Source organism: Labrus mixtus, chromosome 1 (assembly GCF_963584025.1).
Source record: "Labrus mixtus chromosome 1, fLabMix1.1, whole genome shotgun sequence".
NCBI classification, from domain to species: Eukaryota; Metazoa; Chordata; class Actinopteri; order Labriformes; family Labridae; genus Labrus; species Labrus mixtus.
Genome location: NC_083612.1, coordinates 32,085,681 through 32,189,415, shown reverse-complemented (window position 1 = coordinate 32,189,415; position 103,735 = coordinate 32,085,681). Strand labels below are relative to the sequence as shown.

Here is a 103,735-nt window from a genome sequence, read left to right as displayed (position 1 = left end):
TTGCCCAAGGGCACAGCGGACCTATATCTACAAGATCTGGGGATCAAACCCTCAACCTTCCGGTTGAGAGACGATGACTCTACCAACTGAGCCACAGCCGCCCCTAACAACATTGCCTTTGTTAAACTGAAAAGACGAATCTGCCAAAATATGAGCGTTTCTCTCCGATTTTATGTCCAGGGTTGATGTGTAGTGTGTGTGCCATGTGTGTTTTTGTCCACCTGCATTGTGTCTACCAAATAAGACCACTTTTGTATTTTGAACATGTTTATTTCTTCTGTAAATACAGGTATTTTTGAATGGGTGTGTATGTGACTTTGAAGGGCTTCTCTTCAGCCATGTGGACACTCAAACAAACTGCAGGATTATTTTTTTAAACAGGCTGCAGCTTGCCAAACTTGGGCACTGGGTTATGAAGGTGTGGCATAAAGTTTTTTTTACACGTGCATCTACTTTGCCGAGTAGGCCTAAAGACTTCCTAAGCAAACAGAGTGGAACAAATACATATTCAATGCATACTCTTACAGGACTCACAAAGATGTTTATTCAAAGTCACTAAAGTTTTAACAGAATGTATTACTTTAAAATACAAAGGAAAGTTCTACCAGACCTTTTACAACACAGCCCAAATTGTTGATTTTAGTCTTGCCTCTGAAGAGTCAAACAACCAATCATAGTTAGAGATTTTGGGGTGGCCGCAGGTGTAGCCAACCAGATTTCAAGGCCCCAGATGCTGTCACAGTTGTATCTCAGGTTCAATCAGTTATTGCCAGATCGTTCTTTTTTTTTAATCTCATGCAAGACTTCCCAGCACTCACTCTTGGACTGATTCTTGTACCTGACCCTACCAGCCTCTGACCTGCCTGCATTGTTGTTATCCCCAGAAATCACCTCAGCCTTCTGTCCCTGACTACAAGTTCTGCCTCTGTGACCCTGATTTCTGTCTGCCTCTGTGACCCGCTTGGGGTTTCCCAGCAACAACACCTCAGACTCAGAGTGAGTTTTCCTCATTACCTGATCCCTGTGGCTCAAAGACTCATTGCATTGCTACATTGTTCACTGTGCGTGCAACCTGTGGACATTTACTTCCTTGCTCCACGACACTTTACCTGGTATTGTCCTCTTTTCCCCTTACACACTCTAGACTGAAAACAAACTGATCTTAGTATTTTTGATGTTTTGTTTTTATGTGCCTTAATGGTATTTGTGAGTTTTTTTGTGTGGTGTCTTGACTGTGATTGCAGCTGTGACGCTGTAATTTCCTGCATAGGATTAATAAAGTACCTATCTATCTATTTTTGTCTTTTCCTTGCTGATTAATCAAGAAGGTTTCAAATTGATTTAAAAAAAAAAATCCACTACCATAATTTTCAACAATTCTAGTTTCCATATATCAATATCTTGGTATTTGATTGCATCACAAACTCACATTCAAATTCCAGATTAAAACTTAAAACTAACTCTAGCTTCTATTGCTTCCCTGTTAATCGCTTTTTTATCTTCTTACTTCCTCAGTCCTCTCAACCTAAGTTGCCGGGATCCTGTGTCGCTTGAGTTATTATGAGTTATTGTTGCTTGAATTCTGATGTTTGGGTTCTGATGTTGGTCAGGTTTTTGTTGGGTTATATTCTGTCTGGGTTTTGTTAGTTAGTGGTTGGGTGTCTCTTCTGTGGGTTGCGTTGTTGTTGTTGTGATATTCTGTTGTGATTTGGGTTCGTATGTGTTATGTTTTCTTCTGCATTGTAAAACATTGTTTTTAAAAAGCACTATACATATAAATGTATTATTATTATTATTAATGCTGTGTTCACCATAATGCTTCAGATGTCTTGTTCAAATGTGATTTTTTTTGTTTTTGTTTGGCTGTACACATTTAAATGTGGCCTGTATCAGACTCCTGTGGCAATTCAAAATATGAATGTGACCCAAATCTTGGGCGCCGGTAGCCTAGTGGTTAGTGCGAGCACCCCATGTACAGAGTACATAGTCCTCCAAGAGGGGGCCCAGGTTTGGATATGACCTATGGCTCCTATTCTGCATGTTATTCCTCACTCTCCATGATTTCTGACTCTATCCACTGTCCTGTCTCTAAAATAAAGACATAACAGCCCCCCCAAAAAATGTTGTATTATTGTAATTTCCTGTTTTATTTTGTACTTACCCTTTGTCTCTGTCCTTCAGATCCTTCTCATGTTTTCCCTCCTTGTGCTCCCCCGACCTTAGCAGACCTTTTTTTAACTTTTGCCTGCCCCTTTTGGATTTGTTTGCTCCGTTTGACTTTGATCCCCTCTGTACCAACGTGGGCTGTAAAATTTTTTTTTTTTTTAGCCTTTTTATCGTACTGTGCCCTGTGAGAACCTGTTATTGGGTCCATCAATCTATCTGGTACTAAGTTAATTGAACAAAGTTGAATTCCCCTACAGCAGCCTTTCCCAAACTTAAGACTGCTGCGGCCCAGTTTGAAATACAAAATTACTCTGGGTCCTGTTATAAAATAAAAGTTATGACTACAGCTCTCAATTTAGGGTAAATTATTGGACATGACAACATGATATTATGGCAAGATAGACACAAAAGTTTACTAAACATTATGTCCATGAATAGTCATGACTCGCCTTACTAATCCCTTAAAGGGTTGACTCATGGTAAATCATCATTATTGTGGTATTTATTGTATTTTTATACTTGGTGGAGGACTTTTCGAGGCCCACCTGCAGTACCTACAAGGCCCACCAGGGGGCTGCGGCCCACATTTTGGGAAGCACTGCCCTACAGAAACAAACTGACTTCCCAATGCTCAGCTGAAAATAAATTATTAAGGCCATTTTCTTTTATCTTTTCTGCATTATGATGACCAGTGTTGGGAGGATTAATGTGTTCTCTAGTTATTTACTCAAATTCAACAACACCGTTAGAATTAAGGACATTTAAAAGCACTTGTTACTCATTACTTACATTAAATCGGCAATGACTACTTAAGGCTAAGGTGTATTAACATCGATTCAGCAGGCGAGGTTACACTCAGGTCAGCACTGTAGCATCCTGAGAAAAAAGAACGTTGTGCCCTAAACACGCGCAGGCTCATGAACAACAACATGCGTGAGCATTCTGTTTTTGAAATACCAACATTTTTCCTGCTTGAGTTAAACAACAGGTTTTCTCCACCGCTGATTAGTTATTCTAATCTCACGAGGCACCTAGCTAAATAATTCTCTACTACTTAACTATTTGTCAGAGAGCCCAGTGCTGCAAACACCGGACAGCCAGGTGCAGCTTACTTTAGCTCGGCAGACTAAGATCGATCCACTCTATCCAAACAGCAAATTACAGACCTATTACATCACAGTGGCGCGTTGAAGGCTGTCCCATGTCAAAGGCTACGCCAAATTCAGCGGACAAATACATCCTTTGTGTTGGGCCACAAAGGGCAGCTGGTGACATAAAACAGGAAATCTTCTATAGACCAAACTGTCTCATTACACTGGACAGTCTACTGCTCCTCCCACACTTTGTTTAAAGTGCTGTCACAAGGATTGTTTGCCAATTTCAAACCATTCTCCATCAATCCAAGTAAGAGATTTAGCTTTCAGAACACCTGATGAAGCTGTTGAATCAGTGGCAGTTCTGACATTTGTCATGGACGTGTTTAAGACAAAAATTACAGGCAATACAGCTTGCTTCACTCGTATTGCAAAGTGGCTATGTTTCCAAAAAAATGCCTTTTAAATATTACTGCAGAGGATTTTATTCATGCGGATTCATGTCAGGGTTTTGGATGGGTGGGTTGTCAACCCACTTTATGAATGCCAGATTACGAGGCAAAAGATTTGCATATGAGCGGGGCTGAGGCTGTGGCTGCTTTTAGTAGATGCAGCACTAGAGGAAGGAAAGAAAAAGGCTGAAAGTGTTAGGACACATTCACGCAAATGAAAAACATTTATTTACCCTTTCCATCTCCACAATAGAGTGGCAACATTAGAGCAGTGATTCTCAACTGGCCTTTTTTCAGGTACACACATTCACAACCCACAGAAAAAAATGCACCCTATAAAATCATTATTTAAAATACTAACCAAATGATTTAGGCTACAGTAAAATGCAAAGAAAGCTACCAGCAGCCTGATTTGAACAGAAGTCCCTCCTCTGACAAGGCAAACAGCCAATCATAGTTCAGGATTTTGGGGTGGCCAATCGGATTTCTGAGGTGGCCACCCCCTGGCTCCACCCCTGGTCCCAGTGTGTGGATTCACTTTGCTTTAAGTCAATGTGTAAACATGAGATGCATGGCATGTAAACAGATAGCAGGAGCTTCACACATAGACATGCACACACACAGAGCACTGTTCCGCCCATCTATTGGCCGTTTTACAGTGACCCCTTCTCGCACCCATACCACCTCATGCTGGCCCAGTGGTGTGATGACTTGGTCCTATCATTATGGCTATTTGTCATTAACCTCAAAGGTGACACATTACAGAGGCGTACAATAAATATTTTGTCTTAAACTGGTAATATAAAATGGGCTATTGTTACAGTTTTCAGTTGTACCTGTCTTTTCTTGTGCTGTGGAAAACTGTGCTGTGGTACATCAGTTTGGACAACCAAAGAAAATAATGCCCAATCTTCATACTGGGCCTAACTCAAAAGCACCTCCCTCCAAAACAAATGAACAAGCAGTGTGCACTGTGCACCTCTTCATCTTGTCTTTTGTATTCGCTTTGTGAGCAGCCCAGTAGTGGTCCTAGCAGTCCCCCCCTCAGAGAGATGGTTGTAAGACGTCACACTCATACCAATTAGTGAAATGGACTTACTGGACATGTGCCACACAGAGTGACGTGTTACCGCAGAGTGATTAATTGTTTCCACTGTGGTGTGTTCCCCACCAGCTTTTTCAGTATGCACACTGTCAGCATGAAACTGACATTTACACAAATATCTCCAGAAGGACACACACATACACACAACACAAACACGGACTCACAGTAAGAAATATTACACCCTTGTATCACTTCATTAACTGTATGCTTTGCTGAAATTTGGATCATGCAAATTGAGCATTTAGAAATTTCAAAATAAAGTGTTAACTCAAAATCTCTTATCTTCCTTTTTATCATTTTAGTTGTGTTGTCATTTGGAGAGAGAGTACAGTTAGCGGTTAAGCTAAAATAACAAGGAGCATGCATGACTGGTGGTTTTATTGACATTTGGCTAATGAGGTAATTCCTCTGTGTAAACTGGTGTTAAGTTATCCAAACAATCCACCTACAATACTGTGACGCTTCTTTTCTACCGATAAACTGTTTGGGTTTAACTTACTGTACAAAGGTTTCCTCCTGTAATGATTTTCCAGTGGACTGAAAAGTGAAAAGAGTCTCCTCCATGAACAAGTTGCTTTTGGGTTACCTGGAGAGATCATAGTGTACAGTTGACCTGCTCTTCTTACTGTACCTCTCAGGAGCTGTGCTGCTGGTGAAAAGGCAGAAAAAGAATTTAAGGTTAAATGAAGAGACAGAAAAAACATGACAGAGTTGGTATGTGATAACGAAAATATGGATGATACTGAATGGAAAAACAGAAGAGATGACACTTTCAGATAATTGATGAGAACATTTGGCATGATAAATGACAAGTGGAACATGTGTTGTAGAGACTGTTGGGGTGATGTAAAATAATACAATTGATAGAAAACTACTTTATTTATTTATTTATGTTACTAAATAAACAGGAATTATTTTTTGTAATTATTTATTTCCATAAGTTTCTGATGTATTTTTAATACAACTGTGACCTTTTCGCCCAGCTAATAGAAGTTATGGTGTAAAGTCCAAACTAAACTCTATGTTAAAACAAGTTAGTCTGTAACTTAAGCTGGTTCATTATTTGCGTACACCTCGGAGACTTAAGGTTTATTTTTGGGGCTTTTTATGCCTTTATTTAGAGACAGGACTAGATAGTGGATACACTCAGAACTCAGGGACAGAAAGAGAGGGGAATAACATGCGGAAAGGAGCCACAGGTCGGATTTGAACCATGGTTAGCCCGCTTGGAGGACCATGGCCTCCGTACATGGGTTGACGCACTAACCACTTAATGTAAGCTTCATCTTAACTAGTAGAGTGTAACATCCGAACTAACTCAAATATTGTCCTAAAAATTGCATTATAACTAATTGTAATGTGACAATCAATTAAAAGCATTTATTCTTAATGCAGTGTTTGTTATAGTGTTTCCTCTTGTGCCTAATTGTTTCTGAACAGATTAGCCGTTACCGCCATTATTCGGCAAAAATAAACTGTAATGTAAAACAGGACAAAGCATTATTATACAGTGATAACTAAAGCCTTCACCTGTTTTCTAATGAGCTTCTAATCTAATGTAAAATAACCTGTGACATCCAGTAACAGGATTAGCCTAGATGGCTAGCTTAGACTAATTCATCATAGACATAAAAAAGAGTGTACGTTGACACACCAATGTCAAGTCATATTATCTGAGCCTCAGAGCCACATGTGTCTAGTAAATGAACATTTTTCACTTCTTGATGACCAAGTGTGATTGTAACATACTCTACCTTCTGAGCTTCCCATGGAGATTTTCAAGTTTTTATTTATGTAATTAAATGTTCTGGATAACATTTCTGTTTCATTTAGCCGTGTCCAAAGACTCAAACAGAAAAGAACAACAAACTCACACACACACACACACACACACACACACACACACACACACACACACACACACACACACACACACACACACACACACACACACACACACACACAAACACTCCCACTTCACCAACACTTCTACTGCTAAAGGAGTTAAGTCATTAAGTTGCTGCTGCCGAATGCTAACGAATGCACAATCAAGCTGGAGGATGGCCTCCCTCTCCAAAAGGAGGCCCCCGACAAAGAGAGGAGATACTTTGTTGGCGTTGGGAAGGCAGGCTAAAAAAAACAACACTGGCCTCAGTGTGAGGGCAGAAGGGGGCGCGTATTAGAGAAGGAGATGGAGGGAAAAACAGCAGAAATAAAAGTGTCAGCTTAAGGGGGAGGAGTTGTGCTGTAAACAAATATATCACAGCATCCATGAGTGGAGTAAAGGGGGCGGAGATAGGATGAGGAAGTGCAACACATCAGCAATAAAAGAGAGACACATTTGAGGAAGGAGGAGAAGATGCAGGGGATGGAGAAGCTTTCTTCAGAAGGAAATATGTGTCTTTGGGCCTGGATGTATTTTACAAAATTGTATGAAACAAAAGGAAAAAAAACAAGCGTCCTAAAGAAGAGGCTGGATCCATAGAGCTTTTTGTACACAAGTGATAAAACACCATGTTTTAGAAGTGCTAGTTATTTGAATGTGTGCCTGTCTGTTGACATTCTGGTCCAGCCTGAAATACCTCAACAAATAATTTACATTCTTTTGAGAAATTTTTGATGTACAATCATTATCCCCAGCTTGTCAAAGCCTTCACCTCGGCTTGTTTGTGTTGACATATTGTTGTTTTTGTGTTTGCTGTTTTTGTTCTGTGGTTTCTGGTTGGTTGGGGCTGCAGGCCAACAGGTAACTGGAGGCAGCTAACTACAGCTCCATAGGTCTGTACTATGAAGGAAGTTTCTGTTATCTTAACAAATGATATCAAACTATCCAACAACAACAACATAAAGAACACTGGAAGGGGAGGCAGGTGTTTGAAGGGTTGAGAGCTGCTGAGGGAAGAAAGTGGGAGGAGAAAAGGGGATATAAACATGTAGGGAGGGAGTAATGGAGAGAGGAAACAAAATGAGGAAAGAGGAAAAAGGCACCGATAGATAAAGGAAGTAAGAGGCCATGTTCCTGACACCACTTTGCAGCCGAGGACAAACTATCACTCTCTATCTTAGTCCCTCTTTCATCCAGCCTTGATCTATTCTTACTGTAGAGCCTCTGGAGTGGCTGCTCAAACAGTTTGCCATACTGCCCACACCACACATCATTTGTTAACGGGGGGGGGGAAGCCAGAGTTCTTGCAGTTCTGGTGCAAAGCTGCATAGCAACCCCCGCAGCACTTCCTGTTGGGCCGGGGGTTGAACGCCGGTGCCCGTTGTTCGCCACAGTGCCCCCTCTGCCTTTAGAAAAGCAGCCGGGAAGCAGTTCACTTACAATTGGCTTTGTGGCTCGTTGTGAAGAGAAGAGAAATGAGCGGAAAAGGCAAAGCACCCCCCAGTTCACTGCACTCTTTAACAGGCAGGGACCTCCATATGCTTTAACCAATGGCTTTCTTAAGGGGCTGACATGCTATCTGTATTCAGTATCTTTCATTTCCACTGTTTAAATAAAGAAAAACTCTAAACACTTGATTTTTCCCATGGCTTAAAATCTTGTAGAAAGTTAAGAAACTGCCCATTCAGTAGAAGGAAACAGGAAAATAGCTAAATGGAAAATGTGGCTCGGTTTTTCATCCACCCTGCAGAGTTCTGTGATTAAAGTCAAACTTTAAAGTGGTTTTACAGCCAGGACTGCCAGGGGCCTGCGGGGCTAACACACATAAGCAGCTTAAGTAAGCTCAGACATTGACTAGACCTGCCCTCTTCACATTACATGCAGTGTCAATGGGAACTTTTTGTTGGTCATTATTCCATCCCTGCTTTTATGGTTAGTCTATATGCTCTATATTTCAGGATCAGTCTAGTAAAGTACAAAAAACAAACACTAAAACTAATTTTTATCATGCAGCAGATGATGCATGACTCTTTGCAAACGTTTTGAAATCACCTGTACACAAAAGTATATGCAGACTGCAACATTGAAATAATAGCCAGACCTCCCTTTGCTAACTTATCATCACTTTGTTTGAAGGGAGTGTCTGTCATATATTTTGGCTGCTTGTTATTTATGATGGAAACATGTGAAGTTCTCTCTGTGGAGATCTCTGATGCTGGTAGAGCCTCCATTACAGGACATCTAACTTACTGTACTTGACACTATACAAAATAGTTTACTTTTAATGTTTAACTATTTGGTAAAATGTAATATTCAAAAATATACCAAAATATATGTATCAAGTTTAGATTTGACATAAATAGAATACATTTGCATGATAACATTTACCGTCTCATACCAGCGGCATATTTCAACTGATTGAAAACTGAAATGTAGTTATCTTTTCATCAGACCTGAAAGTTTGGTGCAGATAAACATCATATTTCAAGATATTCCAGGCAAAATGTTAGGCCTGATTTTCTTCTAATAAGTAAAACTAGCCATCAGTGAAGCAAGCACTGTTAAGTTTCTTGAAATCAGATGTCCTCAATGAGATGGAAGGTCTCATTTCAACAAACGTACAGCACATCATTTTTCTGACCACTCTGACATCTCTCCACTAATGCATGTCAACAGGTCCTGTTTGTGCACGTGTGTGATTCCTATGTGTGTGAGAAGCATGTCCCTCAATAAGAGAGTGTAGATCAGAATTTCCCTCAGGGATTAAAAAAAAAAAAAAATCAAGCAATTCAGGCCTTATTTTTGCTTAAAGGGTTGATCTGGACATGTCAGGTGAATGTAGCTTATAATACATAATAATGAGATGCAAGACAAATACACTTGGTAAGATTTGAGTTCTTGCAGTATGGATATTGTGTGTTTGAGTAACGACCACTTCCTCTGAAGGTGTTTTTAGTATTAAGGCTACCCTTCATTTATATGTCCATGTGTCAGAGCCTGTTGTGCAGGTTGTTGGTTTTGAAAAAACGTACTACACCAACGTGGTTAAGCCTTGAGGTAAACACAAAAACACAGCATTTTGTTTTTGCTAGTGCTAATAAAGATAAACACATTTGTTTTGCATGTTGTGCACATATATGGGCAAAAACATTTGTTTAATGATCAAATGATTTTTCTGCTAAGACCAGTGAAATATCTGCCAAGACAAAAAAAAGAGACATTTGACCCATGAACAACAAATATAGTTAAAAGTATCACATATGTTTTGGCAGCTCCAGTGCCCTGGTATGTTGTTCCTTCTGGCTTACTGCCATGATAAGAAGCATACTTAATAGAATTGGTCCATAACATTGTAACATTTTGGTTATAAAATGTTCAGTTTATTACATTTATTCATCACTTTATCGCTTTATTGTGTTTAGCTAAGGCAAATTTGAAAATGTTCATATAAAAGTTTCATATAAAAATTTATATAAAAATAAATGTTTTTTTCCATAGCCTATAATATTTTTACAGCACACAAGGTGAGCCAGCTTCTTAAAAACAAAGAACAATTGTGCACTAGTAAAAAAATAGGTAAGAAATGTGTCAAAAGAAAGTCACAAAAAAGAAGAAAGAAAAGAGATAATAAGACAGAAACGTTTCACATGCTGGTTACCAAGGACAAAGCGTCCCATAATACACTCTTGTTTAGCATATGAGCCTCTATCCCCACCTAGTGGTCGGTATAACTCATTACAACAACGTCACATTAGCGTTGGAAAGAGACAAACATCAAATGCCACTTTCCTAGAATGATTTACTAATCAACAACGTGTGACACATAAATGTATGATACATTTAGTTATCAGAAATAATATTTTTTATTCAGATCAATTGTTTCAGAACTACTTTGTTGCACAATAAGTAAATTCTCTCTCTTTTGTGGACCAATAATTGCATACATTTTATAAGCACGTTGGCACTTTATGATTAAAGGTACAACTTATAACCTTATTCAGCATTCCCCAACAGGCTGACATGAATATCAGGCCCATACTTAGCAAGGCATAAGACTATGATTCATGTCCAACAAACAACTTACTTTATTCATGAGCAGGAGATTATTAAAACTCTTTGTCAATGGCTTGATATTTGTTGAATATATTCATGTAGAATAGGGCATTACCAAGTTCTTTTCTAGCTCTATAAAGAGTCAATATTATAGTTATTATAGTATAAAGTGTGCCAGAAGCTGTTGCAGCATTCACTAAACTCTGCCATGTTTTTTGTATAACCAAAGTGAAGACCTCTGTAATGATCTTAGCTGTGATAACGTTCTCATTTCTGTGAGAAGTGCTGACATTGGCATAAACTTGCTTTCCTTGCTCCTTGCAACAACAAAAAAAGTGTCAGACTGAAACTATCTTGCTTATCGTCACACAAACACAACCAGTTTGACTGGTTTGTGCAGGGTTGAGACATCTCGATTGCTCAGTACTTTGGAAATGTGAAACACTTGAATAGAGTGAAATATCAGTCACAGCCTGAAATAAGATCTCCAGTCCGAAACTGTGAAAAATAAAGTTTTCTCTACTCAAATATAAGCCTAAATGTTTTGTACGGACAAATGATGTGGTATCATGAAAGTAGACACCTGTCTATTTCTCACACTAAACCTGTTAAATCTTCTAAATACTTTCCATTTTTCTAAATTAGGTTAACGCCAAAAAAAAAAAATACAGAAAATCTGAATGACTTTTTTAAACATGGTCTCACATTAATGAGTCACATGGAAACAAAAGAAAACCATTAAACCAGACAGATGTCAAAGCAAGGCAATAAAAGTTCTTCCATTCAGAAATGTTCTAGAAAAAGACAGATTTGACCTTTTTTACAGCAATGAGAAATTCCCTCATAACCTCGCGACAACCCTGCTCAAAGGTTGTTATTAATCCTCTCATGGATTTAATGACAACGTCTCTAACAAAAAATAATTTAACTGCTTTCTAACCAGCAAAAGCTGCCAAGCACACAGCTCCTCGTAAGAAACAAACGGGGATAGTAGAATATGGGTATAGTCAGATATTGTGGTGTACAAACATATTTATGTCATGTGAATACTGCCTTTTGTATCTTTTTAAATTTTTTAAATGTATTTATTTGTTAGGGACAGTTCATATTAATGAACAGCTGTAACAATTACAGCTGTAAAAATGCCAGATTATAGCAGAAGTGCTAGTTTCCATCTGTTGTCCCTAGGTAGGTAACAGAGAAAAACAAATTACAAATAAAATACAAAGGCACAAGTGACACAAGACAATAATAGAGGTTAAAGGTTAAAGGTGGTCACAGACTTGGTTTTCTTTTATCCACTGTTTGAGGTGTGTTTTGAAGGTTGCATATGTTTGTGAGTCTCTTATTGTGAGTGGGAGAATATTCCAATATGTAGTTCCTTTGACTGACAGAACAGTTTGTCCGAATGTAGTGCGTCTGTATGGGACCACCACAAAATAATTATATTGTATGGGCTTTATATATTATTATTATGATTATTATTTATTTTCAATAGGTAGACAATAGCCTATTAGCTATGTTGCTAAATAGTCTACTGTTTGACATTGGGCTAACCAGACATGATTTTTTAACTTGAAATGGTCTAAGTTTATTTATCAGGCTTTAACAATTTTTCCAAAAAGCTGATAACACTAGTAGGCCGAAATGAAATTTACAATGCATGATTACCATACTGATTTAACAGGAATTTAGCGCACTATAGGCTACAGCCAAATTTTAGGGCTTGTCAGATTTGAACCGAGCAAATATATCAAAGTTGTACTTTTAGGTTGTTGTAGTTCGCATACATTCCACCTGTCCACCTGTCCTATGAGCTGTAGCCTTTCATCACCTGAATGTGACAGGTGCAGTTTTCCTTGTGACTGTACCACCCTGTCTTTAGCGTTTTTTTTAAATGTGGGCGGAGTTTGAGTTTCTGGAAAACTCCCTGAGTCTCTGGTCTGAACTGAGTGGAGTCAGAGAGCAGACACACTGTCGGAGGAGAAGGGATACCTACCTGTTGGACAGCAGCGGAGTCTGGTTTAAATTAATATTACTTCGTTTGACTTTCTTTACTTCACCTGTTTTCTACTCGGAGACGGTCAGAACCTGAGGCTTCAGGATGACAGACACTCTTTTACCAAACGGCATTAAAGGCAGTGGAGGAGAAAACACCTACTTCAAAAAGGTGAGTTTGCGTTTCGTCTCGTCACCTTCCGAACAGAAAGAGACTACTGAATATCCGCCTACTGTTCAGTGAGAGAGAGAGGTTATTCACCGTGGAAATGTGCACATATAATGACGTTTACTTTCTGTCCCGGCATGTATAGTGCTTGACTTTAATTATTTAATTAATTATCGCTCATGTAGCGTAAAATAACACGAGAAACTCATTTACTATCACACTCTCATCCTTTCCCCCTCTTCATGACAAACTTATTCTGTTGCTTTAATAGTTGGGTTATTTCCATGGATAATGAAGCCAAACAATTTCAGTGTTTTACAAGCTGTGGCCTCAATTAACTGGCAGGGGAAACATTTCAAAGTAAACCATAAAATAAATCAAAGTTTTATTAAAAGCGCCTCATGGAAGAGCTGACGATTTTTTATAAAAACCCACATTTCTTTGTAAAAAACCCCCAAACAAACGTAGTGTTTATACAATCAATAGCTTAGGCTACTTTAGCTCCTGATGTGTCAACAACAGCAGCACTGTCATCTCCATCTGGTAGTGTGTTCGTGTGTTTGTGTGTGTGCGTTTGTGTTACTCCAAGAATAGCAGTATCTCCTGCAGTTACTGATAGTGGGATAGGCTGAAAGGGCAGTGACTAAACATCCCATAAATAACGTAATCAGCTGCTCCCTGCTGTTGTCAGAGGGGTGATGGTGATAGGCAGTGATAGGCTACCCCTGGTACATTTAGGCAAGATTAGCCTTCTGCACTTGCTTAAGTTTTTGGCATGCTGGGTTTGTTAATACTTTTTTTTTTTAATCCTGTGAAAATAGTTCAGTATTTCCACAGAGCTCTGTTTCCATTTGTCTTCTTAAAAAATACATAATAAATGACTGGTAAAATACCCTTGTCATTGAGCTCTCTATTCTATGAGCTGCACACATTGGATGCTCTGGATAACTGCATCAGCTGGACGATTCTAATGTTAAATAAAGTGACAAGTAGCTGCTCGTCTGCTCCTCAGATAAGAGGATTCATGCCTGCCTTTATTTGTGACCGAGTTAAATACATTTAATCATGCTCATTAGCATTAGCATTCAATGAGTCAGGACCAGCAGATGTACTGTTACGAGTACTTTGTTTTACTTTTTGTCTATTGTCAGTTTAACATTATAATGCAGGAATAAACTGATTTGTTGGTTGGACATCGGTATCGGCCAAGTGTGACCTGTTGACAGACATCGGCCCATCTGCAAACAATGTGGCATGCACCGATTTAAGTTAAAAGCCAATGTTTATAACTTTTGTTGCATCAACATTTTTGCCGATTTAGGGAAGAGTTGTTTTAATTTGAAGTCATCTCTTGGAGTTATGACCTCAGTCTGGGAGTCTTACACAGCGTCTCTGGGATGGATCAGCGTCTTGCAGTTTGTAAAAACCTTGGGATCGAGTTGGCTAAGTTGTTATAAATAAACGTCCCTGGCCCTGATTTTCACCATTTATGCATCATCACTATTTTTAAGAGCCTTGACTTTAACCCAAAAACAAAAACAAAGTGGTTTTTGTCGTCTGCCCCTAGCTGAGAACCACAGGTCTACATGAAGGCTATGAGAAAAACAGTAGTTGGGTAATAAACTTGTGTATTTTACTAAGTTCCCTGTCTGCCATACTGTGGACCATGTGCTAGTGTTCACAACTCGACTGTTTTTATAGACAAGCTTGTTTAGATGGGCATCTGAACGGGGCTTTTGTGCCTTACAATCCCTCCGAATCCCCCTCTGAACGCTGTCTGGATTTAGGTTTTGTGCTGCACTTCCTGTGTCTATAAAAAGGTCAGTGGGAGCCAGAGTCTGGCACTGTCATAGGGCATGAAGGGGCACTGAGGAGCCTAATAACTATTCACAAGCTGAAGCTATATCCTTCATTAATGTAACTAGTCTAACCTTTTCCATGCTTCCTACTCTCTATATTTCCTTTGTCCTTTATTGAAAGCTCAGGGGTTTTTACTCTCATTGCAGAAACCTGTATGAAAACGCATGCACATTTACTGAAACCACAAAGCAATGAGTTCAGCGTTCTCATTTTGTCATGTTTAAAAGATTTGCAATTTGGAAAGTTTTTGGGTCGAATTTACACCAAGCGGAGCCAAGATGATCTTTGCTTCCATGCTCTGTGCCCCACTTTCCTCCTGGGTGAAAACAAGTTTAATGATTTACAAGGCCTCGGTACAAGGCCTCGGCGGGCTCGGCTGATGCTCCAGGGAGCTGCTGTGGTTCAGGGCTCCCTTCCCAGCCCTCCACTGTTTCACCTCCAGCTGGCTGAGGTCCGACTGGATGGTTGCAGGATGGAAAGATGGCAAGACAAAAGGCGGAATAGGCATGTTTCTTCTCCTCATCCTCCTCAGCCATCGAGAGCATTGACGTAGAATCTGGCCAGAGGCTGTCCTGCAGCCAGACCACAGACACAAATTGACAACATGTGTCCCATGGTGTACAACCCAGACGAGCTCCTTGGACTTGGAGACACACTTAGAGTCCCTCAGCAGTTTGTTTAGGAAAAAAGTCAAATGAGAGGTGCAGCTGTGATCAGATATTGTATTTTTTAGCTTTCACTAAAAGTGGGTGTCTTTTTTAGATTGATTCATGAAAGTGTCCTCTGGTACTTGGTTGGATTTAGTTTGTGAAATCAATGACGTAACTCTCACACGAATTCAGCTCAACACTCACTTCAACAAGTGAATATTTGTTGTTTATTTTTAGGTGATCTGGTTAACTGGCCCAGTTGGTGTTGCCCCTTCTTGGTTAGTTTCCAATCTAATTCACCAGTTACATAAACCATCTAACTCATGGAACGTTGCTCTACATATCGTGTGTGAAGCCTTTGTTATATAACAGCAGACTGATTTGCTGGCGGATGAATTTGAATATGGACAGGACTGTCTCTGTGTTTCGTGCTAATGAAGTATTTTGTACTCCCAGAGAGAAAGGCTGGACTGTTTATGACGGGGTTCAATTCCCCGAGTGGTTCAGTGGGTTACACAAGTTAGGAGCTGAGCCAAAACTAGAGGGTTCACTGCCATGGGTCACTTGATGTGATGCACAGACAGTTTTCATTGAAGTAGTGTGAGTTGTGGAGTCACAGAGAGGTAGTACAGCTTTATATCTTAGCTCTTCTTTTTTATTTATTTTTGATCTCTTGAGATCCATAGAGATCAAATGCACAGCAGGGAACTTCTCCACTGAGGGTGTCAGGCCAATCCAAAGATTATCCAAAGACATAGTTTGTAGGGGTGTAAGCCGCACTTTTTTTTTTTTAATGATACAGAACTTTTATTTAGAAAATTATTTGTAATTAGAAACATTTCTTAATATCACAAAGTCTTCCATGCATGATTTTGTTTGGTTTATATTCAGTTGTCTGCAGGATGATGTGATGAGCCCATTTCATACAATCAGAGACATTTATATCGACTTCCATAAAAAACTTCATTATGTGATTACACTTAATGAGCTCTTCCAGACATGTATAGCAAAAACATGTTTTTCTTTAAAAATATATAGTCGTCAGCTTTGAATATATCTACATAGGTGTATCTTTGTACCCCTAGTATTTTGATGATGTCCTGAAGTAACATGGAGTCATGGTAGTTGAGTTGATGTCTCTTTGAAGTCCTAGCTCATGGTGAAGCATTTCGTCATTTAAAGCCACACCAGTATTGACTCTGGTTTGGTTCACGTGTACATGTGTGCGTTACAGAGGCAAGCAACGAGAACAGAACACATTGCACACATCATTATAAGTCTATCCAAACACTGGTGAACATTTCAAATAATGGTTTGCTGACGCATGATCTAGTTGTGTCCTTGGAAGTCATAGCTGCTTGTGGAAAAAATAAAAAAATTCTACTTTAGATGAGATCAAACATTTCTCTGTGGTTGAACACAGTGGGAAAACATTAGGCATAATGAAAGTGTACAACTTAGCAACATAAGTAGCTTATAGAAATGTCACATATTGTTCCTTTGAAGATCGCCTATTTGAAGCGTAATGACAAAAGCTGCTGACCTAGAGTTGACTCTGTAAAACAATGTCTGAGACTACCCAATACAGGAGATCCACAATCTCTCCTTCTATATTTCCTAGAAGCAGCAGTGTTGTATTAATCCATCATGTACACTTATTAAGTGTCGTATACTTTATTTTACATTTATAGCATTCGAAATATATTAAAAAAACATTTTTTTTTAGAGCCGTAAAATATCTGGTTTCATGTCTTTTACCTGAAATTTCTAAGATCATGTGACAGACGGGACAGAACCTGATTGGACAAAGTTCTTAAATGAGTCTGAATTAAAGCTCTGTAATGGAAATGACCACAGAGACTCACACTACATTTCTTATGGATGATGCATGAGGTAAGCGGTCACAAGTCAACTGATCAGTGTAAAGTTGCTTTTCTGGATCACGATCATTTCTAGGAATGCTTGCACGAGTTGAAGTTTCATTTCAAACTACACACATAGCAAATGGAAACATAACGTACTGCTATAACTGCTATGGTAACTATCAACAACAAGCCCCTCCCTTCATCTTTTCAACACACGTAGCTCATACTTTTGATATAATGGATGACGTGACAACATACTTTTAAGAAGTCCACGCCCTCTTCAGTTATAAGCTCATGTCCTCAGCCTCCATCTAATAATAGCTGCTGCTATGTCCAGCGATGCCACACCTTCTGATTTCTTTGAATCAGCTCTATTGTGAAATTAACAAGGCTTTCATTCATAGAAATGGTTAATCATTACACTTTCAGGTCACTGAAGTGTTTGTACAGGAACACTCAAGTCTCTACAGTGGAGTCATACAGAGCAATATAACTAGAACATACCTGGTTTCAGGTGACCCTTGTTTCCTGGATGACGTCAAATTCCTCGGCCCACCTTTTGATAACTCTTTTTACTGGATGTTTGAAGCATAAAACATGACTCAGATCTAATTAAGTAAGATGTGACATGCAGGGGAAACTAAATTCCAGTCCCATGAGGTCACATCAAATATTTAAAAAGAACAAAAAGACAATGCCTTTGAGCAGTATCATCAATAGGTATTTTTTTGGCAGTGTTATACAGCTGAGAGTAGAAGCTGACAGGAAGCAAAGGGGGGGACAGAGGCCAGAGGGGGATGAAATGTAATAAAGCTGCTGGATTCTAATGCAGGATGTGGCTTTTATTTGGCGTATGTCTCCAAACATTTGACTAAAGAGTGAGCCGATATCAATAGTTGTTGTATCCTGTAGTGTCTCAGTTAGCTAGATCTAACTGCTGACCTCTTAGTCAGACAAATGACTTCAGTGTGTCCGAACTTGAGGGCTGGAAACAAACTGGTTTTACTGAGCTGACTGGTCTCTGTGCATCATGTGTTTTTGTTGTCATCTGAAGTACAGTAGACACACCTCTGCTTTGCTGTGTGAGTCAGTCAGTGTGAATGTCTCAGGCTAGTTTATCTGTGCTTTTGTGAATGATGGCATGTTGACACAGTGAGGCTGTGGTTGTGATAAGGACGAGGACACACAGTGCAGCTACACACCGGACAGTAGCTGCGAACACAGAGTGAGAGCAAGTCTTTGGATCGAGTACAGAGATCACCCACACCCAATAATTCTGTGTTACTCTAAAATTACTGAGAAGAGATAACTTAAAAAATCACGTAGAAATGTAAATATTTGGAGGTCAGAACCACTTGTATTGACCAGATAACAAGATTCCTCATGAAACCTTATAGAACTTAGGATTTTCATGATACCAGATTGTTCCACTTTGATAAGATTAAATAATGGCTACTTGTTTTGATACCAAGGCAACAAAAATACAAGTCATAAGCACCCTAAAGTGAGTCATTTTTAGGGGTGTCAGCATCAACGTGTTACTCTTGATTAATTAAAGGTCCCAAATATATGCATTATTTTTTTTTTATTAAATTAATTGCATGCTATTTTGTCCCTATAGACACTCTAATAATTCTAGATACAACCCTCATCTGAAACATGTTTTATAAGCCAAAGTTGAAACTCACTAGATGTATTTATGTGGCTTCTAACGTTGTTAAATTTAAAGCTTATGGAAGCTAATTGATTATTTCATTAGCAGACTACTTGACGCTACATTGACTAACATTGACGGTACTGTTCCATTTTAGTTCACGTTAGCTCGCAAAAATATGATGTTTGAAGAGTTGTATGAGCAGATGCCTTCAACATCGTGGATATAAACTTCAATCAAGTTGCCGTAAAAGTGTTTTAAATCTTTTCTGGGATCCTGGTAAATTCACCAGCCCATAAGTTGATTTGTTCGAAGGAAAGGTTCTGGTCCAGCAGTGAGGTTTCATACAGACTTCACTACACGCTGCTCCTTTCCACCCTGAAAAATAGTCACCATGAAAATAAGGTCAATTGTTTCCAAGGCATTCATTGAAATGTAAGAACTATCAATACCCAAGTCAGTTCACATTTTTCCACAATGTACGCAAAATGTTTCCTCTAACGATGCAGTTTCTCCCCATATTTTAATCTTCTGTTAGTTATCTTTTGCTGACATGTGTTTTTGCATCTCTTTTTTTTTTTTTTTTCAGGGTTGTAGCCCGTTCGCCCAGACTGGACGAAGCAAACTGCAGAATAAGCGAGCCGGTCTGAACCAGGAGATCATCAAACAGATGAGGATGAGAGCCGGAGCTGAGAACCTGCTGAAGTAAGAACAAAAACTGATGACTGATAACTCATGCTTACATAATACTCTACACTCGTGTGTCAGCTTAATTTTAAACAAAGCGTTCTTAATGAACAGTAACAGTGAATCATTCCAAAACTGACATTTTAATGCAAAACACAAAGAACCTGAGGGTTTGAACTCCAACACAAGCCATTACAGTTATGAATGTGTATGTGTTACATGCTGTTTATCTCTTCCGGCTCCCCCATTCATTCATCATTCATCCATCTGATGGTATAGCAGTCTGTTATGTCACTGTGGTATATGTGACCTCCAGTAAACTGTAGTCGTCTGTCATCGCTCTGTCATTAGTTGTCATGAATTCTTGGTAAGACTTAAAACAACGAAGTGGGCAGACAATATTCCCTGATAACAATCTTGAGGAGGAGCATTCCTCGTACCCTGACAACAAAGAGCTACTGTGACATGTGGCTTGGAGGACAACCTAACAGAAATGTCAACATCGCTGAGCCTTTTGTATTTTGATTATAGGCTGCAAACCGCGAAGGTTCCTGTTAGGGTTGGGTCGATAGACGGTGCCAGTGTCCATCACAATATGGGTGTCATTGACCCCAACCACTTTAAAGTGATTCCAAAGCCAAGACTTTGGTTGTTTCATTATTAAGTTTAGTGCATCACTAAATTCTGATTGTGTAGCAGCCTTCATATGTCTCATGTTTTTAGTTGCATAATGTTGAAGTGTCTCTCAACGTCACCTGTGAAGGTAAAGCATCAGACGCACTGCACAGTCAGTTAAAGTAAAAGTGTGCATTCACCTAACTTCTCCACAGTCTGTATCTAAAGTGGTTTAGCTCACTTCACTGGCAGAGACGGACAGAGTAGCTTACACAATGTACAAACAAACAATTTACATACTACAGTACACTTAAACAAGGACAACTCAGACAAAGTAGCGGGGACACAATGTACTAAACTATAAGAAAAACTAATAAAACTGCTATATACAGCCCTTATACATGTCAAAAGTACCGATATATAAGAACAAAAACAACACTCGTAGGAGACAATAGTGCAATGGAGAGTGTAAAAGTGTAAATAAATAAAAGGATAAATACTGATATGGATGAGATTGCTATAAGAGGTAGATGGTGTAGTATTCCCATATTAACAGTGACAATGCTCTGCTTCCATCACAGTTATTGGGACACATTGTCTGTCTTAGAAGTGTCAGAGTATGTGTTGAACCTCTTCCTTTCATGTCAGCCGCCATATTGATCGGAGCAGCCACACAGCCTGCGCTGCTGCGTCCACAGAGGATGCATAAGGGATCTTCTCAACTTTTTTTTGCTTTTCCCACACAGTTCTCAGCGCAAATAGACGATCAAAATGATAAATATTTAAAGAAATAACTCTTTTTTTTTAAGTCAAACAACCTGTTCCCCCTTCTGATTTTTGTCTGAACTAAATATGACAGTATGATGGAGAGGGTCCTGGAGCAGTAGCTCTGCAGTAAGCGTGCAGCTGACAGGCTGTCTGTTTGGACTCCACAGGTCTGAGTCACACTCAGTTAATAGTGGGTAGTGTGTCCCAGATGTTTACTTGTGTGTTTAACAAGTTTTCAGCCTGTGTTAGTTATGATGATGTGGTGTCTGCAGAAAAACAATCCCACCACAAACGTGGATATCATCGTCCATGTTGACGTTTTACTCGTGTCATGATTATGTAGACATTCCCTCACCTGTTTTCTGTCTTGGTTTGAGACGGGCTGATTATCTGTTGTCTGTTGGCAGGTATATCTACATTGTTTGATTATCATATGCATGTGAAGCTCAACAGGAAACAGCTGAAACTACAACTTCTTTTTTTAAAGCAGTAACATCATAAGCTTGAAGATAAACTCCCGCACACTGTCTTACTTGCAAACAAACATTTATTGGCAACGTTTCGGTACCAGACCTTCATCAGGTAAAAAAAGTCAGTCAAAGGTTTTTTTCTAATTTAAAGCAGTAACATCAACATAACCTTATACTGTCGGAGATTTAACCAGAACACAAAGTATTTCTCAAAGTCCTTGATGTCTTATAGCCACAGATGCCAATAATAGCGAAAAGATAATGTGTCTCAAAATCCATTTTGTGTTTATTCTCTTTGATTCTGAAAATGCAGCAGGATAGTCCTCTTTGCTGAAATATCTGCTCTTGTAGGATTCCTCAGTAGGTACAACTAACCAGAAAAACAAAGAAGTTAATCCTCCCACATAAACAACCTAAGGACTTTTTTTCTGTCTAGTTTGGCTTCTGCTTTGCACACAAACAACCATAATTACTGAAGTGCTTTTAACAATTTTACGCTCCTTGATTACATTGGACTTAGTTTTGCAACCTATGGTTCGAGCTTCGCCTTGAGCGCGAGCTTAAGTCTAATGCTTGAAGTGAATCAGGTATTCTGATGTGTTGTTTCAGTGTCAGAAATCAGAAGGGTTTATGGCCTGCTATTACAAAAAGTGAATCACAGCATACTGTGAAATAGATTGGGCAAAGCACACTTGTTCAGATCAGACTAAATCTCTGCTCCACCTGTCAGAAAGTGAAACATGTTTTTACAGAGTCTACAATATGCAAAAGAGCTTTTCATTGTGATCTAATGTGTAGCCCTCAAGGCAAATGCCTCTGAAAGGCTTTTAGACACGTAGTTGACTTACAAAATACTTTGTAATGTGTCACAACTGACCAAGTCAGTCACTTTTGTTTTAGAAAAATGCTGATTTTTTTTCCCGTCGACTGACTGAGTGGGTGTTAAGTGGTATTTAGGTTAATTATATGTCTTATTTCAGCTCAAAGCGTTAGCCTTGGTCAACTTTAAAAGGTGTTTTAGTTTAATGATGAGCACATTTAGGTTTATAATTGGATCATTTCGTGGTGAGATGAAGAATGACTTTCTAAATATCATGAAAATTTGTTTAGTTTGATTGGTTATTTATAGAAAATAATTTATTTGATTCAACCTTTCATTTATTATTGTTAGTTTGATTCCCGGTCTGTGTTTATGCTGTGACAGAGCAGTTTGATCTGTTTCCATGAAAACTTTTAAATGCAGCACTCCTCAAACCTGCCACACTGGAAACAAAAACACGTTTGACTTCACTTTCACTTACTTGGTAAAAGAATGGCTGCAGAAATGTGAAGAGTTAAATCAACAGCTGTGTGACAAAATGTAAACAGAAATGGAATAATGTAAGCTTCATAAAAAATTGTGTTTATGGCAGACTCACTGGACTGGATTTCATTATGTTATACAAAGATTCCTTTTGTTCTGCAGAGTTAATGTGTCTCAGAGCCTTTTTCACACATGCACTCAGGAAAAGTTCTAGAAAATGTCAGGTGGGGCTGCCTCTGAAGTGGGCTCAGGACACAGGACATGTAAAAAGAACAAAATAGAAATGGCAGATGATGCAACAGAGTCTGATGCTGCAATGACAGTTTTTGCCTTTACTGTATATTGATGCTAAATGTAATTTGACGACAAGAGTTTTGTAAATGTGTGTAGACACCAAAGCAATCAGGACGGTGTGAGTCGTTTATGTAATCTTTTCTCTCAAAGGTGAATGAGTTTAGAAAGTTTAGGCTGCAAGGTTTGACTTCCAACCTGGACACTTTGGTGCACGTCTACCTCACTCGCTCCTCCCCACATTTCCTGTCTTTCTTCAGCTGTCTTTGAAAAAAGTCCCAAAAATAATCTTAAGAAGGGTCATAGTTTTGCAAAGTGTAGCCTCACATTTACCCAATGGGTTTTCAGAGCCCCCACATTCCAGTAGTACTTCACAGTCGGTCTGCCAAGCCAAGGCCAGCGGCAAATGGACTTGGTGGTGTGTGTGTGTGTGTGCGCCCACCCAGCTGCAGCACAGAGAACAGCCTGGATGCATTTTTGAGTTTCAGGTATTATTCTCTCAGGTTTATTATCCTCAGTCAAATACAGTGTGCTCCACCTGTGTCCTCCATCTGTGTTTGGGAGACAGTGGGCATGACAGAGTTGACATGTGATCCTACATGCTTGAAAATGGAGCTTGAATCTGCCGTCTGTGCAGAAGTATGGCCCTCTGTATGCTGATATTCTGTAATATGCTTTCTTAAAAATGTCTTATTAAGAGAGGTTAGTTAGAGTCATTATGAAGCCATGAAGAACCCATATCTGTGTTTTTCTTAAGTAAACTTTGGGTCAGTCTCTGTCTTTTTTCATTTGGTGCGATCAATTTCCCAACCTCACTTTTTTTCTATTTCTCTCCTGTTCTGCATTCCTGTCTCTATCAGCAACAGGTGGAGTCAGTCTGGTCCGACCAGTTCTCTTCTCTTCTCTTCTCTTCTCTTCTCTTCTCTTCTCTTCTCTTAGCTTGGGTTAAGAGTGTGGTTTAAAGGTTATTCCTTTAACATTTAGAGAGCCCTCTCAGAGGAGACAATATATCATTTTTACAGGTTTAAAAGTACTACATGTGTAAAAACAAAACTTAAAGTAATTTATTAAATAAGTGTAATTATCCTTTATAATTACAATAATATAAGATCAGAACTGAATTAATCCTGAAGGAAATTCTTGAATCAGAGAGTTATTTTGTTCATCTGTTAAGAAACTAAAATGAATGTCATTACCAGTTTTCTCTTCTCAGGTCAATATGTGTTATTCTGCCAAAGATCTAAAACGGCCTCTTAAGAAAAGAGGATGGGGGAACTTCAGTGTAACCACTCATGCTGGTTTTACAGTCTGATTCTCACGCTGTGTGGATCGCTATTAGATATTAAATCTGATATTAATAACAGCCTTGGGGCTCTTGAGCTGGCATCTTTTCCATCCAAACCACAGCACCTCCACCTCCTCCTCCTCCTCCTCCTCCTCCTCCTCCTCCCCTCTGATGGTTTCGCCAGACCAAACCTCCTTAGAAACCCTCAAGCAAGCCTTAGGGAAGTGGTCGTGTGGTGTGATTGCTAAGCAGTGGCTGACAAACCAATTTGTTGCATAGAGAGAAAGAGCAGAGGGAACCGATTTAAAGTATCCACTGTTGGATGGAATAAACCTGCAGTAGACTTCACTGATTTTCATGAACAAATGTATATTTTATACGATTTTTGAGCTCATATAGGGTCACAACTGTTTGGCCAATATATAATGGTGCTTGTGGTGTATTAGTGCCAGGGCCTCTGCTGAACTTTTTAACTTCTGCCTACCCTCACTTCATCACGTCTCACCTGTCTTGTTGAAATTCACGTCCTCTGTAATTACAGGGTAGAGAGAGAGAGATCAGATGACAGAGTGTGTGTCTCAGACTGACAGCAGTGAAACATCTTTCACATTTTCAGAGCTGGGCGGGGATGTAGGTGTGGGGTTTGTATCCAATTAGTGACTATTGTACGATTCTATGTGTGAAGATTCCCTGTTTAACAGAGATAAGAATAAATGAGACCACTGCGTCTTTGTGTGCTCGTTTTTTACTTTGAAGCTCCCACAGACCGAGTGAAATAAAGGTTTGTTTTCAATCGCAGACAATGCATCATAAATCCTGCTTTACAAATGATCTAGACACTTTGTTTTAGTATGCAAACACCCACACACACACAACCTCAGATGTAATATTATTACCTTTTCTCTACTTTGCACTGCGAGCCCTACCATCTTTTGAGTACACATACACACGGTGGAAAAACAGTAAAAGATAGTAAAATGAAAAGTTGTGGACCTCTGACCTTTTTTGATTTCATAGATAAAATATTGTCCCATGGGAATAGCATGCAGGGACTGCAACTGTGATTCATAAATCTTGGTTAAGCTGTCGTGTGCTGGAGAGTAAATCAAGTGCACAGCGGGGCACAGTGACGCAGGTCTGTGGTCAAAAAATGCCAGTAAAGCACGCTTGTTTTAATAATCAGCTACAGGAAAATCTGGCTGCTTCAGAGCAGATAATAACAAGGCAGACGCTTCTCCCCTGTTTTTGTTTTTGTCCCATCTCATTATTTAAAAAAAAATGAAATGACCCTTTTTTCTCGTTTTCATTGATTGTGTCTCTGCATCTGTCTCTCTGCAGGGCTTCATCCAACAACAAAGTCAAAGAGATGGTTCTACTGGAGTTGAGCTACGTTAACTCCAACCTGCAGCTCCTGATGGGAGAGCTGGAGGGACTCAACAGCTCAGTGGAGGTGTACCAGAACACCCAGTGAGTACAACCATTCGTCTACTGGCTTAAGGACAATCACAGTACATTTATTTAAACAGAGAAATTAATTTTGAACGGCAGATTACATTTTTGCAGACTTGTTTGTTAGTAACACTTTAGATTTGAAAAACCCCTCAGGAATGAGGACTGTTCAGTGATCTCACTTTCCTCATTTGTTTGTTTATTTTGATTCCCATTAGCTTTAGCATAGCAGAGGCTATTCTTCCCTAGGGCTGTTGTTTAAATTTACTACACAATACATTATAGAAGTCACTTTATTATTCACAATGTATCACTACAAACATCTCATCACAATACATTCATTGATGGAAATCATCACACTATTATAAACACAGAGTTAGAAGAACATTTAGATACGACACTTTGGTGAAGTCATCGCGCTGTCTCTCATATGAGAAGAGCAGACAAGACATCAGTATGATAGTTAATGGAGGCTAAAGACTAAAAACAAAGATGGAGTGCACGAGTAAGCTGTTTAACTGGACCAGCTGGATTCTTCAGGAAACAAAACACAGAGCAACAAGGAAACAACGAGGCAAACTTTAAAGGCAAACCGAGATTAGCATCGAGCACAGAGCTCGTCTCATTGGGTCTGATGAGCGGGGTGTGAATGGGTGTGACGCCGCTGATAGGTTCTGGTGTTTTCTTTCTTTAAACGAGAGCCGAGTTCACAGGGGTGTGGAATAAAATGGAGAATGTATGTCATGAAGATGCACGCTTTGTCCCTGTCACGTGTCAGCTTAGACAAAGACATGACAATGGTTTAATGACTAAATGGAAACATAGAGGTTTATACAAGCAGTTACATTTATTTAAAATGTGTCATCCACCTGTGCCCTAGATAAAATCTTTATTTACATATTTACTGAAGCAAACGTCTGTTGTAATTTTTTTTATATTAAGAGAACACTTTTGTGTTTTTGTCTCAATTTTTAGCAATTATGATTGATGAACAGAACAACATTTTAGCATATAGAACTTTAACTTTTTAAAGAAACAGCTGGCAGAGTGCCATTTGATCATGTGTTTTTATTTCTTTCCAAAAAAAAGGAAGCCCAGAGATGCTCCAATTATTGGATAGTGATGAGCTTTAAAAGCAGCCAAAAGTGCTGATGCCTGTTACCACCTGTCATCATCTCCGTCTTCGACTGTCAGTCTGTCTGTTTGTATCAAAAAAGCAACCACCAATATACTATGTAATTTAAAAAAAAGGTTGGGGGAATATTTTAACTATAATCACGTGGGAGAAAAACGCAGAGAAAGTACAACTTCAGCAGAATAAGACAGAGAAGAGCAGGAAAAAAATCAAGCATGTGCTGCTAACCCGAGTGCTAACTTTTAGCTCCACGAGGTAACAGATGGTAACTGGCAGAATTTATAGTCATAGGTGAAGGTGACGATCAATGCAAGAAATATTTGAATGAAAAAAAAAAACAAGACTTATAATTAAATGGAAAATTAAAAACAGAAATGTGATTTGAATGCTCTAAGATTGAGACATGTCTGCTGCCAAGAGGCTCTTCTTGTTCAAAACACTTGAGTCTTTAATAAACCATCTGCCCAGCACACACACACACACACACACATACACATGCACACTTCTATACACACTAAATCTTCACTCTACATTTTAATGATGAAGTACAAAAATAATCATATACATAAAGCACAAATATAATGTTTGTTCTCCACAGGTTATAAAAACATGAAAGATACACATAAGAAATGCTTTTCATATACAAGCCAAAACACACAAATACACTTGTGTCTAGATGCCATGTTGCCCAGGACAACAAATCACAACAGACCGCTGAAGTGAAAACAAAGGTGGGGTGATTGTGGAGGTTATTGGTGGGGGGGGGGCTTGTTGTATTGTGGTTACTATGGTTACAGTTCTAAGGGTCATTGACAATAATCTTACCTTCTTTCAGTTTCAAGCTGCTACTATTGGCCATTTATATTATTTGTAAAAAAAAAACAAAAAAAAACATCCATTAAAAAAAGAGAATGACCTCATAAGGGATGTTTTTAAAGTTTGACATGAATCTGCGGATGATCATAAAACACCAACCGTTAAAGGCACACCCTGTTGAGTTTGTTTTGGATCAGGAGTGGTTGACCTGCTTTTAACTAATCACATTTGTGTTTTCCTCAGTGATTTAGCTGATAGTGCTACCTGCATACAATATTTGCTTTATGAATAACAAACAACCTCTAAGTTCACTAAATATAAGAAAAGATAAGATATACGGAAATGTCCCTTTGGGGAAATTTGTTCTGCACTCTTTCCTGCACTTCAAAAGACGATAAAAACATTCATACTGCAGAGAAAAAACAAACATCTCAACAACACATAGCTTCAATGGAACAAGCTTACACACATGCCTTCATCAGAGATTCAAATGTAGAGTTGTTTTTATGGCCATACCAGTATTCAGGTTTTATGGGAAAATGTATTACCCACCAATCCCAACAAAGCACTGATCTGATGCCATCATTTACCACCCCCCCATAACAATTACCTTGTTTCATCTTACCTGTAACAGCAGCCGATACGTCAATAATACATGTTATGGCAGTAAAGAGCGATTTCTGTTTAAATCAGCAAAGAAGAACATTGTCTGCTAGCAGTCAAACTTTAATCAGTTTAGCCAATTGTCAGCAATCAGTGCTTTACCATGACAAATTTTAATTAAAGATAACTAATACTGATAATAACAAAATAAAGTATAAAGCTGTGTGCTCTTAATTAATCCCAAACTGGGATATTGTTATGTTACAGAAGCAGGTAAAAAAACGGTTTTGGAACAAATCTAGATATACTAAAAAGAAAACATGGCAGACACTTTCTGCTGAAAATCTTCATGGACAAAGGAAAGAACTGATGTTTAATGTTGTTCAGCTGACTATTGAAGACCCTACATCTTTTCAGAGAGAAAGAGCTTGAACTCTGGGCAGAGATTATGACTTCTATCAGATGGTTTCATAACTAGGGGGGAGCAATCGTGACCCAATGTGAAAACCCCTTTATCTCACTAAATTCATTATATTGGAATTCAATAGATGCCTCTCAGTAGAGTATTAAGGCTTTTAGTGTGCTTTGTCTCGTGACATCAGGTGGACTTGTGTTGGGTAACATTCAGTCTCTTTGTCAGGCTGCTCACTGCTCCATCCACAGAAAACTGGCCTGCTGTGAAAATAACATCACCAGTATCCAACCATTGTGTGTCTGTTTAAAAGAAGATTCAACCCATGGAAAGTCCAAGGTGTTCACACAGCCAGATTAATAAAAGGCCAAACACACACAGGTGTAACGGGAACATGTGCGAGGGAATATTGGATATGTTTATAGCAGGTGTCACAGTGCGACGACGCTGCAGAGCCACAAAGGCGAGTTATCTTCCTTCTCCGCTCAGCCTGAAATACAACCTCAGAGTTCAGTAAGGGAACAAAAAAACCCTCCTCGTCTTTCTTAGCTTTTCCCACAGGTCCACTGTCCCCTGAATAGTCTTGTTATTTCTCTCTCAGACCAGATTCAGCTGGTTTTAGCACGAGGTAATGCATAACCGAAAGCACATATATGTGAATGGTACAGAACACGTGCTGCACATGTAGTGAGTGACCTTATTGAACTGCCCCATGAACTAATATCACTTCAACATTGTATTCTTTGAACTCCTAATAAATATAGGGAAAATAAAACTGGATTCATGAACGTTTTTCTTTTTAAACATCTGACATATTTTGTACAGTTCTGACGGTGTTATCCTCCTTGTGTCCCTTACAGAACCAAAATGTTGCTTGTGATCTGTGTTGTAGTGAATGTTTTAGATCCTCTGTGTAATGTTCTTGATCTGAGAACAGAGGCTTCTTAAATCAGCCAAAACAACTGATAAGACCAACACAAACGTGGAGATAAAGGCGGCAGCTCTTGGCCGCATTAATGAAGTTGCTAAATGAGATATAGAGGAGAGAATTGTGTGCACTCATCTCTTGTTGAGAAATAACTAGCAGGGCCCGGCCGATGCGGGATTTTTGTATTCCATACTGATACTGTTTGGATGGAGAAAAAAAAATGTCCGATATCAATATATATACGGCGGACATCTTTCTTCGATCTATCTTCAATCTTTTTTTATTGTTTTTTTTTTTTTTTTTAAAGTGGGCTTTTTGTGCCTTTAATTGAGAGATAGAACAGTGGATAGAGTCGGAAATCAGGGAGAGAGAGAGAGAGAGTGGGGAATGACATGCGGGAAAGGAGCCACAGGCGGGATTCGAACCTGAGCCGCCCACTTGGAAGACGATAGCCTCCATACATGGGGTGCGCACACTTAACCACTGGGCCACCAGCGCCCCTATCATCAATCTTTAAGGATGGTTAGATAGATGGATGGGTATAAATCTCCACACACATTTATTGCCGTGATCCCTCAAATGCTGTTATAAACAACTTGTCAAAACGATTTATAATGAAGACTTTTTTTTTTGCATGTGTGTGGGTGCATTTACCTGTGAAAGGTACTCAGAGAGGCCAATAAGATTTACTCCCTGTCTCCAATATCTCTTATATTACCTCCTGTGTGGGATCAGCCTGTTGCTAACTAAATCATTCAACTCTTACAGGAGTAAATGACTCCAATAAGACAGAAAGTAGTAAAACAAAACAACATGGTGTTTGAAGTTGTCCCATGTCTTCTAGAGCTAAAACCAGAGCGTAGCTTGACCTGTGATGCAGGTATCTGTTCCATATCCTGCACACCAGCAAATCCATGATTACTGGAGAGGTGTGTGCATATCTCTACGTGTTTATGTGCGGAAAGGAGTTGAAGTGAGCTTCTGAGAGGCTTTCAACATTTCCTTGCAGTACAGATATCCTCAGCCACACCATCCATGCCCCCCTCTCCATGCCCCCTTCTTTCTGAGAAAAGCTCAGAGTGATCTCATCTTGGAGTACTAATGGATTACACTGCGGCCTCTCTCTGGCTCTGCCGGGGCTTCTGATGAATGAAGGTTTCTGTGATTCACAGAGCCAGAGTGCCAGAGGAATGCTGCCTTATCATCGAGTGATGAATGAATGTGAGGAGTGGTTTTTCCGAACCATTGGGTCTCGATGTTCGGGTCAGTGAAAAGACTGTTCTGCATCTCTGATCCCTTTTGATGGAATGAGTCCTGATTCAAATATGTCTGCGATAAGAACATCACGTTGGCTCATTTATGTCGTCAAAGTTGGAACTGATTTGTGCAACTGTTGCCCTCATTTGAAGTTGTTCGAATAACCCTAAATGCCAAACAAATCCAGAGGCATCCCACGCTTGTTTTTAAAAGGGGTCATTTATTTGGCATCACCTCGTTCCCCTGCTACAGGAGAGGGAGGGCTTTTGTTTTTTAATAGACTCCGTCTGATCAGCAGCAGCTATCTGTCACGTTATAGTTCCTCCGAGTTGATAACAAGTTGAACCTGTTTTCCATCTGTCAGCAGCGGGGTCCACCAGGTTCATGCAAGCAAAAAAAACCCATTAAAGCTAAAGCTGTGATCAGAGGAGAAGGTTAACCTGGTTTTCTACAGCAGCCTCTGTTTACTGTTTGAGGGGTTCAATTAGCGTTAGCACGAATGAAGCAGGGCTGTACCTCCAGAGTGATTAATCATCAGAGGGTTTTGTAGCTTTACAATCGAAGGAGGCGTGGGGCCCCCCATGGGGCACAGGCTACCTGTAAATCCTCACTCCTTCCAGTGTGTGCTCACAGCACCATCTGCCTAATCCTGACTCCCCCTCAATGAAACTATGCTTAAGATTAAGTCAAGGTTAATTGATGACAATGTGAACTTTCTCAAGCGACAAAGCTGCATCTAGTGTGATTGAGTTATTATCATGTACTAAAAATCTGATGGAGGTTACTTTTCTAACCTTGCCTGAACTATAGACGGTGGGAGTTTTGTGTTGTTTGCTATCTTGAACCACACCTTAGAGCCTGCTTTACTGCATTGTTAAACTGTTAATGCGTCAGTAGACTATTAGTGGAAATGTGTGTGTGTGTTTCTTATTGGCCTTGTGTACTGTACATAAAATCATCAGTAATTCCTCTATGCACTTCACCTTTCTTTGTAGAAGTTCTTCTGCTGCTTGTGTTGCATTTGTTTCTCAGTCATTGTCTGAATAAGTCTGAGAAATAAGTACATTTTGCACCAATTTTTCCACACGTATAAGTTTTAAACTTTATAATAGAATATTTCACATTATTAAAAATGCCAACCAAATCTAGTGTGGATAAACAAGTCTTTGCATTGTCACAACATTAAAAACACAAACACTGATACTCATAACTCTTGTGATATTGGCCCAGTCAACTGGTCGAGCTCAAATGCTGAGCAATAGAAAACTGAACCGTTTGTTTTTCTGTCTGTCTTCCAGGGAAACATCCAACATCCCCCTCATTGCTTTGGGCCTCAAGGAGACTAAAGAAGTTGATTTCTCCTCTTTCTTCAAGGTACAGAAGCAACACTCACAGTATTATCCAAAGTAATCTCTTAATGAAATGAATAAAACCTTTGTTCTTAAAAGTAGATACAGCTTCAATAGTTAAGGAACAGAACTGTGTTCCTTAACTAATCGAGATAAACTGTTTGATCACTATTTCAGTGAAGGTAATCTCATTATAAAACAAATTAGACATCAGGTTTGACTGATTGACATCTTGCTGTGATCCAATAAGGTCAGTTCTTGTTTAATTGTTGCTGACATGACCTCCTAAATATCATCATCATCAAACCAAACAGCCTTTTCTTTATATAAAGTGGGATAGTCCCAAGCAGATGATTCATAGACTTTATGGATAAGACAAATACAAAATGTTTATAAAGATGAACAAAACAACAGAAATATACGTATAAAGAGAAACAAATAGTGCTCATTCACAGCAGCACGTCTGACCCACATTAGAAGTTTTCAATGACTTTGCAGTTGCAGTAAAATGTCCGTCTCCAATGATGGAGTATTTAGTTCACATCTACTGCTCTGCACACCTGTTTGTTGTTCATTCATTCAAAGAGAATCCATCACCTGCCAGTTAAAAACGATTTGTCTCATTTAGCAAACTGGGTCATAATAGAGACTGTGAGTGTCAACGTGCAGCTCAGTTTTAATGTGGGAGCATCGTAAATGTCCTGATGGCACATTTACAGTGTGCTGCATCCTCTTCTGGTTTGCTGGCAAGTAATGTGAGAGGTGGAGAGGTGCTCTACTTTTTAACTGTAAGCACACCTTAGTTTTAATGATGTGGTGTCTCCTGTCTGTCGCTGGATGACAGCTCTCACCTGCCTGCTTGGCATTACACAGTTCAAAATGATGTGCAAAGGTGACCTAGTTAAGTCACGTTTTTAACGTCCAGAGAACTGTGCAACAACCATTCAGAATAAAGTATTGTATGATGAGCTGCGTTTGTTTCTATCAGGACTTCATCTTGGAGCACTACAGTGAAGACGGGAACAGTTATGAAGACGAGATTGCTGACCTGATGGACCTGCGACAGGTAGTGAAGACTCACAGTCTGATGTTGTATTTGAAGAGTTTATGATAAGAGCCTTTTTTTTTATAAGTTTTGTATAAATCATTTACCAACTAACACACAAAAGGGGAATTCACATATTATACTCACTCCATTTAGTATATGTTCCCTCTGTGAGACCTCTGTGGTAGCTTTGCATGATTTACAAATCAAAAAACTCCTTATCTATCTCACACTGTAGTCTGTGAAAACCCTCCATTTCAGCTAGACAACAGTAAGAGTGTTACTACAATACAAGACTGTATCTGACCTCTCTTCTTTCATGTCCCAGGCTTGCAGAACACCGAGTCGAAACGAGACTGGAGTGGAACTGCTGGCAAAATACTTCAGCCATCTTCCTCTGATGGAGAGCCGATTCTTCTCACCCTCCCGCCAGACGGGCATCTTCTTCACCTGGTACACACTGATAACTAACTACCGTTACTCATTAGCACCAAAGACAAAATTTATGAAGGAGACTTCATACATTTTTTTATGAGAAACTATTGTAAAGTGAGATTACAGCACCGCTTAATGCAATTAAGTCAATAATGCAGCAGAGCCATAACCCCTCACCACTGATGTGATTACGATCTTTTTGACCCTTACCTTTTAAAAAGTAAATGGTGACAGCCTCGTCCTCTTCCCTCTAGGTATGACTCCTTTACAGGAGTGCCTGTATGTCAACAGAACTTGTCTCTGGAGAAGGCCAGCATCCTCTTCAACATGGCCGCCCTTTACTCACAGATTGGCACCCGAAGTGACCGCCAGACGATCGTCGGCTTGGAGGAGGCCATCTCATCATTTCAGAAAGCTGCAGGTGGGAAGAGATAGGAGTCACTTATGGCTTTAATTAGATAATACCTCTTTTAAATTACACTACGTTATACATTTAAAAATTAAATTCATGTTTTATTTGTGTCTTACAACCTGGTTTATCTGTGATCCAATACATTTGTTTTCAGGTTTTCAAATGATAAATAATGGGAGTCTTACTAAGTCTGCTATGACAGAAAGGGATCACAAATAGCACGTGTAGATAGAGAGAGAGAGAGAAAAAGACAAACATGATTATTGAGAATATAAAGTAAAGTCATCACCTTTCCCTAAGGGTGATGTTATGTAAAGCAGGTAATACGTAAATTAGTCTCTCAATATTGAGCAAAGGGGTGTGGTGTTTGCCTTATACACCTATTCTAATAATGTAAAACATTAGAAAAAGCATACTGGTGCAAAAGAAGAACGTGCCAGCCTCCACACTGTGATTTCTGCTTCACCACAGAGAATGATGCAGTGAATGTTTTTTCTCTGGTTTCTTGTCATGTGGCGGAGCTCCAGAGGATCAGCCGTCATATGAACTGGTTTCTCTCCCCTCTGAGGTTTCAGAAAGCTCAGACAGGATTGATTGAATTATGACTTGTTAGTATGAGGAAGATAGCAGCGTAATTACAGTTTTGAACAGGTCTTGGCTTGAGTTCAGTTGCTTTTAAAGGCTATAATTTAGACTTGTACAAAGTCAAATAATGATGCAGTTATGAGGAACATTGTCACCAGTTTAAAGAGCTGGTAATACACTCAGCTGTGAGGAGCGAGCTAGTTTCAGAAGGGCTGCTGCAGTGCCTTTGAGCCTGAAACACATGGAGGTTTAACGAATGGGAGGAGACAGTCAACAATGGCAGAACCTTAGAGGAAGACCAGCGAGGCAGTTCTCTGTTATTAAGTTGTCTGCAAGACTCTGCTGCCAAGTTTTTAATCTGTAAAATAAGAGGGAGGCGTTCTCAGCTGGAATGCAGATGTCTTATATCCCCCATCGAACATGAAAATGTAATTTAAAGAGGTTTGTGTTTTGGCTCAGTTTGAAAGAAGCACACAGGCATTGATGTTAAGTTTTTCTCCCGTGCTGGATTCTGAAGCGATGGCAAGAGGCCTGAGGAAAGGAAGAAGACTTTTGAAATAGGGAGTACTAGCACCCTTAGGGGTAGTTTGGAGAACTTCAGAGGCTACAGGCAATCCTTTGGGCTGCGTTGGATGAAAGATATACATAATTTCTAAAATAATTATTGCACTATATATTCTATAAAAATGGTAAACCGATGTCTGGTAAACACCCTTTAATATTTAATCTCCACGTTTTCAATGCAATCGACAAGTGCTGCAGAAAATTGGTCAGAAAAAAAAGACATGGGATTAATGGTTTAAATGAAGCAAGCACCAAAGCTAACATTTGTGAAAAAAATGTTATCACAAAGGAATAACAGTGCCTTTAAAATATTATCAGTGTCAGGAAGATAATGTTTAGATTTCTGGTTGAAATGCAGAAATTAGCCAACAGCTGGAAGAAGCCCGTCGCCCTCATGGAGTGTTTACTAAGTTACAAGGTTTTGTTTGTTAATTCTGATACTGATGATCAAATACTGCATTGTACATTTTAATTCAGATTAAGGTCCCTTTAATTTACGAGGAAGCTTTGATGTAAGGTTTCTGTGCTGATTACATGAAAAGGCCTCACGGTGAAAAAGAAACCCCACACTTCACTGTACACAGGGAATTAAAAGTATGCCTACTAATCTGATTGTCAAGGTTATATAGAAGCCTTGTGGAAAGTGTTTCATCACAAAACTTCCAAACCAATCTGAATGATTAATTACTGTAGATTATTATTGTTTCCTTGGAGTCAATTGTTTGTTTTTTTTACTTTCCTCCTAGGGACCCTGAACCACCTGAAGGAGACATTCACCCACACTCCCAGCTACGACATGAGTCCAGCCATGCTCAGTATGTTGATCCGCATGATGCTCGCTCAGGCTCAGGAGTGTCTGTTTGAGAAAATGGCTCTGCCCGGGATCAGAAACCAGTTCTCCTCCCTCATGAAAATGGCTCAGGAGGCAGCAAAGGTAAACAGCTGCAGCGGCACACACAGTCCATAGAGGCTCTTACGTGAACTTCTGTGAGTGATTTGAAACCCACATCATTGCTTGTAATGACCTGTCAGTAACTCTGCCCTACTCTACTTCCTGCAGGTCTCAGAGCTCTACGATCAAGTCCACCAGTCCATGATCCAGACGCCAATCAAAGACAATGTGCCGTTTTTCTGGTCCACCATGTCACAAGTGAAAACCAACCACTACCGCTCCATGGCACACTACTTTGTGGCCTCAGCGCTCCTGGACCACCACTGTAAGAACATTTTTAATAAAATAACTACCAATGAACGAATTCAAGGCAGAACACCAACTCCTTACCAAAAACAATAATGTACTAATCTTTACATAAATGATTGATTAACTTCCCTTATATGGTGCTTTTCAGTTCTTTAAATACTATAAACATGATCTGACAAACTTAAAGTGCTTAACACTACACGTCAACATTCATCCTTTCACATTCATACACAAATTAGGTGTCATGAACAAGCATACAAAACATGTTTCTGCTTAAGTGATGCAGAACTGTTGAACTGCTGGACTCTTGAGTTTTGCATTCATTTGCATGTAACATGTCTGTCACAGGCACACTGGTGCTCTTGATGCCAAATGAAAACACACACGTCATTCACAGGCATACTGAATTTTCTTTTAAATACATCCAACTTTTCCTGAGAAATGTTTGGTTAACAGGTGGAGTTGTATGTCAATTCTATTCTCTCTTGTTATAATCAACCGTTGTCTGACAGTTATGGGATGTTTGTTAGAAAACTTTGGCTGCGTGATTTGAAACAGACTATAAAAACAGATCCTGCTCTCAGAGTTTTGTACGGTCCACTGGGTTAGTCATGTCCAAAGGCTGGACCCATCTACAGTCAGCCACAGAGCTCTTACATAACGGCTATTTAAAGACACGGACGCACACACACACAGACACAGACACACAGACACACACACACACACACACACACACACACACGCACACACACAACTACTGTACCATGGTAAAGATCGACTAAGTTTCCTGTTGAAGATGGAGAAAAAGGGAGTGGAGAAAAAAAGGTTTTTGCAGTTAGTGGAAATGATTGCAGACTTCCTTAGGTTGGATTGGAGTTATGTAGCCATCATACGTCATCCACATGAGTCAGGGACTTCATCCCCCAGTCCTGCTTTTACCATCACAGATCTTAATGGTTTTCAACAGTTATCTACTTTACAAAACTAATTCATTTTTTAAAATCTAAGTATTTTACTAGCTCAAAAGATTTAAATGATGTGGATTAAAATTGTGCAATTTCTATTTGGAGTATTTTCTCCTTCCCTTTTCCCCACAACACTTAAATGAAAGGGGGATCAAACTGAAAAGCGAATTAAAACAGCATTTTTAATAAGCTTTACTGTGGATTTTTCCAGGTTTTTTTTTTACCCATGCTATGAAGGCAACAAGTTTCAACAGAGGCACAACGGAGCGATGCGGCTTCGAGTTTGGCAGCTCATTAACAGATTCCTGTGTGAGGGAGGAGAATTAGAGCAATTAACCACAGAGCTGTAAAGAGAGGACCCAGGCCAGAAACAGGCCAGAATAAAGAGAGCTGTTGTCAACAAATTAACCACAAACATGGCAAATAACGCTCTGAACTGTCCAAAGCACGCTGGTCAAGGGAAGCCAAGTTCTGATGATCTTTTACCTTCCCTTTTTTTTTGTTACAATCCAACCAATCATGGCATCACGTCATACATTCCAGGAATGACAGCCATTTTTTCATCCAAACCCTGAGAGTGGACATGCTAAATTGTTTTAGTAAAACATTTATTAAGACTCAAAAGTCTTTTTCCATATGTGCAACGATGTAGAGATACAGAAAGATTCTGAATTGAAACAAACCATGATGATACTTGGTGCATATCTCACTCGCTATACTGGTACTAACCCCAAAATGTCAACGGGAAGCTGGAGTTCTATTTTCTGTTGATATTGATTACACTTAACGTTGATCTTCTTGCTCTGTGTGTCCTCAGTGGGTCCCAGTGATGATGAGGACCAGCAGGAGAAGACTTTATCCCAGGTGTATGATCGTCTTCCTGAGGGACGCTCCCCTCTGGACATCCTGAAAAACGAAGAGGAACGTAAACGCATCGGTAAGAGTGAGCGCAAAGGCTGAAAGCAACAGAAGATTGAACACCAAAATAACACAAGACCCATCTCTAAATTTAAATCTCTGTCTCTCTCCTCTTCTTCTTCTCTCCTGTTCCTCTTTGTGCTTGCCTCCTTGATTTTTTTTCCACCCTTCCCTCAGGTAAAGCACACATCCGCCGGGCCATCCTGGGTCACGAGGAGGCCCTGAGGATCTACAGTTTGTGCCATCACCTGAACAAGATGGACATCCTGCAGGAAATTTTAAAAGCCAGCCTCGGGCGCTCGCTCCAAAAGTTTGAGGAAAATGAAAATGAAGAAGAGTTCACTGACTACACGGAGGCCCCGGACATCATCTGTGAGTCTCAAATGATTTAATGTCCTGTTCACCAGAAGAGAAGATAGCATGCAGTACTTTGGGCTTTTACATATGAAAGTGCTTTACAAATAAAGTCGAGTTGAGATTTGAACAGTTAAGTTAAGTTCATTGGTATTTCCACTAAGCGTCACTGAGGTGATTCATTTGGTGGTTGACATGGAAATGAACAAGTCTCCTTAGTGTCACCACAACAAACAGTCACCACACACAGCGGGGGCCAACATGCTACTATTTGAGGTTTGTCTCTCTGGGTACGGTTCATTTTAAAAGGCAGCTGAGTTGTGCACTGCACCTGCTGCAGTCACGTGATACGTGACATTCATTCCAGGTACAAATGATGTAATGTTTACACTGCTAACTCCCCGCCCAGCTCCCTGCAGTGCAACAGTTGAAGTGCGGTTTGTGACAGTAAACACTTTTTTTTTTTCTCCTTCTTTCCGACCAGCTAAAACAGAGCACAAAGCAGAGATGGAGGTTCCTGCTGCCACAAAGGTGAAAGTCACAGACTTCTTCCAGCGGCTGGTATGTGGGGTTACTAATATTTTTCCACTCACATTGTTCTTTATCTGTACATGGTTGGTTTATTCATGAAATAGCTCTGGACTTGTGTTTAAGACATCTTTTAACAACAGAGTGTTTTCTATTTTTGAATACAACCAACCAAGGATGAGTCTCCTGGAAGCTTTGGTACATTTGAGCAGCAGCCGATCCAAACCTCTATTATATTTCCAAAGCCTCCTGGACTTTCATCCACAACAACAAATGTAAAAACTAACACTAACCATGGGCAGCGGTGTTCTGATCCCGGGTTGGTTATAATGGTGATGGCTGGTGGAGTAGGCATCCTCTTATTTTTTTTATTGTGTTAATCAAACCTTTATGTATCCTGCAAGTCCTCAAAGATTCAAACATTTCCACGGGAGACCTGATCAAAACATCAGGCCAGTTAAACTTTCAAATAAAAATGAAACAGAGGACTCAGACATAAAGGAGATGAATCTCATTCACATGTAAATTCAAAGGCCACAATTTAGTTTTGCCTGCTGCAAAAAAAGGTTTGATAAGGTCGTATCACTCTGTGGACTGTATGATAAGTTAAGTGGCATGGTACTTATATAGCATGGCCTTGAAAAGTAAAATATAAAAAAGGTTGTCGACATAAATGGACAGCCTAACAAATTCATAAATGTTTACAGTGTGTGGTAGCTAGAGATCCATTTAGGGTGATGTGCTACAAAAAATCTAAAAGGAGGCGTGTGCATGAATAAAGACAACAAAACCAAAGCCTGAAGACTTTAGAAAGTCGCCTTCTCAAATATTTTTCCAGCCTTAAAATGTTATAACTGAAATTGGAACGGTCCACATCCTCTGGCAGAACCATGTACTCGTCTGTATTTAACTTCATTTTATGTTGCAAAGTTTACAATCACTATTATAGTTGGAATTTAATGTGAGACCAAATCTCACAAGCAAACAGTTGACAAGAGGTGTTAGGCATCTCTGTGACTTTGACTGGCTCAAGCTGTAAGAATAATAAAAAAAAGAAAAATAATAATACTTATTTGTATAAGACTTTTCTATGCAGGTAACAAAGTGCTTTCCAACAGACAATAAAAGCAAAGGAAATATAAAAGCAACAGAATGTAAACACAAACAGGCAGTAAAACAAACAGACTATAAAAGCAGACTAATAGAATAAAAGATTACAAAATAGACAGAATAAAAGCTTTTCTATTAAAGAATGTCTTTTATAGAAAAGTAAAACGAGGGTGTGACTCTGCGTGTCTGATCTCCTCTGGCAGGCTGTTCCAAAGTCTGGGGGGCTCTGACAGCAAAAGCCCTGCCCCCCTCTAGTTTTCAGCCTGGACTTTGGAACAGCCAGCAGATCACTGCCAGAGGATCTCAGCCTGCGTCCTGGTTCATCAGGGGGTTAAAAGCTCAGAAAAGAAGGAAGGGGGCAGCCCATGTTGTGCCTTTAAAAGTAATGAAAATAATCTTAAAATCAGTTCTAAAATCATCAGGAAGCCAGTGAAGGGATGCTAAAATTAGAACGATATGGGCACATCAGTTTGTTCTTGTTAAGAGCCGGGCTGCTGCCATTTGGATTCAAATCCCACCTACCTATATTTGACTGTTTCAGTGAAAAGACACAAACCCTGCTTCATCCCTTTATACATTCACTAAGGAGATGACTGTCAGGATGTTTTGGTAGAGAGTCCCACATAAAGACAGGATCATTTCAAAAACTGAAGTTTAAAAGCCCAGGCTACTAACTGGAGTATTATTGTTGTAAGATTTGAAGATACATTTAAGGGGTAACATGTTGTACTAAGTATTAATTTAAGTTATTTTAGTCATAAAAACATGTGTGCATTAATACAATATTTTTTTAGATAATTTACTATATTTGTGAGTATTTCACAAACGAGTACATTCTTGACTTCACTTTTAGCTTCAGTGATTCAGGATGATTAAAACAGATTTTAACTTTCTTAATTCCACTCAATCAATCGGTCTGCAGCTTTGATATTCCACATTTATGATAATCACTGTTACTTAAACCTTACTGTTAGTCATTACTCTGATATTTATTTCTTTGTACTTGAACTTCTTTTACTGTGCTTCTGCATCTGCTGCATATTAATTGACGCTGGGATGAATGAAGAATTAAGTAATAATCAAACATTTGAGTAACTGTAAGCCAAAGTGATATTTGTGTCATGACTGTCCAGATGTTTAGATACTGTATATCAACAATCCAACATTTTTAAAGACACAAGTATCATTGTTAGCGTGTTGACAATGTTTTCCTATATGAATCACTTTGTTTACTTCAATGAGTGCTAAGTGCCTTTCATAAAGATGTGTGACTGGCCTTAAAGTCTAAAAGACAAGAAACATTTACTTGGTAACCCAGAGGAACAAGTTAAAGAGAGATTGGTGACTTGAATTTGCTCTCGGGCCTCACGACTGTCTTAGAGCCCTTATATATTTAGACTTTGTTTACAAGAAGTCACAAGGCTTTTTGTTTCTAATTTAAAATGTGAAACTTTGAATGTACCAGAGAATTTTGCCCTCTTGACTGATGAAATCCAGCAGCCACATTGATCCTTACAATGCTTCCTCTCAGGGTCCTCTGTCAGTCTTCTCAGCCAAGCAGCGGTGGACGGCCCCACGGACAATAAGACTCCGCCCAGAGGACAGAGACCTGGGCTTCACCCTGAAAGGAGAATCACCTGTCCAGGTGGTTTCGTTGGACCCCCTCTGCCCAGCTGCTGTGAGTTAAAGCATATCACTCCAAATGATCTTCACCTTTCATTCGAGTTTGGTTTGAAAATAGATCTAAAGAAACTTGAAAAGATCCTGAAATACATAGTTCATGACAGCAAACATCATCATTTAGACTAATAATAAAAATAGCTTTTTTTGCATTACGATAAAAGTTAACTCATTTTATTAACGCATGCTCCACCTGATTCATCTGCAATTTCATATGAATGGCAAGCCAGTTTGTCCATTATTATGAGGCTCTTAAAAAATGTACAAACTATGTTTTTTTTTAGCAATGAAACATACTTAACGGACCGTTCTCTGTGCTTTTTTTGGTCACACCAAAGTTCATAGTTTTCTCTGTAGTCTATCACTGCCAAAGGATTTCCATGCAGGGAGAATTAACACAGGACAAACAGAGAACTGAAATTAGAGGCATGCCTGCTCTCTGATTATAACATTTCAAAGTGCAAATTAAAGTAATTCTCAGAAAGCCTTTGCAGGATTCAGTCACAAAGAATGTCTGGAACCCCCCCCCCCACCCCCCACCCCCCCCTCTGCAGCCACTCTGGCTACTAATTTAATTAAGAATCAGAGAGTATTTAGTCCATGCAATCCTTTTAAGTCTGACAGCTCATTAAGTGGTGCTGACAAAGAGCAGGCTCTTATTAGGCTCCGCAGGCTATAGAGAGAAAAAGATTAGTGGAATTACACAAGTCAAACTGGGCCAAACTCTTTCTAACTTTGAATTCTGAGTCCAACAGGACTCATTCTCCATTGTTGTCGACCTCTGGTCAACTTATCAGACAGAAATAGCTGAGCTCATGTTGATCAGACAGACTTCCCATAGCTATGAAAATCGTGCTTTGGCACACGCACACACGCACCCACACACACACACATTTGACAATGTTCGTGTTTGGGATCAACCTCAGTGTTTTCTCTGCTGATCCTGGCTCTCTCCAGGATGTAGAAGGAAAGTAGGTGAACCTGACCCGGCCTCCGTTTAAACAAATGTTCAGCTGTAAATATTTGTCCAGTCTGCTGCAGTATGAGGACATCTCATCCCAGTGCCCTCCTTCTTAACCCTTGTTCCTTCTTCTGTCATTTTTTTTCTCAGGCTGACAGTCTGAAAGAGGGTGACTACATCATCGCTGTGGGTGACACAGACTGTAAATGGATGGGTGTGGGTGAGGTGATGCGTCTGCTGAAGGACGTGACCGAGGAAGGGATTGACATGCAGGTTGTCAGCATTATGGAAAACAACGCCCAAATGGTACGCCATGCTCTCTTTACTTCCTTATTGACAAACAGTGATAGCTCAAATAGTCTTGGAGTCTAGAAATTTGACCTGTTAAGTAATCTGATTCAGGTTTTTCCTGCTTTTTCTTCTTTCAACCATCATGTCCATGATAACTAACTATGACTAAATATAAGGGCATAAATCATATAAAGTTAAGGACATGTAAACAGGTTGACTAAAGAGTCAAGGACAGGTCATATTTTTATTTTATTTTATTTTATTTTAATTTATCGTACATACTTTATTAATCCTTGTGGGAAATTCTGGTTTATCTGGAATCTGACTTCGGTCCTTTGCTGCATGACATCCAAAACTCTCTCTCCTCCCAGCATTTCCTGTCTCTCTTCAGTAGTCCTATCCAATAAAGGCAAAAATGCCTCCTGCCCCTAAAAAGGTTTTTACAAAAATGTCTTCATTAAGTCTTTACTTTTTGACCTCAAAAAGTCACTTTTTGACTTTTTGACCTCAGACATTAATGCGGCTTTTTCAGTGTCCAAACACCTTTTTAAATAAACACTTCCTGCCTCTTTCCACTAACTGTCACTGTCCGTCTCTCTGCAGCCTACCAAGAGTGCCACTTTCTGTGGGAATCTGCCTAAGACCTACTCCATGATCTGCCTGGCCCACGATGACGACGAGAAGAAGTCTCGCAAAGTATCGAAGAAGTTGTCCTTCATCAGCTGGGGTCTGAAGAACAAGCTGAAGAGCGCCAGCACCCTGAGCCTCCCCACAGCCGATAACTCCGGAGCTCTTCCCTGGAACAAACCCTGCCCTACCTTCCCCAGCTCCAGCTCCTACAACAATGACAGCGCCCTCTACTGAGCTTGCTGCAGACTGAACACTGTCTACGCAGATCAAGCCTTGTATGGCTGTGTACTGTACTGTGCTGTTCCCATACTGGACCTGTTCTTGCGATGGTACAGCACCGGTGCCCAACAGTAGTGTATAGCTGTTAAGTCCCCAGTGTAATGATAACACTGCAAACAGCGACCTCGGAAAGTGGCAGTGCCAAATACTGTTTATATGCAGGTGCCTTTGTTGGTAGATGGGCGCCTTCACAGCACAGTTCAGTGAACGAGATTGTACACCAAAAAATAACCATAACAAAAATGTACCATTCCAGTATGCCTTCAACAATAGACTGTATAAAAGAAGTAGACGTGACTCACCCATTGGTTTAGAATCCACCTTCGAGGCCGCAAATTTCACATTGTGACTGTCACTGTCTGACTGTCACTTGTTATTTTTCAGACTAGAGATGACCATGTTCTGACAACAGGCTTTGTCAAGTCTTAATCCTTGGTGACAGGTCTCTGTGGTAGCTACTTGTCAATCACAGCAAGCAACATCCAGAAGCAAACCCTACTTTACTGTAAATTATACTCTAGATTAGTCAATCATTTCCAAATTGATGTCATGCTGTTTTAAAATGAGATTTGAAACTAGTGATTTGCACTTCAACTGCATAGGAAAATGTAAATTCAGGTAAATCATTTTGCACTTCATTTAGCAACTAAAGGAGTCTTCCCCTGCTGGCCATTATTAAAAAAAGAAGATGCAGGTTTAAGTCATTTCAGCATTGGCTTCACTTTTCAAATCCAAGAGGCTATCTCCACTTCTTCTATACAGTCTATGTGCACAGCACAGTACAGCTGCACTGTTGGAAAAACACACCAGTTATCATTCAAGTCTGTAAATACTCAGCACAGGCAAGTCAAGCTGTCTTCTTAGTGCGTTTCCTTTAAGAAATGCTCCAGACAAATTGAGGGACAAAAACAAAGTTGAACAAACACACCCAGCGACGGGGGTATTACTCAACAGCAAGGGGGTAATTTAACTGTGGCTTAAGCAGTCCTTTGTTAGCTCCATTGTGTACTGATGTAACTGTGCACTGTGCAGTTCTGTTATCTGTGTCTGTTTCATACTTTTAATGTAAAGGATTCTGTCATGATCTATGGATAATGTTTTTTTCTAAACAGATATGTAGATGATATGAACCTTGTTGCAGTATGTTACACAATGATTGAGGGATATCCAACTGGGTTGTATAGTTGTTTGTCTGGGGAGTGTTTAAATAAGCTGCTAAAAAATCATACATATACCATAGTTATGTATAAATGTCACTTTCTATTTGTGAGACAGCCTTTTAGGATTATGATTGATTGAATGTCATGGCTGGGAAACAGTGGAAATGGAAACATTGGTATTTTCGGTTTGCTTGTTGCACCGGTTGTGCCTCTCAGACCAAAATGCCTCCATGTCCCTGATATGCGCGGTTGTATCATCTACCATCCTGACTCATGTTACTCTGTTCTGTCGCTCTTTCCCTCTGTCACAGTTTGTGCATTTGTAAGAAGAGAACATGCTGTGTCTCTCTGTTAATGTGAATCTAAATGTAGTTAAAGGTTGTTTCGTCTCCAGAAGGGAAGAATGTGGACAGACCAGCGATAGCCGGGCACCCAACAGTGACTTTGATCAAAGTCCACAGTCAGGTTTTGTCTGCATCATAGTCAAATCCCACATTTAACTGACACTTTTCCGTGTTGGACTATCTCTTTATCTACAAAGTAGATTCCTATACACATTTGATAATCAAATTATTTATGATATTAAAAAAACTACACACAAAAAATATAAATATGTACTTGTATGTAATTGTAGGATTATTTTTTTTGTGAATGGTCAAGTTGTGAATATTTGCACGTTGGATTTCTTGGTTGGTTTCTTGGAGGAATGTATTTTACTAGCCTTGCTTAATCCTTTGGTGAATTTATAATCTGGTACATGTTGTCTTTGTAAAGATATTTTGAGATGTAAAAACTGAGAAGATGTAACACTCTTTATTGTCTCTGTTTACCTATGATAGTGTCTTAAGTGCCATGTATGCTAAATCATGAAGGAAAATATCACGTGCGTAATTAATATTAATAAGTGCTAACTAAATGTGCTAACAGTGGCGTGTGTACAAACACAGATTAAGCTGAAACAGATCTTTCTAAGCATTTTACAGTGCTTAGTGATCCTGAATGCCTTGATGTATATGCAGAGGGTTATGGTACCTTTTCTTCAATAGGTTTTAAGTTTCCTTTGCTTGTTTCTGTGTACTTTTTGCTACATAGCAACTGTGGTATGAATGCATTGTGTCTTGTGCATAAAAGCAAGTATCAATAAAAGAAGGGGTCAAAACACTATTCCTATATTTGTGCTTCTGTGTTGCTCCAAAATTTAAACAAGCAAGTTGGGAATGACTGGATTAAAGTTTTACCACAGCATCCAGTGAGTCAGCAATTTTTAAGTCAGTACTCATGTTTTGATTTTTAAACTGTGAGTCTGCTCTTGGATCCCATGACATCCTAATCCGCCATCATGAAAGCAGAGGAGAAATATCATGTGATTGAGTTTAATCCATCAGGCCTTTCTTCACCTACATCAGTCATAGCCTGTGTGAAATAAGTGGCTATAGTCTGAGTGTGATTTTCATTTGTGGAGGGACATTTTATCTCAGTTAAACCTGACTCTAGCATCCTGTACTTCTGAAGAAAAGAAAATCCTCCTGAAGGTCAAAGTAAAATAAGATAATCCTTTATTTATCCCACAATGGCGAAATTTACATTGTTACAGCAGAAAAGAGCAAAGATTGCAAACAAAAAGTGAACACAGCACAATTTAAAAAAAGAAAAATTAAGAATGTACAAAAAATTAGATTTAAAAAAATTGATTTAAAAAAATAAAATAATAAAATAATAAAAATCCCCTGTATTTGGGTTATTGTTTGACAGTTAATGGATATTTCTTCTTACACTGAAATGTACAGCTGATATAAAGACAAACGGTGGACTATACAGCAACGTAAATGTTATTAAGAAAAAGAAAGAGTAGGCGACTCATCATGAAATGGTACGACGTCGCCCCCTGGTGGCCTAGCCGCCCTGTTTGTAAGCACGTCGTTGCTAGGGGAACTATACCAGCCGCTGATTGGCTTCTCGACTCACTTTAGCCAATCAGCGCTGATTTTGTAGCGTAGTGTCTTCTTACGGTGAAGCGTCTGTGTGGATCTGTGGATACGAGGAATCGGCTAGCAAACAGCCTGTTGAATACAGTTCTCCCCGAGATATCACGTTATTGAATTAAAATCGGCAGAAAATGACCAACTCGCATTTGTAATGTTATTCGAAAGAAGGAATTTTCCGTAAACAGGTCAAACTGTCGACCTGTCGTGAAACAATATCTTCACCTAACGAGTAGCTTCACAACATGCTGAAATTCAACTTCAGGAGGGATAAAGACCAGGAGTTTGTAAGTTTCACTTATTTATTTAATGAAATGAAAGATCTCCAAGCTAACTTAGCCGCCAAATGCTTTCTTTCTTTCTTTCCCTCAGCTGATATTTACGTAGTTTTCATGAGTCCAGCTTCGCTTGAGCAACAGAGAGTTGAGCTGACTTAACGTGTGAACATCTTGTTGTTTTAAACCATCTCACTCATTTATCTCTGCTGTAAGTCATCAGTTGTGTTTTCAGCTGAAGACGTGACAGACTGTGTCTAGTCTACATAACATGGTGATTCACAAAAGCCACCACTGTCTAAATTCTTTGTTTTTATTATTATTACTTAAAACAATAATAGCAATTGTTACAATTAGATATGTTACTTGTGAATAGACACTGGATTTGTGTGTTCTTTATCAATCATTACTTTGTATACGTACTATTATTGTAATTATTGTTACTACAATTATTGATGCTGTTGTTAATAGCATTATTCTTAGTATAGTTGTAATATATTTATATTATAACTATATAGAATTGCCTAATTGATATAGGGGTATATTAGAAGTACACTTGATAAATCTATTTAAGTATATACATCTAGATTTTCTCTGGTTATTCATGTATTATTATTATTATTTATTTCTATGTTTTTGTGTCTGTTTGAAACACACTACATAATGTTCATGTTGACAGTGGATTTTCTTGTAAAGTTGATGTTTTCCTAATAAACAAATCTTTAAAAAAAATAAAATAAAAAAAAGCGATCACTGCTGTTAAAGATGATTGTTTGAAACATCCAGTGCTTGGTGGTTCTCGTTGATGAAATGGTCATGATGTGTGTCTGTATTCTTTTTTGCCTACCCTATCCTTTCCCTGTAGAGTGCATGCAGTAACCTCTTAGGTGTCCCTCCTGGTTGGTTGTCAAACAGCTATATCATGTACAGTTTTGAGCCTCCCTCAACCTAATAGGTCCGGCATTGTGTCTGTTCGTTTTTTTGTTCCTATGTGATTTTAATCTTCTCCCTAACCTCCCTCTGGATGTGTAATGTAGAGACATATAGCTCCTGGTTTGATCCCTGCTGCCTCCATTGCTCCCAAACCTGCTGTTCCCCGTACTCCTCCTCCTCGCAGCCCGAGCCCCTCACCTGAGAGACCCAGGTACCTATCCCTCTCCATCACATGCATCTTCCAACAGTCTTCCACAATTTCCCACTTTGTAATGATCACTGGGTTTTGTTTTCTGGGTTTATGGGAATTGACCCAGGTAACTCTGTTTGGTTAGAAACGCATCATCACTTGTGTGAACTTCTGATTTAATTGAGAGGTAACATGGTCACCTTTTCCACTTCATCCCCACAATGCAGTTTTTGTTAGGTGTATATTTTGGGGCAGCTGATGGACAATGTTCTCTATGTGTTTCTCCAGTAACATCTTATTGCTAGTTCATAAAAATTGGCTAACATTGGCTCAAGTTAATTCCTGTTAATTTCCCAAAAATAGTTTTCACCAACTATTGCTGTCCCACAGATTATAGACCATCAGTTCAATTTTATCATCACTGATCCTAATCATGTCAACTTTGACCCTTTCCTGGTGTCTAATTCAGCATGACTTTCTTGTTCTTATACGTATGTCAGTGTTTATCCTCATATGAAATATGTCTCTCTGTCTACAGGTCAGCCTTAGCAGCGGCCATCTTGTCTTCCTCACTTACTGGACAGACATGGGCCTTACCTCCTATCAGACCGAGATCTTTCTCTGAGAGTGACCAATCAGAGTCCTTCATATCTGAACCAAACATCAGCACAGCACTTTACACCAGGTAAACTCCTTCTGGCAAATACACCGACAAGCATTATGAGAAGAACTGTGACAGTTCTTACTACTCAAATATGACAAATCTTTTGTTATTTCTGTGGTCGCCAATTTTTCAAAGAATCTCAGAACCATCTTTAATGTCCTCATTAACACCTGCACTTTTGTAATATGACATTTCAAAAAATGTCTGCTGTGAAGAATGCATATTGCAGAATGTTAAGTTGGTTGTACTACTCCATGATTAGTGAAGAAGAAACTTTTCTCCACTGATTGTCACTTTCTTCTTAACATCCCTAGAGACAGATGGTCAGAAGATTTGGCCAGCCGGCCACGCTTGTCCTCCCCTGAGCACTCGGAAGAGGAGTTGAAAGACAAGGAAGATGAGGTGGATGATGAAGAGGACAGAGAAGAGCATGTTTACCAAACTTTGGGCCGACAGGAGAACTGCTCAGTCACAGAACCTGTCTATGCCGTGTCACTGAAACCTAAGGTGAGATGCTCCGGGATTTACAGAACCAGGATAATTCATCTCATTGTTATTTTTAACACGCACACAAAATGAAAAATTGACATACATCCAACCTATTTGCAGGTGTGTACACTTCAATGACATACTCTGACTCTTATAATGTAGTCAGTTAAATCTGTTCTTTGTCTGCTAACACAAGTCAGAATATCTGCTATGAATAGAAAATGGCTGTTTTGACTGAGTGTTACTATTCCCTCTCAATTTCTTATCATATTTGTTACAGTTTTTAAAAGCGCTAAAGCATATATACCAGTCTGATCCACTGGGAGGCATAGTTGTTCTTAGAATACAGAGTTACCTTGCAGTGTTGAAGTTAGTGTTTCTGAATAACTCTTCATATTTCATCTATGACATTACAGGTTTTTTTTTACGTTTGGAAGGTCATTGTCATTGTTTGCTGACAATACACCCCTTTCAACCTAATAGTATCTCTTTTTCAGAGTATTTGCATCTGATGCTCTTGTTATACAGGTGGTGTCATTTTGCTCCATTTAAACTCTCTTAGTTCTGTTAAAAACTGACCTGAAAAAGGGTAGTCACTGACATAAAAAACATTTTTGAAATGTTAACTCTCACACACATTGTATTTTTCACATTATTGTACTTTTGGTTAATAACCTTTAACTGTCCGAATGGGCTCATTTGAACTCTCATTAGTCTTTTCAGGCTGTCATAAAGTCCAGCTGCCACCTATTACTTTCATAAGCTGAAAACACTGAAGAAAAACACAAGAGAACATGAATTTTCATGTCCCTGAACATAATCTAAATGTTGAAAATGAAAGAGAATGATGTACCTTCATGCAATTATCAGCCGCCTTTTTATGGTACACTCAGCTCGAGGTTTTAGGTATACCTAGCTTAAACTTACAGGTGTTTCTGTTATTTTGTCAACCATATTTATCAATCAAAATAAGCACCGTGACAAATTCACAACACGGTGTCATTCAGTGTAGTTTAACAACATCTTGACTGTGGCCTCAAAACATCCATACAGTTGATTTAACACCTCCTAAGGATGGATGTACATTATGAATTGGAAAATTAGTGTTAATTGCAGTGTAAGTTAAAGCTTGTGGTAAGGTACAGAACAGCTTCAGTCTCACACATTCATGTATTCAATTTTTGTTTCTTTCATGTTTTTCACTTTTAGCTGTGTCTTTACCCCACAGTGAACTCAAACCTATGTCTCATTGATTTATTGGTTCTCTGAAGATTCACAACAATAATCACACTGACAACATCTTATTGGTAACATATTGATAATGTTCATAACAAGACAACCGAAAGGCAGTGATCTCTGAAATATCAGTGTTCTTAAAGGTATCCAGGCAGAGAGGCTTGAGAAACCTGATTGAAAAGACTTGTTCATTACATGTCTGTCTGTCTGTCTGTCTGTCTGTCTGTCTGTGTGTCTGTGCGTCTGTCCGGTGTGCGTCAGTCTGTCTTCCAGACAAGCACGACTCAGCTGACTCAGATGTCAGAGGGAAGAGCTCCTTCTCCAGGTACAGACTTCACACTCATGTGAGAGGGGTGGACACCATTATTCCCACACAGCACATAAGTATGTAGACAAAGTAAGAACAAGCTTGTTCTGTGTGAGCAGCGATAGAATAAGCACACATGTAAGTAGAACAAAATGCTGTGCATAGTTTATTTGAGCAGTCAATATTAACATGACCTCATATCAAGTGTTAGCTCCCCATACAGCCTCTACAGTAGAATCAATCTTCGCCTGGCCCTCGTGTGTCATTACTTAAAGGGGCCATATGAGGGTGTCAGAACATACTCCTGTTTGTTTGTAAATGTATGTATGATCTAGGTTGATTGTAAAAAAACAGTTTTCTTAATCTATAATTATACATTTTTAAGTAATAAAATAAAAAAAACTGATGTTGCAAAAGTTCTGTAACATTTCACAAACACATCCAGCAACAACGTACATATTTCTGTTAGTGAGAGTTAGTGATGTAAAGAAAGGAAGAAGAGTGAGATACTCACCTGCACCACATATGAGTTCCCAAGCTCTTATTCCACCAACACAGGTTTCATAACAGCATTGACATAGCCTTGCATCATTAGAGCTAAATGGAAAGCCTCATTACAGCTGTTATTACCTGAGCTGACTTCAGGCTAGAGGTGGAACTAAATTAAAATCTTTGATGTGTCCCTGAAAGGCTCTCTTAATGCTGACTACAGGCTTGCTGTGTTGCAAATTAACACATTCAAAAGGAAATCTACATTTAACGAGCAAAATGCTGCTCATGGTGAAAATTGCTTCTATGATGCATACAGGACCCCCCGCTACTGGAACAATTGCATTCATTTACTGATAGGAATATTTTGCCCTTTTCAGAATTGATTGAAAAAACCAGTGTGCAGTCACCTGAAGACAGCTGTAATTCTTCCAAGAAGCAAGCCTCTGTCAGCCGGAGATCTAGAAGTCGAAATGAAGATGTGACCGGTAAATGTAAGACCCCCCACATATGTCCCTATCCTTCTTCTTGCATCTTCCTCTATCCCATTTCTCAAACCAGGTGCAGTTTCAGCAGATGGCTGGTCATCATGAGTCTGGTTTTGCCCAAGGTTTCTGCCTCTTAAAGTGTTTTCTTACCACTGTAACTTGGTTTAATGTTGCTTAGTCTCATGATGGATTAACGTTGGGTCTCTGTAACATAACAATAAGTAAGGTCTTTCACCTGCTTTTTGTAAAGTGTCTTAAGATAACATTTGTTATAAATTGGCGCCATACAAATAAAGATTGAGGGCGCACTCACAGGAGGCAATATGTACTGTGCCTAAGTAAGCTTCACCCCTAAAGTCCAGTTCATTTGACTTGTGTGAGTGCTCCGGCCTGTGCTCGAGCACGGTACAATTCCTTGGCCATGGCACGCTTGGAAGAGGTGTGCTTCGGCACAGTACACTTCATGCACAAGCACAAGCACACGGATACACAACTTGGACAGCCTTCATCTTTTTTATTTTCGAGTCTGCCTGTCTTGTAAACATAGCACTTTTCATGATCAGGTAAAGCCATGCATGTGCTGTATTACGTCGTTATGTTCAAGAGGTAACCATGCTCAGGCCCGGTTAGTCCTGGAGCAGTGTGAGGGCAGGCCAGCAGGGGAATGAGGAAGGGGGGCAATCGTGCTTAAGCACAGTACGGGACAACTTTGCCTTGTGTCAGTACTTGACTGATCATGAAGCCAGGTGTGTGTGTGTTCTTATATTATGACTTATATTTCAGTATTACTTAAAAAGCATGCTACCTTTCTGTGTATATTGATCTTTAAAGTGGAGAGGGTCCATGCTTGACCCTCCCTTGTCCTGTAAGGCGTGCCTTTTGGAAAAAAAAGTTAAAATTTGTAATAATTATTACCGGTATGTTTTTATTTGTTATTCGATTTTTAACCACCATAGACCACATTTGCCTTGTTACACTCCTTACTAATTCCACTTAGTGTTCATTCATACGCTGCTGCTATTTAAAGTTTCCACCTTCCTTATTTTAGCTACACTACCCATCCTTACCACCGACCAGCAGTCCCCAGCAGCAACCCAGCAGTCCCCAGAGCCCAGGAGAACGTACGGTGAAGCTCCGAGAGAGGCAGTGCGGGCGCCGCCAGAGAAGAACAGCAGGATGGTAGATGATCAAAAGCTTCTGGAAGAGAGACTGCAACGCCTGGAACAGGATCTCAGACACAGTCGGGCTTCTTCAAACCTGAGATCATCTGCAGGTAGAGTGGAGGACTCAATGGAGGTATAGTGGGGGACAGCTAGAAGAGGGAGAAAGATAATCGCCCCCACAATTGCCCCAATGAGCATCATCCAAACTACTTATTTATACTCTGTCTATAGAGAATTGTGTAATATTCTCAAGAACAATTCTAGTGCATCCCATGTCACTGTCATAGTCCTCTGAATGACAGCATAATTACATGTCTTAAAGAAACTCTATGACCTGATGTTCTCTTCTGACAGGCAGCCAAGCAGAGCTACAGAACCTGAGGCAACACGCTCAGGAGCTGGTGGATGAAAACGACGCCCTCAAACTGACAGTTCACCGTCTCAATGTGGAGCTGAGCGGCTATCAAACCCGCTTCAGACCTTTGTCCAAACTGGAGGTACGAAAAGTTCCAAAATAACACCTCTGCTTTTAGAGTCTTACCTCATATTGTTTCAGCCTCTTATCATGTTTTGTGGGGAAACAATATGACTAAGGATCAAACTCTTAAATTGATCAGATTTTAAGTGGATGTTTTGTAACTCCGTTGAAGCCCAGGTTACATGATGTGATAGTTATGGCCTCATGTCCTCTCAGGAGAATTTGGTTGAAGGGTTCACGTAACCGGCTTTAAAAAGCTAACCCTTAGTGGAGCGCTAGTGTGAGACAACTGCACCAGAAACCTTTCTGTAATCAACAAATTGGTCTCAAATCTCTCAAGTGTCAAGATTTAAACGAGTTACTTCAAACAACAAGGAGTGTTGTTTACTTTATTCAGGCAGGTAGTACTGCTCTTGATAATATCCACTTTTTTTTTTAGCAGTGGACATGTTGCCTTCGTTCTGTACGAAAATCCTTACCTCACTCTACTATATTTTAAATCAGCTTCAAAAAGAATTTCTTATCAATTCACACCATTATTTTTTCAGCTATAGCATGAAAATCTTTGTTTTGTTTTGTTCCAAAGCCTTTCAGAAAGAGACCTTCCTTTGATCTAAAACCCTGCTGAGTGGAATAAGGTTTCTTTTTATCCGTCTGTCATTTTTGATCTTTTTTGCACTAAATTAATTTCTCGTTCCTGCTTGTGACGGTCTGTTCCCTCTATGTGTCTTACACAGCAGAAGAAAGCATGCCTGTGGTTTTTAATCATGGCCACATCATGCTGTGTCTTCACACCATGAGATCCTCGGCCTGTAGCTTCTAGTCCTCATTACTGACAGACTTAGTGTGTCTTTGTGGGAAAGATAAAAGTAAAGATTAGAGAGTAGTTTGACTGTAAGAAAATGCTGTAATAAGAGCCGGGAGACATGAGTTGGTTTTCTTCAGCAAAGCTGCGTCCACAGATCATATCATTGGATAAAAGCGTCTGCTAAGTGAATTGTAGAATATCAACATTTACATTTTATTTACCATTTGTTCTACAAGACACTCACGCAAGAATCCGCAAAATATGAAACATCCTTTTCACTTGTTAGAAGATCTGTTGTGTAACATCACAAAACCACAGGTGATAGGACTCACAAGCACGACTCCTGAACACAGTCTCTGTAAAAAGGTAAACAGTCTGTACCTGTAATAAGCACAGGCAAACGGATCCAAAAAGGGAACAGGCAAAGACGTAGTCAGAAAGCACAGCTGAGATCGATATCATAAAAGAAGTTCACTAGAAACAAAGGCTTGTTCACTTGACACAGAAGGAAGCGGGGACACAGAAACTACTCACTGTATAGTGAATATGTTATGTTGTAGTGCTGTCCGAATTCTGAGTGAGCATTGTCATACCCTATATAGTGCACTCATTGTTTCCCACAATGCATTGTGAAAAGTAGTGTACAACCGATGGTCACTGTTGAAGCAGTATATACCATCATGCATTGTGGTTCCATGATTTGTACGAGCGCACGTTTTAGTTATGCGAACAGAGTAGTGTCCAGATAGTGTTGAATGAGTGCACTACAGAGAACTCCCTATGTAGGGAGTAGGGAGTAGGGAGTAGGGAGTAGGAAATGACTTGTGGGATTTCGGACACAACTACTGACTAAGGACTAATGCTGCTTTCCACTGCAAGTTGGAAGTCGATAATTCTGTGTCAGTTTTTCTGACGTCCGATCTGAGTTAAAAATGGACAAACAGGTCATTCTGCCTACCTGTTACTGTGTGCATGGCCATATCGCTGTGAATTCAATTCTACCTACTAGGTCAACATGGATCTTGCCCGAGTTTCCGATTTGGAATTCCCGACATGAATGGCCGTTCCATTGCATCTTTCAGAGTCAGAGGTAGTTTTTCCCAGAGTTCCGAGTACAATGGAACTCAGCATAAGAAAGGGGGAGAAAATGAGACACAGCTGGACACGATCAGGGTGTGTCAGACAATCTCACAGGCGGGAAACACAGGAGGGCAGGAAGTAGGAAGTGGAGGATCTGAAATGAGAGGAGAGGCGAGTAACTCAAAATAAAACAGGAAATAAATAACACGAGGAGAAATGAAAACATAATCTAAGACACTGACACTGGTGTAGCTCTATAACTTAGTACTACACTACCCATATCCCTGTTTTATTAATATGATAAGTGAAAGGAACGTAATTGACTATGGCTATAATGATATGATAACTCACTCTATTTTCTTTTTCTTTTTTTGACTTAATCAGAGCTCCAGAATCAGCGGCTTACCAAAGACAGGCTCTCCTCCTCCCTGGCTGGTCAGTATTTACATCCACTGCTTTAGATTACATCACTTTATGATAGCAGGACAGTAGTCTAATCTTCTGACTGGTCAATCTGTTTAACATGCTCCTCTAGTTTAATAGGCAAGTACATTTATTTAGGTAGTTTTCTCTAAAGTTCCAAGATTTGGTTGGCAAACAAATGCTGCTGACATATAACTGATCCGATAGTTTGGAAGCAGGTAAGTTAACCAAATTATACCTGAAACCAAAGAATCATTATCCCAGATAGTTCACCAAGAGATACTTGGTGTTCATGTTGTATCCTAGTGGTTGTAAAAGTCTGGTCCAGGGTCTCTCCAGTTTCCTTGATGGGGGATTTAGAGGTCAAAGCTGTGTTGTCCCCTCTATAACTCCATCCATAAACACTACAATGACCAAAATATCTAAATGAAATATTTTGAGACATAAAAACCTGAGAAAAACGTCTGTGGTGTCATTTGTGTTATTTTTGAGGTCCTTGAGTCCTTTGCCAAAGCTGATTTGGATCATTTCTATTTGTTCTTGTTTGCAGCTTGACGTGAAGCACTTATCTCCTCTGTTGCTGGCGTATGAAGACAGGATGAATGAGAAAGATGCACTTCTACAAATTACTGAGGTAAAGTGTGAGTGGGAGATTCTGTACATGTTTTATTTTCTACACAGTTAACTGTCAGGATGAAAACCTGACACATGTTTCAGTGGACAGATGACTTCAGTACATTTACTAAACATGCAGACATACTCTGGTACATTCACACTGTAGACAGCAGCAGCAAAGCTCAGCTTCTCCATGTTGTACTCTGTTTGGCTTCTCACAATAGATCTGTTCTGATAACCACCTACTGTAGTTAGATCATACACTGACTATTGAAATGTAGCTAATACAACCCTGCAACAAAAATCTGAACCACCCCTTTAAACCAGGAATGTCAATCTTGCGGCTGCGGGCTGAATCCAGCCTGCCAGCAGGTTTTATCCGACCCTTGAAACATTCTGGGGAGATAGGGAAAAATGTTTAGAAATAAATATTTGAGTTCTTTATAGATCACAATATTTTTAGTACACATTTTCACCCAGTTATAACCAATATGTAATAAGCAAAGTAAGAGGTTCATTTGATGGTACAATACATGAATACATAGCACTTTGAACTATTTTCTCAGCATCATCGTCCAACATCATTGTTGACTTTTGTTGCTGCTGCATGACGTTAGCTCAGCAGACATGATGTCCAAAAAGAGAAGGGTTGACACAGAATGCAGGGTTTCTCAAAAGAGATGGAAGGAGGGGTATTTCTTCTGTCTTATTAACTCACAAGTTTCAAGTTACAACAAGATGTTATCAGAGCTGAAGCTGCACTGCACTACTCTCATCCTGACCTGGTTCAGTGTTGTCCACACTTCTCACCAGTATCATCCAAATTCTAATTTGAACTTATGTGAGATATGCTATATGTGCTGCTTATGACAAAGCTTCTTACCCTGAGTTAGCCAAAAAGAGCAGGTCATTCAGATAAAAAAAACCACTCCCTCTTTAAAAGTCGTTTTTTAACTTTAACAAGTCCAAACTTAAAAATGCAACTGCTCAGAAACTCGTCCCTGATGTTGACAGGCTGGTAAATACCTAAAACGATCAGGTGTCGACCAGCAATTGAAAGTGTTCTCTACTATAAGACTTTTTCTGCCAGCCACAAACCAAATTGGTCAAGTCGCTCCTTCCTCCTCTCTCTCTCTCTGTCCTCACTGTTCTCTGTATTGTTAATGCACTGATCCCAGGGCAGGTGAAATAACGCTGGGATCTGATCAGACATTCTGTAAAATGTGTTGCTATTTTATAAACTTTAACAGCACTATTAAAAGTGTAGAAGTGAGTGAGTAATAAGACATTTAAATATAGTTTAGTTATGTTGCTTAGAGTTGTGTTCATAGGATAAACACTCACAGAGCAACTTGTTCTAGGCTATTTTTGATACTTTTCTTGAGTGCTATCATTTGTTTTCATTAGTTTCCTGTGCCAACTTGCAATATGAAAGTAGAGAAATTAAGTGTCTTATAGCTGTTACCTGCAGTCCTATAAATTAATCTGAAGTGGATACCAAAAACATTTGATGTTGGGAAAAATGGATAGTCCTGCCCCCATGAGGTCTCATTTGAGCAAATTCAGCCCTGACCCAATATGAGTTTGAGAATAATAATTTAGAAACCTTGGGCAAAACCATAATTTAAACCCAAACATAGTTCAGTAAGTGGTTGGAGGCATCAAAGATTTTGGTTCTCAGTTTCCAGCAGAGGTGTAGAAGTAGAGTAGAAGGTTTCTGTATTGTTGAACCCAATTTAAAACTTCTCAAATTGATTGTCGAAATAAAAAAAGTCCTTGTGTGTCTTTGTCTGCTTGCCACAGGAGGAAGTGAAGAGGTTGAGAGTTCATGTGGAGGAGGTAATCAAAGAAAATGATGGACTCCATGATGAAATTGCAAAGATCGGAGGGGTCAGCCAAAAGGACTGGTAAGAAGTACTATACTCTGTGTGAGTTTATTGATTCTCAGCACTGCTCTGCTGTCACCACTCATTCCCATGATGTGGTGAAAATGAATGACTCTCTTCTGCCTGACTGCTGCCTGTCTCTGTTAATTATGTGTAAATTTGGGGGCGTTGGTGGCACAGTGGTTGGTGCGCGCCCCCCATGTATGGAGGCCATGGTCCTCCAAGGGGGCGGCCCGGGTTCGGGTCCCACCTGTGGCTCCTTTTCCACATGTCATTCCCCATTCTCTCTCTCCCTGATTTCAGACTCTATCCACTGTCCTATCTCTCCATTAGAGGAACAAAAAGCCTAAAAATAAATCTTAAAAAAAAAAAAACATGTATATTGGAATAAAACAAAAGTGGTAAGACCATAACTTTAATGGTATACAATCACATTTAATGTACATTAACATCGTAACATATTATCACAAGGCAGCAGTGGAGACACAGTGTTTATAGCTTTATTGATTTATTCACAGAAAATAAACATAATGTCAGGCGGTACATGGTGAAGAACATCCCATCAGACACCTTCTTAGAACCATGTTTGAGTTTTTTGTATATTTTTAGAGTTCACTGGTTCTCATTTTGATCTGCGTTTGACTCTGATTCCATACTGTAGACTACATATCTGTCTCTTCTCTCTCTTTTTCTTTTTCTTTACAGTCATCAACTTCAACAACAAGCCTTGCTGGTTTTGCAGGAGAACCAGGTTCTGATTGATCAGCTCGAGGCTCAGCATGCTAAGGCCAAAGCCAATCACAGCAGACACTATTCTGAAGGTACGGGGTGAAAGAGAAAAATCAAAGGCATATTGGTCAGGATTGTGTGGGATTAAATGTCTACTGCTAATTGGCAACAAGAATTACTTGTTGGTAGGGCTGTGCGATACGACTAAAAATGTTATCACAATAAAAAAATTCATATCAGTCACTATCAATAATGATCAATTGTCAATCATTATTTCTTTCAAATTTATAGGCTGATTTTTGCTCCTGAGTGAAAGTTTCCATTCCGCTCAAAACGTCTGTAAGCACCGCCCACCCATATCGCTGCGAAAAGATTGGCTGTTTGTCTTGTTTTTTTCTTCTCTTTAATGTCCAGTGGCAGCTACCGTGGTAGGCTGTAGCATTAGCGCCCCCCTTTCCCAGTGTGTGAGTGGTGTGATTACAGGTTTAAATCTATTAAACATTTTTTATTTATGTTACTTTTCTAATAAGCAATATTTTAATATGTTGGCACTCAATGCCATTCAAATGTTGTGTCTAGGCTAGAGGTGGGAAAAAAATGGATTTATGTAAAAATGGAGATTCTTATCTTCTGAGATTTAAACTAGAGTCCTAGATTTTGGCTAATCAGTCACTCCCTGCTAAGTGCTAAGGCTAGCTCTTTTACTCAGTAGAATGCAAAAATAGAGCAACAAGAAATTTAGCCAGTCTCACAGATGACTGGAGTAGATCCTGAAGTATGTATTTATTCATAAATAGATTTTAAATCCACGAATCCAGAATCGCTTTGAATCGAAAATAGAGTCGACTAGAAAATTTGTTTCTAGGAACATTCCTAATATTGTAACATCTGGGAATTAGTGGGGTCCGCTATTCATAGCTTCCATGTGACGTCACACACTTATGTAAACCTCCCACCGGGCAGGTAAGAAAAGCTTCCTACTGCTGCATGCTATGGAGAAGTTTTCAGTCTCAGTTGTTGCCTGATGTGTTTTAACCAGTTTTATTTGTATTTTTCAAATGAAAGATGGTTGTTGTTGAATGTGATGCACTAATGGACGAGGAGACAAGCCCAGGTTTTACTTCTACAGAATGTAATCTGAGAAAGCCCAGATAGGGGGAGGTTGTGGATCAATGCTGTTCGACACTCTGCTGTCCCTGTGAGGGGAGAAAAGAGACTTCTCCTAATCCTGACATCAAATATTATGTTTACTTGGTCATAATATTCCTGCCTCTCAACTAATATTACTGCCCCAGAACACTGACTGAAAGTCACAGCTGACAGTGATCCTGATACTATCTGCTTTATAGACCCATCCAGATTGAAATTACATTAAAGCTGTCTGTACTTCTGCAGAGTTTCATCCTGCGACAGTGTAAGGAGAAGGATTCTCCACTCTATAAAAGTAAACATGGCTGAATGCAGTTCTGGTGAGGACTTTGCTGTTAGCTATTGAAATAGTGTCCAGTGTACTCTATGAGGGCCTCAAGTGCTCAAAACTCTCAGTTTATCTTTATATCTCTGTTTTAGTTACATTACCTGCAGTAGTCAGGTAATGTTAACATGTGTTGTTTTGAAGCAGTGGTACTTTACTGAGCTGAGCTCTTTTTGCCCTCCAGGCCTCCGTACTGGTCATGTGACTGAAAACTAGGAATTGTACCATTTTTGGTAATGGCCATAACTTATACACTGATGAAACAAGTAAATAAAAAAATATTTGGTGATGACAGACATGTGAGGACATCTGTATGGACTTGATTAATAGTGTTAGATGTCTGAAATTATTACATGTAATTGTTTAAGTATACTTTATAAAGGCTGCATAGTTTCCTTGTCGCCTCAATGCAAGTTTCCTGGTTTGAGTCATCGGACGGTCAGGAGCCTTTCTGTGTGGAGCTTGCATGTTCTCCCTTTGCATGCTCAGGTTTTCTTCTGTAATCTGGCTTCTGCTACAGTCTTTAAAAAAAATGCCTCTTAGGTTAACCAGTGACTCTAAATCGCTTGTAGGCGTGAATGGTTGTTTGTCTCTAAATGTAATTGATGTACCACGCCTCTCCTGGTGTCGGCTTGGATTGGCTCAATCCCCACATGACACCAAACAAGATAAAGCAGTACAGATGATGGATTAATGAATGGATACTATCCATGGCTTAGATTGTAGGGGTAGTAGAAACTACCTTTTAAGCATTAGTATTTCACAGGGTGCTTCCCAACCTCTCTTCCTTCTCTCTGTAGTTTCAAAGGTGTCGAAGCAACTGATGTTGTTGGAGGCTGAAAAGCAGAGTTTGCAGAAGGACCTGGAAGAGAGCAGGAGGGAGCTGGAGAGAAATGTTAGGGAGGTACAAGTTTTAAAGGCCCGCCTGGAGGATTCAGTCACCTGGGACGAACACTGCAACATTGCTGGGAAACTTAGACGGTACTCCTACACATGTTTCGTTGTATTTATTTTTTACACATTATTTTACATACATGATTGCGTGAACTGTTGACAGGGGTTGCCATTAAGTTAAATCTGCCACTGGCCCTCACCGCCCTCCGGGCCACTGGTTTTCAGTGATCACTGGCCCGACCATTGTAACCATGAGCCCAGGAACATTACTTTTGATATGGAAAATAACAGTCCGTAATGATTTTGAGCTCTAATTATAACATAGTCCATATTTTTTGTATATTTATGTACATGTATTTACTGTTAACTGTAGAGTCTACTTATCTAGCTGTTATTTATAAGGCTGCCTGTGATAGAGCTTTAATTGTGTGTGTGATCACTGATCTCTCGTCTTTCCTCTCTGTGTGAGAAACTCTTCATCATCAGATTTTCATTAGGAGTTCTCTTAAGGGCTAAGATGCTTTGTGAATCACTTTTATCTTCACCAAGATCTAGTCTTTACTCTAAGGAGAAATTTAGCAGCAGCGTGTTCCAGCTGTCTGCCACTGTGGCTGAAACTTTTCTCCCCTCTGTTTCCATCATGCCCTGCTGTTACTCTTAACTCTTCTGGTGATTTTTTTATTTTCTTTAAATGTTGATTTTAGCCAAGCTTTTGGTCGGGATCCGGCGGTTTTTAAACTGTAATCCGTGTGCGAGTGTACAATCCACATGTAGTGAGCGAGAGTGACAGCATCAAAGCTGTGGGCTGCCTTTCAACTGTGCGCACGAGTTCTTATAAAACGTTGATTATTAACACGAAGATCTCAAAATAATTACTGCCAAAATACCGGTATTGCAGAAAAGCGATGTGACATTGATAATGTGTTACTGGTTGTTGTTTTTTTCAGGCAGTTATAATGTGGATCTCTGTGTAACAGATAAAACAAGAACAATCAAGTGTAGCACCTGGTAAAGAAGGGCTTACACTTGCATTAGAGTGTATTCATACTGTAGCTGTAATTACTATTGATATTTGACAAAGGTGGCAAACAAAGCCAGTATGATAAACAGAAAATAAAGGTTTCCATAAGTTGATCAAAATAAGAAGTTACAAAGATGAACATTTACTGGATTTTTTAAAAAGCAGGACAATTCTCTTTGGTTAGACTGTGACATTATTTGACAATGGATGCAGTTTGTTAAAAAGTATTCTTACCAGATGTTGTGTTATAATGTGCTGTACAACATGTTCTTGGCTCTCAGGCAATTGGAACAGCAGGAGAGCAGGAATAAGAGTGAGATGGATGAAATGCTTTTCAGGCTGTCTAGCCTGCAGGAGGAAAATAGGAGTTTGGCTGTGGACAAAGCCAACCTGTCTGCAAATTTAAAGAGACTGGAGACTGAGCTGGAGGTCACCGAACAAGCCAGCAGGTAAGACATAATAATGAATATTCTCTGTTTATCTTGAACATTGAGCCTTCATAAGTGCCAGATGGTCTAATTAAAGAAATGTTTGATTTCATTTGGACAGGTATTGAGAAAGATGAGAAACACCTCACAACACTTCAGTTAATTTCCATGGTCCTGTAAAGATACAATTATGCACCCTTCGAAATTAAAAGAAAATCTATATCCAAGTGTAACTCCAAGACAAGTTGTGTGACACATCTACATCAACTTATAGGTTTTAAGATGTCCAAATAATTGACCATGCAAAGTGCCCATCTTCAGATCAAAGCGATATTGTGTGCATAATTTAGTTAACTTCACTATTACTAAGATTACTTCTAAACCTATGATGTCTGAACTGTGGCCAACACTGATCCAGGGCAGGCAGCATCTTTTTGTATTTTATTAGAGGGGCCTGACATCTGAAAGTTAAACTATGGGAACATTTTTCCTGTCATGCAGAAGGTGATTTAAAGCCCTTTCACACCAACTCGCCACTTCCACACGTTTGAACAGTGTGCCGGCAAGTGTTTTTTTAACATCTCTCTTAATGTGTTGCTTTGTTGCACCTATCACAACAAGGCGTGCAATGCATTTTTAATTCTAACATCTTATTTAATGAGCCTGAGTTTAACCTAGATTTAGTTATAAAAGTGAAGGATCAAAGTAACATATGCAGGACTTTGAATGTTTACCTACCACTACACATCGTGACCACTTTAATTAAATAACATTGAACTGAACTAAAAAGGAAAAACAACATGAAGTGCCCCATAATTCAAAACATAAAATGAAGTGAAAACACACATTAAAGCCCCTGACTATTCATGAGTTTATTATCATGATGAAGTGAGATTTGAGTTGATGGTTTTTTTTGTATTTAGGAAAGGGCAGCATTTTAACAGCATTGTAAACAATGTGCAAAGGTGCTTTTTGTTATGACGGGGCTCATCTTCAGTTTTATTCCAAATTTAAGAAAAAAAAAGTGCACCAAGGTTGCCACGATAACCGAGTTTTAAACTTAGATATGATAGAAATGTGAAAAAGATGAAGTAGAGGGTTATTTCTGCAGTATTACGCACTTTACCAGGGTTCACATCGGGTTATTTTTTTTACAAAAAAACTAAAATCTGTTCTGGTCTCTGGAACCTTCCTCCGGTCCCTGTAGACTTGAGCTGAGATTAACGCTGTCCTTCTCTCATTCTGAAGTGTGAAGATTGCCTGAAGGTGTTTGATTAACCAACAGCACTTTCTCCCTACATATCTGGGTTGAACTCCCCTTTCAACCATTGAACCACCCCCGAGTTCATTTTCCCTCCTAAGTATTTTCTAAATCCATCTTGATGTCCTCCTGGTTTTTCATCCTCCATTTCCTTTCTGTCCCATTATTTACTTACCTCCATCGTTTCCTCCCACACTCTGTTCAATTATCTAAGACCTATCTCTTCCTTTTCTCCTCTCTCTCGGTTATCCAGGAAGGCTGAGAGGAGGATGAGCGTGTTGAAGAAACAGAAGGATGAGTGTGTACTAAAAGAGGAAAATACTCGTCATTACATGGGAGCTGTCATTTCTGTGGCGGAGCACGTTTCCCGGGAGAGAGATCAACTGCTACAGATGGTACTATTGATGCTTCTGATACCCCAGAAATCATTTGTGTTACACACGGTGCACATAAAACATATGGTACTAATGACACTCTGGGGACACCAGGCATGTTCATACAGGTACATGCAGAAGTCACTGACAGTTCTGTAATTGCAGGGAAAACAAGCTATTACACATTGTGCTTTGACGCTGCAGATAGACTGTTAAAAAACCCATGACTGTACTGACACTCACAAAAAAATCACCAATACAACGTTTCCCTGAGCTTCTCATTTAACAACAAGACCATAATCACAAATCAAAGCATTTATCTATTTCTTTGTAAACTCTTTTAATTTTTATTCCCAGTCTTTAATAGTGAAACCAAATATGTAAATGTAATCTGACAGTTGTTTCTGGAAGTGCAATTCTTATTTAATCTTCAGACTGTTTTAGAAGTGCCAGCTGGGTATTTGGCAACTGATGATTCAACTCAAACACACAGACACCAAAGCCCAACCAGTTGGGGCTTACGGTAGTTAAAACATTTTTTGCAGCTTTTAATTGGTATGAAGGCAGTTAGGATTAGAAAAACAACCACAGGAAAAGTGGAAGAACATAACGTGCAGGCGGGAATCGGTTTAATGCCATAATGAAGCAAGGTATCAGAGACAATCTAGAAAATACCTCAGAAACCCAGCACATATTTAGCTTGTCAATATTTCAGAAACTTTTTGATACCACTTGTTTAAAAATGATACAACCTCGATTGTCTTAATAATCGACAGAGAGCACTGTCTATATTTCACAAACAAATACATCTGCTGTATGTGTGTAATTTAGACAGTGTGCAGGAGTCTGCATGCAATCTTTGGTTAATAAAAACAAGAAATAATCCAATAATGGTTGCCTAGGAATGCCACTCTATTCAGGTTACTGTGGTATTGAAACAGGTGTGGATATTGTTTGATTTGAACTATAATTGTATCAAAGTATAAAAATCTGGTACCCTGACAACCCTAATGCATATACTGGCCATCCGTACCGTGCCCAAGCACGCTTCAACGCTAAAGTCCAGTTCGTTTGACCAGTGTGACCGCTCCGTATCGTGCTCAGGCACGGTACACTTCCTTGGCTTTGGCACACTTCAGAGACGTGTACTTCAGCACGGTACACTTCATGTACGAGGACAAGCACGCGGGTAAACAACGCTGACAGCCTTCATTATGGAGAAAACCAATTTTATGTCTGTATCTGACTAACATGACTCAAAATAAGACACAAAGTAGCTGTCATGCTCTGTGTTGTTCTCCGATGTGCGGGCGTCTGCGCGGACTCGCGCTCTGACTTTTTTTTGCTGTGTCTGATTAAAATGGCTTAAAATAAGATGTAAAGTCATTAACGTAGCAGTTATGCTCTGTGTTGTTCTCTGGTCTCTCTCTCTCTCTCTCTCTCGTCCGCCTGTTTGTAAACTGAGCACGCTTCATAATAACATAAAGCGTGCATGTGTTGTATTACGACGTTATGTACAAGAGGTAATCGTGCTTAGGCACGGATAGTCCTGTGTAGTGTGACCGCGGGCCGCGCCGGCCAGCGTGGGAATGGCGCTGCCGGGGGGGCAATCGTGCTTGGGTACAGCACGGTACGGATGGCCAGTGTGACCGCGCCCTAACTGAACAAGTCGGTAATGAGGAAAAGCTGCACAGCATGTGGCTGATGACTTATCCACAGAGGCTGAAAACTCTTTAAGGGCAGGTTATCACAAACCTTTGATCTGTGCCTGGAGTCGGGTCTCAATTCATATAATCATCTTTAATATACAGCTTTATTTCTGAAATTCCCTTTGCACAATTAAAAAAACACTCCCAAAACATTTAGGATGTTATTTTGCTATTTTCCCACTTCCCATTTTTTTTCTTACATGCCTGTACACCAGTCCAGATTTATTCTTTACGTGTGTAGGCAAAACTTGAAGGTATACTAGAGCCATTTCACTCTTAATGAGGTGATTTTTTGACTCTTTGGCAAGAATTGCAGGGAGATATATTATTTATAACACCTATAATATACTGCGCAGGGACCTTAGTTATATAATGCAACATTGATTCAAAAAAGCATTTTATTTACACTCTGTATTATCTATACAGCAGTCTCGACTACCTGTGCCTCTTTTCCTTCGTCCACATTTGACATAATCCTTTTCTTTCTTCTTCCAATTGTGCGTGTGATCCCCTCTCTGTGTTTCTCTCTTAGATCAGTAACCTCCTGTCTTCCCTCTCTTCCTCCTCAGGCTTCGGCCCTCCAGCAGGAGAAGCAGGGATTCATCAGCAGGATTCTGAAAGGCACAGACCGATTCGGAAAACTACAGGAAGAAGTCAAAGTAAGTTCCTTTATTCAAACAACACTCTCATTCTGAATCCATTCACCTTGAAAGGCTCTTTTCATCATGACAATCATGTGTCAGCATTTTCAAAAGAGGTTCAAAACATTACTTTCAGACGTATTTGATGTTTCACTGGCCAAATAATTCACAGCATTAACCTGTGTACTGCACTATGCCTTACATCTGGCGCCTCAGTGGAACAGCTCTTCAATCTACTTCCTATTGATCAGTCCACTCCACTGCTCTTCTGCTATCGGTTTTCATCACTCAGAAAACATATATAGATAAACACTTAAACTGATAGATAAACACTTGTCTCTCAGATTATCATCACGAGGTGAGCTCGTTGGTGTTTTAAGGACTTCTTTTTTCAATTGCATGGAATGAAAACACCAAGACAACGATCAGCAGTGATGCCCTGCGTGCTCTGCTCTCTGACGTGGTACTTACAGTATGGGTCTTGTTTGCTTTTATCTGCTGCATTGGACACAACCATAAAAGCAGTAACACATTGTTTGGTTACATCTACTATTATACAGCTTCATAGCACTTTATCTTGCATTTTGCTATTGCTGCTGCGTACTGATTATTATGTTGGTTAACTGCTATTATTTGCTTGATGAAAATGTATCAAAATAACAATAATCTAAAATAAATCGAAAGACTTTATATGTCAAATAGCTGAAAGATAAAGATGGCCCCCTTTTCAAGGCTTTTATTTAGAAAAGACATTTGAAAGGCAAATCTTGTTCTGATAAAGACAAAAATTTAAAATAAAATTGCCCAGGAACACATTGAAACTCATTTGAATCCGTATTGCATCATGCATTTAAGGAAAGGCTTATAAGCAGACGCCTCTCTCAGACGTGATTACCGTTCTGCAGGTGTAGAGAGCAGATGCATAATTTCCACTGTTTTATCGATCTTAGATAGCGGTCTTATAAAATGTTGCAGTGTTGACCATTATCTTAAAAGTTGCCTCATGACTCCGCCTCATTTGTTTATTAAATTGACCTTCTTTTGAGCCTCTCTTCCCTGGACGATCACCGTGTCCCTCCTGGCACTGCAGCTGTGAATTATGTTATTCGCAGTTTAGATAAGTGGTGGATCTGCGGTTATAAACTAAGTCTAGACCCTGAATATATAACACGTAGTCAGTCACATAGTGATACAGATAGGAATCAGTGAACTCACTGAAACACATATTTCAACCTTTATTGTCCTCTGCCAAGCCCATGTCTGAATGGGTTGATCATAAACTGTAATCATTTTTAGGTGAGCAATCAAATATTCTTTGGAAGGAGAGGTGCTGTAAGAAAATGTACAGACAGCTTGCAGGTCACAAAGGTCATAATCAGACACAGCATCTTGTTGAAGCACATACGACCTAAAATAGACTGAAGGCTAGGGCTGGGAATCTTTGGGTGTCTCACGATTCGATTCGATTCCGATTTCCATTCTTGGGGTCACGATTCGATTCAGAATCGATTTTCGATTTAAAAAGATTCAGGATTCATGGATCCATAGATTCAAAGTCTATTTATGAATTAGTACATACTGCAGGATCTACTCCAGTCATCTGTGAGACTGGCTGAATTTCTTCTTTAAATTAAATTAAAAAAATAAATAATAATAATCGATTTTTGGAAATTATGAATCGATTTTAAATCTTAGAAGAGCAGAATCTTGATTTTTACATAAATTTATTTTTATTCTGTGGTTGAAAAAAACGGCATGGTATCTGTCTCTTATATGGAAATAAAATTGAGACTATTCTTGCTAATCACCATGGCAACCTTCCCTACATCTACAGTACCTTCTGTGCCATCTTGGTTTGATAGCGACCACTATAGCTGACAGACGTCCTGCAACATGCATGTACAGCCTTTCAGTCTTTAGTTAGTTTGTTGTGCTGAATGTGAACAGGACATGGGTCTGGCTGTACTTGTGCTTTGCTCCGGGGCGAGCGTGCTCAGTCTTATCTGGCTGTCAGCAGCTCTTGTCACTCAAACCACAGCGGGAACATCATCTCAGCAGTTCTGACAATTTTATTAGTGTCTCTATAGCAACGGACCAGAGAGAAAGAGGTGTGTGCTCGGGTGTGTGTGGTGTGTACGTGTTATTGATGGTGATCAGACCGAAGAGGAGTGTAGGTAGTGTAGTAGTTTGTGTAGGAGGTGTAGGACAGTGGTTCCCAACCTTTTTCTTAAGAGACCTCTATTTTACCATTGTATAAAACTGATGACCCCCACCGACCCCCCTCCACATACAATTACAAAAAAGGGGGAAAAGTAGTCTACCCCAATACTGAATATAACATTAATAATTATGTTTTGTATTTAAATATCTTTGAGTTTATTATATTATTTGTAAATATTGCTGTTCAAGGTTATAGAAACTTAGAGAGAGAGGGAGAGAGAGAGAGAAAGAGAGATAATCTCTGATCTAGCTCTGATCAAATTCTGGCAACATGTGAGCAAATAAAAAAAAAAAAGAAATACGGCTCCTTCTATTTCTCTTTAAAAACTTGCACTCTGTGTCACCTCTGTCTTTCTGTTCAGCCTGTTTGCTGATTAACGTCATGCAGGAGCAACTCGTTAGCTCGGCGACTCGTCTTTTTATTACTCCCTACTGAGAAGATAGTTCAAAGTGCCCCGTTTAATAAATTTTCATATCATCATATTACCCTTTACGCTGCTCATTATACAAAGGTTTTTTACAACTCAGGGAAAATACGTATTACAAATATTGAATTTATGAAAAATCTCGTAATTTAAAACAAAACTAAATTTCCCCCTTCAATGTCAATTCTTATACCCTTAAGCCCAATTCACACATACTCCGTGCGCGCTGCGGTCCGTCTCCGCCGCGAGCCACCGACAGCACTGCGCTCTGCTCCGTTTCAAATACGCAGCGAGTCTATTTCTGCCGGAGTGCGCTGCAGGCACACGTCAAGCTGGACAGAATATGACAGCCCGGACAGGAAGTCAGACAAGGAAACGCACAGAGCATCCGGTCAATTTCAAAATAAAACACAATATACGGACTCACGATCGTATTTTTCATCACTTTATCAAAATTACGTCAAAACAGGAACTGAATTAACAACAATGCATCCTCAGAAAGTGTCCTCATGTTTTTCTCTTTATTCCCGCGGGATCTTGTAGTTCTCCTGTGATGTGTCATGGGTGAGCTCCGCTGCGCTGACATCCCAGAAATGGATCCAGTGTGAATGGGCGCGAGCCGTCCGACGGAGCAAAACCGTGGCGCTGACGGACCGCGGCGCGCACAGAGTATGTGTGAATTGCGGGTTAAAATCAAGAGGGCTTGGCGACCTCCAGGGAAGTTTTGGTGACCCCTAGCAGGGGTCTCTTTGCATCCTCATTCCCTGCCAGCTAGACTGGAGTGGATACTTTAAAGGCCATTATGTCATTTGAACTCTCTTTTGAGCTGTTTTTGAGCAATTAGGTTTCAAAGTACTGCTTCAACACAATAAAGGCGCCTGTATGTAATCAGGTACAGGAGTGTCTTTATGATTTGAGAAGACATAATAATACAAATATTTTAAATTACACAATCTTTTTTTATTGTTGTTAATCATTGCATAAAAAGGGAATAGATTAAAATAGCCATGACAAAATTAAGAGAGCCTAAACTGTTGACTTCTCATTGCAGATTTTGTCCCATGATAAATGACGGGGGGGGGGGGGGGGGGTCCAGTGTCTGTTGAAGCGTTTTTTTCTGCTCTCACTTTTGACACCAACTTGAAATGTTTACAGATTAGTCGCTTTTTTTTTGTGACAAACTTCCATACCCAAATCAAGCTCTTACCATGGTGGGTGTTATGTCTGTTGCAACTATATGATTTAAAAACTACATGGATGTTCTGTTTAGTGTGTGCCAGAAACAGAGCACAGATTGTCATTACATTATTCATATGTGATTAAAATGCATGCCACTCCATTTCCCTGAAACACCTGAAAATGTTTAATATTTGATTTAGTGTATAAATATAGCCGCCTGAAATGTTTGCATGATCCATACTGCTTGAAGTCACTGTAAGATTACTTTTTTTTTTCTCTTTTGAAATCATCCCCACTCTTAGCTTGCAGCTTGTCTTCTTAACAAACCTGAGCATTACAGCGAGGACTCGTCATCACAGGAACATATAACTCCTGTCACACCCTTGACCTCCTTACCTTTAGCACTTTGCATCATTTTGGCTGATTGTGTCAGCTAGAACTTAATTCTTTTAAAGTCTCTTTCTGGAATCTACACAAAGGCTGAGTTATAAGGGGAGGGCAGTAGCTCAGTCTGTAGGTTGTGAACTGGAAGGGTCGCTGGTTCAAGTCCCGGTGCGGACCATAATATGGAAGTTGGTCTGGTAGCTGGAGAGTACTGCCGAGGTGTCCTTGAGCAAGACACCAAACCCCCAAAAGCTCTGGTGTGCTTTCTGCATAGCAGTGTGTAGCAGCCTCACTCTGACAGCTCTCCTTTAATGCATGTCCACAGATCATTTCTGGTCATGTGTGTATTATGGGCATATGTGTGAGAGAAGCATTCTCTCTAAAATAACATAGTGTGAACCAGAATTTCCCTCGGGTATTAATAAATAATTAAAACTCTCAGGGATCCTTAATACAACATTTCATTCACTAAGTAAACTTTCCATACACCACACTAATGTTGTTTTTTGAGGGACAATAATTCCCTTTTAAAGTGATGACAGTGAGGAAATCCTGTTTCATTCCCCTGCATCAAATCAACCCTTTGTCACGGTGGATGGGTCAAACTACAAAGCTGAAGTGTGAACACAGCAACAAAAATTATTATGATAGAAGTCAGCCGACAACCTTGTTTTCCATGATTAAGATTAAGTAGATTCTAAATAAATTCCATTTTATTTTTTTACCACTGTGCATCTCATCTGTCTATCCAAATACAAGTAGGAGAGAGGACAGATGTGTGGGTGGCTTTGTTTTAGTAGGGCAAAGCGACAGAGAGAGCATAAGCTGATGCGAAAACAATTGTTAATGAGCTAATAAGATACCCTGGCCAAGGAGTGAGTGACTAAGGACTGTATGGTATGATAATATTAGTAACCGTATAAGTCTTCTGTTTATACAAATATAAAAAAGCTGTTGGGTGGGTTGAAGCTCTTCTGTGTTTTATGTATTTATGCTAGGTGTAGCAAGTAAAACTTCTCTTCCCACACTGTAAAAGTACCCAGTTTTAAGTGATATACGTATATACTAGAAGTAAAACCAACACAATCATACGCTTGTTGATGACACGCAATAAGAGCTACCTTGTGTGTCTAAATGAGACCGCAAAGGGCTGTTGAGTTATGAAGCGTCAGTGTTTGACGACCTGTGGAGTATTCTCTGATATAAGGGTTGTCTGTTATTTCAGACAACATGATGATTCTCTTTTTCTGTGCAGGGATGGAAGGTTTTTTTTCTTTATTAATGTAACCTTTCTCTGTGCTCAGACAAATGAAAGAGTAGTTGTCAGACATACAATCAGCAGGACAAACTGTGCCTGAAAAGCTTTCTGTCAAACAGCTCGGCTCACTCGGGCAGAAAAGAAAATCTCTGTCTCCTGAACGACCTGCTGTCTTTGTCTTTCTGTCATCTCTCTTTTCTTTGTTTGGTCTTTTTTAGTCTTTTCTCAGTTGGTTTCTCTGATAAACCATTAATTCCTTTCTACATTTAGTCTCATTTGCCTTACCTCCGCTTTGAGCGATCATTATTTCATTGACACATGAAAGTAATCGTGTGCCAGCCAGACCTCCGTAACTGAAGATAAAAAAAGGCTGTCTTCTCTCAATTTCTTTTAAAATAACCAGTAAGCTCTCCCCTTTTATGATGCCATTAAGGTATAAAAACAGAAATCTATCATTTGCGTATGAAAGACAGACTAAACCTGGAATTTCAGGGATGTCGATTGGCACCCAGAAAGTGGACTGAACCCAGCTCAAGGTATGGAAAATAATTCTCCATTTATTATTTAATTGTCTAGTAGATTCTGTAATCAGCAGTGTGGCACTAAGCTGATAGCTGTTGTCAACAGATCATAGAGAGAAACATAGGGGAGTGAATACAGAGGTTGAGAAAAAGTGGATGAAAGAAGTTGAAAATGAAAGATAAAAGATAAAAAATAAACAACAACATTGAATGAATAGGACTTTCATTTCAAGAGTTTTGCACAAGATGAACACTTTTTCATAAATGCTTCATTTCGTTATTTTTAATAGGAATAGAAAAACCTGAATTTCTGTCTGAATACATCTAACAGGTTTTAGTCCAGGGCCCTCAACAGTGTACAGATCACTTTATATAGTGTCTCTCTGGAGTTATATGAAGAGTGCAAGACAGTTGGAAATGTCAAATGCTCATGATTGCTTCAAGCGCCCACCAAAGTAATGTTTATGCAGAAATAAAAGAAAATGCTTCAAACATAAACTTTACATTACTTTACATACATTTGATGCACTGATCCTTTAATTTCACATGTATGGATGCATTTCTCTTACAAGCAAAGGAAAAAAAATCATGATGCCAGATAAACTATGCACACAGCCTTGAAATATATCCCAACTAAAACATCTGTATGGCTCTAGTGTGACACCTGTGCACTAAGATTTAATACATGAATAGAGCAAAGTATTCTTATCAACAGAAACTGCACATTGGAGCCAAATAAACACAGCAGCTTTGCTTTGTTCAGAGTAACAAAGAACGTGTTGGTACAGTAATTGCAGAAGCATGTAATTATCAAAAACCCTGAGATGTGGGACTGGTTTTTGCACCTACGCTCTAAATGTATGCAACGACACAACCTGAAAGGTTTGTTTCTGTATTTGAGGCAGAGAGAGAAGGCGAGGGGCACATTCAGTAAGTGATCCTAATAACTTCATCACATGTATGTCCAAGGCTACTGCTATGACAGTAAAATGGTTTTAAAAAAAGTGTATTATGCCCAAATCACAGTTAATTTGGTCATTTGTATTTAGTCCATGCTAGAATTAGCAATGCATGAAAATATCCCTTTCTTTCTTACTAAGTATTCTAACAGTGACAGTTTATTTGACGATAAAGAGAAATTTTACTTTCACTATTCTCACAATAGCTTAAAGCTCCTTTGAGGACCGTGTATCTGGTTTTGAAAATGAATATTGATGCCTTTTTATGAACTAGAAGAGCTAACAAGACCATCAGCATAAAGATCGATCATTTCTTTACTGGTTTTTATTTACGCCTGAAACTGTGGGGCAGGTTCTCAAGCATATTCCACAACAAAGATTCTGAATGACGAACAAAAAATTAAAACTACTATCAAAGAGGGAAAAATCAGCAAAAAATAAAGTAACGGTTGCATTTTGTGCAAAGGGTTGCAGAAATGAACAAAAAACAACATGTCCTCACAGGAACTTTATTCATATGCTTTGCATTACATTCCCCTTAGAGCAATGTGGATAGATTAGGTTATAAAGATATTGCAACATAATTTTATAAGCAGCTTTAGCTGACGGATACTTTTTATTAAAAGGTCTTATTCTGTCAGTGGAATTCCAAGAACAGTTTCTGGATTGACATACAGTATATTAAGTTTAATGTTGCCCGAATTTTTAAGGAGAAAAAAAGAAAACTTTTTGGAGACATGGTGGGTTACTAATAATTCTGTATTATATAGGGGAAAAACCTATACAATAATAAAAAAAGTTTGATGTAAAATATCTACGATCTTTATACTGTCATCAGTGCATCACCATTCCTCCTTGTTATTGGCCGATATCAATCCATTCCGAATGCAATTGTAAATTGTAAGATCCTGAAGAAAACATTGACAATTATTGTCAGTGAATCTCTGACTGTTGAAGACTACAGAAGGACTTTGTTTTTTTTCTTGGTTGCTCACTTCCATTATATTGTATAAATACTCTTGCCTTTTGGTAAATGGTATTTTATTTATTCATGCTTTTTTGCAACACAAAGGGCTGGCTGCATTTGCGGCTAAAGCTATTAAAAAAATAACAGACAAATGAATGAGCCCCAACTTTCATTTTAATCTGACTGCATGCGAGTGATTGCAAGTTTTTACCTTGTACGCAGCGTTTATAACTGAAGGCCCAGGACTAAGACAAAAATATAAGATCTGCTCTCAAAAATGACATTTGAGTATAGGCCATAGACACAACAAAGAACAAATACTGACATATATCACAGATGTTGATATTGGTGCTGCTTTTCTGCTGGCTAAACTGGTTTCTGAGTTGCAGCGGTAGACCTAACAAAAGTATAGACCAGTATAAGCCATTCTTTCACTTGACCATTATTTCCATAAAGATCGTAGACTTGTAAAGCTTGTGTAAGACTGGGTATCATCTTCACAAAACGCATGGAATTACTCCGACATATCCGAGGAACTGGACAGCATCCTCTCAGGCCCTGGAGGAGCAGTCACACATGCCCTGGCACAGACACTGGCAGAACCCATAGACCAGGCAAACAGTAAGGCTTGATGGGACCAAGCTAACACAAACAATGCCCAGTGTCACTCTCTGGATCACTAACAAGTAGATTCCTAGAGGCAGGGAGCCAAAGTACAAGAAACCCAGCAGCCAGACCAGGATACGTGGAACATGATTGCAGAGCTTGGACAGGGCGTCCTGATTAGCCAGCCCATTGGAGCCCAATGAGACCGAGTCCAGGCTCTGCTCAGCATAGATGTCAGAGCTATCATTTCTGCTTGGGGAGTTGTGCAAGTCCGTTTGAACGTCCATTATAGTGATGACCAAGCAGTTGGAGGACTCATGAGACGGGCTGGAGGAGGACAAGCTCTTTGGAGTCAGGACCACCTCCTTGTTTTGTTCAGAGCTCCAGGATTTGTCCCGCATTGCAATGTGGCACATGATGTTGGCATCGTCGGGCAGGGCCGACACCTCATACTCCGTGATCTCGGTTTGATGTCGGCAAAAGGGGCAGCAGATAAATCCTGCTCCGTCAGCGATGTCCAGGATTTTGGCAAGGCAGCGGGCACAGACCCGGTGCAGGCAGTCCAGGATCTTAGGCCTGCGGTTGTGTGCATTGTAGCGTTGGTAACAGATCTTACACTCTAATTCCTCTGGTGGAGGGCGGTCCTTTTCCTCGAACTCAGCCTGAGGACAGCTCATCTTCAAGACATGTTCTGGGAATTACAGAAAAATATAGACAACGCATTGTCAAAAAAAGTGTGTCAGAAGAGTGTTTTTTTTTCTATGTAGTCCAGCGCTTTATGTGACTTTTTGCTAGAAAGTTAACAATCTCACTGCAGCAAGCTGAGTATTGTTATCTGCTGTGTTGTTGCCCATCAGGAAAGGTCAGGTCTCTGTCTGCTTCTATTTTCTCTACCTGCTGCTGATAAATGATTTATGGTTTGGGAGTTGGATCAGTAGGTTGTCCCAGAGCTCTTTGTAGCAGAGCAAGAGCCAGTTTTTCTATTGATATTTGGAAGAGGTGGAAGGGACAGCTGCTCCTTCAAAAGGCGAAGAATACAGTTCTTCACTTTTTGGTATGAAGCTCTGTTTTTACTTGTTCTGTTATAATAAGGAACTATAAAGCAATGCCATTTTATTAAAGCCATACACTCCCATTTTCTTAATGACTAAAGCCTCACACCAAAAGGGCTTTTCATGATCATCTTTTCGTTAGATTAGTCCATGTCAAATGCAGGAAATGAAAATCAATGTTAAAAACTGTATTTAGAGATTACAAATAGAGGAGAAGTGACAATTGTTGATAGAAAAACAAAACCAAACTATCATTTTTGACCCTTATTATTTTCAAGATAACTCTGTGCTTATATAAAAAGATCATAAATAATAGAATTAATATAAAAGATACCAAAACAGTTGAACAAAGGAGAGAAAAAGAGTAAGAAAGCATCATAATGGATCATTTATCGTAATATTCAACAACCAATATTAGCACATAACTTCTGAGTTACATGCTGTAAACTTTGCACTGACCTGCCCTCGCCCACTCTCCATAAAGAAGAATAAAATTGAAGTTTTGATCTCAGATAACGGTTAAGGCCAGTGTTGAACTGATAAACACTTACTCCTGCATTAGTACTTCTTGATGCCAGCAGCTGCAGCTGATTGTAGTTCATTGCTGACGGCTTCTAAAGTCCAAAATGGCTTAGATGAAAAAAACTCCAATTATCAGTTTCCTCCAAGGAAGCAGCAATAAACTGTCAGTCATTGATTAGATTCATAAGGTCAAATAGCTGTAAGCATGTATCCATAGATACCAAGTATGAATAGAAATGAGGTTAAGGAACGCCCATCTCCTCTACTCCTGAAACCTTTACTGTAGCAGATCACTGTCATCCGCAGATACCAACAAGGTATTTTAAGTACTAATACTCATTTCAATTACTGCTTCTTAAAATGTAGGGCAAGCAAACTACACACATTCAGCATGAGAGCTTGAATGTATAAGACAAAATAAAAAATAAGAAACCTGTGTAGAAAATGGCCAAATTTTCAATCAGTTTGAATTCTGACTAGACTGATAACCAGTCATAGTTTTGTATAATAATGACAAACACCTTTGATTTTTTTTTCAATGGTGTTATAATACAGGAAAAAGCACAGCCTTCTGGAGTATGCTCTCTGAATATTTAATGAAGTCCTTCATCAAAAATACCATAGTCCAATCACAAACCCTCTGTGGCCAGAAAACTGCTCTACTGTCCCCACTGTGGACTTCTTACAATGTCAACGGGGATTATAAAAGAGATGTGATCACACAAAAGGGAGTGAATGCAAGGCCTGTAATTATCACACTGTCATTTCATATTATGAATTCTGATCACTCTCTCTTCTCCAGCTGCTGACATCAAACATTACCCAGTGGAAATGCTGGTGTACTGTGTTAAAAAATATATCAAAACAGTATCAGGCCATATTACCAATCCGATTACTGTTTATTCCAGTGTACTCGAAGCAGTGCATACTTTGCTGTATTACCTTCCTTTAAAAAATATATCAATCCTGGTATTAAAGAGCTGCACAATAGGGCAATAAAAGCAGATTCTGAGCAGAGAAAAACAAAACCTCCACTACTTCTAACACGCTTTGTTCAGTCCTTGGCCAGCAACTCAGACAAGTAGAGAAAAGATGGGTTGGACAGATGTTTGGTAAAAACACATTTTTTAATCAACTTCAAATGTAATCCTAATCCACAAAACAAACAGGCCTCACAGCTTGGCTGAAGATAAACAACACAGGGACCATCCCTGATAGAGTAACTTTTAAAAACAAGGCTCCATGGAAATCAGTACTTTAAGTTTTGAATTTGTCTGTTTTATTAACCAGCAACATAGTTTGTAGCTAGATGAGTTAATTTGTCCTCCAGTTTTTCACATGAACACCTTGAAATAGATAATGACACAATATTGTGCCGCCCAATTGTGTTAACCAATGAACAATGTGTCATTCTTTATTTTAGAATAATTCTCCTATCTTTTATAAGATAATTATTTCCATTAAGTCCATCAAGGATGATAAAGACCTCCTGATATAAGTACATGTATAATCATCTGTTTTTAATCCTCTTTGATATGAATCATTCAAAGATTTCTAATCAATTGCAAATAAATGAGGTCAGACCTTTACGTCACTTTTCAAATTTTCAATGGGACGACATTTCTTAGTTTTACATACTTTTTCAGAGTTATGCAAAACAGCATTTAATTTGAATCCCCTCCTGAAACAGCCTGCAGCCAGGAATGAAGTATGATTCCTCCAGTAGAGAATTATAAAGAGGTTTCTTTTTTTTTAAATTGACATATTTTCTTTTTTCCAATGCTGAGTCAGCATGCCAGTGTATGACTGTATTTGTGTGTGCCCTAGAGCACACCCACCATAAAGCCCACACAGTGTTCTCATTATGAATTGTGCCAACAGCAATTGACAGACAGGAGGTTAATGAGCAGGTACAGTGCCTGTGGCTACTTCAACAGACATATAGAACCAGCAACTGTGCCCGCACTGCACTGATTTTATGACTAGCATCTTTTGAAGAAGTTGCTATTAGTGTACTTCAATCTACAGTATGCGTGAGCATCCTGTGGAACTGTCCGCCTGGTTCAGCTAGAGGGATTATTTTTCTCCTTGCACACAGGAGAGGAATGTCTGTTTGGTGAACACAACCTTTTTGAACACTAAAGATTCACATTGTTCACCCGTTTGTCCCTTAGCCGTTAAGCTTACATGTCATGTTGATGTGAAATATCACAGAAGCTAAGTCAAAAAAAGCTTTGAGGTTAGGACTGTGAAAACACTGAGCTGCATTCGTTTTGGGTAGAAAATGGGCGCCAATATATCGAGTTGGAAAACTGCTTAACAATCCCTCCTTGAACTGATTGTGTTAATTATACAATAATCCAGCCTTCTTATTTTTTGTTAAGGTCACTTAATCACTTAGATTTGATAAGTGTAAAAAGGGTCTAGGAGAGAGGAAGTGAAACCTTTGAAAAGAGGCTTTTCATAAGCTATAACTGTAGTCTCACCCCTGACTCACTGACTTCGTATTCCTGATTACTTTCTGACTTTAACTCTACCTTTGGTCATCAACAAGTCCCCCACCCGTCAGAAAGATGCTATATAAAGAAAAGCTAGTCACTCATTTATTCATGACCATGAAATATAGATTAAATAGGTGGATGTTGGGCTGGTAATTGCCCAGCAGGCCGCTCTATGACTTGCTGACTGTTAAATATTTCAGCCAGCAGTCTGTTGCGTTAAAAAGCCTTCTGGAACACGTCAAAAAGATGTCCGAAAGAAGCAGCTCCTTCTGCATCCATCCCTGGGGCAGAGTGGGACACTTTACCCCTCAGGTTCTAGACACTTCAATGTTGTAATAAAAGGACAAAACATATATTCCAGCTGCCTCAGATGGAAGATGAAACGCAAAGTTACAAGCTGCTTCTGTTGTCTTTACGATTTAGACAAATATTTAGCTTTTTACCCGGAGGAGCATCATATGACTTCAGGTCTTTTATCTGTCTTTTCTTTAAAACTATATTCAGACTTTTTCAAACACCTGCATTATGGTTTACGTCAGCTAATTGTTTTGCTCTTGTATTTGCTCATGGCTAACTCTAATGGCCAAGGAAGTGTACAAACTGGACTTTAGGGGTTAAGCGTGCCTCGTGTGTGTGTTTAGAATACCTTAAAACAGTGGTTCTCAAACTTTTTAGACTGCGTACCACCTCCGAAAATATTTGGCTCTCCAAGTACCACCATTATGGTAGACGTTAAAATACGTAGGCCTATTTCTACACACATCAGCCACACTATAGGACTACTAAGGTCTAGCGCTAGAACTGGCACTTAAACTAACACAACTCTGACATTTGTCCAAATCAAAAAAAAAAGTGCAGCACAATAAAAATTTAAACTTTATACCAACAACCTGTTTGAGAATATTTAATCTCCAGTGTTTCCCACTAATAGACGATACCTGGGCCCAAGTATATTTCAAACCTATTCTTATTTAATTTTTCATTTATTCATAAAATTGCTGCGTGAGAGAGAGAGAGGGAGCGGGGGAGAGAGAGAGCGCGCGAGAGTGCAGGCGCGCGCTCCACAGGCTCTGTCCAAACAGAACCTCTGTATTATAAGTCTCTGCGTTCAACATAGCAAAACTGCCTTTTTTTAAAAAAAATCCCTCTCGACTCTTGAGGAGTGTTAACACTAGAACCGCCAAGACCGTGTGACGGACGGTTTGGGTTTTTATAATACAAATAACTATTTTTAAATAAAAACTACGAGCTTCTCATCCAATGACTTTTCTTAAATATGTGTCCTGTATGTTTTCTGAAGTCTATGTGTAACTAAAATAAAAGACACAAGATTTCTGAGCATTTATACCTCTAACCGCCGCCTTCATATTGACAGCAGTTGAAACTGATACATTTCCCTGGATTGTTTTCGCGCGTCGTTTAATTTGTATTAGTTATTGTTTCTATTTATAGACTTCATATATATGCGCAGGAATTGAACAAAGAGCGACAGATAGATATACAGACAGATAGATAGATAGAGACCATAGACAGATAGATACATGCTCATTCTTGAGCCGGCAAAGGAACAGAGAGAGGAACACCTGCGTGTCTGACGTCGGTGCCCACTGAGCCACAGCATCCACAAGAGCTGAGAAGGAGGCAGAGTCAGACAAACACGCACTGCAAGAAAAACATGACCATTGTCTCCTGCAAGGGGTGCAAGCACCCTGTGAGTGGGAAGTGCACCGTAAAGGTTGAGCACTTGTGCAGCAGGTTTGTGCATTACGTGCCGCGGCGCTGTGCGAGGTGCTGATCGTTCATTTGTTCATCTGTTTGTTTGTTCGCTGCTGCATCTGTTATGGATTTCTGCAGTTATTTTTGTAGGCTATATAGTTTGTCATGCCCATAGATAGCCGTGTTTTTGTTGTTTTTGTTGTTGTTGTTGTTGTTGTTGTTGTTGTTGTTGTTGTTGTTGTTTTTGGCGTGTGTGTGTTGTTCAATGATTTCCTCTATGTCGGGGAAACAAACCCAGTTGCAGAGAGGAGGAGGAGCATCGGTGTTTATCTCTTTTTTGCAGTGTTTTTATTCAAATGCATATCCTAATATATCCAACAATATAATAGACTAAAAGTTCTGTATGTTTCATTATTGTACAATGTGTTTTAGAAACGGGAGACGTGGAGCAGCAGTAAAAAACGGCGCTCTAAAAAAGCCGACAGATATTGTAAATTATCTAATAACCTTTTAGACATTTAAAAGGTTACCAATCCTGCCTTATGCAGATAGCCTATTTGGTTTGTAGATAAAAGTAAGTTGTATTTAACTTCATCAAAAAAATGCATTATTTGTGTGCTTCTGAGCACAAACAGTTTCATTTGCATATGCCGTCTAGAAGACGGCTGCTACGCTTGGAGGGGGGTCTAGACTGTTGGTGGTCCTAGAGTTAAGACAGCAAAATAGAGCAGAATCACATCAGCTTCAGAGCAAGAGAGAGAGAGAGAGAGAGAGAGAGAGAGGGTGAGCGACTGTCCGTACATGCATCAAAAAGTGAAGCTTCTCCTGGCTCTGTTATGTACAGCTGCTTGCTGATTGTACTGAACTCCTATAAATAACAGAATATCTGTTAATGTAGGTTATGAATACAACTCAATAGATACAAGACAGATAAGATAAGAGTATGTCAAAAAAAATAAAAAATGTCGTTTTATGCTGAACGGGTTTTTTTTTTTATATTGTGGAGATTTCTTTGCGTACCACCACAGGGAGCCCGCGTACCACCGTAGTTTGAGAACCACTGCCTTAAAACTCTTAAGTAGCTTAGAATCTTGAATTCATATTTGTAATAGATGTGCACTGGCAGAAAAATGCAGTTTGATCCATTATTCATTTCTAGCTAGGCTGTATACAATCCAATCAATCCTGCACGTCATACTCTTAACCAGGAAGTTACCATTCATTAAAGCTACTTATTTTTCTGATAATCTTTTCAGCGATATCTCCTGCCATCAGGCCAGTAATATGTGGCATATGTGGTCACAATAAGGCTGCATACTGTAGGTGCTCTTTAAATCCAGGTTTTAATGAACATACATTGCTGATAGTGCATTGTGAGATTCTTGTTCAGGAAGGAAATGTTAGTGAATGGTAGATCAGAACAGAGCAGTTCAGCAATTTTGTCATCTGGAACTATCAAGGTCTTCCACTGGGCTGCTCTGATTCAACAAAACACCATGCATTTCCATTCTGAAAATAGATGATGTTTTTTAGGTAGTCAGGCAGCAAAAGTCTATGCACAGATATCCACCAGAACATGCACACACACATACACACTTTGGTGTGTTAAAATTGATTGTTTTTATGATGCATCGTCATGCAGACGTGGAAGATTTTTGCTTCGGTGCAGTGACAGAACATCGTTGATTATTGCTTACTGACGTTGCTTGTAGAATTCTCGGTCCCTGACTGGACCTATATCATCAATTTATTTTGGTTTACAATGTTAAACATTTATGTTGCCATTGGTTTCTAAAGCACTTTGGTAATAATGAAAAAAAGACTCACTATTAATCTTACTGCTTGTCATTGATGAAAAAGTGGCCATGTGCAGTAATATAGAAAATCTAACCAGCATCGTCGAAGCAATCGAATCAAATCTTTGACAGGATAATCGTAATCGAATCCTGCCGTGAGACCGGTGAAGATGTCCAGCCCAAACACACACACACACACACACACACACACACACACACACACACACACACACACACACACACACACACACACACACACACACACACACACACACACACACACACACACACGTACTGTTTATGACTACAATTGGATTCACCAGTTGTATCTCTTTTACTCAAAAAGTATACCCTGTTCTGCACAAATGCAGTAAGGAAAAAAACTCCTCCAAAGTCAAATGACATCATTAGTTGTTTCAGCATGTGCCGTTAAATGTCATATGTTAATGTTCAAGGGACAAAGCGTTTACGCAGCGGTAAAAGGGTCAGAATGGATGAATGGGTTAACAAAGTGTCAGGCTTTAATACAGTCAGTTGTTTTTATCTGATCAACCTCATTTATGCTGTTAAGTAGCTGGCCTTTAGCTCTGCTAGGAGGTCAACCGGAGGAGATTTTCCCATGAAGAAAAAATCAATTAAGCATTGCATTAAGTTATTCCATAAACCCCTACCACTTGCATCAGTATTTTTAAAAGCAAAGAGGGCTTTGATCAACAAATTGTGGGAATGGGATTTACTTTGATCGCCAAGATAAAAGCAAAGTCTAAGCTGTGTTAGCTCAACTACAAAGTCTGAGTCCACTCTGTTGGTTCTACAACAACAGTCAATACTCTGTATAGACCTTAGCAGGACAATTACAATCAAACAAAGCAATCTTCCTGCATTGTGCCGATTGAAAAGGGGAAAGTGGTCGTCTTCTCTTCTGAAAATAAAATGTATTTCTAGTTTCAGATGATAAGTATGACTTGGATTTAAAATGTTGTACTTCTCAACTGTTATTCATTTGCACACAAAAAACATTTCTAATGTCACAAATGTTATATTAGAGCAGCTAGACTGTGCAGTGTTCATTTATATGAACATATGTTTTAATTTTTGTGTTTGTTGGGTTGAAATAAAACGTATAAATGTGAGTAACCACAACAGTGGACTATCTACTAACAAAACATTTGTCCTATACAGACTTGTGCCATGTTAAAAAAAAATTACTTACCTCAAGAAAAAAAGTGGGTAAAACCAAACAAATGCACACATCAGTTTCTGAGTTCTTTGTTGGATAAATATTTTTCTGTGTAGCTTGTAATTAATTAAATATTGGGCAGGCAGGTCTGGACACTTATCCTTCTCATCCCTAGCAGTAGAGGATGGCCTTGACTTTGACTTCAGAACATCTGATATGTGATGCTTTTCCTAATTATGCCTCTGAGCCAGATGTTATTATGTTATGTTCTTGGAGCTGTGGGCAGATTTTGTATCCCTGTTTAAAACAATTACGCACTCATACAGAGCAGTCTTTTGGGAAAACAACGTTCAAACTTTTCACATGTATTTCTTTGTAGAGAAGCATATTCATTTCGCCTTTTGCCAATGATATTTCTAAAAATCATTTTTCTAGGTGGCAAGTGTAAAGGTGAATAATCTGTGTGTCTACACCTATAGAACTACAAACAGCTAAGAGCCGTCGAGTTGAGTCGTTAAAAAGCTCTTTTTTCAGATCACCTCGTCATTTTTCTCTCTCATAGGGGATAACTGGTGTTTATTACAAGTCTCCATTTTCCAGTTGACATACAAAATTTTTTAACAACTGATTTATGAGTAGTTTAAGTTGCAATTATGCTTTAACTACATGTTAATATAAATCACCTATAACTACATTGGAAGGGGTGTTTTTCATAGCAGCCGATGTGCACATCTCCCAAATACCAAATATCAGGATGTGCTTTGTGAAGCAACCTTCACACCTGTAAGAAGCTATACAAGTTGAATTCACAAATATGAATAAAAATAATCCAATGATACAGTACTTCTAGTACCAGCTCACATTTTCCTCAGTGTGCGAGAAGTAGAATGCCTGCCTTTATTTAACTAAATTCAAAGATTTGGAAGGTTTTTACACTTGTGTAAAAATTTGAATCAAGATTGTAATATGGTTAGGGTAATAAGGACTAGTGCTCAGCCGTTTAGTAGAACAATGGGTTCCTGAGCTTTGGTGGCTTGCTGCATTGGAACAAATTGCTGCTTAATCAGTTACAGTTTTTCTTCTCCACATTATGTACTCTTGAATCATTTTGACTGCTGTCATCTAACATCTGGGAATGTAAGGCATGAGATTAATCAGTTGTACAAAATTATTAAGTTTATAGTTTTTTGGTCACTCCTTGATACAAAGCACAGTGGGAACATTTGGCTGAAAACTGATTTGGTACTTGTATCACATTAACACATTACAACATACTGCACCATCATATTCCTGAGGTTTACCTCTGTTTACCTGATTATTTTCACTCTGTTAGAAACAAGTCATCACTGTAACCAGCGTCAATAGATTATACTGTATTTTTGAATTCTCACAGAGAAAGGAGAACATTGTACTTATAGGTGCAGAAACATCAGGCAGCTCCAGTGACAGAAGCATAAAGCCATTTGTACAGTTTATGTCTGTTGGGAGTTTACAATCTGCAGTAGGCAATTAGCTGATCCAGCCACAATATAAACCCTTTAATTGTTTTTCTGCACTGTTGTGTCCTAATGTTAAATTAACAATGAAAAACATTTTACAATGGGAGAAAAGCAAAACAGCAGTTGAACAGATGAAGCATAATACTAAGAAGTCCATGTGGAGTGCAGGAAATTAACACAAAACAACATCTGGGCCAACAATCAGCACATTCAACATCACAACATAGCATCAAATTATTATATTGAAACATTGGTTCATCCAAAATGGAAGAAATCTGATGAAAGCAGAAACAAAAAACCCAGAATATAAATGCAGTCAATGACAGCAGTAGTTCAGTTTGATGTTTTTTTGTTTCTTTTGAACCACATTTTAGGACCATATTATAAGTATCAGTGAATGTCACATCAATTTAAAAATAAAGGTGTTCCATAACTGGGAAGCACTTTCTTCATAACAGGCTGAACTGTAGATGTTCAGTCGGGAACACTTAGGTCATTGGCTCAACCATTTATGGCACAAATAGAAATAATGGTACGCTTTGCACTAGGGTTAGCCAAGGGTCATGCAATGGAAACACAGTGAGCTCTATTAAATAAAAAAACGTTTGTGTTCTGTATTAACTATCAGACCATTTAATGTCAGAGTATTGTTATTATTACTACCATTAAAGTTCTTGAGATTACAAACTAGACTGTACCATAAAACAGAAGGTGCATTTTTTATCAAAGCATCTTTGTAACATAACAATGAGTAAGGTCTTTTACCTGCTTTTTGTAAAGTGTCTCGAGATAACACTTGTTATGAGTTGACGCTATACAAATAAAAATTGATTGATTGATTGATTGATTGATTGATCAGCAACCCCCTTCATTCTCCCTGGTAAAATCTTACAGGACCTCCATCGTCATCCTAGCAGTCATAAACACACTGTTCGTCCTCATTTAGTTAGGCACCAAAGCAACTTGGTAAGGTTTGGAAAATACATTCTGGATGCACCAGTTGCATTAATATAGCTCTCATTCAGATGTTACACTAAGACTTCTAATAAGTCATGTATACTCTTGTTTAACAATTTGTTCCTGCTCATTCCCAGCCTGACTGAAGTGAAAGCCTGTAGACGGGCCAACATTAACTGTGACATAGATTTCGACATTGGCAGATGTGTGTGACACATCTGAGCAGGAGGGCTGAGCTAATCTGATGAGCTGTGGGATGTTTTGTCTCCCCGGTTCTCTTCCAAGAGACGTTCTTGTTTGAGCAACTGTGAATGATGTCTATGTTAGTCTGCTATTTTCAGAATGCTATTTATCTTAATTTATTTAAGCCAGCAGAAAAACAGGCCTACTTTTTCATCACACCGTCCTTGTGGTGTTAACTTTAGCAATTTCAGGCTAACCTCAAACAGACTTTCACACACCTGTGGACTGTCTGCTCCACAATAGCCAGCGTTTTTCCTGCATAGAGAATTCTTTGGCGCCCCCCAAAGAGGTTTTACCCAGCGCCAAAGGAAAATCATGAGCGCCAAAAGAAAAAAAAGACGATTCAAATTGCAAATCAAATCCTCTCTGAATGTATGTTAAAAGTATCAATACATCAAACGACTGTTGAACAAGCAGAACATAAACTTAAATACGACGTCTCTGACTTCTAGCAGTCATCTCCCCTCTCATCCGTTTACGCATGCGGCTCGCGCTGGATAGCCAGCTGATTGACTGCTCGTTTCTTTTGTGATCCAAATTATCTGTGACTTAAATCTGTGATTATTTGACATAATACCTTAGTAACTCAAATAAATGTACTTAAACAAATGTGTATGTAAAATGAAAACACAATTTATTATTTTGTAGGAAGTCAAAGGAAAAGAGCAGCCATCATAGGAAGAGGGTGAAATGCACTGGCAGGATGTGACCTCCCCTCTTTACCAGATTTAATTGGGGTTTCAGTAACTTAAGCATAATGATAATATTCTTTATAAAATGGTCAGAAATAACAGGAAATGCACAGATCTGTCAAATAAGGTAATACAGACTCGTAGACTATACTGTAATATGCGGGTCGAACGTTTACTACAGCGCGTATAGTCACCCCCCAAAGGCCCATTCTGAGCCAGGAAAAACCCTGATAGCTTCACTCCTCAGCAAAGGTCAGAGATTTTCAATAGAAGAGGGCCAACAGTGTTTTTTTTTTGCTGCACACCTCTGCTTAAAGATGAAAAGTCATAAATTCTAACCTTTACTGAGCCAAGCAAGATAGCTGCCCAACTGTGAATGCTCTTTTTCAACTCCATTATACAATGGTTAGCCACAGGAAGCTAACAAGTAGAAACACAATAGCTTTCTTTTGGCCTCTGGGAACTAAGAATTGCAAATAGTTTTGTATTAATCATTGTTTTCCCCCTACCACAACAATATTTTTTGTTCTATGTAGGGCTGTATAGCAGGCATGCAGTTCTATCCCTTTAGTATATCTTCTTGTATCGTCTTCATTTGTTTGTAAATGAAATCCAATAAATCAACTCTTATTAGATGCAGAAAGGTCAGGTGTATCGTGAGGTATTATGTAGTTGAATTCTGCCTGCCCAGTGGAATGGCTTTATTACACCTCCTGCGTTTTCGTCTGTTAATGAGTCAAGACACTTCAATTTCAGCTGTAAAGGTCATTCTGTTTACACATGCAACAGATGTTTTATATCTGAGAAGGGGGCCCTATTGCTGCAGGGAATTTATACACAGCTTGGATTATAAATTTAAGGAACTGGATTTAAGTGTAAGATGTTGTTAGTAAGATTGTGGGGTGTTAATTAGAATAACAGAAGGTTGGCAGATAGGAGGAGATGAGGATGTAAACATTAGCCTTTAACACAAGCACATAAAATGCCCTCTGCATTCAGAGCGTAAGCTGCTGTTTTTGGCTACAGCACAAATGGTACTTCACATATGGTTAGACATATTGTAGCGCTAACGTGTGAATGGCTTTGAACAGGTGGTTGGACATAAAGGAACGATTTTAGCTGGCTTCTTACATCGACAAACAAGGGAACCAGATGATTTCTCATTTTAGAAAATTATTGAAGTCAAGGCCTGAAAGCATCTACTTCCAAAACTTTATTGTACGGCTACTCACTTTAATGAATCCAGGAAGAGGCCATTTACAAATCATACATATCCAGAAACATCCATTAAACATGAGTAGACAGATGAAAATATACTACCAATATTTGCAAAGTTTATACAAAGATATGGAGTCAAATTAATACACAGACAATTTACTGTTACCTTAGAAATCCTCCTGCTTGGAGGTTCAATCCCTTTTCTAATCTGTATATAAACTGGCACTCAGTCTGTGCTTATTAAAAAAACATGTAGACAACAGTTGGAGACTGCTTTTGCAGTTCTCAGGGGTTTGTACTATAAATTAATTGTGCTCAATGAGGCTTGCATGGAGAATCAAGTGTTATTAAGAAATAAATCTTGAAAAACATCATTAATACATGACAATCCCTGGCAGGATCGTGAAAATCCAGTTCTGCTTTGAATTCTTATTGTTTTTGTTGTTTCTGTGTGGAGAAGGTCAGCCAGCCCCTGGGCTACAGCTAGCAGGTGGGATATATTGGTTTGGCTCAGCTCAGCATGTTGTGAGAGCTAAATGTCAATGCTGCAGCTGGGCTGATGCTGGCACCCTGCTGCCTCTCTAGGGGGGTTCATGGAGATTTAGACCAAGCAATGTAGAATTTCTGCTTTCCAGATTGTAGTTCTCCGACCTTAAATGCCAATCCAGTACTCAACTGAACCAGGAAAACAACACTGCTAGGGAATGGGCTCGGGCTCTCTTGAAGGTTTTAAAAAGTATGTGAATGGACTAGATGTGTATGAATATAACGCTGACCCTGCTAAGACAAGGTAAGCGCCCTTTTGCTCGTCAACACACAACCTATTTTTGAGGACTTCTTTTCATTGAAGAAGTTTGATTTTGTCAGCGACCCAAGTCTTTCAATCATCTGTCACTGAACTTTCAATACTGTTCTATAACAGCTTTTAATCCATTGACTTTCTGTGCACAAAATAGATAAATATTTAACTAATATGAAAGATTAGGACATGTGGTCGTCCACGGCTTTATACCCTTCGGTCGGTTTAAAATTTGTCCATGTTTTATATTGGATTTTTTTAAAGGAAATTTTACAAAGACAACACAAGAATGTAAAGGAAGTATATCTAGGCAATAACAGTAGCTTTAGTCCATGAAAAAAGACGAAGTGTTGTTGACAAAGCAGTTATCAAAAGTTGCATCAGTCTTGGTTTTGATAAGTATGTGAGGGAGTAGTGACATTGACCAAAGTCGCATTGGTCCAAAAGCTTTTTTCAACAGAAAGCACTGTTAGTGCAGTCACAACAAAACAGCTAACTCTGGGGCTGCTTTTCCTCCTTTGAACACTAAGTGCTGCAAACACATTTGTTTTTGTATAGAAAACTGCCACTGCCAGCACAAAAAAGCATTATTGGACAATGGCCATTAATCGATACATAAAGTCAAAATATTTAAGTCAAATATTGTGCATATTACCCTTAACCAATGTTTTCTGACACTTATAAGTGTCCCTTGCCCGTCTACAAACCCCACAATATAAGTCCATCCTCTCCTTTGTATGCCTGCTCCACTTTTCAGATAATGTGTGCTCAAATAGGACGTTTGGAGATTTTCCCTTTATGACATCACAAAGGGAAGTAACCCCGCCCCCAGGTGGTGACACTCCCATATCTAGGTGTTTGTTCTGCCCTCTGAGTCTGCTTTGCTATCCCGTTACAGAGAGGGGGCGTGGTCACACACAGCTCACTTGCATTTAAAGCTACAGACACAGAAACAGCCTGTTCTCAGCCCCTTTGTTACATTTGTGATTTTAGTTATCTTAAGATATATTGGCGTCTTTCTCATAGCAATGTAAGTTTTCCTTCATAGTTCGATTAAATACTCTGTGACATAACTCAAACAACAAAAGCGTTTTGTTTTTTGTAAGGTAAAGCTATCTGTAGAGGCCCCCAGTATTTGGCCATGAAGCAGAGCAAATAAATATTGCCTGTCCTTGTTGCTGGCCTCTAAATATGACAGATTTTTGCATGGTGGTGGCTGATGGCATATGCTGACACCTTATAATCACCCAGACGTTCTCCTGCAGAGATCCGTCACTGGTAGAAGAAAGGTGAGTGTGTTACCTCTACAGGATTGAGTGGGCTGAACTAGATGTTCTGTACAACATCTGTGAATCCTTTGTAATCCTTTGTAAACCTTGTGAAAGGGTATTCTGTATTTATTTTCTGATTCATGTATTTCTTAGCTGGATGAAGATTACTTTCCATTACTTTTGCCCTGAGCAGTGTTAGAAATCATCTCTCTCTTCCATTCACCCCCAAACAACACAGGTCAATCACTTAAAGCCAGGTCAGATACTTCATCAGTCAGTCACATTAATTATGACTTAGCTCAATGTTTGCAGATTCAGTGTGGTTATAACACTGCTTGTGGCCTTGCCGATTTGGAAACAAAAATGTATTTGAGCCATGCAGGGAAACAGCATGAGTGTTAATACACAGGAGTTGCTAACATTATGACTGAATAATTATAGATCTGATCACAATGAAGAAAAATTAGCAATCCAGTTTAGTCAGAAAGTGCCTGCTATACATCACATTACTTCCATGGAGCTTTTGGGGGAATTGTGACATCCTGTACATTCAAGAGACAGTGAGGGGGTTCGATATCTTGGTCATTGTATGCTTATACAGAGGATTATGAAATGGATGAGATGTTTATGGTGTGTCAACACTCAGTGCTCAAGGTAAGGGCCTAAATTCCAAACTGTGTTGGACTTAGTGTATCTCACACAAGGCCTACAAATAGTTCAAATTGCTTGGACTCTTAAATTGCCTCTCTTTGATCAGACACCACTATGGGTCGGTGTATATTCTGAGGTCTCTTATTATGTCTGACTGAGTGAAGAGCAAAGTAAATGAAATGTCAATAGGACAAGGTTGAAAGCTGCATAATGGATTCACTGGTTAATCCCACCAAATGCATGTGAAGCACATTCTATTGATTTTACCCTCTGTCAGCTGTGGTATATGATGTTATTGATCCAGTATAAAACTGGGCACTACTTGATCATGCACAAGGCTTTGATATGTTTTGGATTTTGGTCTTATTTCATTTGTTTGTACCTTTATCTAAATTTAATCTTTGTTGGACTATTTATGTGAAAATACAGTGTGGTTGTTTTGAAAAGGTGATGTCACGTCTTTGCAACAGTTTCCAACCATGTGGAAGAAATAGTAACTTTATGGTTTGGAAATAGACAGAATCAGAATTACTCAAACTTTTCTTTAATATTTAATATTGTGTCAGTTTGAAATGGCTTTCCTGATAAAATTCCAACAGAACACGCCTACACACAAACGTGTCCTTATCAAAAGACCTTTATATAAACTCTCCAGTTTGTGTTTTCATGATTGTAGTTCTTATGTGCAAATCTAATTTTAGAAAAGGGCTAGTTATATGCGTAGGTGCAGGGCAATACGAAAACAGCAGAGAGAAGAAGACATGTCTGCACACTTTATATAAATCAATATCAAATCTTTGAGCTTAACATCTTCTATACTTGCCTCCTCATTACACCCTGACAAGCCAGCTACTTGACAACCCTTGATTATTTAGAGCAAGGGGTTAAAACTGGTGTTTGTTTACCCTTCACAAGCAGACAGGGTAATAAATCTGCACAAAAACTGTGAGAAGGCAAGCATACTGTCTGTCCTCACATAGACCTTGTGTTTTTGAATCGCTAAATCTTCTCTAACTGCAGAGCACAAAGCAGCAGCACACAGTATCTCTCCTCCTTTTGTTCATCTTTATTATCTGCTTCCCTTGCTCTATGACAATTAAAAATTAATTTCACTGATTCCTCCTTTACTTTATGGGATCTTCTTTTGTTTTTTCCTCATGACTGTTGATCTCTTTCAGCTGAACTTAAATAGTCCACACAACATTAACTATGTAGTCCACTTGTATGAGTCTGTGCTGCACTGCCTGCAGTAGTTCAGAACTATATGCAGCTCCACAGCTGCTGATCTGCTGTCACAACAACTCAAAAATAAATCTAACAGCAACTATTATTTTCTGGACCTTTCACACAAGCACACGTCCTCTGAACAAATAAACAGGGACACTCACACCACCCTCTACACAAAAAAAAACTGCAGTGTGTGTGTGTCTTGTTCCTCACCTTGTCCAAATGTGTGTGACTCCCCCTCCGCCGTTCCAGTTGTCTCTGCTGTGCTGTCCTTCATGTATATCCTCCTCCTTCATAGCAACACTCCACATCTCATTCCTGTGTGTGTGTGTGTGTCCGTGTGTGCAGGTGTATCGGAGGAAGGCGTCAAGCAGACTGGCAGTGTTGGAGGAGGCAGCGGAGGGGAGGACAGATTCTTACCAGAGGGAGATCCTTCACCTGCAGAGGCTGCTGAGAGAAAGACAGGAGGCTGAGGAGAGACTGCTGCAGTCCAAACGGTAGGAGGGGAGCGAGGAGGGGAGAGAGAGAGAGAGAGAGAGAGAGAGAGAGAGAGAGAGAGAGAGAGAGAGAGAGAGAGAGAGCGAGCGAGCGACAGAGAGGGGGACACACATATGGAGGCAGGCAAGAGAAAGGGAGGGGGAGAATAAGGGCGGGGGGGGGTGTGAATGAAAAGAGGAGAAAAAGAGAGAGACAGTGTGAAGCTTGAAAAAAAAAAAGGGGGATCCCAGAGACAGCAGAGGTAGTGGTACAGTGTGCATCGAGGCAGAGCCGGTCACATCAACATAACAATTTCTGACAAGAAACAGATAGAGACGTCTAGACGATCAGATCAGATTTAACCTCTTTGTAAACAAAGCATTGCATTGTTTCCGCAGCAGGCAAAGAGGTTGAGTTGAGGTGGGCTTTACGCCTTCTGGCAAACAGCTACAATGCACCTACCTGTCACTCAACTCAGTACGCCCCTCTTAGTATGCAAATTAATGCAAACCTATCATTCAAAATATAATCAAAACGGATCGGCTATAAAAGCTTGATTTCCCCCAAACAGTTTTTACCAATAAAGAAATTAGCTATAAAGACAAAACTCGTTTTTTTGTTCCTCGCTATAAACGTCTATTTCTGCTGTTAAAGTGGGCATTTCAACATGTGAAATAACAGTGATTCATTGGCTTTTGCATCCGGCCACAAGTTGCATTATTGCATTAAGATTTGAACAGCGAGGTGATGTGAATAACAGACTGTTTGTTTGAGGGGCAAAAAAAAGAAATCAAGGAAGCTTAAAAAAAACATGTGAATTTATTTTCATGTTTATTTTTTCATTTCAAATGTTATTATCTGCATCAGGCTGCAATACAGTTTAAATTTGGTTCTAAACAACTTAAATACAACCAACAACAGGTCAACAATTTACCCCAATAATTGAGAGAGCAAAACACCAACACAACAATGTGACCCAGCAACCAGCACAACACTACACAATTTTTAAACTGTAGATACGTTCTTTAAAGCAAAACCTTAACTCCTCTGCTGTTGTGTCTCTGTATATTCTAACATAGATGCTGACATCCCTTAAACCACAGGACACAACAGATCACACAGATCAGTTCTTAAGTTCTCTCTGCACTCTAACCCCCATAGGACCATCTATTTCCACCAATCCTCTAATCCTCTTTGTGTGTCCTCATTCACAGATTCTAAATTGCTAAAACTGGAACAACTACATCTGCTTTTCAAAAACACTCACATAAACAGCCTGAAGCATTTTATGTCAGAATAACAGGGAGAAACCTGCTGCAGTTAGAAAGAGCAGATGGTGGTGGGCAATAATTAGGTTTGGTAAATGCGAGACAACTGGACCGAAAATAAGTATGTTTAAAACTTGAAATACATTACAATAACATGTTTCTTTTTGTTTGTCTAAAGGATATTTTCTCTGTATGTCTGTCTGTCAGAAGAGGAGAGAAGAGCACATTAGTAAATCATGCCTGCCAGTGAAAGTTAAGCCACTGCATCTAAGTGGTACATTGCCCTTGTTAGGGGAATACTGTATTTACCAAAACCTCTGCAACAACCTCTTCTCTGCAAAGACCTCCATTTTCACAAACATTCTGAGAATCCTCTCAGAGAGCTCCTAACTAAACTTTAAAAAATCCTAGCAAGGATTTTTATCTTAGGAGTGATTTAGGAACATTCTCAGAGCAGCTCTGAGCGAGGAAGGGACAGAAACTTTTATCTTAGTGAGGAGGTCTGATTGACCCCGTTGCTAGTTATGTCACATATTTTTTTAGAAGACCTGATTGGTTGATCCAAAAAAAGTAATGATGAAAAAATAGTTCTCTTAGTGATAATGGGCACTGATGAACAGTGAAATTGATTAGGCCCAATCATAGAATCCAGTCAGACAGTGTGTAATTATGAAGACTATGAAATTCTCTGTTAAATAAATTGTAAGACGTACTTTTAAAGTATATAGCCTGTATACAAGATGTTTGAAATCACATGCCCACTAAATATAGTGGGTTATATCAGCACGTGAAAAGCCTTAATTAGTGATTGGATGCACCTGTGGAGGTAACCACATGTAGAGAGACTCAACATGCATGTCTCACTTTGCACTGAAAAAAAGTCAGGGATGGATTAAAATGTCTGCATTAATATTTTTTGTCTGTCCGCCCAACTATGAGTCAATAAATATTCTTCACGTTGTGTTTGCAGAGCATTTCTCTATTTTCTCCTCCACTTGAGAAACTCTTAAGCCTCTTCACTCCTCATAACAGTAAACTGTAAAAAGCTTTGTGAATACCTTTCATCAGGATCTAGTCTTAACTTTAAGTGGAAATTCTTAGGAAATGACAATTTTTTTCTGAGAATTGTGTCACTAGGAGTGACTATTTGTACTCTAGGAGGCTTTGTGAATACGGCCCCTGGCTGTGGCAAACACATAATTACTTTAAATGTCAGAGCAAAACAATCCATTACAGGACAAAATTAGAAATGTCATTTGGCCAAACATTTGAGATGTTACGGATAATTATAGTTATTATTTTTTTGATTTTTTTTTATCGTCACAGTTTGACATCCCCTTTTAAAAACCAAACTGGCACATTGTTTCTCCTGAAGCAATGTACCACTACCCCTTTATTCTCCTGTTATTCACAGTTTTAGCTCAGCCTCCGGGCTTATTGCCTGCTGTGAACAAATAAAAGCTAGCCAGTCAGCTTGTTAGGAGATACTTTCCTACTCAACCCTGAGGGCATCTTAGTGACAAGAACACACACTACCACACTGATCACTCACACCACTAACCCGCATGCTTTACTGCTGGCATTGAGAGAATGCATTCAACATCAGCTTTCAAAAGCATGAACCTCAGTCTGAGTCTTGTATTTTACCAACCTTAAAATGACCATAAGATCCTGTGTCTAAGATGCACTTTCAATACCTTTTTTTCCATCTAAAGAAAGTGGGCTGTGTCCTGGTGTGATCAATATACCAATATATAATGCTGACACATGCAGCCACCATCTGCCACTGCATGCTACCTGGTGCATTTTAAAATGCACATTTTAATTGTGCATTGCAAGCAGCTGTTTCTCTGTGCAAAACATGTTGGCATAAGTAGGGACAGGGATGAGGCTTTCCTTTGTCATTAGGTCATAATCATGCATTTGAAGAAGACAGTGCAATAATGTTCTGTGAATAAACTGTGTGGAGTGCTGGTTTGATTGAAAATACTCCTCAATTAAAGAAAACAAGAGACCAGCAGAGGTGGGTAGTGCAACTCCAGAGGAATTGGTCATGGGCTTTGGGACCGTACTTCACAACTATCAACGTTGTGGTAGGCTGAGAGCTCAACTATTGTACGGTTAGCACGATTGCAAACTCCAGCAGATCACACTAAAAAGAGCTGCAGCTGCACAGAAACTGTACATTCAGACTTTGCTGAGGGCTATGGAATCATCACGCAGAAAGATAGTTTTGGGGAACCCTAAAAACAGACTGCATCTTATATACAGTTGCATCTTATAGTCTGTATTTTTTTGTAGACTTGATAACTAGTAGGCCATGGTAGAAGTTGTACGGGTGTAGTAGTTGGTGGTAGTTGTCTGGCCAAAGTGAGGTTTTGGGAAACAAGGATTTCCAGGTTCTCAGCTAAGGCTCAATGAGTTCAGCCAAGTAGCTATCCACCCATCTGAATTCAAACTTCTTAGGAAAAAATCTGTCTTCTCTTTTCTCTCTGATCCGCTGCTTTGTATTCTGCTCATGTAACAGAAGCAGAGATGCTGATAGGTCGTGATTTCTTCCTTCCTGCTGAGTTCTTTGTAGCCTTCAGTGAAGCAGCACTGCCTGATTCTTCCAGGAACTCAGGAGGAAATTCAGCCATCAGTGAGCCCTTTTCTCTCTCTAAAAGCAGTACTGTCCTCCAAAACCAAGCCACACAAACCAGAGCAGACTGATACATATTTATATTTTAAAGAGTGATTTTAAGTCGAGCAGCTGAAGTTTCTAGTGGATTTGCATAACAATGAACTATTCTTTTCACTTCTTTCATGCCATTTCTGCAGTCTGCTGGCTGATTATACAGTCCATTATCGGTGCATTTAGAACTTGTTTTGGGCTTCACAGAGTTTAGGATTAGATAATAAATTAATATATCTCTAATTGGTTTTTGGATTGTTGAAGATTGTTGTATTTTTAGTTTTCATTTATAATTCTTTGCATCATGTGTAGTGGTATGGTTTAGAAAGTCCAGGGGTACCGCTGTGGACTTGTACTGCAGTTACAGCCTGGTTTATTTCGAGATTGTTTCAGCCTGATGAGACACTGTAAATTCTGTGTTTGGCTTGTTTTGAGCTTGTGGTTGCTGCAGTGTTAATCTCCCCTGTTTTCACACACTGTGTAAATCGCTGACTTTACTGTATGTTAATGGTCCAAACACTTGCAACCCCATACATATTTAATGCTGAAGTCCATGAATGCAGATAAACACATTTCAGCAGTACTTACTTCTCCCTTTGGTTTCCCATCGAGTTCTGTGTCTGCTGCAGAGAGGAACAGGGAGGACAATGGCTGATCATCTTGAACTTTTTCCTGGAATCATCCATCATAGGTTGAAAGAAAAGCTCATGAAGTGATGCAATCCCTTAAAACACAATCTTCCTCATAACAAATCAGAAGTTTCAAGAATGCATTCTTTTTTTAAACAAAGGAGAAGTATCACATTGTCAGTATTTAGTGTGGTGTCTCTTTGCAAGCGTAGCCTCTATGTTTTTGCTGCTTGTTGCTCTGAAGCTTCTTGCTTGCATGTCTGTGGTTAAAGTGAGTAGAAGGTGAAGTCTGGCCATGACACAGTGAGAGTAATAGCTACACTCAGCTCACATTGATCATCTATAAACCGTCTGTAGAGCTGCAATAATAGTATACTGTTTCATTAATATAGAGACACCAGAGTAAACAGGTTTTATTGCTTAGTATTACAATGTATTTACCTCGCAGTAAAACATTAATTCATTAAACAGAGAACATATTGAAACATATTGAATGGTGAACAAATTCAGGACAGAACGATCCAAACGAAACTCCATCCATCCATCCATTATCTACACCGCCTTTCCTGGTCGGGGTTGCAGGTGGCTGGAGCCAACCCCAGCTGTCATTGAGCGAGAGGCGGGGCACACCCCGGACTGGTCGGCAGTCAATCACAGGGCTGACAACCAGCCACACTCACATTCACACCTATAGGCTACTAAGAGTAACCAAATAAAACCAAACAAGCATGTCCTTGGACTGTGGGAGGAAGCCGGAGTACTTGGAGGGAACGCAGCATGCAGGAGGAGAACATGCAAACTCCACACAGAAAGGCCTTGGCCAACGGGGGATTTGTACTATGAAACTTCTCGCTGTGAGGCAACAGTCCTAACCACTGCACCACTGTGCAGCCTCCCTAACAAAACTATTTTAAGGAAATGTATCTTCCAGAGCTTACTCAACATCAAATAATTCTGACCTTGCTTTGAGTCTGTATGGCCTCACGGGTAGCATTGATGAGAGTGGTTGCCATGGGTAACACACGTGCATGATGCTTGGGTTAGTACAACAGCCGAGTTTAAAAGCTTGTTTTTCCAACAAGTGATAAAGTCTGCATCAATTAGAAAAAGTCATCTATGTATTTATCTCTTCCAGACTCGACTGTTGTAACCCACTCCACTTCATCAGTGAGCCTAACGTACATACACTGTAATTAAATCAAAACGCTGCTGCCAGGCTTTACACACATAACAATGAGAAGCAGCCAAATAACTACAGTCCTTGCTCCCCTTCACTGGCTTCCTGTGAGTTCTAGAGATGTGACTGCTTGTTTTGAAAGAATGAAATGGCCTGGCTCCAGCCTGTATCTGTGATCTGATGCTCCCCATGAGCCTGACCGCTGTCTGAGGTCTTCCAGCAAGACTCTACTAGAGGTTTTGGCACCACAGCTGTGTAACAGTCTATCTCAGTATCCTCTTAAATCTCTTGTCAAATTTCACCGTTTCATCTGGCTTTCTTTTAACACTTGAATTTGTTGTACTTTTAACCATGTTTTTATTGATATATGGGTTTGTATTGTTATAGTGGATCTTATTTAAATGATAATTTACTTTTATTTATTTGTTTATTTTCTTTTTGTCTTGTTTTAATTGTAAAGCACTTTGTAACTTGTTTTGGTAAAGGTGCTTTGTAGCTTAAGATACTGATATACAGGGGGATAGATCTAGGCAAAGTGAATCGTAATTGACTATTATGAAGCCATAGCAGGTTAATTACTTAATTTTTATTTGCATTTATGGGTCATAACTATGGCAACGTATGACACACACAAGTATAAAGACTGTCATTAAGTCACATACTGTAAAGAGCGGCCTCTCTCTTTCATCTGAATGTGTTGCTGCCTGTCTGTCTGTCTAACAGCCCGATTAGCCTCGTAAAGCCGAGCTCTCAGAATGACGATGAATCATGTCAGTGTCTGCATTGACAGAACAAGGACAGAGAGGAGGGAGGTGTTCTGTCGCAGCACAATAGATCAAATCCTCACATGTCTGCAGGTTATACAATCTGTAGGTGTAATGCAGATGTGCAGAGGTAGAGGAGCGGCTGCTGAGTCTATCTGTACAGGTCACCAAAACACTCACACACACAAGAGGGTTCAATTCTCGTCCTCTTACAACTGCAAGATGTTTATTTGTATTCTGTCTGAGCTTCATGGGAAGCGATGATGAGCGTGGTTGCCATGGGTAACACATGTGCATGCTGTTTGGGTTGGAGTTAATTAGCAGACAGCAGAGTTTGTGAGGGTCTTTTTTCAAGGATGACAAGAGACAAAGTAAACACCAATGAATACATATTTAGAGGGTTTTTTTTACAGTGAATGTTATGCTCTGAAAACAACGTTGCGTCTCTAAGGGGCTTCAAGAATTGAAATTGCATTGAAAACCCTTTTTTAATCTCTTCATTATCCAACCCCCCCAAAATGTTCTTGAGGAATAGGCTCAGTACAAGATTTGTTTTCTTCAAAATAATCTTTATATTGTGATAAACGATTAACATGAGCCTTTCCATTATTTGCAGCCGTGATGAAAAAAGTAGTTGTGATGTTCATGTTGTTTCTGTTGTTTAAGTTGAGCAGAGTTTCACTTCCTTATACTCTTTCCTGCTAGCCTCAGTTCTCTGTGTTATGTTTTCTACTTTTGTTTTTTGTGTAACTAAAAAGTACTCATACTTGATCTAGTTCTATAAACTGTCATTAACAGTCACCCTCACTAAAGACTCCTCCTTCTCTTCAGTCATGCTCTAACCATCCCACAGCAGTATGCTCAATTTATAACCACGATGTGACCCGACTCACGACTCCGCCACCCCCGCCCCCTTTACATTTATTCCCCATACGATATGAATCCAGTCTAACACCGGCAGAACACAACGACTCCTTTATTTAGAAACTCTCCCCTGTTTTCTGCGGAGTGCCTGTTGAGTTCATGTCGTGAAAAATTGAAGGGCTTATATTTCTTCTATTTTGGCCACGTCCTCCATAACAATGAGACCAACCTTTTACTTTGAAGACCTTTCTGAATAATTTTTTAAAGCAATGATTCACTTTAAAAAAAACTAGTCTTCTTTAATGTTTCAACATAATCACGTCTGCTCACTTTTCCCTTTTTAGACCCTCAAGCCACACTGCTGTTTTTCACACAACCATTTTTATCGCTTCTATGTGCCTAATTTTAATAACTAAATACGATGCTCCAAGCGCTACTCCAGCCATAATTGGGAGAGGAGATGAGGCATGCATTAATGCTCTCCAGTCGCTTCTGAGATAGCCTTGAGTTCTGCACATGGTCGATGCACGTCTAAAATGAAGCTGTGTGAGTTGTGCACTCAGTGTGTCCTCAGGATGGTTAGCTGTACTAGTGATGATGGCAGCACAGATGTATCCCCTGACACTGATTTAAAGCACATTGTAAACTGAACTAGAATCAGCCATCAGTCATGACAGAATATTTCTCATCATCGTCTCTGTATCAGTAAACAGAAGAAAACAAACACTTCTTTAGGTTTTTGTTGGCTTAATGTTCAGCCTGATCCATAAATCCAGCCACAGGTATACCTTATCTAATAATGACACAGCATTGTTGCATGTAAAGACACTAGTCTAGTCATCATCGGTGGTCAGTTCGAGTATGACTGTTCTCCTTTGTCCTTGTGAGTCTTCTTGCGGGTGCCTCATATTTTGGTGCAGTGTGGGCAGGGGTTAGCGTTGGTGGTGTTAGGTTTAGTGTGGGCCTTTGGGTGAAGCATCTCTCCTTTCTTTGTCTGTGTATGTCTTCTGCATTGCTGATGAGGTCGATATTATATTAGTGCAGCACCTTCACAGACGAGCTTTGACCGAGTTGCCTTATTGGCTTGCTTTGGTCTCCCAGGTTTCCAAGGTTGATGTCACACTTTGTGGTGTTCCTTTTGATGTTGTCCTGTGAGCAGTTGGGAATAAAGGACATGTTTTGGAAGGCGAGAGTCAGGCATTCAGAATACATGACCGTCCCATCTCAGCTGGTGTTGGGCGATGGTAGCAGTGATAGTGGGGCTGTTGGTTTTGTCCAGAGCACTGGTGTTTGTGGATCTTTTTACTTCTGATTTATCTAAGGCATGTATGATGATATAGACTTGGGTGGGCATCACTGCTGCCTTTTTTAGACCAGGATTTTGGTTCTGGCCTGAAAGTCATTGTTTTTCATAGATCCTTTTTTTCATTCTTGAAAACGCCCGACTGGCACTCGTGTAGTACTTGACAAATACATTTAGCCTTTTTAACCATGAACTCTGATTTGTGCTTTTTTATTCTATATGTTGTGTTTATTTTATCTGGACCTTGAGTTTGTAACAAAGTCTGAATCAAATGGATTTAAGTCACGTCTCTCACTACTAAACACAAACTGATCAAAAGGATATAAAGACTAACTATTCTAACCATGGGCTAGGTAAAACCTTTCTGTCTTTTCTTAAATTATTATTTAAGAAGTTTGAAATGTTTTTAAGTTCATTTTATGTCCCACTATGAAGTTGCACTTTTTCCGACTTTTTTCCATCTTCTCTCTTGTTCTCCTCTCCAGAGAAGTAGAAGAAGAGCTGGAGGTGGTGTGGCAGGCAGCAACCAGAGAGAACCAGCAGATATGGAAGACTGTCCTGGACTCAAAACATTCCCCAAACCTCCTTGATCAGGCAACGACATCAAACCAGCAGCAGCAGCAGCCACACAGCACAGAACCTCTCCTCTCCACATCTCATCAAAGCTCTACGCCTCAGAGAAAGGCCATATTGAAATCTGACTCAAACAATTCCTTTGACGAGAAGCAGAAGTATGGGCTGGATTTTTATTGTTGAAACTTTTGGAGCCATAACCTGCACTAAAGGAACAGGTGGTTTGACCATTTGGCCTTGTCCACCAAGGGACCTCATGAATCTGTTTCTTCTTTATTTACAAAGATTATTGCCAATTTTGTCACTCCAAGCATTTGTTAATTCATTGAAGATAAAAATAAATCTGTTTGTAGCCTAATTTAATCTCTATGTTTTCAAACGTATTTTCACCCATTTTTCTCTCTTAGTGGACCCTGAACCCACCCAGCTCCTATGAATTGTCACTATCAGATCATTTAACATATCATGCCACCATAGAAAGACAATGGTTTGTCTTTTGCATCCAGACCTTCCAAAGAGTTTAAGTTTGACAAATCTGACAAATTGTAAATGTATGAATGACTCAGCGTAATTTGAAGTTCTTTTATCAGAATATTTGCAATTCACATTTGGGTATGACCTGTAGTTCTGTGGCTTTATTGACCTAAATATTTTTTATTCCTCTCTATCGCTCTAGACTTGTATGAGGA

General features: G+C 39.4%; 3 protein-coding genes across 5 annotated transcripts; 2 read left to right on the top strand and 1 right to left on the bottom strand.

Annotated features, from left to right (window-relative positions):
• The first annotated feature begins 12,700 nt into the window (after positions 1–12,700).
• rhpn2 (rhophilin, Rho GTPase binding protein 2) lies at positions 12,701–46,601 on the top strand. 2 transcript variants are annotated; one of them, XM_061042392.1, is made up of 15 exons: positions 12,701–12,925; positions 19,541–19,656; positions 25,709–25,837; positions 32,269–32,344; positions 33,308–33,385; positions 33,693–33,817; positions 34,054–34,220; positions 36,107–36,294; positions 36,421–36,577; positions 38,344–38,463; positions 38,622–38,816; positions 39,283–39,329; positions 41,968–42,114; positions 43,228–43,383; positions 43,972–46,601. In XM_061042392.1, the coding sequence occupies exons 1-15, from the start codon at positions 12,860–12,862 to the stop codon at positions 44,230–44,232; spliced, it is 2,028 nt and encodes a 675-aa protein (XP_060898375.1). In that variant the 5' UTR covers positions 12,701–12,859; the 3' UTR covers positions 44,233–46,601. The 2 variants fall into 2 exon arrangements, with proteins under 2 accessions (XP_060898375.1, XP_060898366.1); XM_061042383.1 differs by having other exon boundaries at positions 39,283–39,359.
• Positions 46,602–47,472: 871 nt separating this feature from the next.
• On the top strand, positions 47,473–103,404 carry cep89 (centrosomal protein 89). 2 transcript variants are annotated; one of them, XM_061042326.1, is made up of 18 exons: positions 47,473–47,706; positions 48,732–48,838; positions 49,356–49,502; positions 49,796–49,988; positions 51,468–51,531; positions 52,383–52,490; positions 53,539–53,763; positions 54,008–54,150; positions 56,404–56,454; positions 56,993–57,076; positions 58,861–58,964; positions 59,649–59,764; positions 61,947–62,127; positions 63,343–63,510; positions 65,004–65,145; positions 67,403–67,492; positions 93,666–93,814; positions 102,959–103,404. In XM_061042326.1, exons 1-18 carry the CDS (start codon positions 47,665–47,667, stop codon positions 103,227–103,229), a joined length of 2,385 nt encoding a protein of 794 aa, XP_060898309.1. In that variant the 5' UTR covers positions 47,473–47,664; the 3' UTR covers positions 103,230–103,404. The 2 variants fall into 2 exon arrangements, with proteins under 2 accessions (XP_060898309.1, XP_060898316.1); XM_061042333.1 differs by having other exon boundaries at positions 67,366–67,492; positions 102,959–103,094.
• On the bottom strand, positions 75,750–93,671 carry zgc:165481 (uncharacterized protein LOC100073327 homolog). The gene is made up of 2 exons (XM_061042372.1): positions 93,531–93,671; positions 75,750–76,684 (listed from the first exon to the last, which is right to left on the bottom strand). The coding sequence occupies exons 1-2, from the start codon at positions 93,592–93,594 to the stop codon at positions 75,939–75,941; spliced, it is 810 nt and encodes a 269-aa protein (XP_060898355.1). The 5' UTR covers positions 93,595–93,671; the 3' UTR covers positions 75,750–75,938.
• Positions 103,405–103,735: the final 331 nt, after the last annotated feature.

What these genes read in the sequence shown, in the direction of transcription:
- rhpn2 (XM_061042383.1), top strand. Translation starts at nt 12,860, where the DNA reads ATGACAGACACTCTTTTACCAAACGGCATTAAAGGCAGTGGAGGAGAA. An exon ending in ACCTGATGGACCTGCGACAG is followed by an intron (nt 33,386 to 33,692) that starts GTAGTGAAGACT and finishes TTCATGTCCCAG; the next exon opens with GCTTGCAGAACACCGAGTCG. An exon ending in ACGGGCATCTTCTTCACCTG is followed by an intron (nt 33,818 to 34,053) that starts GTACACACTGAT and finishes TCTTCCCTCTAG; the next exon opens with GTATGACTCCTTTACAGGAG.
- cep89 (XM_061042326.1), top strand. Translation starts at nt 47,665, where the DNA reads ATGCTGAAATTCAACTTCAGGAGGGATAAAGACCAGGAGTTT. An exon ending in CACTTCTACAAATTACTGAG is followed by an intron (nt 57,077 to 58,860) that starts GTAAAGTGTGAG and finishes TGCTTGCCACAG; the next exon opens with GAGGAAGTGAAGAGGTTGAG. An exon ending in AACTACAGGAAGAAGTCAAA is followed by an intron (nt 67,493 to 93,665) that starts GTAAGTTCCTTT and finishes CCGTGTGTGCAG; the next exon opens with GTGTATCGGAGGAAGGCGTC.
- zgc:165481 (XM_061042372.1), bottom strand. Translation starts at nt 93,594, where the DNA reads ATGAAGGACAGCACAGCAGAGACAACTGGAACGGCGGAGGGGGAGTCA. An exon ending in GTCACACACATTTGGACAAG is followed by an intron (nt 76,685 to 93,530) that starts GTGAGGAACAAG and finishes TGTAATTCCCAG; the next exon opens with AACATGTCTTGAAGATGAGC.